The 140,235-nt window shown below is 36.7% G+C and overlaps 15 protein-coding genes, 2 long non-coding RNA genes and 2 pseudogenes across 28 annotated transcripts; 10 read left to right on the plus strand and 9 right to left on the minus strand.

Moving 5' to 3' along the window:
• The first annotated feature begins 2,626 nt into the window (after positions 1–2,626).
• Positions 2,627–9,691, plus strand: LOC147490766 (Target of Myb protein 1). The gene is made up of 10 exons (XM_086567061.1): positions 2,627–2,899; positions 3,161–3,315; positions 3,437–3,515; positions 4,662–4,760; positions 4,873–4,986; positions 5,170–5,315; positions 6,035–6,116; positions 8,254–8,339; positions 8,416–8,604; positions 8,784–9,691. Exons 2-10 carry the CDS (start codon positions 3,206–3,208, stop codon positions 9,433–9,435), a joined length of 1,557 nt encoding a protein of 518 aa, XP_086423187.1. The 5' UTR covers positions 2,627–2,899; positions 3,161–3,205; the 3' UTR covers positions 9,436–9,691.
• Positions 9,692–11,396: 1,705 nt separating this feature from the next.
• On the plus strand, positions 11,397–16,440 carry LOC147490767 (putative methyltransferase PMT26). Its single transcript, XM_086567062.1, is given in 10 exon segments — positions 11,397–11,440; positions 12,187–13,242; positions 13,342–13,491; positions 14,235–14,473; positions 14,475–14,503; positions 14,592–14,702; positions 14,780–14,954; positions 15,134–15,406; positions 15,649–15,843; positions 15,989–16,440. Coding segments are annotated over 9 exon segments (2,418 nt in total). The 5' UTR covers positions 11,397–11,440; positions 12,187–12,225; the 3' UTR covers positions 16,218–16,440.
• Positions 16,441–16,915: 475 nt separating this feature from the next.
• Positions 16,916–20,482, plus strand: LOC147490768 (uncharacterized). The gene is made up of 7 exons (XR_015199379.1): positions 16,916–17,141; positions 17,281–17,406; positions 18,585–18,629; positions 18,775–18,878; positions 18,964–19,054; positions 20,054–20,125; positions 20,233–20,482. It is a non-coding gene; the product is annotated as an uncharacterized LOC147490768 (long non-coding RNA).
• A 651-nt stretch (positions 20,483–21,133) lies between these two features.
• On the plus strand, positions 21,134–25,224 carry LOC147490769 (E3 ubiquitin-protein ligase RGLG3-like). Of its 6 annotated transcripts, XM_086567065.1 has the most exons (11): positions 21,295–21,480; positions 22,324–22,493; positions 22,805–22,889; positions 22,997–23,137; positions 23,246–23,359; positions 23,522–23,569; positions 23,675–23,736; positions 23,854–23,933; positions 24,053–24,158; positions 24,681–24,808; positions 24,909–25,224. In XM_086567065.1, exons 2-11 carry the CDS (start codon positions 22,347–22,349, stop codon positions 24,958–24,960), a joined length of 963 nt encoding a protein of 320 aa, XP_086423191.1. In that variant the 5' UTR covers positions 21,295–21,480; positions 22,324–22,346; the 3' UTR covers positions 24,961–25,224. The 6 variants fall into 6 exon arrangements, with proteins under 6 accessions (XP_086423192.1, XP_086423195.1, XP_086423191.1 ...); XM_086567066.1 differs by lacking the exon at positions 23,522–23,569 and having other exon boundaries at positions 21,134–21,480; positions 23,639–23,736; XM_086567068.1 differs by lacking the exon at positions 24,681–24,808.
• Positions 25,225–25,412: 188 nt separating this feature from the next.
• LOC147490770 (E3 ubiquitin-protein ligase RGLG3-like) lies at positions 25,413–29,915 on the plus strand. 2 transcript variants are annotated; one of them, XM_086567063.1, is made up of 12 exons: positions 25,413–25,562; positions 26,033–26,252; positions 26,539–26,623; positions 26,725–26,865; positions 26,958–27,071; positions 27,672–27,769; positions 27,863–27,942; positions 28,027–28,132; positions 28,365–28,492; positions 28,578–28,713; positions 28,793–28,849; positions 29,509–29,915. In XM_086567063.1, the coding sequence occupies exons 2-12, from the start codon at positions 26,055–26,057 to the stop codon at positions 29,590–29,592; spliced, it is 1,227 nt and encodes a 408-aa protein (XP_086423189.1). In that variant the 5' UTR covers positions 25,413–25,562; positions 26,033–26,054; the 3' UTR covers positions 29,593–29,915. The 2 variants fall into 2 exon arrangements, with proteins under 2 accessions (XP_086423189.1, XP_086423190.1); XM_086567064.1 differs by having other exon boundaries at positions 26,133–26,252.
• A 2,460-nt stretch (positions 29,916–32,375) lies between these two features.
• LOC147490771 (uncharacterized) lies at positions 32,376–32,942 on the minus strand. The gene has a single exon (XM_086567108.1). The coding sequence runs from the start codon at positions 32,940–32,942 to the stop codon at positions 32,376–32,378; it is 567 nt and encodes a 188-aa protein (XP_086423234.1).
• A 1,327-nt stretch (positions 32,943–34,269) lies between these two features.
• On the minus strand, positions 34,270–36,586 carry LOC147490772 (mitochondrial metalloendopeptidase OMA1-like). 2 transcript variants are annotated; one of them, XR_015199380.1, is made up of 2 exons: positions 35,011–36,586; positions 34,270–34,894 (listed from the first exon to the last, which is right to left on the minus strand). XR_015199380.1 is itself a non-coding variant. In XM_086567071.1 (2 exons), the coding sequence occupies exons 1-2, from the start codon at positions 36,488–36,490 to the stop codon at positions 34,727–34,729; spliced, it is 1,179 nt and encodes a 392-aa protein (XP_086423197.1). In that variant the 5' UTR covers positions 36,491–36,580; the 3' UTR covers positions 34,270–34,726. The 2 variants fall into 2 exon arrangements, 1 of the variants encoding a protein (XP_086423197.1); XM_086567071.1 differs by having other exon boundaries at positions 35,480–36,580.
• Positions 36,587–43,772: 7,186 nt separating this feature from the next.
• On the minus strand, positions 43,773–51,246 carry LOC147490773 (uncharacterized). The gene is made up of 2 exons (XR_015199286.1): positions 51,139–51,246; positions 43,773–44,270 (listed from the first exon to the last, which is right to left on the minus strand). It is a non-coding gene; the product is annotated as an uncharacterized LOC147490773 (long non-coding RNA).
• Positions 51,247–55,187: 3,941 nt separating this feature from the next.
• On the plus strand, positions 55,188–59,558 carry LOC147490774 (uncharacterized). The gene is given in 10 exon segments (XM_086567109.1): positions 55,188–55,292; positions 55,401–55,649; positions 56,260–56,424; positions 56,539–56,600; positions 56,943–57,156; positions 57,269–57,358; positions 57,619–57,758; positions 57,955–58,083; positions 58,280–58,626; positions 58,629–59,558. Coding segments are annotated over 10 exon segments (2,145 nt in total). The 3' UTR covers positions 59,273–59,558.
• Positions 59,559–60,239: 681 nt separating this feature from the next.
• On the minus strand, positions 60,240–72,191 carry LOC147490775 (DNA polymerase delta subunit 1). 2 transcript variants are annotated; one of them, XM_086566190.1, is made up of 30 exons: positions 71,850–72,189; positions 71,655–71,765; positions 71,450–71,556; positions 71,187–71,346; positions 70,758–70,953; positions 70,521–70,656; positions 70,255–70,392; positions 69,748–69,825; positions 69,521–69,612; positions 69,066–69,132; positions 68,885–68,956; positions 68,583–68,669; positions 67,787–67,906; positions 67,596–67,694; positions 67,244–67,351; positions 67,002–67,097; positions 66,844–66,909; positions 66,312–66,368; positions 66,076–66,163; positions 65,684–65,763; positions 64,312–64,425; positions 63,618–63,732; positions 63,360–63,532; positions 63,143–63,214; positions 62,009–62,083; positions 61,795–61,884; positions 61,391–61,551; positions 61,106–61,179; positions 60,934–61,021; positions 60,240–60,859 (listed from the first exon to the last, which is right to left on the minus strand). In XM_086566190.1, exons 1-30 carry the CDS (start codon positions 72,130–72,132, stop codon positions 60,772–60,774), a joined length of 3,291 nt encoding a protein of 1,096 aa, XP_086422316.1. In that variant the 5' UTR covers positions 72,133–72,189; the 3' UTR covers positions 60,240–60,771. The 2 variants fall into 2 exon arrangements, 1 of the variants encoding a protein (XP_086422316.1); XR_015198810.1 differs by lacking the exons at positions 60,240–60,859; positions 60,934–61,021; positions 61,106–61,179; positions 61,391–61,551 and adding an exon at positions 62,257–62,413 and having other exon boundaries at positions 61,819–61,884; positions 71,850–72,191.
• Positions 72,192–73,343: 1,152 nt separating this feature from the next.
• Positions 73,344–76,139, plus strand: LOC147490776 (NAD(P)-binding Rossmann-fold superfamily protein). Of its 2 annotated transcripts, XM_086565880.1 has the most exons (10): positions 73,344–73,420; positions 73,546–73,625; positions 73,967–74,053; positions 74,138–74,196; positions 74,311–74,406; positions 74,532–74,609; positions 74,780–74,842; positions 74,916–75,089; positions 75,506–75,601; positions 75,721–76,139. In XM_086565880.1, the coding sequence occupies exons 2-10, from the start codon at positions 73,598–73,600 to the stop codon at positions 75,799–75,801; spliced, it is 762 nt and encodes a 253-aa protein (XP_086422006.1). In that variant the 5' UTR covers positions 73,344–73,420; positions 73,546–73,597; the 3' UTR covers positions 75,802–76,139. The 2 variants fall into 2 exon arrangements, with proteins under 2 accessions (XP_086422006.1, XP_086422005.1); XM_086565879.1 differs by lacking the exon at positions 73,344–73,420 and having other exon boundaries at positions 73,432–73,625.
• A 1,740-nt stretch (positions 76,140–77,879) lies between these two features.
• Positions 77,880–79,173, minus strand: LOC147490777 (uncharacterized). The gene is given in 2 exon segments (XM_086565878.1): positions 77,880–78,701; positions 78,703–79,173. Coding segments are annotated over 2 exon segments (1,149 nt in total). The 5' UTR covers positions 79,146–79,173; the 3' UTR covers positions 77,880–77,995.
• A 372-nt stretch (positions 79,174–79,545) lies between these two features.
• On the plus strand, positions 79,546–81,513 carry LOC147490778 (Ribosomal protein L7Ae/L30e/S12e/Gadd45 family protein). The gene is given in 7 exon segments (XM_086567110.1): positions 79,546–79,607; positions 79,691–79,721; positions 79,723–79,745; positions 79,969–80,026; positions 80,276–80,410; positions 80,819–80,986; positions 81,082–81,513. Coding segments are annotated over 7 exon segments (567 nt in total). The 3' UTR covers positions 81,172–81,513.
• Positions 81,514–86,602: 5,089 nt separating this feature from the next.
• On the minus strand, positions 86,603–99,951 carry TOP3A (topoisomerase 3alpha). Of its 3 annotated transcripts, XR_015199525.1 has the most exons (24): positions 99,443–99,951; positions 99,290–99,362; positions 98,970–99,080; positions 98,666–98,787; positions 98,503–98,575; positions 98,297–98,413; positions 98,070–98,153; positions 96,480–96,659; positions 96,245–96,373; positions 95,523–95,597; positions 94,714–94,803; positions 94,468–94,572; positions 93,418–93,452; positions 91,486–91,618; positions 90,202–90,254; positions 89,999–90,092; positions 89,757–89,795; positions 89,422–89,509; positions 89,256–89,327; positions 88,373–88,453; positions 88,085–88,258; positions 87,711–87,831; positions 86,883–87,233; positions 86,603–86,813 (listed from the first exon to the last, which is right to left on the minus strand). XR_015199525.1 is itself a non-coding variant. In XM_086568109.1 (23 exons), the coding sequence occupies exons 1-23, from the start codon at positions 99,919–99,921 to the stop codon at positions 86,990–86,992; spliced, it is 2,724 nt and encodes a 907-aa protein (XP_086424235.1). In that variant the 5' UTR covers positions 99,922–99,949; the 3' UTR covers positions 86,645–86,989. The 3 variants fall into 3 exon arrangements, 2 of the variants coding, with proteins under 2 accessions (XP_086424235.1, XP_086424234.1); XM_086568109.1 differs by having other exon boundaries at positions 86,645–87,233; positions 96,245–96,325; positions 99,443–99,949; XM_086568108.1 differs by having other exon boundaries at positions 86,645–87,233; positions 99,443–99,949.
• A 2,661-nt stretch (positions 99,952–102,612) lies between these two features.
• Positions 102,613–102,915, plus strand: LOC147490780 (uncharacterized). Its single transcript, XM_086566930.1, has one exon. The coding sequence runs from the start codon at positions 102,656–102,658 to the stop codon at positions 102,905–102,907; it is 252 nt and encodes an 83-aa protein (XP_086423056.1). The 5' UTR covers positions 102,613–102,655; the 3' UTR covers positions 102,908–102,915.
• Positions 102,916–104,085: 1,170 nt separating this feature from the next.
• Positions 104,086–114,102, plus strand: LOC147490781 (Glycosyl hydrolase family protein). The gene is made up of 6 exons (XM_086565368.1): positions 104,086–104,626; positions 105,062–105,361; positions 105,489–105,658; positions 106,156–106,253; positions 112,412–113,170; positions 113,280–114,102. Exons 2-6 carry the CDS (start codon positions 105,113–105,115, stop codon positions 113,867–113,869), a joined length of 1,866 nt encoding a protein of 621 aa, XP_086421494.1. The 5' UTR covers positions 104,086–104,626; positions 105,062–105,112; the 3' UTR covers positions 113,870–114,102.
• Positions 114,083–115,724, minus strand: LOC147490782 (annexin D8-like). Its single transcript, XM_086565369.1, has 4 exons — positions 115,608–115,724; positions 115,280–115,431; positions 114,969–115,187; positions 114,083–114,813 (listed from the first exon to the last, which is right to left on the minus strand). Exons 1-4 carry the CDS (start codon positions 115,675–115,677, stop codon positions 114,268–114,270), a joined length of 987 nt encoding a protein of 328 aa, XP_086421495.1. The 5' UTR covers positions 115,678–115,724; the 3' UTR covers positions 114,083–114,267.
• Positions 115,725–117,863: 2,139 nt separating this feature from the next.
• Positions 117,864–118,697, minus strand: LOC147490783 (pentatricopeptide repeat-containing protein At1g08070, chloroplastic pseudogene; annotated as a pseudogene).
• Positions 118,698–128,918: 10,221 nt separating this feature from the next.
• LOC147490784 (U-box domain-containing protein 3-like) lies at positions 128,919–134,571 on the minus strand (annotated as a pseudogene).
• Positions 134,572–140,235: the final 5,664 nt, after the last annotated feature.

A 140,235-nucleotide genomic window follows, 5' to 3' on the forward strand; every position in this document is an offset into this window, starting at 1 on the left:
TTAAAGCAGAGTGCATATGTCAAGAAGAGATCCAAGAACTTATTTCCAGTATCTACTTTCGAAAACGCTGGCAAAATGCTTGTACCTGAGGAGTTGACTGTTCATATTCAGTTCCTTCACTTAATATTACAGCCATCCCGACATGAGAGTCGCTCAATGTGGCATTAACACTATTGATTGACGACGGTACGGAAACATCGTAATAATACGTAGAACATGAAAATAAATTTTAGGCAAACCATTCCTATAGGGCCCACAGACCTAAATAAAAGAACTAGTAATCAAAATGTCTGCAAATAGTAAAAAGTACAGTAAATAACATTGAATCAAAGAGATAACATACTTGACAGTTTTCCATCATACTTGACACTAATTCGTATAAAGTTGGATAGTGGAGGCCAATAGGTTAATCTCACAAGACTGATTATTTGGTGACATTGTGGTTGAGAAATAGTTGAATCCATAGCCTCTTGAGTGATGATAAGCGGTTTGACTAGTTTTCTCAAGACGGGAGGAATTTAAAAGACAAAGAAGGCTAGCTCTGAACTGTAAATTTTCATTTGTGCCTCTCCCTTTTATTTTTCACAACTTAAAGGTAATGATTTAAAAAAATAACCCCATAAGCAGATTCCAACTCTTAAAATTTCACAGAAATAAAAATCTAAAAATCTTCTAAGCAATCAAGAACAATATGTTATAACAATACTTTGAAAGAATAAGACATTTTATGGAGTCGTGAAGAAGATTCACTACTAAAAGAACAGGGAAACAAAAGATCAAATAAGATGTGGTCATGGAGACATACTGGTGCATCTTGCTACAAGACTCACCCTTGTTGTAACTTATTGGAATTCCTGAGATATCAATGAATCAAATTCATTGACTTTTATCGATCAAAAGAAACGAAAAAGAAAAAAGAAAAAACTCTCTTGACTCAATTTCTTGTTCCACACCTTGACAATTCTCAAATTGTGTGATGATATGGACACTCCACATATGGAAGGGAAGTCTAATAAAGTAAATCAATCATTCCATCTAACTCTGTGTTCAAACCACTCCAATGAGAAAATGATTGCATTAGGTTCCCACGAACTAAATCTTACCAACATCCATTCAACACCTCCTTTACTTCCAAAGTTGCCTTATTAGTCCTAAATGACTGCTTCATCTACATGTATCATTGCCTTGTTCCACCAAAAACTCTTACTATATGCTTCAATGTTAACATAAACAATTTTACCAACCACTTAGAAAACCTTACATTCTCTATGTTTCAACAAATATTTTTGTTAGATTTTAATCTTATTTGCCTTTCTACTCAATCTATACTCCTGAGAAGCTTAAATTAGGTCCTTGTCGCAGATTATGCAATATTTTTATGACAAATAATGTGAAAGAATTGAGTATAGCACTGGATATTCTAATTATTAGAAGTTGTTAAGATTTGTGAAAGCTTCTTGACATGTCTCAAAAATTATCTCTCTCTCTCTTCTCTCTAACACCGTGTTCACATTTGAGCAATTGGTGAAAGCGCTTGAATTCAAGAAATCAAAGTTCAAGTTGTGTTAGAAAATGTTTTTTTTTAGGTAAAAGTCGGGGTGGGGTTTTGAGTTTTGACGAAAGATTTTTTTTTAAATTTTTTTAATTTAGTTATTAATGTTGTTACGCGAACAATTATCAAAACTGGGCATGAGTTTTTTATTTTTTTATTTTTATTTCTGCCGAATCATTGTAAAAGCTGAGGTGTCTACTTCAGAAAAAAAAAAAGGCTGAGGCGGCTTCATGGGAGCATTCTCAATTACTCAATATTAGTGGTATTTGATTTTCCAATCAATTATTATGGTGATTAATTGATGCTAAAGATGATGAAGATACCATTGATATTGAAATGAAAGTTAAAAAAAAAATGCAAAAAAATAAAAGTGTACATAATTAAACAATAACTATGTGCTATTGGAACCGGTTTTCTAGAGTAACTTTTGGAATAGCAATAGCACAATAGTGACAGAGAATAACCCATGCGAGGTGGGTAGAAAGCCTTGGTCTACTTAGCTAAAGTGGTTGACAATGTCTTTAGAATCTTTACATCCATCACCAAGGCAAGCCAGTCTTCATAAAAGGTTCATGTCATGTATTCCTTGGATGATAGCTATTTGTCTAATTCCCATCCACGCCACCAGAGACTAAACAAAGAGACTAAAGAAAGGTCATGGAACTTTTAGTCAGTAGTGGGCCTTGTAGAAAAAGTATATTTGCTCCATTTTACCAGTATAAATTCTCATCAGCTATTTCTCACATGAGACCGGTTCCTCTATAACTGGGTAAAGAGATTAATCTCTGTACCACACACACATATTGTATCTCGGCGCACATACACACATTTCAGAGCACATACACAGGTATCGAGGCATACATACATTTCGGATTTGAATCAACGGCGAGATAACATGGTTACAGAAATAATCTCTGTACCCGGTTGTAGAGATCTCGACTCCTTCTCACATTGGAGTTTTTTGAGTGATTTTGTTAGTCAATCATGAAAATATGTATGTTACAATATTATTGCCTAATAATAATGTTCTTAAGAATGTTGCCATGACAACCTTGACATGATAGAAACATCTACAAGCTGACATGGCATAAAACAAAACACACAAAAAGAGGTTTCTATCTATCCTGTTCGTTAGATAAGACTATGAGACGGCTGTGTTCAAACTTGAAAGTCAATAAAATAAATAGGAGAAAATTCTAAAAATTGAAAAAAAAAAAAAAAAAAAAAAAAAAAAAAGTCAATAGAAGTTGCTCTCGTCTTCCAAACGTCCAAATTATTTCTTCAAGCTCAAAATAAAATACAATAACAACAACTAAAAACCCAAGCCTGCAATCTGTCTTTAAACAGGTACATCCTCAAAATTTGATCTTTTACATTATCATCACAATTGTTGTTGTTGTTTTTTTTTAATATCATTATGTTTACATGTTGGGCCTTTCAATTCAACAGTTTTTTGGTTCAGTATCATGCTTTATGCTTTTTAGCTGATTGGGTGTCTTGAATTGATTAGTAGTGCTTAATTAGCTTGTGATTTTGTACCAAGATCTACCCTTTGGGCTAATTATATAATTCTACTGACGAAATTCATGATTATGATCATTGGTTTAGGGGAAGTAATATATATTGGTGAAGAAAAGAGAGAGGGGGATAAGTATGGCTAATACGGCTGCAGCTCGTGTCGAGAGGGCAACTAGTGATATGCTGATTGGTCCAGATTGGGGGTTAAATATTGAAATATGCGATATTATTAACATGGAACCTGGGTATGTTTCTACATTTTGTATAATTCAAGTTTATTTGTTATTGATCATAGCTTTACTTATGACAGTGCTGATGATCTAATTGTAATTTGTTTTATTGGAATGTTTTGTTTTGAAATTATAGGCAAGCAAAGGATGCTTTGAAGATACTTAAAAAGCGGATCGGAAGTAAAAATCCCAAGATACAACTTCTTGGTCTTTTCGTAAGTTTACAATGGTTGCTCATATATTTCTTTCTCGGTAAATAAAAATAATATCTATTCGTATAAGAAAGTTGGAAGTATAGTTCTTAAGCCATCTTTTAGCTAAAGGATCAAAGAAGATACAAGACAAACCACTAGTGCCCTGTGATCAAATTTAACAGATTAGGTTCCCCATTTAAAGAAGAAATCATCTCATCTAATTTATTAGAATTGCAGTGAGGTTTTCTGCATTGTGAAACACTTAATTGATGTTGATAGCCATCCTACATAACCACATTCCTACCTAACTCATATGCTGTTAAGTTTCGTACTGCTCCCCTTCCATACAGACCATAAGTTGGCAAGTGTTGCATAACTTAGAGGCACGATGAAAGATGCTATATATGTTGCACTTGATGTACATTACCACTGTTAACACGGTGGAGAGCTAGGTCTTTCTAAATGTGAGATAATGATGCCTAGAGAATTTGGCACTGCATCTTTCGTGAGATTTCTTGTCGTGGAGCAGTCAAGGTGGTTTTGTTTCAACACTGGAACATATAAGACTCCCATACATACTTTTAGTGACTGGGATGTATGAGGTACCCCAAGAAGAGGGTTGAAAGCTCACAAGAAAAGGCGCATCCAACTCAAAACCAATTGGCAATGAGTGGAGTGGTTCCGTGATAGTAATTGGATAGGCTTTAAACTCACGATGTGGGACTAATAGCCTCAACAATGTTAAATCTTTTTAGCCTCTCTATACTCTTTGAGCTAAGCTGTTCAAATAATTTATCTGAGCTAGTTTAAGCTATTATAAGGCTCCCACTTGGTATAGCTATTATAAAGACAAGTGTAGGGGTGAGACTGAGAAGGTTTGGATTAGTCCATGGAATGCCCCTTCTTGTAATCAATTGTTGCCTATAAGAAACATACAACAATCAAATAGTTTAACAGAGTACAAAATTGCTGACACCTAAACCCATTTGGCCGACTTGTGCCGTTTTCTAAAAGGTTTTAGTCTCATACATATATCGATCTCCTCTCAGATGAGTAGGTGATACAAATCAACTGGTTTTGGCACATTAGTAGATCCTTATATGCAATCATGACATACTTCTCGTCTTCAGAGTTTATGAATGATGTTACTTGTTCTTGAAATGTCAGGTGTTGGAGACCCTCAGTAAAAATTGTGGAGAGAGTGTTTATCAGCAGATAGTTGAGCGTGATATCTTACATGAGATGGTCAAAGTAGTGAAAAAGAAGGTGGTGTGATTTCTCCTTTATCTTATTCCTTTTGGATTTGCTATTCTTTTTTTTTTTTCTTCTTCTGTAGATTTGGTTTCTCTTTTCTCATTTCTTTATATCAATTTTGTAGCCTGACTTGAATGTAAGGGAAAAGATCTTGATTCTCATTGATACATGGCAAGAAGCTTTTGGGGGACCTGGAGGAAGGTATCCTCAGTACTATGCTGCATACAATGAACTGAAGGTGCTTATTCAAGAGTTTCTCTCCTATTTTAAGTTTGTCTATGCGACACTTATTTCTTATAGCTAAATGTCATAGACCACTAATGGATGCTTGTTTAACATCCAAAAAGTTATTAATTGAGTTGTCAGTATGGTTCTTTTCTCCCCAAAAGAATTAATATTCCCATTTCTCAATTATTGGCAGTCTGTTGGAGTAGAATTCCCACCTCGTGCAGAAAACAGTGTTCCTTTGTTTACTCCACCACAAACTCAGCCTATACTTCACCCTGCTTCAACATTTGAGGATGAAGCTATTGAGGCCTCACTCCGGAATGATGATTCTGGTATCAGGTACTACTCTTCGTGCAACAGTAACTCGTATTTTGGTGGTTCCCTGTGGGTACTGTTTGTAGACAGGAGCAGCTCCTGAAAAATTTGGCCCCTAGGTGGGACCGTGGGATCCCAAAAGGGGTACTCAAATGAATTACGCTATGTAACGTGGTCAAAACAATAAAAGACCACATTTCCATAGAAAAAGGAATAAAATACGAAGTTGCTATTCTTTGTTGTTGTTGGGAATAATGAAGAGAGGAAATGGAGAGCTAGGGGTTAATAAAGTTATCAAAGATAAAAAAGAAATGAGAAATGAACTGAGCTCGGAGAAAACTAGATCTTACTGGTGTTAACAGACTTAAAAAACACTAAAAGGCATCTTGGGTTGTACAACTATGAGCCCCCCTATAGGATCAGTCAGCCCTGAATATATGTAGTACTTGCTTTCGAGGTGCTTGTGTGGTTAGTGAAGCCCATGCTTAATACAGAAGTTTGTTGGGTACCAGGGTAGCTTTTTAGATCCCATGTATAATTAATTACACACTAGTTCAGTTTTACTAAAATAATAATTGTGATTTTCCAGAAATAGTTTATAAAAAAGCAATCACTAGTCTTTTAATAGGAGTTTTTGTGTATCTCTTTGTTTGTGATGAAAGAGTTTTTGTTACATTTGACCTTTTCTCCTTTCTTTTTATTATTATTATTATTATTATTGATTTATTTTCTTTTAAATGCAGCTTGGAGGAGATTCAAACTGTTCGGGGATTAGCAGATGTGTTAACAGAAATGCTTAGTGCGTTGGATCCTAAGAGTCCCGAGGTAATTGTTCTTTACAGTTTTTGTATTTATAATATATTTTTTTGGACTTTTACCAAGCTGTACTCATTCTTTCCACCCTACTTTTGTCCTAGAAATATGTGTCTGCTACAAGTGTTGTATAAACCGGAAAAAACCGCGATTTGACTTCACGAATTAACTTGAACCGCAATGAAAACGAGATAAATCGTTGGCAAAACTGGAAATGTACAACATGTGGTTTGTATCAAATCGCGATTTGAAATTGAAATCTTACGGTTTGGAGAGAGAGATGAGGGGGAAAAACAGTTTTTTTTCAGAAGAAAATTGGGGGAAAGTTAGAAATAGTTCTTATTTACATACCTTTAATTTAATTTTCTATTTTTGGTTTTGAGTTTTTCCATCGGGTTGCCATTGATGGCTTGTGACTCTGCTGGTTTTGTTTCTCCAATCTCCACCCAATGGAGAAGAAAGACTTTGCTTTGTGCACTCTTGTGAAGCAGGACAATAAAGTTGGGACCACTTTAGTTAAAAAATTTAGAACATCAAGTTGGGGTGGGCCTAACGTTCCCTTTATATTATTATTATTATTATTATTATTACTTCATTAGCTCCTTTTCTTGTGTAATGTGCAAATGGGCCACTTTTGAGGACAAAAAACAATTTATTATTACTTGACTAGTCCCCTTTTCTTGTGTAATGTGCAAATTGGAAATTTTTAAGGACAAAGTTCAAATGAAATGGATTGAAATTACATGAAGTTAGAATAAAAAATATTCTAACGCATTCATACTTGAGAAAACAATCCAACTACTTGCATTAGATGCATTAAACTTTAGTTTTCTTTGTCTTTTTTATGTGTAAAGAACCATCAGTTTTTCTTTTTTCCACGCTTACATTTAACCTTATCTTTTGAGTTATGTTTGAATTTGAGGGACACTGGACACTGGACACTTGTAAATGTTTTTGAATCTGCAAAGCAATGTCCAAGACCATCTTCTCCATTTGATGACCTATCAAAGCAAGGAATAATTTATGAAAATCATGTAAAAATTCATGGTAATTTATCGAAATCATGGAAAAATTCACATAAACTTTATACTTGTGTAGGTTTCTAATCATACATATATTTTTTGGAGAAAAAAATCGTACGATTTACGATGCGGTTTAAGATTTAATCTAACTCTTAACCTCTACGATTTACGATTCTACAACATTGTCTGCTACTCCATTTTTCCTTGATATTATATAGTCATAGGGTTTCCCTGGCAATCAAACTGTATTTCTTGATACTATAATGACCAATCTTGCAGTTACAATATAGCAATTACCTCATATGCAAATTATTCTATTGGATATTCCTCAACTTAGCTACTATAAATAACTAAATATGTGAATTTAGGTTTTTTCAATGCCCATTTTCTTGTATAATCTCTTTGATATAAATATGGGTTAACTAGTATTACCCCCCCACTAGATGAGCCAATTTCTCCCCCCCCCCCCAACTAGATGGGAAATTAGGGTCTCCCCCCTAAACACACGGTCAACTTGGTTTGATCGTTAACTTTCAAGTCAAATAATTGAAAATTACACAAATGCCCTCATTATTTTCAAAAAGAAAATGTTCAATTTTAATTAGGTGGGGGCATTTAAGTCATTTTCAGTTGTTTGACTTGAAAGTTAACAGTCAAACCAAGTTGACCGTGTTGTTTAGGGGGGAGACCCTAATTTCCCATCTAGGGGATCCTAATTGGCTCATCTAGTAGGGGGGTAACACTAGTTCACCCTATAAATATTCCAAGAAAACGTTACCTAACCAAACAAAAGAAAAAAAAAAGGAAAGAAAAAAGTAATCTTTCAGGTGAAGGAATATATGTGGCACATGAGCAACATAACAAATTATAATTGATAGTGTCACTAACGAACTAAGCTAGTAGCTGCTGTATGGAAATAGAAATAACTATCCTCCTACTCAAGTTGTTGAAAGTTGAGTGTGCCTCTGGATGGGTGTAAGGAAGACCTAGACTGACCACAAAATAAGATTTGCAGATGTTGTATTTTAGGCTTTCTTTCAGCTTGTTATCCAACATGGAAATATTGACACGTTCCGAGACCAAATTTTCTGGGCCTTTCTTACTACATCTCATATGCAATTATGCAGGGTGTGAAGCAAGAGGTGATAGTTGATCTTGTTGACCAGTGCCAATCTTACCAAAAGCGTGTAATGATTCTCGTGAACAATACAACGTATAATCTCTTCCTACTCTTTTCTTTACATTTCCAAATATCTTTGATATTTACTTGGTGGTTGCTTACCATACAGGGATGAGGAACTTTTATGTCAGGGGTTGACTCTCAATGATGATTTGCAGCGTGTGCTTCGCCAACACGATGCTATTGTAAAAGGAAGTCCTGTTGGAGTTAGTGTTAGAGAGACTCCTGTTGCACCTCTTGTTAATGTCAATCACGAGGAAGATGAATCAGAAGACGATTTCGCTCGGTTATCTCGCAGGTGACAAGAGTGCCTTTTGTTTCTCCATATAGTATATACTTACCATTAACTATCATGATTTTCCTGGTTTGAATACATCACATCATGTATGATTCAATAAGAGTTAAATACTTTTGGAGTTATTTATATAAGCTGTTCAAGTTAAATGGCGAATGGAGTTGGTAACACAGTTTCTGCAGGTCTTCAAGGGACAATGTGCAGGGTCAAGGTTCAAAGTCTGCCAATGCAAAGGGTGAAAAGTTGCAAGTTACCCCATTTCTGCCTCCACCCCCGTCGTCAAAGAAGCCGAACAGTAGAGATGTCGGTGTGGTTGATTATCTCAGTGGCGATTCCTACAAAGCAGAAAGGTCTGCTGAAGTGCTGCAAGTGACATCTGATGCAGAGCCATTTCATTCTGACAGTCCCCATGGCAACCTGCCAGTAACATCTACATTAAATTTCTCACCACCCACATATAGGAATGATTCAACCTCAACGCCGGTGTTCACTGAGCAACCTAAATATGATGAACCCGAATCAACTGAAAGGCTCCCTCCTGCTCCTTGGGAGGTGCAGTCTCCTGTTGTCATACCTCCACCCCCAGCCAAGTACAATCAGAGAGAGCAATTCTTCAAGCATCAGAAGCAGTCAGGTAGTTCTTCCCCTGGAGGAAGCGGATCAGGTTTCAATCAAGACGGGTTAGTAGGACAAACCCAAAATCTAACTCTTAACCAAGAGACAAGAGGTCAGGGTGCTTCCACCCCAAAACAAACCAAATTGGAAGATGCTCTCTTCAAAGATCTAGTTGATTTTGCTAAATCCAAGTCGTCTTCGCCATCATCCAGGCCCTAGTCAGAAGAACTTATTGGCGGTTTCTTAGCAAGTGGATTAGAGGTACTCTTATCATGTGTGGGTAGGTATAGTGAATCAGATTTTACGTGTGGTCACATGAGTTGGTGCAGTCGAATAAAAATGGGTAAAAATGATTGCTGTTGTTTGTCTATGTTTATCTAGCAACATGTTGTCAGTTAATGAGTGCATTATAGTGTGTTGGAAATATTTATCTACCTGAATTCTTCATATAGATAATATCATTCTTCTTTCGCCTTGTTCTTGATTTCCTTGTGTATTTGTAAGTATATACTTCCAAGTTCCAATAAATGTTATTTGTTATTTGTAAGCTCCCGTGTTTAAGGGAATTATTGTCATGCAATGTAAGTTTTCCCGATGTTTATTTGCGTGAAGAAGTAAGAACGGTGTCTTGACTGTCTTCTATTCTTCTTAAATAAGTTGCATGCATGCATGCATTCTGCCAAATACCCTACGCAAAAAATGCATGACATTTGACATGTACATTCAGCAATTGACTCTGGAGATTTGAACAGTCGTTTAACAGTAGAATATATACTCTAACCATTTCACTCGAATGTGTACTATCCAAATCACACGTTAGGACCCGTCATCTCATTTCATGTCTGATGTATCTAGTATCTACTCTCCAAATCTGCAAATGGATTTGGATTAGTTACTACTTTTTTTTTGATAATTTAGTTACTACTTTCCAATCAAAGAAAAAGTCATAATGCTTATGGAATATGGAGTAATATTTAAGTTTCAGGGGAGAGCGACTTTGCAAAGTCGGTGATTGTTTACACTCTACACAATTTAACGTCATGGCACATGGCACATGGCACATTCTCCGGACTATAGACAGACTTATCCTAGTTCCTACTGCCACCAACGACCCAGATTAGATTCATGTATTTATCTCATTTTCCTATGTATATTTAATTCCATGTACCTTGCATGTGCTGATGTGCATAATGCAAGTTTTAAGGTAAAAATTTTCTGTTATTGACGTTTGGATGCACGCGGTTGATTGTGCATCGAGATAGACAATAAACAAACAAACAAATCTTAACCGCTTAAGATTAAGGCCCAAAATATCACCGATATATTGCCGATATATATAATTTTTTTTAGTATACTGATATTGATATATCTGATATATATCTACCGAATATTGAATCCTTTTTTTCCCAAGATATATTGGAATTCTCGATATAAAACTTTATATTGCCGATATAACCGATATGTACGCTATTTACAATATATATTATTTGACTTTTTGACCATTTTTTAATATAACTAGATAAGCTGCAGCGGGGGGGTGGCCGGGAGGTGGAGAGAGAGAGATGAGTTTGTGGTGGGGAGAGAGAGAGTTGGGTTTGGTTAAGAAAGGAGGAGAAAAAAAGAGAGAGGGAGAGAAAAAGTGAAAGAGGAAAATTGAGGCTGTATAAATCACTCTTAGATTGTGAGAACAGTTTGGAAGAGAGATTGGAGGCGGAAAAATGAGAGAAGAGGGGGGTACGGTCAGACACAAAGTAAGGTTATTTAGGGATACGGACAGACACATGAGAGAGTGATACGTATGAAGTGGTTTTTTGTGAGAGTGTTAAATAGTGACTTCAAGAGTTCGCTCACGCTCACAGAATATCTAATATTTATGATATTTTATGATATTTTTTTACTGATATTTTTGATATTTTAGATAGTTTGGACGGGTCACAAAAAAATATATATATTCGATATATATATTAGTTTTTAAGTACATCGAAATATTTACAAATTCGATATTTTGGGGCCTTGCTTAATATACAATAAAAATAAAAAGATCAGTGTCGGTATACTTTTTTTTGGCACTGACATCTTAACTTCACTATCAAAAAAAAAAAAAAAAAAAAGGCACTGACATCTTAACCACTGTAAACTATCTCTTAATTAATAACACCTTCCCACCCCCAAAACGATATGATATGTATATTTGATCACATTTCAATCCAAGAAAAGTAACAAGGTTGGTAGTGTCTATTAGTCTAATATAAGTTGGTAGAGTTAATTTTTCTTCTTCTTATTTATTTTTTTGTTTCTTGTTGGCTTAGTAGTAAAGCAAATTATTACACTGTGTCCATAATTAATAATGGGGACCGCGTAACAAAGTACAGATCATAACATGGGCATCAAAAAAAGCTTTCATTCATTCACACTCTCAAATCTCAATCCAGTCAAAGCTTTCACTCAGTATATCACGGCATGCCTTCCTGGCCTTTCTATAATATAAATAATCAAATAAAATCTCTCTTATTATATCATCTTTCATTTCATTTCATTTCATTTCTCTCTCTGTTCTATTCTTTGAGGAGATTAGGAGGTAAACTTGATTCTTCTTCACATTGATTTCAATTTATAAGATCTTTTAACACACTATTTGATGTAGATCTACATTATATATTCGGATGGTTTAGTTTATAATCGATGTAGATCTGGCTTTGTTTTGATTTGTATTCCTCATCTCTGCATTGCATTTCTTGTTTTTTTAAGCTCGTTCTAGTATAAATCTCACATAGATCTGATGATGATGATGATGATGATGATTCAATCAGTAAAACACTTACTCTTGTTTGCTTAAATACCTAGTTGAATCATGTTGAATCATGTTGTAAATGTTGTTGATTCTTTAATTTGATAGCGAGGCTCAGTAAGGAAGATAATGGGACCAGGGTTTTGAATTTATGTAATTTGATTTTATTGTGATTTGTTCAGGTAGATCCCTGAGGGGTATTTTTATGTGAAGAAAAAAAAATGGCATTTGGGAAAAATGCCAGAGGGGACAGTAGGAAGCAATCCTCGTCCTACTGTTCGACACTCACTATTGTTGTGTTTGTTGCACTTTGCTTGGTTGGTGTCTGGATGATGACATCTACATCTGTAGTTCCAACGCAGAACTCGGATGTGTCTACTCAAGAGGAGAACAAAGCAGAGGTGAAACATCAAGTTGCCGAGACTGATTCTCGGCAATTTGAAGATAATCCTGGAGATTTGCCAGAAGATGCAATGAAAGGAGACTCCAATACCAATTCCAACAGTAATGCTTCCGAGGATGAAGGTAACTCTGATGTGCAGCAGAACCAAAAGGAACCTGAGCAGACAAATGAGAATAAAATTGAAGAAAATCAGGATGAGAAGCCTGAGGATAAGAAGACTGAGTCTGATGATAATTCACAGAAAGAGGTTGAAAATGATGGGGATGGAAAGACTGATGGCGGGGAAACAAAAGAAGGTGGAGACTCCGATTCAGAGGCTGGTGAAATGAAAAAAGAGGATGCAGACTCGAATGCTATCAAGCAGGCAGAATTGGAGGACACGACAGGTGAAACTAAGCAGGACAATAAAGCGGAGGGTCAGATAGAGGAGAAGGTTGAGGAAAACCAGGAAAACAAGTCCGGAAGTGAGAATAAGACGGACAACCAAGACAAGAACACAAAAGAGGTATTTCCTGATGGGGCACAATCAGAAATCCTCAAGGAGACCACCACTCAGAATGGGCAATGGTCGACTCAGGCAGACGAGTCAAAGAATGAAAAACAAGCTCAACAGTCTGCAACTAGTCAGGGTGGATACAAATGGAAAGTTTGCAATGTAACTGCTGGCCCAGATTACATTCCTTGCCTTGACAATTGGCAAGCTATTAGGAAGCTTCATAGTACCAAGCACTATGAGCATCGAGAAAGGCACTGTCCTGAAGAAGGTCCCACTTGCCTTGTCCCTCTACCTGAAGGATACAGACAACCAATTGAATGGCCTACAAGCAGGGAGAAGGTGAACCATTTTCTATGTTTTTTGCATCCAATTGGGAGTTCACGTCCTTTTGTTCATTTCTTCAGTCAACCATAATCTGTTATTGTCTCTCCTGTGCAGATATGGTACAATAATATTCCTCATACCAAGCTTGCGAAGGTAAAGGGGCACCAAAATTGGGTAAAAGTTTCTGGTGAATACCTTACATTTCCTGGTGGTGGAACTCAATTCAAGAATGGTGCTCTGCATTACATTGATTTCATCCAGGATGTGAGTTCTTGTTTATACACTGCTTTGAAAAAACTGCTTCCTTAATTCCTTGTTTCTGTTTTAGAAAAATCTCTAATTAATACTTGGTCATATTTCCTATGCTCACTTGCTACTTGTTTCCAATTTATTAAACTTATTTCATCCTAGTCATGTTTTGTAGGACTAGAAATGTAATTCAAATTATAGCCTCTATATTATTATGTTTGGGATCATCACATGTTCTTGCATTTTATACTTTCCTGATGTCAAGTTCCATCGCTGCTTCAGTGTGTAAAAACTAAGGAAAGTTTTTGTAAATCTAGATTTGGGTATCCTGTTACTGGGAAATTTCCACAGTGAATTATTTCCTGTGTTTGAAATTTGATTACATATCGTTGTGCTAGGCATGGGTTTGTCTAGAAAAATATGGACTTAAATCATTGCTATGATAGTTGAACTTAATTTTTGCTATGATAGTTGAACTTAATTTGTAAACACTTAATTAAATAAAATAAGTTTAAAAAAAGTGTGATCACTGTCAAGTTCTTGTTTACCATTTTTTTTCTATAGATATATAGATATATGTTTATATTTTTATTATTTAACCAACCTTCTATTAATTTATTTCTCTTTCTAACAATCTGCTTCCCATTTCTGACTAATATGTGGGGAAACCCCAAAGATTCTCTTATTAAGAAATACTGCTAGAAAATGTCTTTACTTATATTTATATGCAACATGACTATATTTGGTCTCGTTTGTAGTCTGTCTCTGACATAGCTTGGGGCAAACGGACCCGTGTTATATTGGATGTTGGATGTGGCGTCGCTAGTTTTGGAGGATTTCTTTTTGACAGAGATGTGCTTACGATGTCATTTGCTCCTAAGGATGAACATGAAGCTCAAGTGCAATTTGCACTCGAAAGGGGAATACCAGCTATATCAGCCGTCATGGGGACTAAGAGATTACCGTATCCTGGCAGGGTCTTTGATCTTGTCCACTGTGCGCTGTAGGGTACCGTGGCACATTGAAGGTATTTCTATCTTGCAATGGCTTTCTGGTGATGTTATTTAGTATAACTGCTCTTCTGTTCTGGAACTCATTGGGATTTGAGTATGCAGGTGGCAAACTTCTTTTAGAGTTGAACCGGGTTTTGCGACCTGGTGGTTACTTCGTGTGGTCTGCTACTCCAGTATACCAGAAGCTGGCAGAAGATGTTGAAATCTGGACAGGTATATTACGTTACTAGTTGTCTGTTTTGAATAGGGAATTGATAGATCGCTAACTCTGTTCTGCAAAATTGATGCAGCCATGTCTGCACTAATGAAGAAGATGTGCTGGGAACTAGTAGTGATTAAAAATGATACAGTAAACCAAGTAGGTGCTGCTATATTCAGGAAACCCACTTCAAATGAATGCTACGAGCAAAGAGCAGAAAATGAACCTCCACTGTGCAAAGACTCTGCTGATGCAAATGCAGCCTGGTATGTTTTTGTTTTTTTTTTTTTTTTTTTTTTTTTATGTGTAGTTTTATATGTTTGACCTGGTGAGCTATACGCGTGTTAAAAATAAAGGCGATTCAGTGTCCTCGTTTGATAGGTTTCTAGCCCAGTTAGAACTCATTGAGCTAAGCTTCCTGACACGTGATTATTTATCGTCGTAGGAATGTGCCACTGGAGGCATGTATGCACAAGATCCCAGTTGATGCATCTGAGCGGGGATCTCAGTGGCCAGAACAATGGTCTGCAAGGGCGGAAAAGGTGCCTTATTGGCTGAAGAGTTCCCAGGTTGGTGTTTACGGCAAAGCAGCCCCAGAAGATTTCGCGGCAGATTACGAGCATTGGAAACGTGTTGTGAGCAAGTCATATCTGAATGGGATGGGAATTAGCTGGTCTAAAGTGAGGAATGTTATGGACATGAGATCTGTTTATGGAGGGTAAGCAGATGGATTTATAGTGACAATATCTTGTTATGCATTGGATGGTTAAGCAATTGCTTTACTATCATATCTTTGTTTCACTGTGTTTTGTGTCAAAATTGAAACATTTTGTAGTTTTCTTTTTGGTAATCAACATGCGTATAATTTACTAATAAGAATAAAACAAGTGAAATACATGTATAATCACTCTTCTAATTTTCACTAGTCTTTCATGTTCATTTTGAACTTTTTTTTTGCAGTTTTGCTGCAGCTCTGAAAGACTTAAATGTGTGGGTCATGAATGTGGTGCCTATTGATTCTCCAGATACATTGCCCATAATTTACGAACGGGGTATGTTCGGTATGTATCATGACTGGTGTGAATCTTTTAGCACCTATCCTAGGTCCTACGACCTTCTACATGCGGACCATATTTTCTCCAAGATCAAAAAGAGGTTTGTTGTCCTATACTCCTATCTTAGTCCAGTTTTCACGTTTTGACTTCAGCAAAGGAAAAATTTTCATTTTCTTACAGTTGCAGTATCAGTTCTTTATCTCCTCCAGTTCGACTCTTGTTTATGAATAGTTTTCTTGTTGCAGGTGCAACCTAGTGTCTGTGATTGCTGAGGTCGATCGGATATTGAGGCCAGAAGGAAAGTTGATTGTGCGTGACAATGTTGAAACTATTAGCGAGGTGGAGAGTATGGCAAAGTCCATGCAGTGGGAGATACGGTTGACATTCTCCAAGGACAAAGAGGGATTGTTGTGTGTTCAAAAGAGTGTGTGGCGACCCACAGAGGTAGAGACAGTTACGGCAGCCATTGCTTAAGCATTGTCTGCTGTTCTTAGGTATTTTTTGGTCACATATGCTTCCATTCCTAATTCTAAATTGTTATAAATGTAATTTAGCTTGTGTATCATTTCTGTTGTTTGTCTTTTTTCCATTTTAGGCCTCAACTCCAAATTTCATCTCTTTGTTCATTTTTCAGAGGGAAGGACCCTGAATTTTGGCTGTAAAATCACATTTTGATATCAATGGAATATATTTGCAATTGTGAAGTGTACAGTCAATAGACATTTTTTTTTATGTTACTACTTTTCTTGAACAATTTTAATTGTAGTTAACTTGATCAAATAAAAAGAACATAAATTTCTAGACTGAGCAGCAGTCTATCAATGCTTTGGCAAACAGTTGTTTACCCAGGTTTGTTATGCCTACAACATAAATTAAAAATATATCGCTTAGCTTGGACTTCAAAAAGGACAAAGCAGATAATATTTTCCGAGATGCAGGAGATACGCTTAAAAGTAGGATTAGTATCCTATTATCCGTCAAACTCATATCACATTTACTAAAAGATGATCGAGCTGAGTTTCCGCACGCAGTCACTATGACCCAAACTATAACCTTTGATTCTTCTCCCTTCTCTCCTTGTGCTTCAGTAAAAAATAACAATATTAGTGAAGTAGTAATAACAAAAGTGGTAGAGCAAAGGAGAGAAGCGATAATGGATAGTAGTAAAGTGTTTCAAGATAAACATAACAGTATTAACAGATTTCATGAAGAAGGAAAAGGAGAAGTGAAACAAGGTGTGAAGAGTAGTACTGATGAAGTTTGTCGAAGAGGCCGGTGGCCAACAAAACCCATGGAAGAAACTCAATGAATCTTCCAACAGCCCACCACCAACAGCTGTTGTGGGTTGTCCTTTTGTCATCTCTTTCTGATGCTTCCAAGGAACCATGCTCTATTCAGGTTTGTCTCAAAGCCCAAGATTTAAAGTTCTCAAATAAAATTAAAAAACCAAATATTTATGTAAAGTAGGTTTTTTATGTTTGAGTGAAAATAACATTAGGTTTTTCCTATTTCAATTTTATCGTTTTGGGTGTGATAGGATGCATTAGGAGAAGCTTTAATGGACTGTTCCCGCAATGTCGAAACAAATAGTGAAAATCGTGCTATTGTGGATGATGCACTGGCGGTTTTGAAAGAGATTTTTGCTGCTTTGTCTTCATCTCAGGTTTGTTTACTGGATTGATGTGTTTCTATTATATTAACTTTATTGTGATTTATTTTGTTTAATAGGGTTGTTTGTGATTTATTTCGTTTAATAGGGTTGTTTTGAACTGTTTCTTCTAAAAATTGTAATGGGTGTTTGAGTCTCATTTTTTCAAAAAATTATTTTTTCTTAAAAAGCATTTTTATGAAAAAATATGGGTCCTATTACTGCCGGACACCAATTTGTATTGGGCGGACTCCCACAAAAAAAATAATTATTACTATGCCATTGGTTTCAAAAAATCTAAAAAAAAACAATTATTATAAGTCTGCCATTGGTCTCCAAAAAATTGAATTCAAACCCCTTAAACTTAACGCATTTCGTTTTGAATTAATTCCCAAACGTTTGGCCGTTTAAGTCCCAAAACGAAAACGGCCACACCGGTCAAGAGCCCAAAAAACCCAAAAAACAGAATTTTGAATTTTTTTTCAAAGTTCAAATATACAGGCAATAGCCAAAAGTGTTTCCCAAAAAAAAAAATAGTTTTTTAACTTGAAAAACAAGTTTTACCTAATTATTATTATTTTTTTAAATAGAGACCAAACACATTTATTTAAAAAAAAAATTTTTTTTTTTTTTCACTAACAAATACTTTTTAGCAATAAATAAATAGGATCCAAACACCCCTAAGGTTTAATTTTAATAGTTTTTGTTTTTTCCCAATGATTTTTCTTTGGGTGATTAGGATACAAATTGCAGGAAACTGAGGGAGCTACACGCGATAAGAATCGTGATGACCCCTCAGCCTAACACAGAGAAACAAAATAGTTTTGGTAGAGATTTTGGTGCACAGAAGCATTCTTTAAGTAATCCACCTGGACATAGACCAAGACCAACCCACAATTCATCGTACAATTCTGGTTATCATTAGAAGCAAAGATACTCAAATAAGGGTCACCAACAACGGATATATAATGACAGGAATTTTAATAGGAATGCCCCACCAGCTCCTGTGAATTGGCAGAGCCATATGCCTGGATATGTCTATGATCATTTTGGATTTCATGGACTGTTGCCTCTGCCACCACATTCTCCATATCTACACCCTCATTTTGCATTCATGAACAATCATCCTCTGGATACCAATGTGCCTTTTCCGCCTATTCCTTTTTCTGCTCCTCATTGGATCCATTATCCAGGTTATGATATGCCGGTTGGGCATAACGTCAATCCTTACTTCCAAGGTAATGCAATTTTTTTTGTATTGGTCTTCATTCCTAGATTGATAATAAATTTTTATAATTTCCTCTAATGTTAATGCTCACCACGTTCGGAGGTGTGTAGTTTAAGTGTTACATACTAAAGTGCCCTGCTTCATGAATACTATAGGAGGAGTAGCATTCGTTCCACAGACTCCCCACCCAAGTAATTTGCAAGATGTAGAGTATAAACTCCGGCGATGACATTAAAGACCAGATTGAATACTACTTCAGGTTTGATACGTTATTCATCAAGTATTCCTTGTACTTGAGTGATACTATGCGTCTCAAGTATACTATCTATATTTCCTATACACAGTGTTGAGAATTTGAAGTCCGACAATTATCTGAGAGAGTGTATGAATGCTTTTGGATGGGTGTCAGTTAATCTAATCGCAAATTTCCCCTCGGTATGATTTTTACAATACTTGATACTTTATTTATTACTTATGGATTACGCTGAATTGAGCATTTTATTAACTGTAGATTTTATTAACCTACACCTTTGATATTGCCAAAATGACAAGGATAACTTCACCATCAACACATTCTCAAGTGCTTGTAGTGTCAATTAAAGAACAACATGCTATAATGAAATGTGGAATAAAAGAGTTCATTTGGCTAGAAAAGTATGAACAGAAGAGCAGTGAATAAATTTTTTTGCAATTTTGTCAGCATTAATTGGATTTGTTCCCTCACACTTGTGGGATAATCTTTTTATTCTTGTATTGCTACTCTATTTCTCTACTTCGTTGCTATATCATAAATTCATAATTGTCCGTCCAGGTGTTAAATTATCCGTTAATTTGCTAACAAATTTTGATCGGATATATGAATTATTGGGCTTTGAGCGTATGGAATTAAGAGTATCTTTAGGTGAGATACTATCCTAACATCAAACACTAAATTTCTGTAAATTTGGTGTTTTTTTTATCTTCAGGAGAGACACATGTTGATGAAAACACAAAAAAAAACTAAATCAAACACCAAATCGGCCAAAATTTGGTTCCAACTTTGGTGCTGTATCAAATCTCTCGTGGTTTTGGTTTTGGAAAAATCGCGTGATTTTTTTAACACCGCATGGGCTTGGGCTAGAGTGTGGGTTTTAATCACAAAACCGCGTGAGAGATTTGGAAAGAGAAAAAAGAAGAAAGTTGATGTGCGACACAGCAGGAGGTTTCTAAAAAACCGCATGGGTTTGGGCTTTTAAGATGGGCTTTAGTGGTGCAGTTTGAGAAAATCGCATGGGCTGTCAATTGATGTCCAATATTTGATGTTTCTCCTTAAATTGGTTGGTATTTTTTTGGTTTTGCGTGTGGTTTGGTTAAAAAATTTAGTGTTACTGCCAAGTTTAGCCACAACCGGCCTACGCTCCTGTTTATGTTTTTTTGTGTTTTTTTTTGTCATAGATAAAATGCTTGACTGGAGACAACGACTTGATACTCAGAGTTTTGCGAGGCTCGCAATATGTCGAACTAGGGGTACGTGTTTTTTGTCTATATGCTCGATCATTTTGGTCTTTGTAATTGGATCAGTTCACACTTCAGGGATCAGTCACAGTCAGTAAAATTACTATTTTTGTTTCCAGGGTAGAAACATTCGAAAACGTGAAAATTGGAATGAGTGGGTTTTCCCCTTCAATGAGATAAAATCCAATGAGAATCTTCGACTTGATCTAAGATGTGAGAAGAAGGAAAGGCCAGCGGAGTCAAATGACGCCTGCTCTAAGGAGATGAAGAGCGGCTTAGAGTCAGAAGTCGGAATGAGTTGCATGATTAAAATTGATATGAAAAGTATAAAAACTTCGTACTATTCTTTATTGTGGTTAAGTTTTGCTAGATCTTCACTTATATGCGATGTTATTGTCGATTATTTACTACCTAGCTAGACATTTCAGCTGGTGGTTTCATTTTATCTGTGGTTAATTACTACACAATGTCCGAGTGGTTCAGTTTGCACTCCAGCAAAAATTTCAACGTTTTGTAATTTTGTTTTATCACCTATCCTATGCTTGTAACATTTCTAATGTTCTGCTTTTCTTTTCTAAACAAAATAACTGTACAAAATTTCTGGATTTTATTCAACGTCTGATCCAGGAAATTACCCCTTATATTGATCTAGCAAAGAAATGATGAACGAGTACCGAAAGATTACCAAAAAAAAAAAAAAGTGTGGTGCTACGAACGACTATATCCCAGGCGTTTGAGTTGTGAGATTGGGTTCATGTTGTGGGGTGACGCCCTCTTTACCACCCAACGTGGTACTTAGCAATTTACCAACCTCAACCACATAGAGGTTTGTTATTCCCATGATCATACAATTCAGTAGATATTGTCAGTCAGAAAATGCTTGTACCTACACATCCATATTTTACTTATATTTTTGCATTTTATTTTACTGATATGTACGTGATCATTTTTTTTGCCTATCTACATGTATGTATCCATTTTTCGCCTAAAGGCCTATCCGTCACATAATGTCTTCTTTTTGTTGAGCAAATTTTATTCATATCACTAACATTTTGTGACAATAGCAAACTTGCGCTCAACTGAACAGAATATCCAATTGAATATTGAATGAATATCATCATCAATTGGGTAATATTTCCAAATTTTATAATATTAATGTGAAATTTCCTTAAGGTTTTTTCCTAACAAGTTGTTTCTTGAAAATATCGTTCGTCCCTCATGGGAAGTTTCTACTAGGACTTCCCAATGGCCAAGATTAGTGCCGGCCACCACGCCTAGGACAAACAATCAACTACATAAACCAATTTCATGAGTCAACAACAGAAGTGAAGTGAGACATATTTGCAAACTAAATCATATATCATCAGGTATACTTTCATCTTTTTGTTCTGCTCTTCTACTGAACTACTTACGTGAGTTAAGTCCACTTAATTAATGTTCAAGTACTGCAACTATCGACTTGTTTTCTTGGTACAAACATTCTTACTTTCCATGTTTTTTCAAGTATCCTGCTGACCCTTCAGTCTATGTTTTTGTGAATACTTGAAGCCTCTTCATTTCTGGCCGGCGTTACACACTTACACTGAGTACATAAACTGACCTTTAACACGCACTCTCTGCCTACTTTCATGGGTGTTTTAGTTTTTGAATGCTAAATACTGACTTTTATTAGTTTTTGAATGCTAAATACTGACTTTTATTAATTATGTTTTGGTCTTCTAGGATTACCTATCGATCGAGGATAACATGTTTGGTAGACAGCACTGTATGGGATGCACTCTGACGACATTTAAACAAAACCATTTAAAAGTTGAATCAAGAGATAGCCTTTTCGAATTCAAACTTTCACTAATTGTATCGTAGTTATAGCTGGCTAGGTTGCAATTTGATAATATTGTTTGGTTCCAGATAAATCATTTTGTTTATACATATTATAATTTGTGCCTAATCAAAGTCCGAGTCCTCCAAGAGTTCACATATGCAAATTAGGAGGTGATAATTATTCGAATGTTATTAGTTACTACAGTTCACTTTTGGTTCACATGGAAACTCAAAAACTTAGATCTTAACGTCTGTTTAAAAGCCAAAAGAACAAGACCCCTATAGTTAACATTGTCAAAATTTAATCCATATCTATTTTTGCGTAGCACTTTTTTTTCCTGTCGAATTTCATAGGTTATGTAAATCCATTACGCATAATTCTGTTTCAGAAGGAAAAAAAAGACACATATCTATGGGGAACACAGGGTCCATGGAGGATACATCACATGATGTGGACATTCAGCAACCTTCTTTACATGATGAGAGCTCTTCAGGTCCTCATTCGCGAAATAGGAATAAGCCACAATGCATAGGTGACAATTATAGAACCCTTAATGAGGTACTTACCGATGCTCTAATTTTCTTATGTATATTATTCAACTTATCAACTGCTAAATTATTAAAGCCGAAACAATTCGGTGCAATATTGTTTTAGAAGTTGCATGGGGAAGCACTTGCTCTGGGTAAACCTCTCATTTAGTACAGTCAGTGCAATTTGCCTTGCCTGTGAGCGTATTGGCAGAATGCCCCTTCCTTGGGGGAAATTGTTTTGCTTATTAGGACCATCTGAAATGCTTTTACCGTTACTCTCTCAGCCGTACAAATTTTGCTATTCATGAAAGTTTACTTATTATATTCGGTATTTCCCAGGTGACTGTTGCCCTGAGAGATGCTGGCCTTGAAACATCAAACTTAATCCTTGGTATCGACTTTACGAAGAGCAACGAGTGGACAGGTAAATTTAGAATAATATTGGCACATAATAAATAATAAATGCATGCATGGCTTCATTTTTTAAGTGGAGAAACAAACTTTAATCATCTTTATATATATTGGGTGCAGGCAAGCATTCATTTACTGGGAGAAATCTTCATGCAATTGGTACCAGGCCTAATCCATATCAGCAAGCTATTTCAATTATTGGTCGGACATTAGCTGCTTTTGATGAAGACAATTTGATACCTTGTTTTGGATTTGGTGATGGTTAGTGTTATCTACCGGCTTTCCAAAAAGATTAACTACTTTCTCTGTGTGTGTGGTCACATGTTCTTTTGGCCTGCAATTCTGAATTACTTTTTTCTCTTATCTTAGTGTCGACGCACGATGATTCTGTTTTCAGCTTTCTCCCCAATCAACGGTACTGTAATGGTTTTGAGGAGGTTCTTGAACGATATCGGGAGATTGTTCCTAATTTGAAACTGGCAGGTGTGTAGGATATAGCTTCTTTTCCTGGTAGACTTCTGTTTGATCATTTTTGTCACTTGAGAGGAGGTGGTCATATATACAAACGCGTCTTTATTTCATACTTCTGACGCAAGTCTTTACTTAATGGTGCTATTTTGCAAACTGTCAACCATTTTAATACAGGCAAGCGTTGGAGACAGAACGCCACATACCGAATTAATACCCTAAACTGTGTAGATCTGCAAACACAAACAAACTGATCTTCAGATCCCACATAACTGTGTATTTTATTATAACCAGGGCCAACCTCATTTGCACCTATTATTGATGCATCAGTTGACATTGTGGAGAGAAGCAATTGGCAGTACCATGTTCTTGTTATTATTGCTGATGGGCAGGTTCACATATTTTCTTAAATTCGTAGCTAGAACTCAGTTTTTATATCCTTGAACATGTCCAGATCGATATTGCTGTAGACTTTTACTGATGAACTTTTCCAAATCAACTACTCATAGGTCACAAGGAGTTCAGATATTCCAGCTGGGAGGTTAAGTCGCCAAGAACAAGCAACCGTGAATTCTATAGTTGCTGCTAGGTAAAACACCCATATTTTTCAGTGACGCCTAATAATGATTTACAAAAATTCCCAAACATCTAGTTCAGGAAGAATTTATACTATGAGTTTCCTCAATCCTTCTTAGCTCTTACATACAGCCGTTTTCCTCTCTCAATAATTTTGATCGGCGTGGGGGATGGACCTTGGGATACAATGCAGCATTTTGACGACAACATTCCAGACCGAGCTTTTGATAACTTCCAGGTATGCCAAATTATCTTGATATACGGACAATTATATACCTAGCTTGGACAGCCAGACAATTTTGCGAATCATGTAAAGAGTACTCCCTCATTTTAGCTTCAACCTCTAAAGAACCAGGCCACATCTAGCTAGTTCATAGACAATTGTTCATTTGTTCGTATACAAGAAAACACAAGGTTTTTCTCGAGGTTTTTAAAATAACTTGGTCATACTCTAGCTAGGACTTGCTGAATCATACTCATACAATTAGTAAATGGAATCATTACTTGTCGTGCGTCATCCCAGGATTCCCAGCCCCTTCCATTTTTATGGGTAAAAAGTTCTTTCCAAATCACTTGTAATCTTTGCATTTCGATCTATGAGAAAACTCATTTTGATTGTGACACACAAATGCTATAATCTGATTTTGCAACTTCATTATCTAGCCTATAGTAATATGCTTGCGATTATAATGCCATGGACTTTAGACCACAAAACAGTACTTCCAGATCCAATATCTCAGAAACATTTCTCGCTGCGCAGTTTGTCAATTTCACAAAAATCATGTCTGAAAACAATAATGTGGGGAAGAAGGAAGCAGCATTCGCCCTTTCTGCTCTTATGGAAATTCCACTTCAGTACAAATTCACAAAAAATATCAGTACAGTGGAGTAAGGCTCACATTTCTGTTAAGTAGTTTGTAAATAACAACCTAGTGCTACTGAAAATATAAGGATGTTTTGCTCAATAAGCCCTCTCATTTATATGCAGAGGTGATAGAGTTGGAGTGACGCGTCCAAGGGTGCTTCCTCCTCCATGTTAAGTTCTTGATCGGCGACAATGCAGTTCGATTAATATAGCTGCGTACGAAACTTCCAACACATTGTGGTAGCAGAGCCAAGATTTCCTTCCACAGGGCCAAACTTTGAACTTTTATGTTGTCTATAATATATTGTAGAAACAATGAGTCGTGTTGTGCAGGTGAATGACCTTATAATGTACTTGTAGAGAAGGCACCAACAATGTATTATTTAATAATGGTTTCCAGATATTCTTTACAATATATATTACTTGCACATTAATCAAATGATTTCATATAGACTAATTATAAATTAAAAATTCTGAACCAATGCCACCACCCAGGCTAAAATGTTACACTGAACCAACAACAGTACTTCTCGAGGGACAGAAATAATGGGACACATGAACTATTCAATGCTTACTTTTTTTTGGTTTTTTTGTTACTTGTACGCATGAAACATGGCCAACTAATTTGGACTTTTCTTGACTCTGAAGTTTGGATAGCACTCATCACGTTGTTAAACTATTCAAACGAAAAAGAAGAACCAACAACACCAGAAAGAGACTCCACTTGAATCTCCACAACTCACATTCATAATCTCTGCATATTCCACTTCTTATCAGGTAACATAACTTTAATTTCTTCCTCTGTTTCTGTCAGTTACATAGTAAAATTCTTGCAATTAATAAAGTCTTTGTTTACCAACCTGGTTTCTGTATTACTTTTTGCATCAAGTTAGAATTCTTTTTGTTATTTACAAAACTTTTGTCAGAGAGATTATATGTTTCTGGTTTCTGTATTTGATGGGTACCTTAAATTCTTATTCAATAAATGTAAAATATTTGTTATTTCAATACAAAGTTTAGTATGCCAATTAGGAGGTTGGGATGGTTAGTTTGTTAGTGCAATCCAATTTTGACTACCATGGCAGCTGAATTGGATGCCAGACTCTATTTAACAGCCAAAACGATAAAGACTACAGTGGGATAAATTGTTTCAGAAGATAATTGCAAAATTATCCATTTCAGATTGAAATATAAAACTTCTCATTTAATTGCTTCGTTGAGAATATGTAAGTATGATTTTGTTTCAGAAAGAAAGAAGAACACTTATCTATGGGGAACACAGAATCGATGGATGATATGGATGATAGACCATGTGATGTAAACACTCACCAGCAACCTTCTTTTCAGGCCCAAAGTTCTATGGATACTCATCATCGACATGATCCACGCCCTAGTGACATGGATCCTCGTAACCGAAATAAGCATCAACAGCAACGTATAGATGATAACTATAGCTCCCTTGATCAGGTACTTATCATTACAATTTTTTATGACAATCAGGACCTATCTATATTTGATTGAACATTTGGAAGAATGTGCTCTGCAGTTTTTGCTGATGGGTATTAGTAGTTCCTTTTTCTTAATTATCCTAGAAAAAGGAATGTATTTTGTCGGATCTCACCAACAAAAAACTGATCATTCATGGAGGTTTTGGAATAATGTTAAAACTGCAGTCCAAATTCTTAGTGTTAGATAGTTGGTAGCTTTTGTTTCTGAAAAGAAGCAGAACATTATACTCTTTAATTTTTTTCAGGTTATTTCAGCATTAAGGGATGCTGGTCTGGAATCATCAAACTTAATACTTGGTATAGACTTTACAAAGAGCAATGAGTGGACAGGTGATATATTTTGTAAAATTTTGTTGCCACGCTAATGTTAAAGGTTCATTAAAATGACTTTATAGTGGGTGGAGAACAAACTTTACCTTTATTGATTGTAGGCAAGTATTCCTTCAACAGGAGAAGTCTTCATGCAATTGGTAGCACGCCTAACCCATATGAACAAGCAATTTCAATAATTGGGCGTACATTGTCTCCTTTTGATGAAGACAACTTAATACCATGTTTTGGATTTGGTGATGGTTAGTGTCATCTTAGTTTTTCTTGTGAGATAAACTAATTTCTTTTTTCACCCCTTGATTCGACCATTCTTATTATTCGTTTCTTCTTGTAGCGTCAACACATGATAAATTTGTCTTTAGATTTTTCGCTGAGAACCGGTATTGTCATGGTTTTGAGGAGGTTCTTTTTCGATATCGGGAGATTGTTCCTCATTTGAAGCTGTCAGGTTTGGTAGATATATCTTATCCTCATCTTGGTGAATTCATTTGGTTAGTTGTTTTTAGTCAGTTAGAAATCTAGCCACAGAAACTGATGTGATATAATTTTTTGTTGTAGTGTTACAAGTTTGTGTTTAATGGTGCACCTTTGGAAACACCAAAGCATCTGCGTTATAGAAAATGGATTTGGACAAAACACCTTTTGTTTTTACTCCCAACTGCAAAGATTTAGAATGTTAATAATCTGAAAAGGGTGAAGTGAATGACTATTTTGTTCTAACTTCTGTACCTGCTCCTTCTCTTTTTTGGTTTGGGTAAATAATACAATAGTGTGTATTACCTTTTATGATGGAGTGAACTAGTAACAGTGCTCATAGACGTTGATTTATTCTCTCCTTTCCTTTTGTTACTAATCTTTTTTGGTTATGTACCACAAATATCAACTCCCTCATTTTATGATTATTGCTGCCCCATTTGTTGTGAATGGTCTTTCTTCCATTGATAGAAAAGTTATCATCTTATTTCACACAATACAGAAATGAAGTTGTAATTACAAAAAAAATCTGATATCCTATAATTGTCTACTATCTTCACTTTCTTATATGCAGGGCCAACCTCATTTGCACCTGTCATTGATGCAGCAATTGACATTGTGGAGAAAAGCAGCGGGCAATATCACGTCCTTGTTATTATTGCTGATGGACAGGTTCAGAAACTTTATTTATGGCACTGTTTTTCATCTTTTATGTCCATGAAATGCTGGGAGCTTAACTATAAGTTCTAAATTGCCAACTTATAGGTTACAAGGAATCCAGATACTCCACCAGGAAGGGTCAGTCACCAAGAACAAGCAACTATAAATTCTATAGTTGCTGCTAGGTAAATGATTCATTTAATCTTTTCCAGTTTGCACCCAAATTGTGATTCCCCTGATCTCATGTCCTGAATTCTTCTTTCATCCAGCCATTATCCTCTCTCAATAATTTTGGTTGGCGTGGGGGATGGACCTTGGGATGCTATGCATCAATTTGATGATAACATTCCATACCGAGCTTTTGATAACTTCCAGGTATGCCAGATTTCCTGATACATCAACGGTTCTACTTCTTATATTGTCTCGGATGTATGTGTATTACCTCAGGTAGAAGTAAAGTGACCACTGCTGTTACAAGATTAAAACAGGCCATAAAGAATAGATGTGCCATTGGTACAACTACCCTTGATTACAATGTCATCTGTGTAGACTGCAGTAATAACCTTTCAAGATTCAGTATATCTAAGATAAAACAGTAATTCTGCAGTTTGTCAACTTTACGAAGATCATGTCTGAGAACAAAGATACGTCGAAAAAGGAATCAGAATTTGCTCTTGCAGCGCTCATGGAAATACCTATTCAATACAAAGCTACACAGAGGCTCAATATATTGGAGTAAGGCTCCATCTTTGTAAACATGGTTAGTTTTAACAGAGTGCCACTCAAGGTCACTGACACTCATGATATGACATCCATGCAGAAGTGATAATGTAGGACTACCACATACTACGCCACTTCCTCCTCCACCTGAAGTGATTGATCACGATAATGCAGTCAATATGTACCCGCCCATGACAAGCTTCCAACCAGTCGTTGATATGGCTCCCGTGGAGCAGGTAATTTTTCTCTTGTGAGCTGCAACTTTGTATAGTTATCAGTTTATGGTGCTGAGATTCTTTGCTTGTCATTTTCAAGGTCTGTCCCATTTGCTTGACAAACCCCAAGGACATGGCATTTGGATGCGGTCACCTGGTAAGCATTTCCAAAATACTTTCTTTGATATCAGCATATAAAATGTGATATGGCTAGTAAAGTCCAGGGTGGACGTGGAATTATTGATTGTGTCGATCAATAAATCCAATCGTTATCTATTGACAAACTGTTATATGAGTCACATGTCTATTTTCTTTTCCAACATTCAATCAGATGGACAAAACCAACAACAGGGTAATTATAAGCGTTGACCAAAAACTTTTATGAACATAAACGTAAAATGAAATTCAAAATGTGATTAACAAACTAAATTTGTTCTTTCTTGATCTTCATCTTTTCATTTGTCAATGTGATTTCATTTCATCAGAGTATTCATCTACAGTTCATATTTCAGTTATATACATGCATGCGTGAGATTATTTTGGTTAGGTATAGTTAGTAATTGTAGGTGCGTAGTGGGATGGGGTCACAGTTTTTCTACCTGTAGCTGGGTTCCAAATTCTCTAATACACTTTTTTCATTTGAACCAAGCCAAAAAAAAATATTGGTTAGATATAGTTAGTAGTTAGTACAAGTTCCAAGTCAATGCTCATGCATTTTCCAACTCTAGAAGCTTTGAAAAATAAAAAAACTTCATTGAGTAGACTTGAAGCATATACTTAATCAGTCACTTATCTTTTCTCGATATGTTTTCACAGACTTGCAAGGAATGTAGTATCACCGTCTCGACTTGCCCCATTTGTCGTGAGCCAATAACAACGCGCCTGAGACTGTATTCCTGATCAGAGCTGGTTTTTCCACATGCTTAAGGCTCTGAAACGACTGAAAGCTTTGCCTTTATCACCCGAATAAATGAATTAATCTTCACTCATCAGTGTCTATAGATCTTGTTCTGTAGGAGTAATTCAATGTAAATAGCCACACGTTGATCTAACTGAGATTTGTTGTATTCCCTGGGTATACTTATTGTATGGGTTTATTTAGTGCATAATTTTCAAATTGATTGCCTTTGAGAAATTAGAGTGGATTGGACATGGAAAAGAGAAGCCAAGTATCAGTAACAGTTTGAAACTATCCTTCAGTTAAATAATTACCTTCGCCAGTCTTTTTTATTTTTGTCATGTACATATTGTTGATTTAGAATGGCAAAGAGAAAATCCATTAAGGTTTTGAAAACAATGGTGGTTGTAGTCCTTTGCCCCTTAACTGTTAGGACGTGAATATTTTCCCCAAAAACCTCAAATAAATATGGGATTACAACACGCCACTTTTTCACACTTTTTTTTTTTTTTTTTTTTTTGGGATAAGCAGACTTTATTGAGAGAAAAGTGTAAGATACATTACATTACATTACATAGAAGAAAAAAGTGAGTGAGAACTTCACCTGGTTACAAAGACAGAAAATGAAAAAAGAGAAAAGAATACCAACTATCCTCATGCAAAGTGATCACCGATAACACTTTATCGATCTCCAAATATCACAAGACTCCATTCTAATATCAGATCCTTAAACCTGTAGTTCCTTCTTTGTTGAGTAGTAGACAACCAATGCCATAACAACTTTTTGATCTCTAACACAATACTCCAAACTGATAATGCTTTACCCCTGAAAATACGGTTATTTCTCGTTTTCCACAACACCCACATGGTTGCATACGGTAAGAGACGCCATATCTTGTTCCCAAAGCTCTCTGATCTTCTCTTTGGGCATAAGGTTAAGAATTCGTGTACTTAATCAACTTGTGCTGGTAGTGGAAAGACTATAACCATTGGCTGTAGCAGTTGTGCCCATGCCTCAAGAGTAAAAGAGCAATGCAAGAAAAGATGACAGATGCTCTCATCAAACATATTGCACATTGATGAAGCCTACTTTTTGAGTTTGTCGACTTCCTCATTAATTGCTTTTGAAATCTAAGAGATAGTTTCTTAAGTCGCTGACGAACTGGCTTAGCATTAGAGTTGACATTTAAGTTATAACATGCAATACTAGGATCTATACCAGGTACATCGATATACGACAAAGCGAAAACGTCTTTATTTAATGATAAAAAATTTATAAGTTGGGCTTTGAGGGTAGGGTCAAGGTTAGCCCCTACATAGACAAACTTAGGATCGTCTTCAGTTCCTAGGTTGACTTTCTCATTTTCTTCAGGCTGAACTGCTGCTTTAGAAGCTGAAGCGACCTTAGTAGATCTGGGCTCGGGTGATGTTTTCTCATCCTTAGGAATGGAGATCTTGGCAACAGGAGTTGGTACGACCTCTGTGGTTACGACAACAAGGGCTGGAACGACCTCTGTGGTCATGACAACAGGGGTTGGGGCGGCCTCTGGGGTCTTGACGGCAATAGCTGGGACGATCTTTGGGGTCTTGACGACAGGAGCTGGGGCGACCTTTGGGGTCTTGACTTGTGGAAGGACCTTTTTAACAAAGCCCCCAGCGTTCTCCTTTGGCATTTTGGTTTTGACCTCAGCAATGAAGTCTTCTGCCATCTTGGTGCTGGCGAGCTCTCCCTTTAGTTTGAGTGAAGCCCCAGCGGTCTTGTTCATTGAGAGGATCGATTGCAGTTGTAAGTCTCGAGCTAGTTGCTACGAAGCTCCATCATACCTCTGGGGCTGGGAAAGCGGAGTACCTGATGGAGTGTGGATGGTATCGTTTGCATTTTGTGGATCCATTGACGTCCTAAGATGGCATTATAGGACGAGCGGACCTCTAGAACACTAAAACGCGTGTTGATGCTAACTTTGTCCTCCTTGGATCCAACGAAGACGGGGAGTATGATATCGCCAATCGGATCAGCGCGAGACCCATTGAATCCATTGAGAGGGGATCGAGATTGGATCTATGAAGCCTGACTTGGGTAGGTTTATCTCTTTGATGGTCTGATAGAACAAGATGTCGTATGAGCTACCTGGGTCTATCAAGACGCGCTTAACTGTCCAGCCGCTGATTTTGACGTGGACCACTAAGGCATCATTGTGGGGGAGGCAAACCTTGTTGAGGTCGGCCTCAGTGAAAGTTATGTCGCCTGAATTGCGACTTGAAGTGCGTGGGACAGGTGCGGCATGGGAGGAGAATTGGTAGACTTCCTGGATAGCACCTACTCGTCTCCTTTTTTCCCTGGTGGACGTCACCGAATCGTCTTGAAATGTGATCATGTTGATCGTCCTGTCGTTGTCTCTGTCAGATGAGTGTTGACGAAGGTCATGACGGGAGCGGTCACTGGGACGTCCTCTGCTATGGGAGCGAGCTTGACTATTGTGGCGAGCTAGAGATCTGCTACGCTCTCTGCGAGCCATGAACTTATGGCGTAAGTCGCCATCAGCGATATTGGTATAATGTTTGATATGTCCTGACTCAACGAGGTCTTGGAGGTAGTGCTTGAGCCCCCAACACTCGTTGGTGTCGTGACACTTTGCTCTATGGAAGGCACAGTAGGGTTTGCCTGGCCGATCCTCCGTTAAAGGTCGATAACGGCGACTTTCTTGATCTTCTCAAGTATGTAACTAGGGAGATCGGGGAAAGTACAAACAAAACGGTTGTTGTTCGTTCTGTTTCCAGACTTCTGTCATTGTTGTCTGGGTCGCTTTTTTGAAGGTGGGGCGTCATCAGAGATCGCCGCCACTTGATGTTCTTCTGTTAGGCCTTCACGTTTCAGGCTTTCTTGCAGCTTGATATATTTGTCTACTCGAGAATACAGCTCAGACAAATTTTCTGGACGTTCTTTCAAGAGTGATCTGGAGAGCGATGTTTTGCGTACACGGCAGGCATTGGTGAATGCCAATGTGGCAAATGACTCTTTCAGGTTGCTCTCCATGCATAATAGTTCAGTTTTGAACCGACCTAAAAAGGCGCAGATGTCTTCATCTTTGCCCAGTGAGAGCTGGAAAAGTGAATCTAGGTCGGCTTTTTTATGCCGAATGTGGACATACTGGCTAGCGAACAGATCGGTGAGACTCTTGAAGCTCTTTATTGAGTCTGGCTCGAGTGAGAAGAACCAATCGAGAGCTCCATCCTTAAGGCTTGTAGGAAACAGACGACAGTGGAGATGGTCGAACTCCTGGGCACTATAAAGTGCGAGGCTTTGAATGTAACGAGCTACGTGTTGACCGGGACATGTGCTGTCTTCGTACATTGCAAAGCGTGGTTGGATGAAATCCGGAGGGGAGGGTTCACTAAGTACCTAAGCGGTGAAGGGGGACGCACGATACGTCTTTAGCATTTTTTGAACGATCTGAGTGGCGTCCTTCTTGATTGCACTCTGATCGATTCTTTGCGACAGTTCGTTAATCTACTGATTAACTTCGTTGATACCGTCTTCTGCCATGGCACCATTTGGGTTTTGCGCGTCCACTTGTGCTCGCAAAGCGACATTTTCCTGCCTGAGTAGAGTGATGTGCTTGTTCATTGTACCCAGTTGATTTGCTAGACTCTGTATTTGAGCTTCGAGGCTTGCCATGCTTCATGGGCTTGAGGGTTTTTCTTATTGGATGGTTTGTGAAAATTGGTTTCTCAAGAAATCGAAATCACAGACGGCGCCAATGTAAATGTGTTATTTAGTTTGAGCTTTACAAATAGGATTAAGGTGGAGGAGAAGGGGTTAGTGGATTGAAAAGACCGAGTTCGTTATGAGCGAACTACCTACGTATCAAGCTCTCATTTCTGAGGAGAGAGTTGAATCAGGTTTGGCGTAGTTCATGCATGTGGTATTTATAGTTGTTGAGCATGTAGATCTGCGCAATACGTGTACTGACAAGCACAGATATGTGGTTGAGATCAAAGATGCGTGTAGGACTAGAGTTAGTAGGAATTTCGTAATGATGGGGAGTGGTTGCAGTAGTTCGTATATTGTGGTAAGGGGTTGTATAAGTATGACCCTAGTAATGATTGCATCTGGGCAAGGGATGATGTCATAAGATGAAGCGTTCTGCGTGAGATCGTCCGTTCAACCTGCATCACTCTGGAGCGAGCTAGTAGGACAAACATCTTAGATCGGATGATGATGTCGTTGCTTGTAGTATGAGCTAAAGTAGACCACCTACATGAGGCGAGTTGCTTGTGAAGTGAGCTCGGAGGACGATGACATGAGGTTAGTAGGATATTTCTGCTTATGCTGGACGCGCGCCTGATATTCATTAGATGTGAATATTACTCCCTCATAACTATAATGACGTGGATGGTGAAAAAATGGTAGACAACTTTCAAGACAATAAGGATCAGATGATGAGGATGGTGATGCCAATGGTAGCACCAAAGATTGGGCAGGTCAAGATCAAACTATGGTAAGGGTGAGGAGCTTGAAGACGACTGCTGATGGTCACACTGATAAAAACATTTATAATCCAATAGTTGAATACTTGAATACAAAGCCGGGCTACTAGTTTTTGAATTTTAGCTATAAGCATAGTTACTGAATTACCAGATCACCTAAGAGAGAAATGGTTTGGAACCACACTCAAATAGAAGATAAATGTTTTTGAACAACTTCACTGAATTTAAGAAAACAAAACAGGTCTGGTCAATTCCATCAAGGACTCAAGGTGTTGAGTTCCCAACCATATTTGAAAACTTAACAGCTTGATGCGGAAGGCAATGACGAAATCTTTTAATATAGAGTAAATGGGTTATAAACAGATGGTTGTTGAATAAAGTCAAGGCTACAAGATGGCACCGCTCCGACTGAATCTACCTTAGTTACTTAAAGCTGCAGTTACTAAATACATTTTTAATCTGCATGCAAAATTACCAACAAGAGCTGCAGGACCTGCCCAATAAGTGTTCTTGCATGTAAGAAAAGCAGGCACCCGCTCTATCTCTCTCTTTGTTCTACTCATTGGTTACACAACACCTTGGAGCCGTTTGCACGTTCTTTGAACATTTGAATCTACATATAACATATGCATCAAAGGAATAAACTGCTTACAAAACCTTGTATAAGACTCCCCTGTCAGCTTTGCACCGAGGCGGAGTCCATTTCTCTCTATGCTTGGTAATCTCTTCCTCAGTCAACTGAACATCCATTCTTCTATTTTGAACATCGATGGTGATGACATCTCCACTTTTAATTAGGCCAATGGGTCCTCCTTCCTGAAAAAAAAAATATGTTCCAATACTTTCTGTCAGAGACTGCTGAAGAAATACCAGGATTGCAGGTCATTTTACCCATGTACACCACTGATATATGTACGGATGGAGATTTGCACCTTCTGCTTCATGTGTGTATGCAATTGTACGTGCCAGCGTGTGTGCTCTAACTTCTTAGAGCAGAGAGATTTGTTGATAATATAACAACATGAAACCCACATGATGGGAAAAGGAGAGGCATTGAAACCAGTGTGTGTTTGGAGCAATCCTGTGAACTTCAAAATCTGTCCACCAGGGAGACAGAAAGCACTGTACTTTAAACACTTCATTTCCCAACCATAACTTGTATCACATCCCCATTTGTAAACCTTCAACCATAGCTTGTAAACCTCATCCTTAACTTTGAAAATATCCTATCGAAAAAAAAAATACACTTTGAAGATGATGCTCTGGTAAAAAGATATCCCTCGTCTACATTCGTCTTCATTTTATTGCAATCCGTCCTATTCATTTCTATATCTCAGGCTTTACGTTTGAAAACCAAGTTACCAAAATACTCCGACCACGACTCTAATTGACTGGACTTACTTCCTTGTATATGGTGAGTGCTTGTTCCATGACATGAGCTTGAGCCAAGGAGTTTGCTCGTTCCTCAACAAATTGATGTTCATGACATCCTTTTGAACAATCAGGAGTACTCAAATTGGTTTTCTTCAAAAGTTCTACTGCAATTCGAGGATTATATCCTGCTGAAGCCATCAATAGTAGCCCAATGTAATCTGCTTCCAATTCTCTCTTACATCTATTTAGGTTAGGGTGTGGGACTTCAACAGTATGTCGAGCAACATTATGCCCAACTTCATGGGAAATGACTGCTGCCACTTCACCATCGGTAAACGCTCGTAGCATTCCTACACTAATGAAAATAGTTCCACCAGTGATGGTGTGCGCTGCTATAATAAAGTCATCCACTACTAATATATTCCAATTAAATCCATCATAATAATACCCCGAAACATTACTATTTGGATTACACTTCACCTGTCTTTCTAATCCTTGAATAATATTTTTCAGTATCAACTTTGCCCTCACACTATGAGGATCCTTCTCATCTAAGAGTTTTCCTTCATATTCAGTCTTATATCCTTCCACCATAAAATCTCCTAGTCGTTTCTGCATCATAGTTGACATAATGAGACATTTCCGATTTGTAAACGGAACATTTACAATATGCATACCATGATAACAAAACATATAATATAGAGTACCAATCCCAGAACCAACAACCACAATCCCAGAAGCAACAACCACAATCCAAAAACCAACCGCAATCGCAGAAGTAGGAGGCTTACAAGTAGGATTAATAGTCTTACCATAAAGTTTAGTAGTTGAATTAGTGAGATTGTGAGATGAGGTGATTCTGATGTTTGTGGTTTGTTGCTGTGGAGTTGGAGTTGGAGTTGGAGTTGTGGAGTTTGTTTTAAATCTTGGAAAACTAAAAGTAGGAATCTTACGATGAAGTTGAGACGTTGAATTAGTGAGATTGTGAAATGAGGTGATTCCAAGCTTCGCTCTCCTGTACCAACTCATGATTCTCATGTTTAAAACTTGTTTGAGTATTAAGGGTTGTTTAAAACTTGTTTGGAGTTGGAGTTGGAGTTGGAGTTGGTGAGAGGGTGTTTTTGGGCCGGGATTGAGTCTGAAAAAGTGAAAAGTGAAACAAGTTTTGTGTGTATATATTACAAGGTAATATCTAGATAGAGAGTGACTTTCGCCTGTTTTCACTCCATGGTACAAAATATCGCGATATTTGGAGATATCTATCCAGATTTCAAATAAAGATATATAAATATCACGAATTCACGATATGTTCATAGATATATACGACTGCAACTATCGGTGATATTTCGATAATATTTGCGATATTTTGGGATATTTGAAGATATTTGGCGATATTTTGTGTATATAACAATTTTATTTAATATTTACTATTATATTTCAAATAAATATAAATAATGTATCATGATATATCAAGAAATATCTACAATATCTACGATATTTTCGATATTTTAGATATATTCACGATATTTGCATATGAAACAATGTCAAATATCTCCAAAGAAGAAGATATATCCACGATACATATCCAGAAATTAAATATCGATAAATACTCATATCCTGATATTTTGTACTATGTTTCACTCTACTTTTGCAGAGATACAATGCCATTGGACTCAGCTTTACAAAGCTGAGTGATTTTTTGCTCCAAACGATATTCCCTCCAAGGGCACCATGCCAATCAAGAAGCAACACATGTCAACTATATTTGAGATACAACTAGCAACATATTTCTTTAGATTTGCACTCCTGATTTTGCCCTTAGAATATTGGTCAATAATTCCTTCTTTAGTTTTTTTATTTAATCAAAAAAGTCAATAATTATCATTTGACCCCCAATAAAAAAGAGATTTATGGAGAATCACTCTATTCATTAGTTGACACAAAAGATGAAAAAAACACATTTGAAAGATAATTTCCTACTTGGTTTTTTTTTTAAAAAGTAACTAGGGGTTAAGGATACCCCAACCTTTTATTAAGCCAAAATACACAAGTACATTTTACCTTCCTTATCCCCTTTAATCGGGAATGGTTATATGAACTCCACTAAAACGAACTCCAAATGAACTCCACCACTTAACTCAATGAACTAGAAGCTGATTTTTGGTGGAGATGTTTTCCCTCCAAGGGAGATCATCCAATCAACAACAAAAATCAGCTCATTTGAAGATGTACAACCTCATCAAAAATCATTTAGAAAGGTTATGAAATTATCAGCCGGTCTAGATTTTTAATTTCGATACAATTTTTGACAAAGGTTAGACATATTCAATTGAGCTGATTTTTGGTGGGGGTGTTCTCCATCATGAGATGTACACATCCACAAAAAATTAGTCCTCAGTTCATTTTGTAAGTTCATTTTTATGAGTGGAGTAACTTTGGAGTCACTATAAGGTGGAGTTCATATAACCATCCCCCCTTTAATCAACTCACAGAGTTTTTGATCCATGGGGGGTATAAAGAACATAGAAGCATTACATAAAGACCTTGTAACTTTAGCTAGGTAATTTGCCACTTAATTACCTTCCCGAAACACATGCTTAAACTCTATAACTTCAAACTGTGCGGCCAATCTTTTGATATGGGAGACTAGGTTCCTGCAATACCACGGCGGTTGCTCTCTATTGCTCATGATCTGGACCACTCTTAGAGAATCTGAATGAACTTGTATCTTCCATATTCTCATAGCTATGCCACCTTCCAGCCCTTTCTCTACTCCTAGCAGTTCCTGTTGCAGCACCGATCATCTAGAGGAAGTTCCACTATACGCTAGCATTACCTCTCCTCTGCTGTCCCTTAGTACTCCTCCAAATCCAACACTGTCAGCTTGCATCGACCTATTAGCATTGAGGGTAACAGTGTCAGAAGGTGTTACTTGCCACCGAACCCATTGTTCCACCTTTTGTTTGAACCTTACCCCTATTCCCAACTTCGACAGGAGCAAACACAGCACCGCATCTTCCTTTACTGATTCCAGCATTTTCCCCAAATACAGTTTCATTCTATTGAGAGCTTGTTGGCTTACCACTTCAGCATATGTAAATCTTTTCTTCTTAATCCTCCAGTTTCGTTCATTCCAGATGGCTTGAACTGCCGCACTAATTAGGGCCCTCATTACTTCAGACGCCATGGTGTTTGTTCTACACATGCGCATGAGTTGATACCATTCAACATGGGATTCACAAATCTGTTCTGATAAGCCCATAGCCTTTTTTACACCTTGCCACACCATTTTTGAATAAGGACAGTCAAAAAATAAATGTGTCGAACTTTCTTCAAAGGCATCACATAGACAACATCGAGACTGACTGAGCACCTTTTTCGCCATTAGTCGATTCTGCGTAGGCAGTGCTCCAGAGAATAACTGCCACATAGTGAAGGAGTGCTTTGGAACCGACAACTTACCCCAAACAAGTTTGAACCACTTTACCTTAATGTGCACATTCTTTATAGCAGCATAGGCAGATGAAATAGAGAACTCCCCTGTGCTCGTCAAGGTCCAAATAACTCTATCTTCATCCAGATAAGAGTTTATTTTAGTACCCAGAATCCACTTCTTAACATCAGACTCAGGTAAGTCAGAGATGGTTCTCGACCAGCAGCCATTAGTTATCACTTCGGCCATTTTTGTTTCCTGAGGTACAAGGTGGGCTAGTAGACTTTTGGCTTGATTATTTAAGGAGAGAGGTCCCGAGCACCAGGGATCATGCCAAAAGCTTGTATCATTACCAGTTGCTATACTATACCTCACATGCTTCCATGAAAGATCTCGATGTTTCAATATCCCTCGCCAAACCCAGGAACAGTCCTGTGGAATTTTCATAGTCCAGAACTTGTTATGCTTAATATTATGTTCCCATGACCACTTTGCCCACAAGCTGTCAGATCTCTATACCAATTTGAACACTAAGCCACAGTACGCTGCTTGATTCCAACACTTTGGATCGATCAGACCAAGTCCTCCTTGTTCTTTCTCCATTCTGAGGGTAGCATGACTCGAGTGGTGCATCTTCATTTCCATCTTTGGTCCTGACAAGATAAATCTATTACAAATCTTCCCCACCTTTTCCAAAACTACTTTTGGCGACACAAAAGTCTTAGCCCAATAAGTTTGAAATGATGACAAAACTAATTGGACTAATTGTACTCTTCCCGCTCTATTCAAGTCTTTATTTTTCCAGTTGGAGATACGACTCATGATCTTCTCTATAAGAGGCAGATAGTCCCTTATTCCCAATCTTGATGCTATCAGAGGAAGCCCAAGGTAGGCTACTGGTGGTGACACTATCGAGATGTTCATGACTTCTGCTAGCTCTCGGCCTTCCTCTTCAGACATACTTCCAGTTAGTAGAGTAGTCTTTTCATTTCTCAGGCTCAGCCACGTAGCTCAAGAGAATGATGCTAAGATATCCTTGATTGCCAGGATAGAATTCATGTTTCCTTTACAAAACAGCAAGACATCATCGGCAAAACAGAGATGGGATATCTCAAACTTTTTACACTTTGAGTAGGCTTGTATCGTATTCATCTGGAGCCCTTGTTGAAGAAGGGCACTCAACACTTCCATAACAAGAACAAACAGATATGGGGATACTAGGTCACCTTGTCGTAGCCCTCGTTTTCCTCTAAAATACCCTTCCAGTGTGCCATTAACCATCACAGAATACGAAGGAGAAGCATAACACATATAGAGCCACTCTATGAAAAGCGGCGGGAACTTGAACTTCTATCAGAATGGTTGTTAGAGCTAGCCAAGATACTTGAGTCATATGCCTTCTTTATGTCCAACTTTATAGCACATCTTTTCTGCCTTTTCTTCCGTGAATACCCTCGGAGCAATTCATGGGCAAGGAGAAGGTTATCCTGAATAGACCTCCCGGGAACAAAAGCAGATTGGGATGCAGAAATCAACGACGCTATACAATTCTTCATCCTATTTGTTAGCACTTTAGAAACACATTTATATATGATATTACAACAGGCAATAGGTCTAAAAGCACTAACATTTGAAGCATTCTTCATTTTTGGTATAAGACATAGCATCGTAGCATTTATCCTTCCTGGCAATTTCTTGTGTGTAAAAATATACTTGATAGATCGTATGAAATCCTCCCCAATAATTGACCAACACTTTTTGAAGAAGCAAGCATTAAACCCATCAGGACCCGGTGACTTATTATCCTCCATGCCAAACAACGCCTCCTTTATTTCGGAATCAGATATTTGAGCTTCTAAAAACTGACTACTAGCAGTGCTTATTTCCGCCACCTTGAGATTATTAAGGAACTCATAATCACATGATGCACTAGACGACTTCCCAAGCAAATCTTTATAGTAGTTCAAGAATATGCTTCTGTTACTAGTTCCCTTCCTTCCCTGCATATTCCTCTATCATCTATAACACTCCATACATAGTTTCTCCTCTTTTTCTCCTTTAAAGAATTAAAGAAGAACTTGCTGCATTTATCCCCAAAAGCCATCCAATCTATATTTGTTCTTTGATAGATATCCGCTTCCTCAAGTTAGATCAAGTCACACAATTTCCCTCGAACGAGGAACTCTTGTGCACTAAGAGAAGAATCTAATGGATTATGCTGGAGTCTTTCTTGAATAGCATCCAACTCCTCTCTTGTAACCTCTGATTATTACTGTAGACAGACCGTGCCCACCCTTTCAAAACAGCTTTTAGGCTCTTCAATTTCTTTGATAACATAAACGTAGTGCATCCATGATCTGCTATTGTCCAACATTCTTTTACCATATCTGCGAAGTCCTGATGTAGCATCCAGAAATTACAAAACCTAAACGGGGGATAACTACGGAAGGTAAAGAGAAAAGAAAACACCAAAGGGCTATGATCATAGCAGCCTTGATTGAGAAACTCCACCTTTGTAGCCATATGTATAGAAAATCAGGCAGCGTTGACTAGACATTTGTCTATTTTTTACCACTTTCTAACAATGTCCCCTCCACTATTCCAAGTAAAGAAGCAACCTGATGCCGAGTTATCAACTAACCTAGCTACATTCAAACTATTGGTAAAAGGGAGGGTTTCCCTCGGGTGCACAACTCTATCACCTATTCTTTCATGAGAGAATATATAGCACATTATTAAAGTCCCCCATTACACACCAAGGTCCATGCAAACTAGTACTGATAGTCTTCAACTCCTCCCACAAAATCAATCTCTCCTGTCGTTTATTGCTCGCATATATAATAGTAACAAAAAAAGAAAACCCATATTGGAGGAGGGTAACCCTACAATGGATAAACTGATTGGCCTCCACTACCTTTTGCACATTCAAAAAAATTTGATCCCAAGCAAGCCATATTCTACCATACTCATGACTCGAGTAATTATGTTCCACTTCCCACGTTGGGCAAACCATCGCTATTGTACTTCTGAATCTATCCATTCTAACCTTCGTTTCCAGAAACCCCATACATGTTATCTTTTGCTCAGTAATAAACTTATTCATCTATTTTGCTTTTGTAGTCTCGTTCAGTCCCCTAACATTCCAGCTACATACCTTAATCATTTTATTTGAGTTAATGGTTCCTCCTCTTTGTCTGCCCTTACTTCGTTTCCCCGATGTCGTTGATTGATTTTCACTTAGCTTCCTTTGGACCCTGGTTTGTACAGAGGAACACACTGGGGTATCCCTCACAGGAGCAGGATTTGAGCTGGTATCTCCAAACAACTCATCCTCCACATCAACTAATGCCTCAAATAAATTTCTCTCTACCTGAAACAGTTCTGCATCTGGATGGGTTAGCCTCATTTGTTGGAGAGGAGTCACTAAGGGATTCTCTGCCGATCCTTGGCCATCTACAACATACATACACTCCACTCTTCCTAGAGATACCATGTTAACTTGCCTAGTCTCAGGCTCTTTGATCACTTTCTACCGTTTCTTGCCATGTACCTTGCTGGTTAGTACTACCCACTGTAGCAACTATAGCAAGGTTTTCTTGGTTCTCTTCCGGCCTCATGATCATCTCTTGGTTATTCTTTAAGGCAACCACTACTGCCCCTATCTACTTGTTATGCCAAGCTGACCTCCTCCTGTTGGCTTTCTATGTGGCCCTCAGCTGCATTTGGATTTATTTGCACCACCTCATTTTGTGGTGTTGTTCTTCTTACCCACACCCGAGTAGTCCTTCCTGCGCATTTGTCATCAGTATGCCCAAACCAGTTACACTTACTACAGGCCACAGGCTTCCATGGGTATTCAAGTGGTATTACCACCTCACGGTTTCCAGCTTTCACTTTGATAGATTCCTTATACACATGATTCACAGGAAATTCTATGCAAAATCTCGCAAAGGATAATCTTCTCCGTTCAGCAGTCGCATCATCCATAAACACAAACTGGCAAGGCAAGACAAACCATCAAATGTCCACATCTCCTTTGGAATATCCATCAACTTTATCCAGACTGGAGCTGAGGCCACCTTATTCCTGTAAATATGTCAGTTGGGTTATGCTTGCTCGAAATTGCAGCGTTGCACTGATATAACCAAAAACAATCGAAAGCATCCACTTTATTAGTTTTCTTAACACATATGGATATGGTTGTACTGCTTCAGTCGGACCTAATTTAAATCTATTTGCCATCTGAAGGAAATTAGAGTCCTTATTTACTGGAATGCACACGATGACAAGCATTCTTTTTGCATCCCGGTTCCTATATTTACAGACCCTAGATCATGCATACACGCAGAATTAAGAAGAAAAGAAGCATGGAATGACGTTGTAGAAGAAGCATGTAAGAGTGGGATTGGGGCCAATGCTGAACCTGGTGGAAGCATTAGAGACAATGATGCCATAGACTGTTGTAATAAGTATGGAGTCTCTCTTCTCTTCACCAACGTGAGGCACTAATCATGTGGCACTTTGGCACACAAAAAGACTACATACCCTTGGCATTTTGGGTTCTCCAGCCACATTGACCGAATTTTTTTGAAGGCGCTATTGCTGGTGGCAGAGAGTTTTGAGGTTATTTACGGTTTGATTTAAGTTGTTGCGGATGAGTTTTCTTCCTTTAAGCATTTGAGGATCTTATGTGTTGAAACTTTTATAGTCTATTAGATGTTATTCAATCTATCTTCAGATTCATTTTTTTTACTGTACATATCTTGTTCAAAAATCTTCTGACACAATCAATTTAATCGAATTACAAGCATACACCTTAGAGATTGACATAATGTAAGTACAAACAGAACAACTTGGCAGACTTGAACACCGAATTCACTTTTAGCATTTGTCAGGGTCAAGTCTAACTCGTTTATGGAAAGACAAGTGTTTATTATAGGATAACATACAAAGGGAGTTTGATTGAACACCCAAATGTAATAACTGCATATTGTTCATTTGTCGTTGAAACATGTCTCTGGGTGGTAATGCCGTTCCTGTTCTGTGGCATAGTTTTTTGAAGATGCCTTTCTGCACATGGATAAAAGAATGATATAATCTGTTTGTAGATATGAGGATGGAGTTTCTCTGTTGAGGAAGGTGTGTTTAGCATCAGATTTTGTGCGCTCCAGGAGTCCAGACGACATTGGTTCCTTTACTTCTATATCATTTGATGACCATTCTTGTTTACTGACAAAGGAACATAGTCTAACGACAGAGGAGGTAATTAATTTATATGTCAACGGGTTCTTTTCCATAATGCATTCATTATCCATCTTTCCCAAGTGTCCTTTTTTCCAGGATTTCTAGGGACTGCAGCTTGTCTTGTTTGCAGATTAAGATTCTCTGTCAAAATTCGGGGTGTGACAGTTACTCCCAAAAACCCATAAACAGTTAAATATGCGGATAATTAAAACCAATAAAAATTTTAACTTAAACAAGAGTCCTCTTTATTATAAAAATTCACCAATGAAAATACACAAAACATTGTCTAGACTAAAAATCTATATCACCTCAAAGGAAAACAAAGCCTATCTTGAAATGCGACGCTTACACAAAACCACCAAGCAAAGAACCAATCTTCTTCTTCAACACTAAAACGGTCAAGACTTATCAATTTGTGTTCATTTAATGAACACACCCGATAAGCAAACATGCAAATCGGGTCAGCATTATAAAAATGCTGGTGTGAGTAGCTCTAAAATACAACATATACTTATACCAAATATATACACAAACCTTACGGCAGTTAGGTCATAGCCATGGTTCATGGCTAAGGTCAAAGGTGCATGTTTCATGGGCTCATGATTAAGGTAATGGTTCGGACCCAACTGGCCAAGTCCAAACCTTAGAACCCAAAAGTCTAAAACCAACTCATTTATTCTACCTGACCCAATTGGATATATTTTAAGTTATATGACCCAAATTTAAAACCAAAATTAAAACCGCTCAAAACACCACGGGTTTATTGAGAGAATTTAAGCAAAACCGCCCAACACTTAAACTAAAACTGGTCCACCACTTAAACTAAACTGGTCCGAAACAAAGGATTAATACGACCCAATAACTAACTAGTGTTTAGGCCCAAAAACTTCAACTGAACTGGCCCGAAACACAAATGGGTTCGGCCTAAAAATTAATTAAAACCGGCCCAATCAAAACAAATATTAGAACTGGCCCAACAATTTAGAACAAAACCGGGCCCAACAACTAATGAAACTGGTCCCAAAACTTAATTAAATTGGGCCCAAACAAAACAAATTAGAAACTTAGTTTTGGCCCATAGAACTAAACTAACAAAGGCCCAACAAAAAGGCCCAACTTAAGGGGTCATCTTCCTCACAGCTCCAGCAGCTCGCGCGCCGCCAGCCACCAGGTTTCAATCCCGATAACCCCCCGACAGTTCAATCACCAATTCCAAACCACAGTAAATCAAAAAGAGTGCAAACAGAGAAAACAAGGAAAAATGACGATTTCTCTATTGGGCTTTAACTGCCCTTAACGCCCATAAAGCTTGGACAGTTCAATCTTAATTTTCGGAGTTTCGAGTTTTAACAACACGACAGATTTCAACAGAGTTTTAACAACACGAAAGGACGCCGAGTAATGAACAGTAAAATTTAGTGAAAACATAGGACAATAAAATGGTTTCTGTATTCCGGTGAAATAGCAAAATAGCTACTCACTTTAAACCCAAGCTCCACGAATCCTCCTAGCCCGAATCGTCGTGCTCCAATGCTCGAGCAAACAAGCTTCAAGCTCTGCCTCCATTCTCATTATTTTTATTATCTTCAAAAACCCTATTCTCTAGAAAAATGTGTTTATATACTTGGGTTTGAAACCCAAGCCCAACACCGACTCGGGCCCAAAAACCAGGCCCATGTATCCAAATCCAATCCAACCGATTTTTAAATAAATAATAAATACGTATTTAACTAATTAATAAATAAATAAAATAAATACGTATTTTAAATACGGGCGTTACTGCTATACACATCTCAAAAGAATCTCGTCCCGAGATTCGGAAGTAAAGCTATACGAACAAATAACGTTGGTTATTATCTTAGAACATACCCAAGAATGTACGTTGATTAAACTTAAGCAAGATAACATTTGTATTAATTATTTCTAAATAATACCTGAATATATATCCTCATGCCATTACAAAACCTATTATAGTTTAACTGTCTATATTAAAACAAATTATTACTGTCACTTAAACACAAGACAAATATATCATTTCTTTTTAGCATGTAGTTTCTTGACACGTAGCAAACTCTACGAAAATAATATTATACTTAACTAATCAATAATATGGGGTAAGTTCATCCCTGCATAAAACCTTATGGAGTCGTTCATTATCATGCATAAAAGAAAATTAGTGTCATGATACACTTAAAATAAAAATCACTCATGTCATTGATACTATAATAAAACTTTATATTTACTTTAGTCATGCTATCAGAAATATTAAATTTAAAACAACCCTTGAATCCTAATTCATGCTTGCAACTGAATCAAATATAGCACGTATCCAAAAATAAATTTTCATATTTATCTATCAAAATCATATAGACTGAAACAAAACAATTAAGAATAAATACTCGACGCTCATTGCTATTATTATTAGTACTATTTATACACTTATTTTTGAGATGTGTATACTTGCGTATACACGTGTATTCTTTTTGAGATGTGTATACTTGCGTATACACGTGTATTCTTTTTGGGATGTGTATACTTGCGTATACAAGCTTTCTTATATTATTGTATTTGGATGAACTATTACTGGGTATATGATGATAATAGCGTTTCACCAACATGGTATGATAGATTAATATTGTTAAATTAGTTTCACATTGATTTTTGCATATTCGAGTATTTTTAAATATATACCTTGATTTATGGTTCATAAATATTACCGTGAGAATATAACTTGGTATGGGTGATATATTAGAAGTGAGTTTATATTATCCTAATTTTTTTTTTAAATTCGTGTTATACGGTAGCAAGTCTTATGTTAATTGTCATCGTATATGGAGATTATTTTTTTGAATCTTTTCACCGTTTAAAATAAATAGTACTAATAATAATAGCAATGAGCGTCGAGTATTTGTTCTTAATTGTTTTGTTTCAGTCTAAATGATTTTGATAGATGAATATGAAAAATTATTTTTGGATACGTGCTATATTTGATCCAGTTGCAAGCATGAATTAGGATTCAAGAGTTGTTTTAAATTTAATATTTCTGATAGCATGACTAAAGTAAATATAAAGTTTTTATTATAGTTTCATTGACATGAGTGACCTTTTGTTTTAAGTGTGTTAGGACACTAATTTTTTGTTATGCATGATAAGGAAAGACTCCATAATGTTTTATGCATGGATGAACTTACCTCACATTATTGATTAATTCAAGTAGAATATTATTTTTCGTAGAGACTGCTACGTGTCAAGAAACTACATGCTAAAAAGATATGATATATTTGTCTTGTGTTTAAGTGACAATAATAATTTGTTTTAATATAGACAGTTAAACTATGATAGATTTTGTAATGGCATGAGGACATATATATTTTGGAATTATTTAAAAATAATTAATATCAATGTTACCTTGTTTAAGTCTAATCTCTGTACATTCTTGTATAGGTTCTAAGTTAATAACCAGTGTTATTTGTTCGTATAGCTTTACTTCTGAATCTCAGGACGAGATTCTTTTGAGATGTGTATAATAGAATGCCGCATTATTTAAAATCGTATTTATTTATTAATTAATTTATTTATTTATTTAAAAAATTTGGATTGGATTTGGATCGTGGGCTGGTTTTGGACCGGTGCGTGTTTGGGCTAGGGTTTCGAACCCAAGTATATAAACACATTGTTCTAGAGAATAGGGTTTTTAAGATAATAAAAAAATAATAAAAATGGAAGCAGAGCTAGAAACACATTTCTTTGGAGCGTTGAGGTGACGATTTCGGACTAGGAGGATTTTGTCGAGCTGTTCATTATTGTGAGTAGATATTTTATAGATTTTTATTTTATAAAATCTTCGTTACTGTCAATTTCTTTTCTGTTAAAATCTGTCGCGTTATTTATTAAACTGGTTAGTTATTAGTTTATTGTTTTTGGTTAAACTGTGTTTTGAAACTCTGTTGAGACTTCGAGAGATCGACAATCTATATAAGCCCCACGAATAATATGTCGGTTGTGTTTTCGTGTAAACTCTGTTTGGTCGTGGGTTTTGGAAACTCGAGCTTAAAACATTTCAAGCTTCGGAATGCGTCCATGGCGTCGCTTGACCCAAAGGAAACGGAATCGTCCTGTTCATATTGTATAAACTATGTCTTTTTTTTATGTTAAACTGTTGTATGTTGTTATGGGATTGATTGATGATTGGGGATGATTTGGTGGTGGAGAAAGGGGGTTGTCGAAGCCGTGAGAGGGTGTTAATGGCGGTGACAAGGGATCGCCCAGTTTTATGTAAAACTTTATTGTTGGTTAGTGGGTTTTGGGTTGTGGATTTGAATGGATTGTTGGTGATGGGGTAGTGTAGGGCGTGTGTATGGGCTATTTATGGTGCTACTGAAGCTCCGGAGGTGCGTTAATGGAGGTCGCGATTTCAGATCTAGATTTAGGAAGAGTTTTGATTTTTATGATTTTCGGTTTTTGCTTTTGTTAAAGGTGTTGGGTTTCTCAAATTGAGTTAAACCGATGTGTTGAAAGGGGAGGACGATCGGTTTTGGTGGTGGCCGGTTTTAGCTGGTGGTGGTGGAAGAGAATGGGTGAAGAAGATGGCTATTTTGGGTTTGGGCTTGGTCATGGGCCGTAACTAAGTTTAAATGTTTATTTGGGCCGATTTTGTTTGGGCCAGTTCTATTATTTCATTTTGGGGCCGAAATCTAATTTAAGTGGTTGGGCCTTAGCTAGTTTAGAGTGTTTTGTTTGGGCCCTTTTCTATTTGTTTTGTATTTTGGACCAGTTTAATTAAGTTTTGTTTGGGCCGGTTCTAGATTAAGTTCTATGGGCCAGTTTCATTTGTTTTGTTTGGGCCTTTTCAATTAGTTTTCTTTGGGCGGTTTCTAATTTATGTAGTTGGTCCTTATATCCCCATTATCGAATTAGAATAAATAAGTTGGTTTTAAGCTTTCGGGTTTTAAGGTTTGGGGCAGGGGAACCATTCCGGCAATTCGCTGAGCCGTGAGCGTGCCTACGCCTTTCGACGCTTTGCTAATGAACCACCATTTATGGACTACGTTTAACCCATTGAACATAGAAGCGACACTTTGACTTTGACCATGATGGGTTGACTTTGACTTTGACTTTGACCATGATGTGTTGACTTTGACCATGATGTGTTGACTTTGACTTTGACCATGATGTGTTGACTTTGACTTTGACCATTGACGTGTTGACTTTGACCATGACAGTTTGACTTCGACCATGACGTGTTTGACTTTGACCATGACGTGTTGACTTTGACTTTGACCATTAGATTGACTTTTTGGTTTTAACATATTTGATTTTATGGATTTATTGTAATAATAAAATGTTGTCGAAGCGTTATATAGCGTTGTTTGTCGTTATCTAATTATAATTTGACATGAGTAGTGTGTAAAACATGCACACCATGGTCAAATCATAATTAGATAATGACAAACAACGTTATATAATGTTCGACAACATTTTATTATTACAATAGTCCATAAAATCAAATATGTTAAAAACTGGAAAAAGTCAACATTCTACAATCAATGGTCAACGGTCAAAGCCAAAGTCGGCACGTCATGGTCAACGTCAAAGGTCAAAGTCAACAGTCAATGGTCAACGTCAAAGTCAAAGGTTAAAGTCAAAATCAACATGTCATGGTCAAAGTCAACATGTCATGGTCAAAGTCAATACATCATGGTTGAAGTCAAAGTCAACCCATCATGGTCAAAGTCAACACATCATGGTCAAAGTCAAACTGTCATTGTCAAAGTCAAACTGTCGTTTCCATGTTCGACGGGTTTGGTCATCTTAGTGGTTCGTGGCTAAAGTCAAAGTCGTGGCTCGTGGCTAAAGTCAAAGTCGTGGCTCGTGGCTAAGGTAATAGTTCGGACCTGTGCGAAGCCTCAAACCTTAGAACCCAAAAGTCTAAACATTTAAAGACCGATTAGATCTATTTTAAGTCGATGGGGCCCCAAAGCAATATTAGAAATTGGCCCAAAACTTATCTTTCGCCCAAAACATAATGGATTCGCCCCAAAACTTTAAATTGGTGGTCCACAAATTTAAGCTGGCCAGGCCCAAAGAAAAACTAAGGTGGTAGGCCCCATAACAAAATTAGACTTTTCGGCCATCAACTAATAAAATCGGCCCATAGAAACAAATGAAATGTTGGCCCAAACAAAAAATATTAGAAACTTAGTTTTGGCCCATAGAACTAAACTAAAAAAGGCCCAACAAAAAGGCCCAACTTAAGGGGTCATCTTCCTCGCGACTCCGAATTTACACCACCGGTGGCTCATGGCGTATCGGCCACCCCTCATCTCCTCCTTCCAGCGGTTTCACTCCTCCTTCCAGCGGTTTCACTCCTCCTTGAAAACCAAGCAACATTAATTAACACACACACCTCAAATGCTTAAATCTAGATTTCACCAAAACTAGATCTGGAAAGAATTTCGGCCACCATTAAAGCTTGTTCCAAGCTCCAATCGACAGCCCCCACCCAATCCAACATCAACCCAACTACCACCATTCATCAAACCCCAAACAACAATACCAAATTAAACAGTTCAAACACGAAAATCACAAATCAAACCAACCCTCAGTATCACAGTAATGGCGTTCGGCGCCATTAAAGCCTTCTCAAGCTCCAACAACACACTCTAATCTCCATCTCGACGTCTTCATAGCTTCGACAGCCCCCACCAGGTTTCAATCCCGACAACCCCCGGACAGTTCAATCACCAATTCTAAACTAAAGTAAATCAAAAAGAGTGCAAACAGAGAAAACAAGGAAAAAAATGACGATTTCTCTATTAACGCCCATAAAGCTTAGACAGTTCAATCTCAATTTTCGGAGTTTCAAGTTTTAACACGACTGATTTCAACAGAGTTTTAACAACACGAAAGACACGAAAGGACGCCGAGTAATAAACAGTAAAATTTAGTGAAAACATAGGACAATAAAACGGTTTCTGTATTCCGGTGAAATAGCAAAATAGCTACTCACCTTAAACCCAAGCTCCATGAATCCTCCTAGCCCAAATTGTCGTGCTCCAATGCTCGAGCAAACAAGCTTCAAGCTCTGCCTCCATTTTCATCATTTTTATTATCTTCAAAAACCCTATTATCTAGAAAAATGTGCTTATATACTTGGGTTTGAAACCCAAGCCCAACACCGACTCGGGCCCAAAAACCAGGCCCATGTATCCAAATCCAATCCAACCGATTTTTAAATAAATAATTTAACTAATTAATAAATAAATAAAATAAATACGTATTTTAAATACGGGCGTTACAATTTCCCTCGAATGAGGAACTCTTGTGCACTAAGGGAAGAATCTAATGGATTATGCTGGAGTCTTTCCTGAATAGCATCCAACTCCTCTCTTGTAGCCTCTGATTATTACTGTAGACAGACCATGCCCACCCTTTCAAAGCAGCTTTTAGGCTCTTCAATTTCTTTGATAACATAAACGTAGTGCATCCATGATTTGCTACTGTCCAGCATTCTTTTACCACATCTGCGAAGTCCTGATGTAGCATCTAGAAATTACAGAACCTAAACGGGGGATAACTTCGGAAGGTAAAGAAAAAAGAAAACACCAAAGGGCTATGATCAGAGCAGCCTTGATTGAGAAACTCTACCTTTGTAGCCATCTGTATAGAAAACCAGACAACGTTGACTAGACATCTGTCTATTTTTTGCCACTTTCTAACACTGTCCCCTCCACTATTCCAAGTAAAGAAGCAACCTGATGTCGAGTGATCAACTAACCTAGCTACATTCAAACTATTGGCAAAAGGGAGGGTTTCCCTCGGGTGCACAACTCTATCGCCTATTCTTTCATGAGAGAATAGCACATTATTAAAGTCCCCCATTACACACCAAGGTCCACGCAAACTAGCACTGATAGTCTTCAGCTCCTCCCACAAAATCAATCTCTCCTGTCGTTTATTGCTCGCATATATAATAGTAACAAAAAAGAAAACCCATATTGGAGGAGGGTAACCCTACGATGGATAAACTTCGCCTCCACTACCTTTTGCACATTCAAAAAATTTGATCCGAAGCAAGCCATATTCTACCATACTCATGACTCGAGTAATTATGTTCCACTTCTTCACATTTGGGCAAACCATCGCTATTACATACGAATCTATCCATTCTAACCTTCGTTTCCAGAAACCCCATACATGTTATCTTTTGCTCAGTAATAAACTTATTCATCTGTTTTGCTTTTGTAGTCTCGTTCAGTCCCCTAACATTCCAGCTACATAGCTTAATCATTTTATTTGAGTTAATGGTTCCTCCTCTTTCCCCTTCCTCTTTGTCTGCCCTTACTTCGTTTCCCCGATGTCGTTGATTGATTTTCACTTAGCTTCCTTTGGACCCTGGTTTGTACAGAGGAACACACTGGGGTATCCCTCACAGGAGCAGGATTTGAGCTGGTATCTCCAAACAACTCATCCTCCACGTCAACTAATGCCTCAAATAAATTTCTCTCTACCTGAAACAGTTCTGCATCTGGATGGGTTAGCCTCATTTGTTGGAGAGGAGTCACTAAGGGATTCTCTGCCGATCCTTGGCCATCTACAACATACATACACTCCACTCTTCCTGGAGATACCATGTTAACTTGCCTAGTCTCAGGCTCTTCGATCACTTTCTACTGTTTCTTGCCATGTACCTTGCTGGTTAGTACTACCCACTGTAGCAACTATAGCAAGGTTTTCTTGGTTCTCTCCCGGCCTCATGATCATCTCTTGGTTATTCTTTAAGGCAACCACTACTGCTAGGGGTTCCACATTACCCCTATCTACTTGTTATGCCAAGCTGACCTCCTCCTGTTGGCTTTCTATGTGGCCCTCAGCTGCATTTGGATTTATTTGCACCGCCTCATTTTGTGGTGTTGTTCTTCTACCCCACACCGAGTAGTCCTTCCGCACATTTGTCATCAGTATGCCCAAACCAGTTACACTTCCTACAGGCCACAGGCTTCCATGGGTATTCAAGTGGTATTACCACCTCACGGTTTCCAGCTTTCACTTTGATAGATTCCTTATACACATGATTCACAGGAAATTCTATGCAAAATCTCGCAAAGGATAATCTTCTCCGTTTAGTAGTCGCATCATCCATAAACATAGGTGTTCCTCCAACCAAACTGGCAAGGTAAGACAAACCATCAAATGTCCACATCTCCTTCGGAATATCCATCAACTTTATCCAGACTGGAGCTGAGGCCACCTTATTCCTGTAAATATGTCAGTTGGGTTATGCTTGGTCCATCACTTTTTTTGACATGCTCGAAACTGCAGCGTTGCACTGATATAACCAAAAACAATCGAAAGCATCCACTTTATTAGTTTTCTTAACACATATGGATATGGTTGTTGTACTGCTTCAGTCGGACCTAATTTAAATCTAGGGTTATATTGACATACCCCCCCACCAGTAGTTGCAATTAGGATTACCCCCCCATAATAATTGAAATTAGGATTTCCCCCCCAACTTGACAGTCAATGGGAGTCAACTAACAGTTTCCGTCAGTTGACTGGTCAAGGATCATGAATTGTCCGAAGTACCCTTTTTCTGTGGAAATTACGAAATTAGCCATTGACACTGTTTAAAGCCCACGACTCAAAGCCCAAAATCGATATTAGACACTGTTCAAATCTGGTTTCTCTGATTAGCGCCTAAAACAAACCAATTACTTACTAATAGAATCACTTAGATTTTAAAGAAATTCGACAACTTTCTAATTGAAACTAGGGAGTTTCTAATTATATATACCGCCCTCTTAAAGCTTTTTAGGGCTCTTCAGAACACCGGCCTCTCTTCTTTATCGAAAACCAAAACTATATAAACGTGTTTTTAACACTTCCTCTGTTGTTTCTAGATTAACATCGCTAGTTTATTAAACAAGGAAAAGGGTGAAGGTTAACACATATTGCTAACATCTCTTCTGATAGCACATGAGAAAGACGGTAACACAATCTGCAAATTTTCAAATAGTAATACTGCTTTTTTCTAATCTTCCTATACACATATATTGTCTGTCATATATAATTCAATGAGATCATAGCCTTACATCATTATGTATCAATATCCTGGTACAATGAAATTTCAAATACTTAAAAGGCCGAAACTCCATTAAAAAATAAAGGGACCCAAAAATAAAAAGAGAAGATCGACTACCTTTCCAAAGAGATAAACAGTCCCCAAATTGTTACCATAGAATTCCTCATAAGCATCAATTATATAAAATGGCAACGACCCATCTGAATCCAAGAAAATCTCTGACTTCACTTCTGCATTACACTCCTTCCTAATAACACCATCCCCATTATCTCCATTCCGTAATGCCTTCCACCCAGCACTAGCACTCAAAGCAGGATCAACTTCACCCTTAAGTTTGGCATTCAACAAAAACCCACCCTCTTTCTTCACCCCATTCTCAACTTTCTTCTGACTAACAGGCAACGGATCAAAACTCACATCATCATCCCATTCCCTAAGTCTATCCTTCACACAACTCTTCACAACATCATTATTAATATTCTCCTTAATCTCCACTAGGGGCAACTCAATATTCATTCCCACATTACTAGTATCAACGACCGAATCACAACTAACTAAAACGGGCTTCTCCTCAATCTTAACATGATTAAAACTCTTGTTATTTAAAGGCCCCCTTCGCCGTCTTTCCCTATCAGACTCATCAGGTGCAAATTCAGCAAGAACCTCATCAACAATACTATCAGTAGCTTTATTATCATTATTTTTCTTGAAAACAGAAGAAGTAAATGACGAGTAAATCTTTTGTTTACCCATCAAAGCAGCAGCAGCAGTTTCAAGTTGAGAGGGCTTTTTAGTAATAACAACAACATCTTTTTTCTTCTTCTTTCTAGACTTATCCTCGTTTTCAAATTAAACGTGTCACATGATTCTATTAGTAAGTAATTGGTTTGTTTAGGCGCTAATAAGAGAAACCAGATTTGAACAGTGTCTAATATCGATTTTGGGATTTGAGTCGTGGGCTTTAAACAGTATTAATGGCTAATTTCGTAATTTCTATAGAAAAAGGGTATTTAGGACAATTCATAATCCTTGACCAGTCAACTGACGGAAACTGTTGGTTGACTCCTATTGACTGTCAAGTTGGGGGGGAAATCCTAATTTCAATTATTATGGGGGGTAATCCTAATTGCAACTACTAGTGGGGGGGGTATGTCAATATAACCCTTAAATCTATTTGCCATCTGAAGGAAATTAGAGTCCTTATTTACTGGAATGCACACGATGACAAGCATTCTTTTTGCATCCCGGTTCCTATATTTACAGACCCTAGATCATGCATACACGCAGAATTAAGAAGAAAAGAAGCATGGAATGACGTTGTAGAAGAAGCATGTAAGAGTGGGATTGGGGCCAATGCTGAACCTGGTGGAAGCATTAGAGACAATGATGCCATAGACTGTTGTAATAAGTATGGAGTCTCTCTTCTCTTCACCAACGTGAGGCACTAATCATGTGGCACTTTGGCACACAAAAAGACTACATACCCTTGGCATTTTGGGTTCTCCAGCCACATTGACCGAATTTTTTTAAAGGCGCTATTGCTGGTGGCAGAGAGTTTTGACTTTTGAGGTTATTTACGGTTTGATTTAAGTTGTTGCGGATGAGTTTTCTTCCTTTAAGCATTTGAGGATCTTATGTGTTGTAACTTTTATAGTCTATTAGATGTTATTCAATCTATCTTCAGCTTCTCATTTTTTTTTACTGTACATATCTTGTTCAAAAATCTTCTGACACAATCAATTTAATCGAATTACAAGCATACACCTTAGAGATTGACATAATGTAAGTACAAACAGAACAACTTGGCAGACTTGAACACCGAATTCACTTTTAGCATTTGTCAGGGTCAAGTCTAACTCGTTTATGGAAAGACAAGTGTTTATTATAGGATAACATACAAAGGGAGTTTGATTGAACACCCAAATGTAATAACGGCATATTGTTCATTTGTCGTTGAAACATGTCTCTGGGTGGTAATGCCGTTCCTGTTCTGTGGCATAGTTTTTTGAAGATGCCTTTCTGCACATGGATAAAAGAATGATATAATCTGTTTGTAGATATGAGGATGGAGTTTCTCTGTTGAGGAAGGTGTGTTTAGCATCAGATTTTGTGCGCTCCAGGAGTCCAGACGACATTGGTTCCTTTACTTCTATATCATTTGATGACCCTTCTTGTTTACTGATAAAGGAACATAGTCTAACGACAGAGGAGGTAATTAATTTATATGTCAACGGGTTCTTTTCCATAATGCATTCATTATCCATCTTTCCCAAGTGTCCTTTTTTCCAGGATTTCTAGTGACTCTGCAGCTTGTCTTGTTTGCAGATTAAGATTCTCTGTGACGATTTAGAGGTTCTTGGGCAAAAGGACAGAAAGTGTCTCCTAAAGTAAGTTGTATTGGTATAGGCAAACACAAGCTTTTTGTATGTGTTTTCCGTGTGCGTGGATGCTTTAATTTATGCATTTCAATGAACCTTTGTTGAAGAGTTTGTTCAGTTTGAATGTTGGGTTAAGTTGGGTTTGTCATATCTTAATAAGGTTATAGTGCTTCTTTCTGTCATACCAGAATGTTATTTTGGTTGAGAAGGAAAGGGTAGTAAGTATTTGGTGGTACATAATGGCAAATTTTATGGACTGTCATTTGTTGGATTAGAGCATTTTTAGTTAAATGTGAAATTTAGTAATTTCTGTTGTATATAAAGTTGATATTTTTTTTCCCTAAAACGCAGGTGGCGCAATGAAGTTAGGAAAGCCCTATATCCGACACAATCTACTGTTAAGGTGGATGATGTTCCAGATGACAACAAGGGTGAGGATGACAAGATAGATAACGAGAACAAGGATGAGGATGATGAAATACTTAATGAAATGGAGGAGCTGACCTATGCTATTGACCGCAAGAAGAAATGTGAGAAGAAAATGCTCGCAAGAAGACTAGCTAAGGTATGGAAAGAACCTTGTTCCATTTGTATATGATGGGATTTCATATAGGCCGGACACTTGAGCAGCGTTAGAGTATTAACTCATGCTATAAGTTCACCACTTGTCCCATTAGGAAAAATGTCGCGGAGCTACAGGGATGCAAATTGATGCGCTGATGGATGGTTACACTGACTTGGAATTGTTTAGTCTCTCATCTATCAAGGTTTGCTTGCACATGTCTCTTTGCTCCCTCCAGTTATCAGCCAGCCATCAATGATATTGTTGTGGGAAATTCTGTATTTTGTTTCTTTATTTTGGGGATACTGTGTTTAGTGATCGCTGTTTCTTATGTTATGTTTAATTGTTTTAATCTCAAGTGTACTAAATGAAATTTATATCGCACAATTACCATAGAAAAATAGGTATATGCCAGTGTATGTTCATTTGCCTTATACCATGTCATGTTTGTTTTATGTTCTCTAGCGAAAGAGAGATCTAAACGCTGTCAACTCCTCTGAATTTATTGATGAGAAGGGAGCTGTAGGAGATAGCGATAATGAAGTAGCTGGCGAAAATCCAAAGGATTCTTTCAGTGATGCTGATTCTGAAGAAGAACACAGGCAGTGAGTTTCTATTCATGTGGTACATTTTAGCTTTAGGTGTGATCAATTACTACATGATTCTGTTCATTCGACACTACATAAGTAATTGTGTTGGATTATTTTTATTCATTTGAACTTCTATTTTAGAGGTGATAGATGGTCATGCATATCCGAATTTCTCCACATCTAAATGTTGGTCTCCTCTATACATCTACAGGTACGATATGCAACTTGAGGAATTACTTGATAGCCAATATCAACGATTTGTTACTAGAACCTATGGAACTGCACATCTGCGGAAGCGTGCAAAGATGGCTTATGCTGAAAATAGCATGAAACTACTGGAGGTAAGGAGAAAAGTGTAAACATATCTTCGTCAAGGTCTCTTGAATAGTTGATGGTTTTTGTTGTTTCTTTTTTACAATTACCTATACATGTGCAAGATTCAACTGAGATTCTCATGCTACTCACTGTTCAGTTCAAGCATGTAATATTCCTTTCGGTATCTTCTATTACGCCTAACTTTCCAACATTTGCCCATGGGGTGGTGAAGCCGAGGGTATTGTAGACTCAGTTCATGATTCTGACATAGAAGAAGTTGATAGCGAAGTTAATCCTCTCATGGTATCGTTCCATGATCAGGAGCAGCCTAACAAAGAGGAAATGATGGAAAAGTGGTTTAGTCAGGATATGTTTGCCGATTTGCAAGAGCAACTTTTGGTGAAGAATGATAGCGGTGATGAAATGGAGGATATACAGGAGGAAAAGCACTCTCATCCGAAAGAGATTAAAGAAAGTATGATTCAACTGCATGCCAATTACTATTGTCTGTCTCAAAGCCAAGCTCCTAGAGAGGAAGGGGACTTTGAGGTTGTACCTTCTCCAGTTACTCAACTGAGGATTCATCCTCGGAGGGATCCATTGAAGAAGATGAAGATGGTAAAGCTGAGATGCTAGCATGTGCAAAAAAGATACTGCAAAAGAAGCAGAGGAAGCAGATAGAGGATGATGCTTACAACAAATACATGTTTGATGATAAGGAACTTCCTACATTCTTTCTAGACTACGAGAAGAGGCATCGTCAGCCTATCAAACCCGTGACAAAAGAGGAGATTGCAGCAATGAAAGCACAGTTCAAGGAAATAGATGCCTGCCCTGCCAAGAAGGTTGTGCAGGCCAAAGCCCGGAAGAAGCGAGCTGCTATGAGGAAGCTCGACAAGGTACGGAAGAAGGCAAACACTATATCTGATCAGACTGACATCAATGAAAGATCTAAGATGAAGTTGATAAACCAACTTTACAAGAAGGCAATGCCCAAGAAACCCAGGAAAGAGTATGTAGTTGCAAAGAAAGGTGTCCGAGTCAAGTTGCTTGGTAAGGGGAAGGTGCTGGTTGATCGAAGATTGAAGAAGGATATGAGATGTCGCGGAATGGGTAGTCATGGTAAAGGAAGTATGAAGAAGGACAAAGGTAAAGGGAATGATGCAGCTTCAAGGAATAAAGGAAGAAAAAAGCAAGGGAAAGATGGCAGGTGACGACTGCTGAGTGAGCTTTAGATTTTTTAAGAAAAATTTGTTCCTTTTTCCTGAGGAACTGAATGGTTTTTTATTACCTTTTAGCGTAATTTAGTATCTAAATTTGATTATTTAACTATACTAGATTTGAGTAGATTCTGCATGTTCCAGGACTTCTTTCCTCTAATCCTCTCAATGATGCTGTCTTCATCAGTTGCCTGACGAACTCAGGAGGATTGATTGGAATTTATGAACTCACGAGCTGTGTAAATCTTTTCTGATCAAGTTTCACATTGTTTCGAATTTATGAACTCATCGTCAGAGAGTTCTGAAATCTCACCTTGTGTTGATATAGTTACATACTTGCATTTGCCGGTTTCCCCAAACTCCCAAAGTCTGTTGAATCCAAACTCATTTGAGAAATAGACTAAGTTAGCGCATCGTATAGCCAAAGCTAACATGGAATCAGTTTGAAAGAAGAACCTCCCGCCTTGCTCCATATCAAGAATCAGAGCATTACGTTTTAGGTGACCCATGAGTCGTGCATTTTCAGTACCAAAATTATTCCCAGCGCATCTTTGTTGATGATTACCCAGGACGATTCATCAAAGTTAGCTTGCATAATACCATCAACAAAAAAATAATTAATTTTCAACTTTTCGAGTTCTTTGATTTTTGCAGCCAATACTGATATGGATAACACGATTCTGTGGAAGCTCCAAGTGTATCTTGAATCCATTACACATGAGAATTCTCCAACGCTTCCCCTGGGAAAAGGTTTTCAATGGTTAAACTGCAATAGAAAGGTGAAGCTTTCCTGGTCACAGCACAGGCTTCAGTCAAACAACTTCATTTCTTAGCCCGAAATGAAACAAGACAAACGAATAGCAAAAGGAACAACAAGAAGCCAAACCTACTCCGCAATGAAAGTTACTGATCTCATTTAAAACAGGTTTGCCAATCAAAAAAAAAAAAAAAAAAAAAAAAATTAGACAAAAGCTTAAATTTACTGAACTCGATTCAATTTCACAGAAAAGTTGTTTCTTCTTTCTCTTGGTTCTTTCCACAGTTCACTCACACCTCAACAATTAATGTACATTACAAAATTTGACGGGAAGTAAATATAATGGCTTTTATAAATTAAATAGAAAAACCTAGTACACCCCCAACCAACCAGTTTTAGTACTAATCATATGAAGGCCAGGTTCTCCCAAAGCCCAAGTTGGCTTTCGAACTTTGTAGCCATAACTGGGGCATTCAACAGAAGTATACACTCCTCCGAACAAACATGAACATATAGATACTGTACTTCTGCAAGGATGCTGTGACCATAGTGCAATGAGCTCTGAAGTGTTATATCTGCAATAGTGTTATCAGGTTTGTAGTATCGCCAGAAAAGGATTTGCAAATCCACAAAACATTTGGGAAGAGCAAACTCTGCAAACCAGTTGGGCTCCGATTTACAGCGTCCTCAATTTAGCAAGCCAGTGGGAAGAGCATATATACACAACCAACTAATTTCAAAATTGCCATCGATCCAACTGCACCTTAGCTTCAGCCATGTCCTTCTGTGCCTTTTTCCTCCGGTAAAATATTGGACAATCTCGACTGCAAAAAACATTCGCCCAGATTAGTATAGATAAAGAAATCACGGTGCATGGACCAAGGAAGATAATGGAAACCTTGTACAGAGCACATCTTGATGAAGGGATTCTTGGCACTCCTGGCACTGCGTCCATAATCTTCCAAAGAGAACCTCCAAGTCGGCCACTGATAAATGCAATAAAATTTATTAACTAGATTCGAGGATGTTTATGGAAAAAACTTGAATACCAACAAAAGGCTGGTGCATACCATTAGCTACTGTTTTACAGTACAACTCAGCTTCTCTTCCTTTGCAGTGTGAGCAAAGAGTTTGTTCTGCATTGCTGGTTGACGTGCAATAATACCATAATGTTCATTAATATTTTTTAAAAAGAAAAATAACTGGAATCCATATCAAGCATAGAAAACATTAAAATGCATAATTTACTACAAGGATGCAGTGCCAAAGATTATGAAACCTAGAACATTCCAGTTTTTCATTTTCATTTTTAAATTGTGGAGGGGGAAAGACAGTCAAGAAATTAAAATTTAAACCTGATTAGAGCCTTGCAGCCAAGACAACTGAGCTGCTTCTTAGCAAATTTCATAATGCCGCTATTTGAAGGTGTTGAAATGGAAACAGCTCTTGTGTGACTTCCATGGAGAAGTTCGCTGCTTGCATTCTTTAGAATGGGGTCAAATAATCTCAATAGTGGCTGTGACAGGGTTCCATGAAAGCAGTTAAAAACAAGAAAAAAAAAACGAGAGAAAACAAAATGCAAACTACATATAGCTAACACACAACAACCTCAGAGATAGTATTTGACATATCTATTTAATAAGCAAAACAAAGCACGCATAACTACGATTTCTCCAAAAAAGAGAGAAAAACATCAATAGATACAGCGCTAATCTTAAGTGTGACATAGTAGAGAAACCAATAATTCTATTCGACTAACCTTACTAATTTGATTTTCAAGGTAGTATTGAGCATCAATTGGTATGTTATTCTCTAGCACATAGATGGGATCCTCTGACTTTTCATAAGCCTGTAAGACATTAACCAGTCAATTTTACTCAAAAGCATAACAAACAGTGGTAAATTTTTTTAAATGATAAAATCACCCAGAAAGATGCTTAAAGTCATAAATAGTAAATTGTTTAACACATTACCTTAGCACCTTTTGCAGCCTTAATAATGACATATGGTACACGATCCCCGACATTGGGTGCAGTAGCAGCATCACGCTATTCACCACAACCACACAAGAGAACAAAATTTGCAGTCAAATGGTCTATCCAGATCAATAACTACGATATTACTGGTCAATAAAAATTTTAAGTGCATCAGAATTTCATTTAAGCGTTCTACAACTCAAATACAGGTCGGTGTTTCAACTATTTCCTAGATTTTGACTTACTAGAACGTGAAGTTAGAGCTTGAACTGTGAATCAAATTGAGTAACCATTGGCCAACCATTTTTCAGTTGCAAACGGACTAAAATGAGAACTGTTGTTTTCCGTTAATTTTGGAACGTATCAAGATTTCTGTAGTATGATCCAAGTATAACATTTCTTCTGAAAAAAATCCAACCACAGGTTACAAGTGAGTGAATAACCTACTCCAACACCCAATTTTTCAAACTGGATCAATGATATGAGTATCTAAACACTTGTAAGTATGACTGGGTTGCCTTCCTATAAGAAGGGCCAACAAAAAATTATCTTAACAAGTTAAGCTGAATATAAAAAGGAATTTGGAGGATAATTTTTATAGACCCTCCAAAAGATTGGTCTGAGTCACTCTCAAATCCAGTATGCATGAATGGAATAGTGCCTCCTGCACATAAATGGCAGATTCTGTTGTGGACCAGTATGTATGATTGATGTTGTGTTCAAATACCAGATTGAGAAGGAAGAAAGTCATGAACAAGAAATATGGAATCGTCCTAAAATGACTGGAAATACTTCATCGATCATAAATCATGAAACACCCTGAAATCCATGTTGGAGAAAATATTGTACTTCTGGCCTATAGAAAAATAGAATTCTTCATCCAGGAATCCTGACTAAATAAGAAAGGGGTCTATATTGGCGGTGATCTATGTTTGGTACCACGGTCTTCCTGCTCTGTTGAAGTTTTGGAAGATCGTCATTTACTCATTTGCATGTTTTCATCAGAACTTAAAATATAAATATTGTCATATCCACATATAAGCCATAGGGAAGTACTCAAAAAAAATTGGAGGTAAAATAAGTCAGCTACTGCATATGAAAGGATCCAGTATGCTTCAAAGTAAGACCAACCTTGCGCATGCGCTCTGCAAGTTCAACATGAGCAGCCTTATTAGCATAATCTTCTCCGGTTTTCGTCAGGCCCTATTAAATTTACCAACTTAGGATATGTTTCTAATCATTTGTTAAATGTAGAAAGGAGAGGAATTTTAAATAAAACATTAGCAACTTGAAAGCAAGTGATGCCAGTAAGATATCCTGATTCTTTCATGAAGATTATAACGCTCACCTTAGTTATAACTAATAGTGATAAATCCATGCGATTCATTAGAAGATCAGAAATTGTATTCTTGACATATTGAACAGCACCAGGGATGTCACGGTCAATTAGTATTTTGTGAAGACATTCATTGACTAGATTTTTAACGAGCAGACAGTTGTCTCTACGAACTGTTTCAATGCCTGTTAAACATAAGATGCATGAGTAAAACAATCACATTTCACATAAATTGAGAAAGTCTTAATATTAAAAAGTCCTGAGGTTCACCTTTCGTATCCATTTTGTCAAATTTATCCGGATTGGTCCAAAAGAGTCCAGCATATCGCTTCTTGCTAATCAAAAGGTATGGATGATAAACCTTCTCAAACTCCAGTTTGATGGGCTTCACAAGATACATAACAAAAAAAAAAAAAATTGTAAACAAAACAAAGGGTTAAAGACGACATAAAACCAAGTCCCGGTTCAAAAATGGAAGAGGAAATAGAAAATGAAGGATCGGCAACTAGGTGAAGGCACCAAACAAAATCGTCAAACATTCACGGTTAATATAAAATCCTTATAGTCCGTAGTCAAACATTCACGGTTAATAAAATGTTTTGCTTCTTATATTAAATCGTCAGAGAACACCCCAAAAAAAAGAAGGTTGCTTTGACTTTGTGTAACTACGGAATTTGGAGTCTACATTACGCTTTGACATGAGAAATCGCTATATATTTGTTAGATCTATAAACTTGAAAAGGCACGTGTAAAAATTAGTCATGCCTAAATGCAACAATGGGAATATTGAAGCTCTAATTCATTATGCTCCTGAAACATTTGAAAAGTTCTTCTGAAACACTTCCTACTGTATCAGTATTTCTCTTGGTCAAGAACATGAAAGGATCAAAGACACTAAGAACTAAAAGAACAATAAACATTGTGGCAGACATAATACGCTATTACTTGAAACTCGTCAGCGTACCTTAATGAACGTAGCACTGATATATTCAGCAGCTTCTCGCCCTAAGTTCATTGCTGCACCTACCGTAGGCACACCGAATTGTACCATAACTGAATCAGTGTCCCCATAAATAACCTGAGGAAGAAAATGTAATTATGTAATAATGAAGAGCACATACTTAAGACAACTGACTGGAGACTGTCTTATTGACTCTATCAAACAGGTTTTCAACACAAACCACAGAGGTCAAGTTGCAAGACCAGCGGAGGTTCTATATAACGGCTTCACTGTGCAGTTTACTCAATATTACGTACTCTATGTAAATTAGACCGCTATATCAGCTTGACTTAAGAACTTATACATGTTCACAAATTTGAGATGCAGAAGTACCCACAAAACGCTCAAAATTATGTAACTGAAGTCAAACGGCTTTCTTTAAACTTGAGTGGGTGAAAATTACAAGATTCTGCTCAATGCCTGTTCTTGTTATCATTCTACAACAATTGGCTCTTGAAAATAGTTTATACAAAAAACAAATAATAGTTAGGGAGTGATAAATATGAATAAGCACATAAATGAAAAATAAGAAATGTAGGGGAACTACTCTAAAAGTGTATTTAAAATTTGTTGGCGGAAGCTTTCAACAAGGTGAACACCAATTAAACTGATAGAACCTTTTAGGGGTAAAAGGATAAAGCACTAAAAGCCACAGATTCTCTTCTTGAAACATTTGCATTAACCATAGAACGATTTAGTAACAAGCCCTCTTATTTATTGACTAGAAATTTCCTGTCTAACAAAAAACCGTTTAGGAGGCTATTGTTTACTTCTAATTTGACCCAAACTATACTACTGATGAAAATAAAAGAAACAGAATAAATTAAAGACTGGATTAATGGGCTTGGAAGACTAATAAAAGACTCCATTGATGCATCTCACATCAGTGTCAAATCTGAATGAAGTCATACAAGAACATGAAACATAATATCTATCAAACCACTGTAGTAACAAAACGGTGGTCCTCTTGGAGGAAAGATACAGTGTAATTATTTCATATATTTCCTTTTTAATTTAGCTTTGGGGTGGGGGAGATCAACAGCACTTATATATTTCAGTTACTCGCAAGCACGTCTCAAACAGAGACTATTTGATGATAAACGTTCTGAATCTGGGCGAGTTTTCTGTTGGATCTTCTGGTCATGAGGAAGGTACACCTCGATGTGTCTGCACAAACTATGACAGCCATTTTCTATTGAAAATTAACTTTCTTTTCCTTTTCCTTTTCCCTTAATTTCAACACTCGAATAACTTAACTAGTGTTAAGTACATGAAAAAACCACAAGCAAATTTCAGACAATGTTATTCTTTTGGTAAGGAAATCTAGAAAATTTACCTCGGCATTGTGTTCATAGCCACCAAGTGTATTGAATCTCTCTTCCACAAGCTTCTTTGTGTGCTCAATCATCTGTCGCCCTAAACATGTAAACATTGCAGTTTTAACATCACCCAAGAAAAAACGAAATTCTGCATTAGCTGTTAGTAATGTGCTTCTCTAACAAAAATAGACCAGATATCTGCACTCAGGAGCTAACCTCTGCTCCCTTTTTTTCCCACCAGAAAAACAGCACCTTTTCTTGTCATTCACCATTCAAGTTGAGTATACTAAAAGAATGATGTTGCATGAAATTTAAAAAGTGTTGTTTTATGGTAAAAAGAAGAGGGAGCAGAAGTTGTACCTCGGTCCCAGGTGTATATGATCTGGTCTCCTAAAGGAAATCTGCTTACCATAGCTAGTGACACTAGAAGATATCTCTAAACAAGGTAACTGACCGACAGTAGCTCCGGTAAACCCATATACAGAATTTGCACTAATCTGAAAAAACAACAAATACATGCAGCTCAAAATGGGACAATGACATGGACATTTTGCAGCTTAGTTCACTTCTACAAAGAATAGAAAGGTATGCCACAAATATGTAAAAGATAAAGGAAAATAAGAGATTGAAAGTGACATAACTTACCTTTAAGGCCAGCTGGCGACCATCCAGCACAGCCTTCTCTAGTGGATCCTTTGCTTCCTAATGAAAAATAACTTAGTGTCAGCCGAACTAATTTCTACAAGATTAGCTAAACAGCAAATCTTTTTTTTCCCCTAATACTTAGCTGAATAGCATAAGTAACGGTAACAATCTAAAATCATACAAGTTATAAAATCAGAGTTATCTTGGAAGTATTTACTACAATGAGGAAGTTTGTAATATTCCAAAGGAGTCCATTTGACCAATTAGGGAACAAAAGTTCATGAGAAACATATGTACCTACACAACCTGTTGGATTGTGATGCATCTTAAAGAAAGTAAATTCATTAACATATTTCATATGTATGTCTCATTGGAATTTATAAAACAGATAATATTTTACAGATGCAAATGTGGTAGTAAGTCATCACAACTTCATCTGTGAAATTAGGAAATTTATAAATACAAACAACTAAGAGATTTATCTGGACAATAAACTACAAGCTCTCAGAAGAGTGAAAATCAGAACAATTACCTTCAAATCTGCTTTTGCTCTTTTACGAGCAGCCAAGAGTTCTTCAAGAATTTCTGGAAGTATCCCCTGATTTTGCACATTCAGAGGACCACATTCAGACCTTCATCCAATGGATGTCTCATGCTACAATTGAAAAAAACATCAATAACAGAACTTACCTTCTGAAGATTCGATTTGACAAATGTTTCACCAGATGGAGTTTTGTTTACACATTCTGGCGGCAAATTGAATTTACGCACATCCTCAGGTGTTACCTTAAAAGAGACCACAAGCAAAAGAGCTTCAGACATTATGATCTTCAAATTGAAAATGACAAGAGTCAATTATTAAATCTAAACAGTATGACCATTTGGCACTGAGTCAGTGAGCATTAAGGACAAATGGAAGAAATAAGACTCACCAGACTGCAATAACATAGATTATAGGCCATCATAATGGACGGATATAAAGATGCGAAGTCCAAAGTTGCAATAGGCTTCTCATAGAATCCTGTCTTGGCCTCCAAAACCTATATTATGAATAATTCAATGGGTCAAAGTGCATTTATGCGTTTAGCCAACTCATCAGCTAATTTAATTAAAGTCTGTGACTTGATGAAAGTTCAGAAAAGAGTGAAATTTCTATAAGATACAATACTACACATCCCTTAGATCATGTTCATAAAGTCACAACTTGCTTAAACGATGCCCTACGAGCCCTATAAAAAAAACTACCATGTACTGAAAACAATAACATGGACAAAATAAACTTACAGTTGCACCTTCAAATGTGTTGTCTCCAGATCCCTGCTTTTTGACACTAGGGATAACAAGATTCTTCTGCTTAGCTTTCCTCAGGAGTTGGGAAAGAACCTGAAAGCAAATTTTAGAGTCAGAAGATCAATGAGCTTGACTCAACATCATATTTCCTAGTTTAATCCAGTTAAGCAACCCAACACACTTACCTTAATGCTTTGACCTCTTGAAAGCAAGAAAGAAATTGGGACACCCGTGACACGAGCCATCTCCACATAATTGTATATAAACATCAATTTGTCCAAAAGCCTTTGTGGAAGGTAAGCATCCTGTAAATCAAGTAAAAAAGATGGTATTTTAAGATGTCATTATATGATTGTTCATCATAAAAGAAGAGAGTTTCCATCATTATATACAGGTTACTTTAAATTATTAAAAGACAGCAAGCTCCATTATTAATTGAATTCTAAGAAGGCAGTGAAACCCTAAAGAAAAACAGATTAAAGTGGAAAACTGAGTGAGAAAGGAAGATAAATGCAGGAAAAGCAATCTTGAGAGTACCTATGAAAAGAAATTAGAAATAAAAAAGATAATCTTCTCAGCACGTGAATAAATGTGCCTATATTCCAAACATTAATGACGAGAAGCCAATTTGATGTTACATGTAATTTCGTTCACAATCATATCCAAGGAGGCAAAATAGATGAACATTTTATAGATTTGAAGGTCTTGAAAGCAAGATATAAGGGCTTTCAATAAAAAGGACAAAATAGTGAATGAAGCTCTTGTCCGGAACTGACTTTCAGAACTGAAGGAAAGAGGGGAACATGGTATGTGGAAATGTATGTGATTCTATCAGCCTCGTATCACAAACCAATTTTCATCACTCAATGATTTCATATTAGAAAGCTACGAAAAATATTATAATACGAAATATAATAACGGCTCAGACAACGTAACAGCTAGTAACAAAGATAAAGCACGTGAAATCAAACATCAACATACCTTTAAGCAATAGACAGCAAGTCGCCTCCTAGTTTCAGAGTTCCCATTCTGAAGATCGGATATTATTGAGTGGTGAACATCCTCTTTCTGCTCTCAAGTTAAAACAAAAAAAGAAAAGAAAAATGAAATGAAATTCTGCATGCACTAATGACTATATAATTAGAAGAAAATGTGAACTTTATAATACAATTATTAACTTAGGAAGATAGATAGCAGGATACTATAAGTGCAAAAAGAACTGCTATATATATTTACGTAGAACGTGGAAAATGACATAAATGTCAGAAGAGTTGGTTGTTCACCTGTTCTCCAAGAAAGTGTGCTGAGACAGAATTCAGGGAATAAGAACTTAGCTTGTAATCCCTTTGCATGATCTGCACCAAATAAGGGGAAAATATAAGATGGTCAATGAAACCTTGAAGCTGTTACTTCTAAAAGCCCAACCATGAAATAATCAACGAATAAGAATGCAGTACACGGAACCTGGAGTAAATCGAATTGAACTCTCCCTTCTAGTGTAACCTCTTTACTCTCCCGTATCCCATACTGTCTGTCAGGAAATACTGAATCAGAGTCATTTATCAAACATGAAGTGATTCTACAAATTGCAACGCCTTACAGATAGATGGAAGGAGTTGTGTATTGAATACCATATTTAATAACTGTGTACACATAAAACTTCAGGAAATTGCATATGTTAAATTACAAGGATCCAGCCACATTAACCCATATGAGTCTTTCAAGTTTCAACATTACTATAACGATGGAATTGAAAAGCTCATAAGGTAATTAGAAAATCAAGGCAAAGAAAAATAGCATGGAGTGACTGAACCAAATGCATTTCAATAAGCAGCCCATCTGAAAATAAATAAATAAAACATGAACCAGTTATGCAGCTCAAATAGGCAATCAACAGCCAAGTTAAGCAAATTACTAACCTTGAGGAGAAGGTTGCATCCCTAACACGGACTCTGCTGTTCCTTATGCGTCCCAGAAGAGGAAATTCTGCTATTTTTAAGACTTCAGCTCTCTGAAAACCAACAATAAACTATTTATTTTCTGCAGTAGAATCTCAGCTATTACTACCAAAATAATAATAATGAGAAAGCATGATGATCCATAACAAATACAAACTTTCAAGGAAAGGAAAAGATATATTTTTTACCTCAATAAGATACGGCAAGTCAAATTTGCAAATGTTATATCCGATTATGATATCGGGATCAACTTCATGGACAAAGTCCTGCATTGGTCTTGGATTAAGTAAAGGCATGTGAAAATAAAATGGCAAACTCAAAGATAAGATGATTGCTTCTTGGAACTTGAACTTAGTTATCACTGTAACTTTGTGATCCTCATTACTAGATTGTTCAAAATTAAATGATATTACGAAATAGGTAACATCAATCAAAGAGACCAATGGTTTGTGATCATGCTGAGACTAAAGAACTCTAGCCAAGAAAAAGAATTTCTTAATCTCTGGGCATCCAACTCAGAACCAATTACCAATCAGTGGAGCAGCCCTGGGATTTTTTTATATCATAATGCAAGGCTTTAAATGCCGCAAATGATTATTTCAGTGACAGAATCCACAGTTTGTCCCTTGAGTATAAAAGAAAATTTCAAAATATCGAAAAGATTAATTAAGTGGTAGAAGAATGTAGAAGAATACCCTCCAAGCAAGTAAAACTTCTCTTTCGTTCTCAAATGACATAACATCAGCACCTACAATTGGAGAGCATGACTTCAGAGTCATAATGTTGCGAACAAAAGGCTGGCTCTCTCCTTGTAAAGTGACAAGATTGGCCACCTACACAGAAAATAGAATTAAGTAAATTGTCAAAATTTAATTGAAAATTACCATGAAAATTTATTAAGAGGGTCCATATGTTAACTTCTTATTCCAACGTCTGCAGAAAAACAAAATGAAACTTCAACCTGAATAACAGGATCATGGGTTGGCTCCGGAAAGTGCCCTTTGCGGCCAGCGCACTCTATGTCAAAACTCAATATCCGAAAAGGAGCCATTTTGGAGAATTCTCCTTCTGGAGCATGACTGATCAGTTCAGAATACCTGAGAAAAAGGCTAAGGAAAAGGGTCTAGTAAAAAAAGTTATGCCTTAATATATGAATTCTCTAAAGGAAAGATGACCAGCCTCTGGTGCATAAGGATACAGGCAATCAAACTCCAGTTGACAGTATGACATTGTCCTAACAGCCTTCTTATACTTCCCAACAGGTACTTCAATCCAATTTCCACCAACAATATCGCAATCAATCATGAAGCGAAGAGCGAAAAGAACATTGCTTTCGTATGTTACAAAGCTCTTTGTACCAAGACCGTCAATTTGTATGCCTCGTTCAAGGATGCCTATGAGGAGCAATGATGTAAAAGACCAAAATAACATATTATTAATTGGTGGAGCATACCCTATAACTGACTTCCAAGTATCAGAAAGAATGACATTTGAAAATATTTGCATGTGAGGAAATTTATGTCAATAACAGCTATACAAAACTAACTTCTCGGGAAGATTGCAAAATATCCAAAAGTTTTAGAAAATCAAGAAACACTAAAGCTAGAGAAACCCTTGAATTGCTTACCTCGACAGCCAGCTACCATTGTTGGCAGTGCAACTACAATCTTAAGGAAAAGATGAGACTGCTGTTGTTGGTAATACATAATGCTCTTCTTCTGCACCATCTCGATCCGTAGAACGAATTGGGGAACCGTGCTGTTCCGGTTTGCTTCTTTCATCTTTGACTGAAAACCAACAAAACATGATTAGTACCATAGACCACCTTTTCTACATATAGTACTCCAACCCATCCCACTAAAATAGATAAAACTGGTAAACAAAAAGTACCTCAAGAATGTGACGGAAACGAGAGACATCATCAGGGCCCATTCCTTGAGGACAACTAACATAGAAATATGGCTCGAACCCATGAACGTTGCAGCAGACACTATGCCCTAACAATATATAAAACAGAACACTTCAATTTCCCAACATTCATTTAACAAAAAGTAAACACTTTTCATTAAATTCACAAAGAAAAAAACAGACAAACCTTCTCTAGTAACACCAAAGATCCTAAGAATAGCAGCATGACCAGAAGAATAAGCCAATAACTCTCTATTCCTTTCACCAATAACATAATCAATCTCCAATTGCTGAAAAACTGCAACAAACAAACAAACAAACAAACCCCCAAATCTCAAATTTTCCAAAACCCTAATTTTTTTTTTTTTAAAAAAAAACTTACTGATGCTATTGGAGTGGGAAATATACGACGAGGACAAATTGGGCCTTTTCCAAATAGCTAAACGAGAAGATAAAGCTCTTTTACGATCTTCTCCATCTTGAAGAATGAAAATTTCTTCTTCTTCTTCTTCTCGAAGTAGGGTTTCTTCTAAAAACACATCTTCATCCATCATTTCTTCATCTTCCATCGTTGCTGCTGCTGCTACTGGTGTTCGTTGTTGAAACCGTTTTGGCGGCTGCGGTGTTGGTGTTGGTGTTGTTGATGGCCTTTTTTTGCCGTTCATTTTTTTTTTTTTGGCGGGAAGAAAAATGGAGGCAGCTAGTTTTTATTATAAGAAAAATAACTCCCGCCACTTTGAGATGGTTGTTACGTGATCATCGCGTGATATAGTAAGGTATATGGGTTAGTGGGCCTATTTTGGGCTTTTTCCGTGAATTTAGGGCCCGAACCAAACCAATCAAAAAACGGTTTGAGTTTGAGTAATTTGGTTTTTTCTTTTGATTTCAGGTTTGTCCTCCACTAAACCAATAAGATTGTATTTTAGTAATATTTATAATTACTTTTGTATATATTTATCAATTATGTGGCTGAAATTAATCAATTTAATTTAGAATTTAATTGATTTTATAGTTTTCGGTTCAGGTTGATTCGGTTTCAATTTGCAATATATCTTATCGGTTTGGTTTGATTTCGGGTTCTCAAATTTTGAATTTTTAGAGAATCTGACCCAAACGAATCCATTGACACCCTACTTATGATTAGGGGTGGCAATGGGTCGTGTTGGATCGGGTCCGTATCGTGTCATACTAATCTTGTCAAGTTTGTCAAATCCAAACCCAACCCGTATATGTAACGGGTGACCCGCTAAGCCAACGGGTCAATTTTGGATCGGGTTAATAAATAACCCGTAAGGTATTTTTTTTTTTTTGGATAAATAATATTTATTGGGCCATATTTATTAATCTAAATAATAAAATAACTTGCAAAAGTGCGCAAAGTTGTTGAAACACATGTGCCTGAACCAAACTATTAATGTGATCATATCTTTTATTGAATAATTCTATACTATTCTATATGCTGGATTGCCGGTTGATCATTCTCAATCTAGCTGATCCTTCTCTTTTTAGTATTTTCTTTTAGGTAATTAGGATTATGAGATTTAATAAAATACGGAAACATATATGTTTAAGGACTTAAAACAGGTCATAGGATGACCGACCTATTGGACTCGGTAACTAATCGGGGATACTAACAGGTTATCCAGATTAACATGTGTGATTCTAATCCAACCCACTTATTTGACGGGTTTGGTGGGTCAACCTTTAAATGACCCAAAACCCTTTTTTCCCACCCAAACCCGCTAATTTTGTGTCGGATTCGTGTCGGGTTGAGCTCGTGTACAAAACTGCCACCCCGACTTATTTTGGGGCTTTGGCTATGGGTCTGAAAATGGCCTGGTCCATGGGGACTTTCTATATTTATTATCGTGTTATTATTATCCACTTGGCCACTAGTCGTGGTTAGGAAACGGTTGGCTACTCTCACTTCCGTCTTCAACTGAATATATACTGGTAACGTATATTTTTTGTGTTGATAAATGGCCATTAATTATGTCCCTTCAATTCACTCTTCCATTTTTTTGTCCTACTCCAAATGCATCCAAGACTTTGAATAATATTGTCAAACTAATGAACAGACCACGGCCATCTCTTGTCTGTTACTCTACCAAGAAGAATAATCCTGGTTTCATGGATCAAATTCTTGATTACATTGAAGGTACGTGTATAACATTAACTCTTGAGTTGCTTCTATCTCTTGCATGGCTATACTGTTGACCATATACAGTCCCCAGAGTGAAAAATGTTGTCATGTAGGGACAACTCTTTTAAAGGATTTGTCTCTAGCATGATTAATAAACTGAACTGCTGGATTCGGATTTGTCAACTAATCATTTCATGAAGCTGTGACTAGCTGATTTATTGGCTATTCGAATCGGTTTGAGACCAATGTATTGCATGACTTCAACTTACTGAACCATGAAGTCATGGTTACATACAGTTACAAGTTACACTATTGTTCTTTCCTAGTATTTTTAATCGTCTATGATGCACTTGTAGGAGGACCAAAATTAAGGAAGTGGTACGGTGCGCCTGATATGCTCCCAAAAGATGGCAGTCAAGAAGAAGATGAAGAAAATTATCCAGGTACTAAGTAGTATTCTGTTATATTTTTCGAATGATTTTAGTGAATTTAGGGGTCTTGAAAAAGTTCCCTTTTCTACCTTGAAGACAGAGAAGAAACTAGAGATGCAGTTTTAGTGACAGATGGTGATAGTGAAATTGGACAGGTGAGTTTTGTAAACCTTCATTGAACCTCAAGCCTGATTATTGGGTTGACAATTTTTCTGTATACCCTGATTGGCTGATATGCTCCGTTCATTTTTTACATCTTTTCTGTATAGATGGTAATATTGGCATTAATTGTTAAACGAGCTCGAGTTAAAGCACTAGTGAAGGATAAAAGAGCTGCTATTGAAGCATATGGAACTTATGTTGAGGTGACTACTGATCATCATAAATTGTATGACATAATTTATGTACATCATGTTTCTCTTTGGACAATGTACATAACTGGCTCTATTGGTGATAACAATGTCTACTTGCTCTTGCTGTCTAAGGAAAGTCGATGGCTGGGGATAGAAGCGATTCTCTGTTCCTTAAGAAGGCTTTGAGAGGCGTCCGTGCATTAATATGCCCCAATGTAAGCACACTACTATTCGTTCATAGTTTGGATTCCATATTCCATATTCGTTAAGATCAACTGTGTCCAATGTTTTAAGAATTAAATATATCCACTCTGCAATTTTATTCTGGAATATGGGATTAGTTTGTCATTTCTTTGTTATGTTCTGAAAATACTTATGTTTGCAGGAAGGATTTCTATCCAATGTCGGGAGTACGAAAGGAATAGAACATGTAATTTTGTTATCACAGGTTTGTCCAGTAACTTCTGTGTATTACCGCAAAAATCTTATTGTTGTTCATGGAGACCTGATAAAGGTAGCAGTCTGCTGCTTACAGAGACATCAGTGGCATCAAAGCACTTCTGACAAGCAAAGCAAGGAAATCATTTGAGCAAGATGAACTAGTTTTGATGAACTCAAGAATCCCATACACAATCATTAGAGCTGGCTTGCTGCAAAGTACTCCTGGTGGAAAGCAAGGCTTCAGCTTCAAAGAGGTACTTCACATTTCTTGTCCACTTATAATGGGGATCCAGCTGAAATTTGTGCATCCTCTGATACATACGATATCAAGCAGATGTTGGTAAAGTAGCTTCAATCTGAACAAAGTACAAGTGTACAACAGAAATATTTCGTATGTTGAAACTATATGCATATCAATACAGAACATCGTCACGGTCTAGAGTCTTGATTGCTTTCTTGTGTGGGTGATCTTTGTCCATAGCAACCCTTAGAGCTGATCTGAATCCTTATTCTATGATCAAGAAATAGAATAGTTCTGACTAACGTCATCAGTTTTTAAGCACACATGTGAAACATCTCATTCCATATAATCAGTGTTTTGCATCTATGGTATATATACATCCATTTAACATTACGATGTAATCAGTAAGTATGTATTGTTTGTTATCAGGGGAGCGCAGCACAAGGAAAACTCAGCAAGGAAGATGCTGCTTTTATTTGTGTACAAGCACTTGACGCTGTTCCACAACGAGGAGTGACTTTTGAGGTAGGTACCAATGTAGGAAATGCATCTCACTCTAGTTACATCATGTATTGATTTATTCAACTGTGTTCAAGGATTTTGATAACCTTAATTTTGCACTGAGCCTTTCATTCGTGGGACAGGTAGTAAACGGTGATGAGAACATATCAGACTGGAAAGAGTACTTGGAATCATTGATCCAAAACATGGAGCAGCGTCAATGACAATAAATTGCTTTTACATCTGCGAACAAGATATGGTACAAAGTGCGTAAAGGGAACTTGTGTGAGTGGTTACCAACTGAAAGAACGAATTGTACACTATTGTGGTTTAGTTTACATGACTAATGCCAGAATGCTGGGAAAGACAGAGAGTAGTATTTTACAGATGGAAAAGTTCTTAGAGCATAATTCATAATGTTGGCTGTATATTCCCTTGTCAGAAAAGTCTTGTCTACAAATATGTGAAAATTTTTATTCCAGAAACTAAACTTGGAGATATTCTATAATTTCCTTAAGGCGAAAAAAAGGAGGTCTAGCAATTTCGCACTCCATATCTCAGATCCTTGATCCATACTCCACCATGCCTCGCGCTGCTTCAGCTCCAAAAATCATCCCTTATTCATGGTTTTTTTACAGTTCAAACAAGTATGAAGTAGGATAAGAAAAACAATGCATGTGCAAGACAGTGCGTAGGCACCTTGCTCTAAAGAAATAAAAAGCAATCCAAAGAAATAAGGGGGTTATCAATGTCATCGATAGGAAGTTCCCAGTATAGGTCAGAAACCATGGTTCCAACTGCATTATTATCAGCTCCAGGATCAATTTCGTCAATGAACTTCTCTGTCTTCTTCATGCTAGAGCCATCTTGGATCGCATTGTCCCATGGGCTTGCACGTGTATTTTCCTTGCTCCTTGCTGAAGGCCAGACTGCCACACTGTTCATATTCATCTCCTTGGGCCGATTCTTCTGTATCACCCTGCTTGTACCGGTATTCAATCTCGAACTTGGTAACGAAGAGTTAAAGTTTTTTGGATGAAGGGAAGTTTTGTGCGAGGTGGGATCTGCATGGGTCTAAAACATCACTATGAACCGTTCGATTGCATGATGAAGATACCAAGCTTCTTTGAGGAACTGAATTCGTTACAACGTGGGATCTGTCAGGATCCGAAAGTCTACTTTTAAACTCTTGCCTAGGCCATGAACAGTCCAAGTTTCTTGTAGGAATGGAACTTGTCACAGCATAAAGTTTGCCAGACTCTGGAATCTCAATGTGAAATCTGGGACAAGGTGATGAAGGGCCCAAGTTTGTTGGATGAAGGAAACTTGTCCCAAACCGATGTCTCTTAGGCTCCCTCCTGAAGCTATTTTGTTGATTAAGAGTAGGCGATGGACTAAAGTTTTTGTGTCCATTAGGTTGCTTTGACCTCAACGGAGCAGCAACTGAAAAAGATGTTGCAAGAACTGATTTTTCACTGCTGTTTTTGTCAGAACAATGCACTTTCTCTTCAAGAAAGGACCATAAGTACTCATTTTCTGTGCAATAATTACTTCTTGAAAATGTCAACAATGAGGGTGAACAAAAAGTAGCAGAAGGTGTACAAGAAGGGACGGTGGAAGGAAGAGACTTAGAGGTTTTCTTGACACGAAATTTGGAATGAGGTTTGGGATCACGTGAGATTACATGCTTGCCTTGACCAACATCTTTTGGGGAAGATGGTGAAGGCCTGCGTAAGCTAATGCAAGAGCCCATTGAGTTCTTACTGAATATGAGAATTTGAGAAGGTCAATTTAAGGGCACATAAACTACAGGTCTACACCTACAATGAAAACTAATAAAGTCTTGTGTTTATACTTTATACTAGTAGAACTTATACAGTTCAAGTTATGCCAAGTTACAAGGAAAGATAAATCATGATAAGTTTATTGCTGTATTTTCCATCTTGAGAGATTGCTTTCCTTATGTAGCTTTCCGGATATCCTCTTTGCTGGTTTTTGCAAAACATACTAAATATTTGGAAGGAAACTTTCGACTAATTTAAAATGTTTGTAAACTGATGAAGCATTTTTCTGTGTGATTCCGTGATGTATGTTTTCAAGGGGCAGTCTTGAGATATACTCAGCAAACTATCTTCAATGTGCTTGCCAAAAAGCTGGTGTCAAATGTTCATCTATATAATTAAAAATTGGAGTCTTTGAATCCGACACTTAAAATCTCGTACACATAACACTCAAGAAATCTGCATAATATAACACTGAACCTTTACCAGCAAAAAAAATAAGAACACATCACACAACTATATATCTCTTGTTCCTTTAGTTTAGGTAACCAAAGAAACTCAAACCTGTAAATTTTTTTGGAAAAGCTAACTATTTATGAACACAACAATGTGTAACAGTGTAAGCACCCTGTACGTCTTAAAGAAATATAAAGCAATCCAAAGCAATGAGGGGGTTATCAATGTCATCTATAGGAAGAGAATCCCAGTCATGTTTAGATAACATTTGTCCAACTGCATCTTGATCAGCACCAGGATCAATTTTGTAAGTACAAGTTTCTGTTTTCTTCATGCTAGAGCCGTCGCGCATTGCATTGTTCCATGGACTTGGACATACGTTTTCCTTGTTCCTTGCTGAAGAACATACTGATGCAGCATTTTTCTTGGAAGTAGCTTCATTGTTGTTGCAACTCTCCTTTGGTCGGTTCTTCTGAATTTCCCTGTTGGTATCACTATTAAATCTTCGACTTGGTGACGATGAGCTCAAGTATCTTCTAGGAAGGGAATTTGTTAGAGGCTGCTGTATGTCATGCTCTGAAATATCACTACCAAATCTTCGACTAGGCGATGAAGAGACCAAGCAGTTTCTTCTAGGAACTGAAGTTGTTACAGAATGAGGTCTGTCAGATTCTGATACATCACTATGAAACCTTCGACTAGGCGATGAAGATACTACACTTCTTCGAGGGACTGAGTTTGTTACGTGCGGCCTCTCAGGCTCTGAAGTATCACTGTAAAATCTTATACTAGGCGACGAAGATCCCAAGTTTCTTTGAGGAAAGGAATTTGTCCCAGTGTGATTTCTCTCTGGTTCCCTCCTGAAGCTATTTTGTCGATGAAGAGTTGGGTGAAGGAGAACGGGCTCTCTTTTGTGGTACCGAAGAAACAAAATGTTGTGGTTCATTTTGTTGCTTCACCTTCACTGGCAAAACAACTGACTTATTAGCTGGTGCAGGAAGCTTAACAGTAACCGACTTCACAGGGCTTGTCTTGACCGAATAATGCGGGTTCTCTTTAACAAAAGATTTTAAAAACTCACTAGTATAATTGGAATTCGAATACGATGATGAACATGTTGAGGATGATGACAAAGGCGATTTTGAAAACGAACAAGAACTACTAGAAACAGTTGTAGTACAAGAAGGAGAAGAATAGGTAGTAGTACATTGGGGTATTTTCTTGGTTGGAAGTGCTGTTGGAGCTTGTGATATTACAAGCTTGTCTTCAACATGGCTACATGCTTTAGGGGAAGGTGTTTTAGGCCTGCATTTGCTAATGCAACAACCCATTGATTCTCACATTCAAATTAAGAGAACATATCAAACAAACCAGAATAATTTGACAATGAAAGGAAGACTTGTGTGTAGTTTATTTATTTATTTAGTACACAATGAAAAAGCAAAGTGAGGTGCCTTTTACTTTGAATTTCATTAGCGGGTAAGAATCCGTTGGCTAACGGATATCTAGAAATGTGATTATTATAGAGTTCTTGCTTTTGCTTTTTTTCAGTGGCCACTTTACACTATGGTCTGCCATGCATGTTCATATTGCCATATTGCGCTTACAATGTCGGCATATATATGTATATATCGGCATACTAAATATATCACGATATTTCGATGGCACATTGAAAATAGGTTCATCTTCTAAAACCCCACCCATTTGAAGGGTTTAAGGTTTTGTCAAATAATGGCAAGATCAAAGAAGAACAAGTCCAAAGCTTCATCTTCTCAACAACAAGAAGGAAAACAGTAAGTATGCAATGCCCTTTTCTTTACTATTCCAAGTTTCCTTTAAAAATTTATATTAATTACTGGTGTTGTTTGTTAAACAGCTCTAATTGCTTTGAAGGAGAACGTCTCCTTTGGTCTTCTAAAGTCAGTTCAGAGGTAATCAACTTTCTTTACTGCGTTGCTCTTGTACACTGTATTCATTTTGCCCACACTCTTTAATCCCCAACAACCTATTATGGTGCACAACATTCTAAGAAACCATAATGCCAGCTTAACACTTAATGTTTTTTGATAAACTAGGTAAGGTAACATTTAACTATTAAAGGTCTTTCGTAATTACTATGTACTGCTGAGGTTGATGCTTGATTTTGTTCAACAGAGAGATAGAGTCAGCTAAGATCTCAAGGGGAGGATTGCCTGAAAAAGTGTGGATCAAGGTATAAAACTTATTAAACGAGAGAAGTGATATTCTAAATAATCCTCATTGATAAGTCCAGTAGAAGTGATTTTTTTATTTAGTGGATTTTTCATTTATATCTTATGATTAATTGGCATTTCTTAGTGGAATCACATATCCGCCCTTGCACCTACTGGAATTAATATGACCTACTGAATCTAACAGTTTTGTTCCGTTTTGGATATTGTCAAATCGATTTGATTCACAGCCTGGAAATTTTTCCATGCAGCAACAATTTGCAATTGGAGTGAATGATGTAACCCGTGTGCTGGAGCGAATGTCTCCAAGTTCTCTTCCCGGGAAAGCTACTAAAGACTCAAGTTTAGAATGTGGGGGTGGCAATGATTCTGCAGTTCAGCTTCAGGTTGGTTGCCTCATTATAGTCATTTTCATTTCCTTTACTATTTGTGTTTGATCATTTGGAAGAGCTTTCTATCTTCAGTTCTAATTAAAGTACTGAATATGTAGTAGCAGTTAAGGGTGAACTTGAATATTTAACTATTTTTTTTCCGGGGGAACAGCTTTCTGATAATTTGGATTCACAATACAATATTAGCTGCATATTGCTTTGATGACAGTTTCCAGTACATGTTCTATAACTAGGACAGTTGGACTTTTGCTTTCATTTTAACAAAGTACTATATAAAATGTTAATTTAACTCACAAAAGAGGTGACACGGTTGTATATTTTGTACATAAATCCTGGTCTAAAACAGTGAGGTTGATGGTCAATAGGAGCCTGTTTGATGTTGAATTTGTCTTATGGATGTAGGCCGTACTTTTAGCTTCCGATTGCAACCCACGAGTGCTAACAAAACATATTCCAAGCTTGGCTTCATCAAGAGGTGTGCCACTGATCATTGTTAAGGATAAGAAAGGTGGATCTTTAAGATTAGGTGAACTTGTTAAGCTAAAGACAGCTATTGCTATTGGAGTCAAAGTAAGCATTTTTAAATTTTTTTGTTTCTCTCGTTACAAATCAGAACCTCGAGTTCTTTACTATAATTCATTGTTATACTTGTTGTTTCCAACTAGGCTAAAGGAAATGGGATCAATAAACTTGTAGAAGAAGTCCTTGAGAGCATTGAAACTGTCAGTGACACTACAATGACTGAAGTTGGCTGAAATGCTGGCAGCAGATCCCTGTGCGCTGGACTGCAGATTTGTGTTTTGAATGCATGGGAGGGAGAAACTTGGACCCATCTGCATCTCCTCAAGGATCAAACGTACTATCTTCAAGTTGAGTTGGGCAATGGATCATAAATGCTGCTATCTATAGAGGCTCTTAGGCTATTATAATGTCAGGTATTCAAACACAATTGTAATCAGACTGGTTACAGTGTAGTTATTGGATGAGACTCCAAACTCGTCAAGCACAATGTTGTAAGTTATTAAGAACTTCAAGGACTAACGTACTTATTGTTTCTCAGACAATAGTTTTTGAGATGAGTTGTTCTTCCTCGGACCGATTTCAAAGAGTTTTAGGATTCATAAATTCCAAAATAGAATAACGCCACACTTTTGTTCAGAAGAGCAAATGAGCAGTGCTAAAACTGAATCGTGAGATACACAGCTGGGGAATGGCGCTCGTAAGGGTTGATTTCTGAGTAAAAACCCTTTAATTTATCGGTAAGCTGGATCAACCATTTACAGCAGTGTTATCAGACCCGGCCAGGCCATTGACCTGGTGAAAGTACTGGGTCACTGGTCTAATCAGTGGGTCACTGCATAATTTTATTATTATTTTTTTTTTCGCATAAAACTGCATAAAAATTATAATGTATATGTAGTTATTTTTTTATTATTGAAAACTCACTGTAGTGCGGGGGGAACTAGGCCTTCTTGTTTTTGAGAACCTAGGTTCAAACCACCCCCCACATAACCTATTTGAGTTTTGAAAAGAAATCCATTTGAGAGTATTAATTATTAAATACTAACAAATTAATACTCTCAAATTAATATTAGAAAAAATTAAATCATATTCCCAACACAAACAGTGAAGTTTGGCATGCTGGAAGTCGCTATGGGTAGATGTATTGGTTACCCCATCGGAATTGATAAAAACAACTGCAGCGAGAGATTTTGGGTTTTATGCAAGTGTACTGGTTGATTTAGACCTTTCTAAACCAATTCCAAGCCAGATTATAGTCGAAGTTCCGGATGGACAAGACTTTATCTAGGAAATTGAAATCTCAAGGCTTCCAAAATTTTGCTCACATTGCAAGACAATTGGACACTTGATGAGCGATTGCAAATCTCTACAGAAAGAGATAAGAAATGAGAAGGACATAAACCTGGAAAAGGAACCGAGGAAAGAAAATCAGCATGCTACTGAAGCAGCAAATCATCGAAGGAGGCGTAACAGAAATCGGCAAAATAATAACTGGGAAGCTGGAACTAGTGGGGACAAAGACTCACAGGGTGTTCCCATTCCTACTGGCACTGGGGATACATTACCAGATAATGTGGTGGGTCTAGAGGCCGGAGAGGCACAAACACAAGAAGCTGGAACTGATCACGTTGATGCTATACCACAAGTTGGGGTAGCAGAAAATATAGCTATTGATGCTGTTGCATTGCTTCCACTAGCTGTGGAAATGCAATCAGTGCATCTTTTGGAAGCTCCTCAAGCTGCTGCTACAGCTACTAACTGCTCTCTAGCGGTAGCAAATCCAATTGTGCCGCAAGAGAATAGGCGAGCAGCTGATTCTTATTCTCCCATCGCGAGGACTATGAAGAGTGGAGCTTTAGAGCCGGATTCCTCTTCAATGACGAGAATGGTTGAGTCCGATTCTTCTTCCAATACTGGAGATGGAAACAAGCTCAAATTATTGAATGAGACAAATTCACTGCTACGATCGGTCAATTGGGCTGACCTCGCAGATGATGATGAAAATGTCGAGGATGGTAAAGAACCATGGCAGAAGATAGCAATGAAAAAGTATAAGCCTACATGGATGTCGCAGGAGCATATTGATGACGATGATAACTCACAGGATGGTGATGAACCATGGCAGTTTCAAAAGGGGAAAGATGTGGATTTGACTCCTCTTCCACCTAGGGCTAGAAAAATTCCAACAAGATATAAATGAATTACTTTTACTGGAATTACACATGGTTTAGACAATAGAATGAAGGATTTATCACTTTCATGGAATCTATTTTTTGGTTTAAAAGTGGGAACTTAATCCAACCCAGGTGGTGCTTAACCCCTAGTTTGTAATCTTATTATTATATATAATATATTCACATTTTGCCTGCAAAAAAAAAGAGAATCCCCAGCCCAGCAAAATTAATTTTTCCAATCATTAAAATGTGTGAATCTAACCGGGTTGGTCAAAACCATTTGAGTCTATCCTGTTTGGTTAAAAACCGACCAGTTTAATTGGGTTCGCATTAGGTTGATTGCATAAACGATCTAACCTCTAACCCAACTCGGTTAGGAGACCGGGTCAACCCACCAGGCCGGGTCTGATAACACTAATTTACAAGATACATTACAAAATACCTTCACTAATCTCTACACTATACATGATAGTCGGGTCTTCCGAAATACCCTTCCCAATATTGAGTAGGCAATTTAAGATCCCCTTATTTACTTAATTTAGAAACACCTTTCTTACTAAATTTAGAATAAGTCCCACTTTTATTAATATAATTCAAACAAGGTCTCTTTTTCTATTAATAATTTAGAATAATTACTTTCATTTCTCACATTGAAATTAAAAAAATCACTATTTTATTATTGATAGTTTAAAAAAACCTCTCTAATATTACTTAAATAACATAATTATCTCTCATTTTATTTAAAAAATAAATAAATAGATGAGTCTCTCCTATATAATTAAAATTACCATTTACAATTAGAATCCAAATAAACCATGCTAACTATCGATCTCGAGAAACGGGTTTCAAGACTTAAAAAAACCGATGCGTAGCACGGTTTGCATACTTGTAACTATATGATAGTCGGGTTATCAGGAACGACACTTCTCAACCGAATAGGCTATTTCTAATTTCTAATTTTTTACAATTTAGAAACACCTCCCTCAATTATTCTAATCTCCATCCGTTTTAAGTAATTTACAAAAAACTCCCCTCCCCTCATTAAAATTAGACTTAGCTTTCATATTATTTAAAGTAATTTAGAAAACCTCATTCAAGTCACTGAAATTATAATCAACCCCTCATAATGTTTTTATATTGTTTTTTAAAAATGTTATGACGACAGGTTTACAAATTTGAAAAAAACCGATGCATAGTATGATTCGCATATTTGTAAAGAATGTAAACAATGATGCACGGAAATGAAATGAGTACGAGTACCGACACGGATACGGGATTTTAAAAAGTTGTGTACACTCGACAAGTACGATATACATTTTCCACACAATATAAATCCCCCAAAACAAATCAGTAAACCCGGTTACCCGGAACAAGGTGATCAAAAAAAAAAAAAAAAAAAAACATAATTTCGTGGATGACTATCCAATACCTTAAGTAGGCAATCTATTATTTGGATCATATTATCCTGAATAGACAAAACCATAGCGCTCTGGATATAACCCACAGAGCAGTCGGGGTGAAAGGAATAAGGAATAAGAATTAACCAAATTTGAAGGGAAAAAAAAAGGGAAATAAAACTATAATAGTTTATAGGGAATGGAATTTGTTATCAACGAGTCAATAACAATAAATCAGCTTATGTCCTCACAATTATCCAATAAAAACCCAGCTATCTCTTCATGTTATAGCAATTTGAAGTGAGGACCCAAATGCCATTTTAGCGTTCACATCAGCTTTATATGAAAGTAAGAGTTCCACATTTTCAGTGAATCCTGCCTGTAGGCATAAACAATATAACTCACCATTGTCATATAACTCACTATTGTTGACCTCGAACTTCAGATCATTTATGAGGTACGAGTAATAATAATCCACTCCATATAGTGTTGTTGATAGGGACGGAGTTAGGATTCTAAGCCACATGCAAGATTATATAGACACCCCACTCCACCCCATCAAAAAAAATTAATTTTTTTTGTTAGAAGGTCTAAACAATAAAATCAACAAAATTATGCATTTATTTCAATTTACAAAACTAAAGTGCGTTAACTACTAAGAATTAAATATAGACTAACAAAGATAACTACTTAAGCACTTAAGTCATTAATTAATAATACTATGTTCATATACATCTACATAATCTAGTCCACAAGTCTACAACAATTCAACAAATTGTTAACTTCTTATAATATTATAAGTCTATATAAACTTACTATCATGTAGAGAAAACTATAAAAGATTAACATTGAAAATTTTTTTTTTTTTAAATGGAAATTTTATTGATAATGATAACGAGTTTTACAACTAATTAGGACAAGCGTGCAACAACTGTGCCTCAAGTCCTTTCTAAATTTGATTTTTTTTTTTTGAGTTAGGTCTGACGCTTGTTTAAGAATTTTTTTTTTTTTTTGAGTTAGCTCTGACGCATGTTTAAGAATTGAGAGTGAAATAAATGAGGGTGATTAGAATTATACAAACTAACCGGTTGGGCTTTGAGCCTTTGGCTATTTGTTTTAGTCTCATTAACCCATCAAACATTCAAAGACACATTTGTCTATCTTGAATGGTTTTAGACTCAAAATAAATGATAATTTTGTAACGGCAAAAAGAGAAGTAAAAAAAAATGTAGGTTTATTGAAATGTTTTTTATTAGTTTTTTTTTTCATACTATTTTTTTTGTTCATTATATTCTCACTATAGTTATGAAAATTTTGGAGGTGCGGTGGTGAAAGTTTGTTAAAAACAATTGGGGGGTTCGAGTCATTATAGTTTGAAGATTTTTCTAGACAATTAGTTATGTGATAATGAAGATTTTCTAATCTTAGGAGGTGCGACCGCCCCACACGCACCCCCCCCTATATCCATCTATGGCTACTGCCATGGAGAAGGGTATGCCCCCGGTCATCCATCATACCTCTAAAACAACAGTAAACTCTATACCATACTCCCTATATCTTGATTAGTATCAAGTAAGAGCCTTGAACAAACATACAAACAAGATGGCTTACTCTTGAGTTTATTTATATTTCCAAAAGCTACGACTTTCTATAATTCATCATGGTCTATATCTCATGAGTAGTACAAAAAACATTTCCATTTTTTAGGGCTTTTATGAGGGTTTAAAATAGGGGTGGCAATGGGTTATATTGAATCGGATTCGTGTTGTGTCATATTCGGGTCATGTGTTAGGAGAGCAAACCCAAACCTGACCCAATTACTAATCGTGTCGAGTTTGTCAAACCCAAATCCAACCCACCTATATAACGGGTTATCCAGGTGACCCGCTAATCCAACGCGTCAATTTCGGATCAGTTTCACCTATATGCAAAATATAGGTGAAACTGAAATTGAACTTATTTTGATATCTTATTTTGAACTATAATCAGTTTTATTTTGACACCTTATCTTGACATCCACAAGTCCACAACCTAAAATTGAACTTGCACATTAAACCCAGGGATGATTTTTTGTAGAGAAGATACTCATACTATGGATAGAATCTCCACCAAAACTCTCATAATAACAATGGCCAAGTAAATAAATAAAGTTTGATATAGTTCCATTCAGGAGTTGTTTACAAGATACAAAAAACAAAAAAGCAGATATACATATAGATTAAACGTTTATCACGCTATTCACGCATGTATTTTCTTTTTAGATACCACACATGTATTGAAAGAAATTGAATTTGATCATATTACCTATACATTAGTATTTTTTTTTTTAGATACCACACATGTATTGAAAGAAATTGAATTTGATCATATTACCTATACATTAGATAATGGCTTGTAATAATGTATTGAAGTGTGCTACATGAAGACACTTACAACATTCAGTACAGTGTTGAAATTATCTGGACTCAAGTTGGATGTGGTTATCTAGCTCGGCGTGGGCAAACATTTTCAAAGTGTGACGGATCACCGCAAACACGACACCTCCCAGAGATGGGATCACCAGTGACTGACACAAACATAGTATCCGTAGTGTTTGTGCCTTGGCGCCCTCCCCTGCTACCCCTGCCACGGCCACGGCCACCCCTCCTTGCTGGATTGGATTCTGGCCTGCCCCTGCTCGAACGTGATGTAGTTTCTCCTGTGTTGTTAATGCTATCCTCCCACCTGATTTATGCAAGAAGACACGTCAGATGTTATGTCATAAACCACCTCAGCTGTATAAATAACTAAAACATTAAAACTAAATTAACCACCTCAACTTCCTTAGTTACCTTAAGACATTTCAATAGGTGAAAATTTTCAGTTTTTCCCAACCAATTTTTGTTTTTTTTTCAGTTTCTCAAGATGTGCAACATGTTTTCAAATTCCACATTTTTCCATGGTCACAATTTCCAGGAACTCTCTGTTAAGTGAAGAAGTGAAATCACCCGGAATGAAACAGATGTGTCTCAATTTCATCATTTTCACAACAAATTAAATGTAAAACAAAAATATGTCATTGCCTAGGATTAAAGGAGCACCGATTTGGCAGTTTTTAACAGGTTAAACTTGATAGAGAATTAAACATGATAACCCGTAATGTTAACTTTGCCTAGATGTGACATCACCAATTACTAAACGAGGAAGGTCCAAGTTACATACACAAAGAAATTGCAATCCTGTGACTGGCATGTGTAGAACCTCCTTCCCCTATTATTTGCTGTATTAGCAGTGCGCAAAGGGCAAGGTGCTCCACATGTATTACATGGTAATGAATCTTCTCCTGCATTGTCAACAAAAGTTAATATTTTCAGTTCAATAAGGCCCCAGATACTTGTAACATAATCATGAAAGAGTAGCCATTGAAGCATTTCTAGAAGTACTCATGAGCATTGAGATGAATGCATTCCACATATTTCCTAGTGCCATGTAAGTCTATGTATCTGCATTTCAACTTTTGCTCGTACTACATTAAAGCATACAAACATACGTGTTACCTTGAGAAAGAAAAAGACAAAGGTGATAATGAAGCATACCACTTCGCGAATTTCTTCTGCGAGGAGGAGCACTTTGGGAATGCACAACCCGGGAAGGGCAACCATCTGAAGAATGTCCTGTTTGCCTGCAGTGTATACAAGCAGCCTGCCTTGTGTTCGTCTGTTGGCCATTACTAGCAGATGCCCTAGGTCCACGCCCTCTATCAGAAGAAACTGTAAACCAATGTTTTAGATTTGAGCATTACATCTTCAAATTAATAAATGGTCCAAATGACAGTCAAACCATATCTATTATGGCTGACTCCATGATTCGAGTATAAAACCAACCTGGTACACTTGGATTCCGGGAACGTGTTCCACATATGTCTATTAATTCTTTAAGTGTTTCGTCGCAACCCCCAATGCAACCTATAGAAAGACATGTGCGTAGATTTAATGAAGAGTCAAATAACGAATTATAGAAAGTAACTATACATAATGAAATGAACTGAAGAGTAACAAAAAAGCTCCTAACTGAAAATGCATCATGAGATTGTAGGACATTATTATTTCTCCCTCAACTGTCTAAACTGAAAATGTTATTGCTTCCACATGGAATTTCTTCAATTACAAATAAAAGGGTCACCCTGACTATAGCTCATTAAGTGTTTGACATGCATGCTGGACATGGGTAGATCATGTTTAGTTATACGTCCAAATTAACTCAAAAACAACTAGTCGGTCATAGTAAAAGAGATTTAGAGAAATGGTCCACATGAACAATTCTGTCAGGAGGAACATTAATTCTATCGACAATGAATAGCGGTCTAACTCATTCTTTATCTTAATGTTTTTATAGTTGAAGAAGTCTTAGTGAACTCAAAATGGGCTGTATTGCTTTGATGTTCCTAATTTCTGCTTCAAAACTGAAATACATAAACTGGTTTGTTGGAACTTTGCCATCTTCCTCTACAATCACTGAACAAAAGATATGTAGCCTGGAGCCTAGGATATAGCTATCCAAATGCAGGGTTACCATGGTTATGCAGAGTTGTAGTGAACATGTCAAGATTACCTATATTAAAAACTTAACCAGATCAAAACTTTGAACGAAAATGTGAAATAAAATTCACCTTCACGGTATTCAAATAAAAGAAAAGAAAAGAGAGAGAGAGAGAGAGTTCAAAATTGTGTTAAAGACACCTCTTTACAACTGCACGTACTGACTTACCCAAATGGTTGACATTGTAGCCAGGTGGTATCTCCAGCTGACGAAATTTAAATTGAATGGTGAAAATAGGACCTACAAGTTCATAACAACAAAGGTGCACGAAATTGAAATCAGGATCCAGACAGGCAGGAAAAACATAACGAAATAATTCCAGAATGTGTGTGACCTGGCGACCGTGGCGTGCAAGAATTGCAAGCTTGAGTAGTAACTGTTGCTTCTGAGATGGATCCTGGAAGCCAAACAACATTTCTACACTAGAATGTAGAAACTCAAGATTATAATACAATTATGAAAAAAATATTAGAACCAAAGACAAAAAACCAATAAAGACTTCATCAAAATGTCAACTACAAAATCTCCAAAAAAAATATTTGTCTCCATAACAAGAAAAAGACCAGAGAATCTATTTACTAGTTTGTACCAGTCAAAGAAATCTAAAATTTAGATGCATCACTCTCATTGGAAAAAACAAATAAGATATCAAACTTAAATGAGACTCACTTGAGGATAACCCAAGCATCCTACCATAAAATTACCATCCTGCAAACAAGAAGGAAAATAGTGTATATCATTCAACCAAGATTAGGTGATCCATATACGAAATATCACAAAAAGTACATGAATTATGTACTCCAAATTTCAAACCAATTGTAACACATCTACTGCTTGATGTATCAGAAAAAGTCGGTATCTTTTATACAAGGATTCTTCATGTATACTCTACTCACAAATTAAATCATTACCGGTTTTTTTTTTAGCACCATATCAAAGTTGGCGCAAACACCACATCGACAAACAATATCTCCAACAGTACGATCTCCACCAGTGCGATTAGACCTGAAATTGCATGGAGGTTATTATACCAAATAGTAATACTGAAAATACATTAAGAGAAAATTGTTAAAGAAACCTTTCACAAACCAAAGATGAAATCATAGAACATTACCTGTCGAAAAAAAATTCCATGATTTCTTCCAGTTTTGCTTTTTTCAACCTTGCCTGTAAAGATTGAGACTTCTTGTGATAATATCCTATTGAACCAAATAGGCATATGTACCATTGCTACAAAATATGCTGAAATACAAAGCCTAACACAATAAACTATTATACAGAAACCAACCAAATGACTTTTTGTCCACCCCCCCTCTCTCGTCCCAGAACGTTCGCTCAGCTCACTTGATTATATATACATAAATTGTTCAAATTTGAAAGGGGATGGGAAATATGACATTATGACAGAATATAATCTTCTCATACGATAAATCTCAAAGGTTTATCCCATTAAATGGTACTCGAGCTTCAAGATTTCTACAAAAAAAGGAAAATGGGCATGTAGTAGTACACAAAATTAAATCTGGCGTTATTCCAAATGTCCAGAAGAAATTATCAAAATAATTTTTTAGGAGAACCTGTGAACATAATTTGTCACGCAATGCAACTATGTTCACTATTCTTGCTTATTTGACTTTGCAAGGTAATGATAGTAATTTATGTAATTTGGTATTGAATGAAGTTAGAATGAACCAATTAACTATTCTGGCCTTTGATAAATATATTATCGTAGACATTTAGACCTTATAATATATTACAGTTTCTTTTGCATGTAATCCTATATGACTTTTGAATATGACGCTTATTCAATCTGCAGTTAAATTGACATCAAAGAAGTTGTTTCTTATACGTGATTTACAGATCCAATGAATCATAGGTAAACTTCTTAGTGGAAGAGAAGAAAGTCACTGGCTTTGAGAAGCAACCCTTTCCAAACATTGTTTCTTCATGACTGCATGTGGATAGAACTTCAGTTCGACTTTCATGCAATCTTTCAAATTAGAACAAAAATTGACAATACAATGATTAGTTTTTTTTTCTTAAAACCAAATGTTTTTTTGAATGAGATATTTTGAATAAGAAAATAAATGGCTGCACAGCCGGTTTTTTCTTCTCTTTTTTCCCTGACCCCTTACAAAATGGTTTCGTAAAACTAAAAGACACCTAAGGGTATGTTGCTTGCAAGGCACCTAGTCTAAATGTTGAAGATTAAATGAGTATCAGCTGTTAAGTGAATGGATAGCAGCTGTTAAGTGGCCAGGACAGCTCAACCTAAGGGTGCGGGAACTGTCATACTCAGATGGTGTGTTTCTAGAAAGCCGCCTAGTCCAAAGGGGTGAAGGTTGCATGAGGTGGTGCGTTCCAGTTCTCAAAGAAGATAAATCTGCTATGTACTCACATCGGAAAACCGAGCTTTCATCAACTGCAAGTTTGTCTCCAAAGCTACGGATTTTAATTTTCTTCCTTCGCTAACTTCTTTAATGTCACGTTCCATCAAAGATCTTAGCTCTGGTTTCCATAAACCCTCATGCCTAAGAGAACAGCGTCATCAGATCAAATGAACAACAGAATATAATGGATTAATGGTACTCAACACAGAGCACATAAACTGAAATAAAAATAAAAATATTCATAATAATAATAATAATAATAATAGTAATAATAAATATTACAATAATAATAATAATAATAATAATAATAGTAGCAGTAGTAGCAATAGTAGCAGTAGTAGCAGTAGTAGTAGCAGGAGTAGTAGTAGTAGTAGCAGGAGTAGCAGTAGGTAGTAGCAGTAGCAGCAGCAGCGGCGGCGGCGGCAGCAGGTAGCAGTAGCAGTAGTAGTAGTAAATGAAGGCCAACAATAATAAAGGACATAAACTACATTCTTTCCATGTCAATGTAGTAACTATTCATTCAAGTCAGGCGTCCGTCTGTGCATGTGTGTGCAAAACTTCACCTCATTAAACTTCTTTATTAACATTTTTAGTTACAGAAATTTAAAAGTGAAGCAGAACCAAAGTAAAAAAGCTTGTTTAAACACGTCTTTCAATTTCAGAAAGTTTAAAAAGAAGGTTCATAAAGCCAAAGAAAAAAAAACCCTAATTAGCTTCTACTCTCTGACAGTTACTTTCCAAGGACATGCCATCTTCGCTTTTGTTCACCCAACTCACAAATCACAACTAGTTGGACGTTTATCTCTCAATATCAACTTGTATTAGTAACTCCTCAACAACTACAACTTCAGTTTAAACCATTTATAGCCATATCGCCCTAGTACGCAACTTCACATATTGCGAACTATCTAAAGCTATGACAATGACAAAAGGATTTTGATTAAAGAAACCCCAAAGAACCAATCAACTCGATAAGACAATTCAAACAATGTCGTTAAAGATGAATGATTTCATAATGAACAGAATCATCCCTTTAGAGTAACTTTGAACTTTGTTAACTCAATTGAAATAAAAATGTTAAAAGGATCACAATATGATAATCAGGGATATGGGATTTTTAGGACAGTATGTAGTTGCATTGTGATGTAGGGACAAACTTGAAGCGTGCGGATTTACACAACCTACACTAAAGCTTGTTGAGTATCTAAGGAATACCAGGGATAATGACTTCAAAGTTTGACTCACACACAAGGAATACCAAAACAACGGAAAACCAGAGAAGAAACTCTTAATATTATTAATTCAATCAAAACTGAAACCCGAATACAGACTGCCAGCCTTTATGAAGGCAAAATACCTAAACTAACACTAAACTCGAAATTTTCCAAAATTGGAAAGTTTTGAGATGACCACGTTTAGAAACTACTAATAAAAATAAAACTAACATAACAAGCCAAATCGAAAACAGACTTTCCTATCAAAAGTTATAGCAAAACATAATGGAGGTGATGATGAAGAAGGAAGAAGAGGATAGGTAGGAAGGGCAGAGTTGGTATTATATAAAATATATGAGGAGTTCAGTACAAACTTGTCCAAAATTTGGGTGGTTTGGGCAAATTTCTCTGAAACAAAAAACAAAAAAGGAAGAAGAAGAACTGCTACTTTTCCTTTCAGTACTTTTGAAGACAGCTCTGTCAGACTGTCAGTCTGTCACAATGACCAAATTAATTTCACCAATGCTCAAATTCAAAATTCTTCCACATGAAAATTTTAGATGATAACACTTGATCCACCATGCACATTACAACAAGCCACTCCCTTTACTTGTTTTAATGTCACTCATGACATGCAATTAGTTATAGCCAAAATCAACCAGCCACCTAAAAGGACTTCATCCAGATATTATTATATACTCAAGAACAAGTAAAGAAACGACATACCCCATGTCATCATATGCCATTACAAGTGCCTCACCCTACAAAAGTCAGAGAACAGTATCATAAGATAAACCACATACATTTATTGGCATCCCCTTCCAAAAGTTGACAATAAGGAAAGGTCTATCACATCATGATCATCATGGTAAAAGCAGCAAACAAGATTGAGCACGAGTTCCTCGAGAGGATAAATTATTGTGGACATTCTACTATAAACATATACAGTTAACTGAACCCCTTCATACGGGAGTAACAACAATGATAATGACGGATTAAACAAAAACAACAAAAAGTACAACCATATACTTTTTCGAAGCTGAGAAAATCTACACATTTGTCATCATGCTAATTCTTAGTAGTGGTAGGAAAGTCAAGGATCAGACTGATGACACATTGAAAAAATGTAGTGTGTTCCCTTTACAACAGAAAAAATCATTGGTGGTTAATGTATTCCAGTATTACATGCATTTTCTTCAGATGCTAACATAACATTGCATTTTGGACAAAGATATCTCAAACCCTCACAACATCAAGATTTCTTGTAATGATGAATGATGGTGCTTCTGTTGGAAGCATCACGAAGGTGACTAATTAAGAAGATGAGGCACGTCTTGCAAATAGGATGCATCACCTGTAGTTAATTGGTGAGCTCATTGGCCTGCCTCCAAATGTATCAAACTAATGGTTATGAATTTATGGATAGTTTAAACTTGTCATTCAATGACATTTGGGAAAGTCGTTGAAGTATTTGCTCGGCTAAGGTCATTTCATTTCCTTCCTTAATGTGATTTATTTGTTCATTAACAAATTAAATAACTTTATTCATCCAACTAAATAAGAATTGCAGTCTGACATAATTAGCAGCAATACCCCTCCTAACGGGAGAACAAAAAAGTTGGGGATGAACCTCAAATGAAAAACAGGTGCTCTTAGGAAAAACATAATTTTCGTATAAACAAGTGAGTTCCGTGAACATATAAAAGAAAGACCAATGGAAAAAACATGAACGCGTGAAGGGAAAAAAACATGGATATTTAAGAAAATAGATCTTACGAGATTTTTTGGGGAGAAACGAGTATTCACATCTTTCGTCGCGTAAGAGCGATCCAGTAGTTTTTTAATGTGGTCGTGCATAGTTGCATCTGTACCAATGCCCTCCTAAAAATGACAACAGTGAAATATAACTATGATAAACAAAATAGATCATACATGGAAAGAAAATCGAAATATAAACAGGAAATGTATTATATTCATGTTATGGTATGATCTAAAGACAAAACAGAGTAAGAGTTTCCCGACCTTGTCCATACGCATTAGTAAATCTGCTTCACTTAAAAGGGGAGGTGGCCTTGTAACGCCAGGATCAAGGGTCAATATTGTTGGAACAAACTGCAGTATTATGAAGAAGAATATGATATCTATAATAATCACTAACATTGAAACAAAAACAAACAAAAAAAAGAAGAAGCAAACGCCTTGAAATAGAGTCTGTCTGGTAATCACAAAGATGGAGATAAGGAATAAGTTCCCAAAGTAAATGAAACACTAAGGTGGCATACATAGCAGGGTACAGCTCTTCCAACTAAACAAGGATTTTGGTAGCTACAGTGATCCAGCAATGTAAACTTGTTGAACTAGAACTAGAGTGGAAAGAAGGAATTAAAAGTTCTCTACAATACAGTGTGTGTTGGTGGGAGGCTAACACGGGCTCCTAACTTTTGACTTGGTTGCAAACACATGGTTTAGGATTCAGATTTTGTAGCCTTCGTGCATGCTTCTTTATCGCTTAATCTCCTTCGCCACACTCCTTTCTCATTGGGATGACATGGAGCTCCTAATCCATTCTTGGTTTTAATGGATTAATTATCTTCCAGTGATTAAAAAATATGTTAGAAAGATCCCAAAAATGAGTTTACAACAAAACCAATTTTACTAATACCAATCCTTTGATTACACCAAAAAGAAAATAGGGAGAAATGATGGCATCTTTCCGAAAACTAATTTAGATAAACTAAACTTCAAACTGATTCATATTCTACGGAATGTGTCTAAACATTTGTTGTTGGTTTCACTATTTGTAATATACACTATTGAAATTGATGACAAACCTGTTGTCCAAATAGATATTTTGGAATTAGAGAATTTCCCCAAGACTCATATTGGTAAACATCTAAATAATTTTTCTGCACAAACAAAGAAAAAGATGATCAACTCCTTCTCGACAAATTAGCAGCAGATGACACCATTTATCAAATGCAAACATTTTGATAGGATTTCTGAGTGAACTTTACAAGGTCAAAGACTCAAAGTGCATAGACTTCATGACCTATGTCAACACACCAACTACCATGGTTAGTATCAGTGCTGCATTAATTTACCAAGATTAACATTATAGAATATGAAGCCTTGGCAATTCCAACTAATAACTACAAGTTTGCAGAGTCTGAAGTCTATTTGCAGATTTTTTTATTGTGGGCATTTAAACGGATTAAAAGATAACAAACATTTAAATAAGAAAGGATTCATGACCAACTGCTTCACTATTGACATAAACATGAAATGAAACTTATAAAGGATCAGAATTGACAACCAAAAATAACAAGAAGAAGAAGAATCAAGAGAAACAGAAAAAGAGAAGGAAGTAATGCGAGAAAAGTTCTTTTGTTACTAGATTTTGTCAAATTCCATTACTCATTACACATTGTAGTACTAAGGGAACTACTTTCCCCATAGTCACAAGTTATAACATGTGGCCATCTGAAATTCTTCTTTTCCCTCGTCAGTAAATCAAATTCCGAGAACTAACTAAAGATTTTGTTTGAACACTTACTGCAATTATGACACGCCCTGATGCAGAAAAATGTTCGCCAGCAATATCGATTTCAACAGTAGTTTCAGCCCCAACAGCTGGCTGAGAGACACAAGCAAGGAAGTGGCGTACAACAAGCTCATACACTCTCTGGAAAATTGTGGAAGTGATTGAAAACTCCAATCAAAAACTTATAAAGGTAACCTAGTTAAGCAATGTAACAGGTTTTACTTCTTTGTCAAGGTAACATACTTACCTTGAGGTTTTCATTCCATCGATTCTCATCAGTGGGAAATTTTGTTGGATGGATTGGTGGATGGGCTTTATCATCATGTCCACCATTACCAGGGTTTCTCCAAAGCCCTGCACCAGGATCCAAAAGTCGTTGGGCATAGGAACCCCATACAGGATGTCCTTGTTGTTCTTGCACAATTGCCTACATCAAATTCAAAAGTTTCTCAAGAAAACAAATAAAAGCTTTTGCAGATCAGAGACCACAATGATAGCCAGAAACAAGAAACTTGAAAACAGATAGCAAACCAGTTTGTGGGGAATGAAAGAGTGGGGGTTTATTTAATAATCTTGTGGACTTGTAGATATCTTTAGTAGTTTGGTCCATCATGGATTTCTTGCAGAAGATAACTGGTTCAACTTATTATCTCTGTTTTCATATCCTATACCAAAATATCCCTAACAAACCCGTCAGGTCTTCTGCCATCTTCCCCTCAGTAAGGTTCAAGGGATCGCTCACCCTACATTTTTATGAAATTTAGTCGTGGTTATAAAAGTTTGAAACTGACACACTTTGACATGTATCCTGCATTGAACATCAATTACACATAGCCACCTTGACAACACTTCACGCTTGTGGGAGGAGGAAGTCGAGAAGGATTGTTGAGGTTTGATTTCCGAAAGTAGATCCTTTAGATTTATGGTAGATGCAAATTTGCTTGTCAAAGTTCTTTCAACAAACTAGACAATGAAGCTAGGACTTTAAGAATGTTGATATCTAAAGTTAATGTACTCAGAGGGGATCAAGAATAAAATTCCAGGACCTGAAATAACAGTTTCATCAAGGAATATCAGATTTGTGTTGCATAGAAAGAAATCAGATGGATATCACTGCAAGTAATCACGTAGTAGAGTTTATCAAAAAGGTGTTGGGATCAACCTCGCAGCATTATAAGAAAAAGAAAAATAAAATGAATTAGTTATTCCATTGGATAACAATCTTAAATCATTAACCCACTACGTCTAAGGATACATGGTAAGTGGAATCTACCTAGAATGCGAAATACATAACTAACCATCGACATATCTCATGTGATTCCCACAACGCTTTGTCAAAATGACTTGTCTCTATTATAGAATGCTCATGAATGAGCTCGCTCTTTTGTAATACAAGATCTTGGGGACACTCGAGTTATTGCTAATTGGTTTTGAGTTGCATGCTCCAAGCCTCCAAAGTCAATATAGTATCACACCAAGAGCGAGTACAATAAAATTAAGCCCACGTGTTTGGCGTGTATAGTCCCACATTTCGCATTTAAAGCCTTTCATCAAAACAGTAAGATCCTGAGGCGCTCCCCTCATTGCCAATTGATTTTGAGTTGGACTCCAAATTTAGGATACCCACCTCACTATATCTCATTCAAGGGGTGGACGCCCTCATGAACCGTCAAATGTGTATCCTCATAAACCGTCAAATGTGTATCGTGCGTAGTGCAGCCAAAAACTAATAAGTAGCAAAATTCAAAATTGAGACTGTTAATTCAAAGAGGGATAGGTCAAGATATATCATGACTTTCAAGAGTAAAGAGTTTTTTTAAGAGTAAGAGTTACACACATGCAAATCAGTCCTTTCTGAAAAAGAGTCGGTTTCTGTACGGGGATAACTGATGAAACCAGTTTGGTAAAGTTCTTCAGCTACCTGTAATAGTGCCCAAAAATGAAGCCAATGCAAAACCAAGAAATGAGTAAATAGTAAAAATGCATTGTAATAGACTGCCAGTAATGAAATGAAATAAGAACAAAATGAGAAACTTCATGAAGTCAAGCTCTGAATGAAGTCACCTTCATGGTGACCTCAGAACTCATTCGAAAGTACCAAGAAGCACGTTTCTCCAGCTCAATAGTGCTCAGAGGATATGGAGGATACTTCAGTTTTTGTTGATTTTTAACATTTGTGACCTAAACAATAACAGAAATACATATGAGAACAGCGTTTATGAGCACTGAAGTGGGAAACATTGAGATGTATAGTCTGTATATGACTTAACAGTTGCAGTAGGCTCTTGCACACACATCTCATAAATCATAACCGCAGAAGTATAATCAAACAAACGCCCGCGCCTGCAAAATATCAAAAACAAGGGCATCAATTACAACTTCAAAAATAGTTAAGGAAGATCAGTCTGATAGGCAATAGGTGCAACACATTACGTCCAATTGAAAGTACTTGTGCCTTCCTCTGAGGTATGAGAACAATTAATCACCCAGAACTCTTCAGGCTCATGTGCTTGTATCTCCCAGTAACGCTCTACAATAAAACCAAGAGTTGGAAACTACAGCAAATATAAAAATTGGTTAGTCCAACCTAAAGTGCGCCTTTTGTTGTTGAAACTAACAAATGCACTGCACATAAGGAAACCATATAACTTATTTTCTCTCCCTAGGTATAAACGTGACCAGGTAAAGCAAGTCTGTCTTTCAAGATATTGATAATCGTGATAATAAAATGTCAAACCTGACAAGGACCGTAACTTAGAACACGAACTTCATCTTCAAACACAAACTTATCTTTCAGCAGCATCGTCTGGAACCTTGTGAAAGAGGCACCAATTCTAAGGTCAATTTCCTGCATGGTCATCATTCACTTGACTTGTTAGCGGTCAATGTCAATTGAAAGTATTTAGGTAAACATTCATGAAAGAGTATTTCTAGAGTAAGACTTTTACACAACTGCATTGGTGAGTTTCATCCCAATAACATTGCATAATTGAGAAGATATTTGTTTATTTATTTTTTTTTTAGTTAAAATACTAGTATACAAGCATCCAATACTACCTGCCTAAAATCCACGGCATCTGCTTTACGCTCGTCAGGCTGAACAAGACGCTGCACTGCTTCATGGATATCCCTATAAAAAATAAAAAAGAACTAATATTTGCATCATTTTCCAACATTTGTACATAAAAACAATAATTAAAACTCGCAAACCTTGGAGTAATAGCAGAAAACAGTGCACGCCAAACAATAAGTCTAGAATTAACCCTTTTACAAACATCAAGAACCTCAAAAGCAATATTCTCCCCTTCACGATCATTATCAAGCCACAAAACAAGCCAATGAGAATTTCTAGACAAATCCTCTAAAGTCAATTTAATATTGAATTTATCATTGGGTACAGATTTAAGTACAGGTAAATCATATAATTGGAGTGGGTCACAAGAATGCCATTTTTTATAGGTATCGTGGAAATCTAATTCCATTAAATGGCCTGTGACTGAGGTGACTACCATTTGGACAGGTTGGTTTCGGAGTGTGAATTGGAATTCGAAGATTCGATTATATTGAGAGTGGGAGTTTCGTGAGGTGAACTGGTTTTCGGAGAGGATTGTTGAGATTGCTTTTGCTACTGATGGTTTTTCTGCCACGTTTAAGACGCGGATTGGCTGATGATGATGATGAGAACCCATTTTGGCTGCCCCCGCCTGGGGGGTTTTTTTTTTTCTGTTATCTGAAGTGTGATTTTTTGGGGTTTCCCGCCTTATATGTTTTGGAATTAGTGGACTGGGCTTCTGGCTTTAGTTTCAGGTGAGACTTGGGTTAGAATATCAAATAACCGAAAAACCCGATCCCATCTGCATATATGGACGTATATATTTCATTCTTTATACTAGTATACTATTATGCAAGTGCGGGCGTGAGCGGAGAGGGAGAGGAAGGAATGGAGGGCTAAAACCCAAATAAACTAGGGCTAAAACCTGACTTTTGTTGATCCGTGGCCCGGGCTTGGGCTTAGTCTTGTAAAATCAAAACCTAACTCAGTTTCAGGTGAGACTTTGGGTTAAAATATCAAATAACTGAAAAAACACGAGACCATCTGCATATATGGATGTATATAGTTCATTCTTTATACTAGTATAAATATTGCAAACCAAGAGGAGAACCGAGGGAGAAAGAATGTGTGGAGAGGGAAAACTAAGAAAATCAGATTAGGAATGAGGAATGAGGATAGATATAAACCAACCAAATGACTTTTTGTCCACATACCCCCCTCGGCCTAGAATGTTTGCTTCGCTCAAATACAACTTGATTATAGACTAGATAACTACAAATAGTTGGGTAAATGTGGAGGAGAGAAAGGAAGAGATGAGTTTGTGGTGGGGAGAGAGAGAGTTGGGTTTGTGGTGATAATGAATGAGGGAGAGGGAAGAAGAAATTGCTGGAGAATAAGGACAGACAGAAACCAACCAAAATACTTTTTGGGCCACATAGAAAATAAATCAAATTATCCAACGGTTGATTATGTTATATTATTTCTTTATAAGGATTTATTATCGTAAAAAATAAAGTTGAGAATAATTGAATAAATCAAGTTAGTTTCCCTTTCAAATAATCAAATCTTTTTAATTTAATTAGAATATTAAATTCCAGTGTTATTTACTTTTTAATTTATTTTTTTAACAATTAAAATAAGGGTGATCTTATACATACCCATCAAAACACTCCTGTACCCCAACTTTGAAATAAATAAATAAAATTGGAAGAGATTGAGGTTCCTAAATTACCCTTTATTTTATTAAGGATATCAAAACAAAAAACAAAACAAGTGTTTATCCTTCCAAAGAAAACACAAACTCTTCGTGACTTATTTTCCTTTTTTCGTCATTTTTTTTCATTTTATTAAAGGAATTTAAAAATAGATAAAATTGTATAATTTAGTCTTCCTCCTCTCACTCATTAGCCATTAATGTATTTTTTCCTCATTGCATGGTTCCTTGATATTTTTTGGGGCTTTGAGAAATTTTCAATTTGATATATTTCTACTAAACTCCTTTAAATTGCTTCGATGATGATGAAGAAGACTAAAAAAAAAAAATCAAACCAAAAGCATAAACTTTAAGAGCAAAAAAAACAATTTGTTTTTGGGCATTCTTTTACCTTTATTAAGTTATCTTATGTTATATTATTTTTTTTTAAAAAGATTTTAAGGTCGTAAAAATTATTTTCAATTTGTTTTATTTTTTTTTCTTTTGGAATAATTGAATAAATCTTTTTGTTTTTCTCTTTATTTAATAATGGAAAATCTCAAATTAATTTGGAATATATTATTGGAATATTTAATTCCAGTTAGTTATTACGGGATTTTTTTATTTTTATTTTTATGTCCAAGATCACCCTAAAATAAAGGCATTGAGTTATTCATTTTTAACATTGAAACCCGATAAACTTGACCAATCCGACCCAACCCAACCAACCCGAATTGGACTTGAGCTGAAAATTTAAAGACTAACTAGGAGTTGGTACCAAGCTCGGGTTGAAGCATTTGAAATTCAGGCTCAGATTGGCCTCAACCCGACCCAACCCACCCCTAAATAAACCGACATGGGAACGAGAGCAATTACAAGACAACACGTGTTCCGGTTTTAGACTTCCATAGGAATTAGGAGACCGACTTCTGTAGGAATTAGGATAGAAGAAATATATATAATCGATCGAGTTCTCTCTATTACTACATTGTGATTTATTTTGGTTGTATTCTTGTTAGTGAAGTTACAGATCAAAGACGTACACCTCTCCTCCGATCTATTCCTCTATCGTTTTCCAAAAGAAACCAGCAGGTATTATTACTCAACTATGTTAAAACTTACAACTACGTAGATGCATGGTTTATTTTTGTACTTCAACTATGTCAATAACAACACGCAATGACATGGTTCTCATTGATTTAACATATAGTGAATTATGTTGGATATTGCCATGCATAACTAACTTATATGTTGTGGTAGTTCTTAATCTTGTTACGTTATTAGATGTTCCAAATAACTTGATCCTAGCTATCTTTTGTCTCTATCAATAACATATGAATTCGATCTTGATGGTACAAAAACATAACTTGTGCCTTGCCTTGTGGATGCATCGATTTATTATATGACATCGTCACCGGGGATCAAATTGCATACACAATGCTATTATAACATCACCATGTTGGTATATAATTATGAATTTATATCTTACGGGTTTCACAATTACTAGTACATGCGGCAACAATATATGCCAAAAAGTTTTACCGTATGCATATTTAAATTGCTTGATTTTTAAGATTCGCTTGATGATTTCTTTCACTTTGAAAGAAATTGCATCGGTGTTAATTAAATATCACACTATGTTTTTTCTGATCCATATTTTCACCTGTCTCGAGCAGAAATGATTGCAAAAGGTGTTGCTCCTCCAAGGGGTAGTGCAGCGGCAACTGCTAGTTTGCACAGGCGGAAGACCACGAAGACCCCTAGTGGTGGGTCTGATTCGACAAGTGTAAGAGGCAATATGCTCCAGTTCTATGCAGATAATGCCACAGGGACCAAGATATCTCCTCAACTAGTGATTGGCATGAGTATCGCATTCATAGCGTTTGTGGTAGGCCTACATGTGATAGGGAAGCTGTATAGGGTACAATGAGAGGCAGGGAGGTCTGAATTGAGTTCTTGAAGAATTAACAACGAACTCTGTAGTTTTAATTAGCAAATGTTAATTGGATATGATTTTGTTCTTATTAATGATCTAAACGGAAGATGTTGTTTATGACTATGATCATGTTCAATTGAGTTGCTTATTAGTGCACCTGCTCATAATGGTAATATGTATCTGTGTGCCTTTTTTTTTCTGTTTGAATGTCTTAGGCTGGCGGTGGTGGTTTTTTCCCCCTATTTCTATATATAACTCTCTATATATAGAGTATTATTGAGGAATAGAGAGTGCATTCCATGTGAGTTGAAATGACGTAAAACCCAAATGGCGCCACTTGAAGTGGCGTGGAATGAAAAATACAATTTCATACCGCGCCATTTGAAGAGTCGGCGGGTCAAATGAGTTTTTTTTTTTTTTTTTTTGGGTTTTCATTCTGCGTTGGTCGAAGTGGCGTGAAGAAAAGTGGGTTTCAAACCCGCGCCCGTTCAAGTGGCACCATTATTTTGAGAGATATGGATAGATCGAGATAGAGAGTGGCAGACCATTAGACTCAGCCGTTATTTTGAGGGATATGGATAGATCGAGATAGAGAATGGCAGACCATTAGACTCAGCATTAGTACTGCTGTGAATTGCTTAATTTCCATCTTTTTGCATTCCGGCATTCTTCAAAGGGACTATATATGACCCTTCAAAGGATACGTTTGCTAAATATATGTTATTAATGCTGTCAGCCTGTCACCATAGTGACATTGTCATTAGGATCTAATTCATGTATTCAATTCCACACAAAATAAAGCGCTTCATAGTCTCATGTCTTAACTCTCAACAAGCACCATATACGAGTTTTGAGGCATACACTGATGCAAATGTTGAGTGAACACTGAACACCAGAAGTGGCAAAGAGGGCAAGGACAACCATCGAGTATCATGTGCATCACGAGGCTTGTTGAAATCTGAAAATGAAAACACTTCAATTATTATTGGCTCTGGAATACATACGTTGTTTTGGAACTTGTAAGATGAGCACATGTGCCGACATTTGTTTTGTTCATAATTTGTAAAGAATAATAATATCATAATTATATTCCAATGAAGTAAAGCACGCAATGTTTAAGTCAAAAGGCAAAGTTGATAGAGATTAGAGATACCATTTCCAGTCTCTCTTTCCTTGCCAAGTACTGTTAATATATGGTCTTAAACCTTTTTCTGCAAAGTGTAAACAAGTATAGTTACTAGCTTCAGTGATCTTGTATTTATATGCATCACTTCACCTACTTCACTTCTAAGTTCCAACTCCACAAACAGATAACAATGAAGTTTCACACTGTCTCCCTTCTTATCACGCTCAGTTTCTGCTCTCCTCATTTCTTGTACTACAACTCAACCTCCATTTGCTTGTGATACTTCAAACCCTTCAACAAAAACTTTTCCATTCTGCAAAACTTCACTACCCATTGCTCAAAGAGTTCATGACCTCATATCTCGTCTTACATTAGAGGAGAAGATACCCCAACTTGTTAATACAGCTCCATCGATTCCAAGACTCGGTATACCGAGTTACCAATGGTGGTCTGAATCTTTACATGGTGTGTCAAACTCAGGACCTGGTATTAGATTCAATGGAACCATTCACTCTGCTACTAGCTTCCCTCAAGTCATTCTCACTGCTGCTTCTTTTGATGCCCACCTCTGGTATAGAATCGGTCAGGTTAGTGCTTAACCAGTCATAAGTCATAACCAGATTACAATACTCACTTTCATCTTTTTGTAGTTTTGTTAATGTGTTTGAATGATATTAGTTGGAATTTTTGTTTTAAAGAAAGTGGATTTTCCAAGATATTATGCTTGGAAAAGTTTTTATTTTTTTCCTTAAAATATTACAACCAATGTCTTTTTTCTTTTGATACTTTTTTTTGTTTGGGATTTAGTTTACCGCCTTATCCTACTTAAACGAATAAAAATGGCTTGAAATCACTTTATAATTAAGCAGCTTTCACGCAATCCCAAATGCATTTACTATAGGTAGATATTCGTGGCTGGGGTTTGATCACAAGAAACAGGTATATCAAAATTTGTAGTAGAGCTGGAATTCAACAATGCGTATTATAGTTACAGTTATTATTTTGTCTTTGTGTGTGTGAAGGCAATTGGAACTGAAGCCAGAGCAGTATACAATGCTGGACAAGCACAGGGAATGACATTTTGGGCACCAAATATTAACATTTTCAGAGACCCAAGATGGGGTAGAGGTCAGGAAACACCAGGTGAAGACCCTATGGTAACTGGTAAGTATGCAGTTTCATATGTGAGAGGAGTTCAAGGTGATTCTTTTGAAGGTGGAAAACTTGGTGAAACTCTTCAAGCTTCAGCTTGTTGTAAGCATTTTACTGCCTATGATCTTGATAGATGGGAAGGAATGACTCGTTATGTATTTAATGCTCGCGTAAGTAACACTAGCTAGCTTTCTTCTTGTTGGGCTTCCATTAGTTTGTGGCATAAAGAAATGTAGTCATATTTAGGCATTCCAATTTTTTTTTTTGCTCGAAGTTCCAATTTTTGGTTTGGTCCAGGTATCTGTGCAAGATTTAGCTGATACTTTTCAACCTCCATTCCGGAAATGTATTGAAGAGGGGAGATCAAGTGGAATAATGTGTGCCTATAACCAGGTTAATGGTGTCCCTAGCTGCGCAGATTATGATCTTCTTTCAAAGACAGCAAGAGGAAAATGGGGGTTCCATGGGTGAGACAAGAATAATTTGGATGTTTTTTTTTTTTTATGGCAAATGATAAGGAGATCATTCTCTCTAAATTTAGTGCGCACTTCATATCGGCCTTGGATGACATGATCATACGGTTTGGTGTGGTTTGTCAGTTGTGGGCTATGCAACAACCTCGATCTCGAGGAAAAATTTCTCCATCCAACGGCTATTTGCTTTGATCTCTCCAAAATTTAGAGAGAATAATCTCTCCTTATCACGACTCTTTTTTTATATAGACTTTCTAGACCATTTTGACACTTTCTTGAACACCCACTATTAATTTACAAACTCTAACTAGATGTCTAAAATCTTTCCAGCAAAAAATATAGATATCTAAAATCTAAATCGTAGATGGCTTGATCATGGAATCAGACTTGTAAACCTATTGGATTATGAATTTTTTCTTTCTTCGATAATCCTTAGATTATGAGGTGAAAACACTCTGATGGGGGTTTATTGGTGATAAACTGATAATCAGGTACATCACATCAGACTGTGATGCAGTATCTCTTATCCACGATAAACAGGGATATGCTAAATCACCAGAAGATGCAGTCGGTGATGTGCTCAAAGCTGGTACGTAGTAGGACCGTCTATGCTCTTTATGATATCTCCATGACACAAAATTGTCTTTTTGCAATTGGACCTGAACCTATAATACCAAATATGGTGATGGATCTGGCCCTCTTTTGGTAGGGTAGGGACCATTGCGGACTCTAAGAATTGAAGTCCTACTCCTCCCTATCGACAAAAAAATAAATAAATAAATAAAAATAAATAAATATTTATTCGGGTTTTCAGCGTTTGGCTTCTATAAATTGTTTAATTTGTTTTTGGCCTTACTTATTTCTTTTAACTGTCCACAGTATGTTTTGCTCATCATAATTTCATAATGGCATAAATACCACTCACAACAAGTGCTACATGTGACTTTTTTTTCTTTCTTTGAAACAAAATAAAATAACAAATGTCGAAATTTTACAGTTGGCATTCAAAGATTATTAGCTACTAGCCATTATAGCTTTGAATGTTGCTCCCATAGTCTAGTAATGGAGGAGGGGCTAAAAGCTTAAAAGTTTTGTTGAAAGAGGGGACAAAAATAAAAATATATTTAAATGGAATAATATTTTTTTAAATATACTTAAATCCCACGATCCAATAGACTTAATAGTGTTCACTTTGCAAAATTTATATCTATATCTTAATATTAAAGCTCCCACAAGGAGTATTTTTCGAGCTCTATTAAAATTCCACGTCATCTCCTATTAAAACATAAATTTCTCTCCTATTTGAAAACGGAAATCCTTTTTTACAATGGGAATTTCTCTCCAATTATAACGAGAATTATTCTCCTATTAAAATAAATTATAGCACTTTTAATTAAAGCAGGAATCCTTCTCCTATTAAAACAGAATGTCTATTCCAATTGAAAAAATGGGTTTTTAAAATTTAATTAAAACTTCATTAAAAATGACTTGTTAGAAAATTAAAACGGATTAATGACTAAAACGATAGTTCCAATTTTCTAAAAAAAATCTACATGTTTTCAAAAGAGCCAGTACGTATGCACGGGCCTACAAGCTAGTATAACCCTAATTAGATAAAACCCCTAATTTGTTATGTGTAATTAGGGCCAATTTATACTCAATAATATGCACAATATAATCCTAATTTGACGAAAGCCCCTATTTATTACATATAATTGGGGCCAATTTATATACAACATGCACAATATAAATTTAATTTGACAAAAGTCCCAATTTATATAGTATAATTTGGGATAATTTATGTTTAATTTTACAAATAAATTATAATTGAAAAAAACTTCCAAATTTTTTAAGTAACCTTAAACCCTAGTTGTTAAGGAAATTGTTAATTAGTAATTTAGTACCATAATTATAAACTAACACCTTATCGACTTTTCGTGATATGTAAAAACTGACATCCAAGCTGATGATTTTTTAATTTAGATGGTCATTTAAATCGAAATTGTACTGGAATTCAAGATCGAAATAAATCGAAATTGATATTTACAAGTTTCATGTACACGTCACGTTAAGGGTAAAATGCTATTTTGAAAACATGATACTAACATAACTGAGGCCAAAAACGAATTAAGTAATTTACTGGGAGCCAAACACTGAATACCATATTAAAAGTGGAGCCAAAAGCGAATAAACCCAAAAAAAAAAGTGAAATCCTATAATTCATATTAATGGGGACACTGGTGGATGTGCTGCGCCCACAGGAAATCCATCTTATACGTACAACACGTTTCATTCTTCCTAATCTTGAGAATTTCCATTTTTAGAGAAACTTTTATTTTTTTTATTATTTTTTTTTTTTTATTTCGTTGTTCTTTGGAGCAATGGAATAAAGAACATCGAAATAGGGAAATGTTAATCAATATATATTCAATACAAGGTTGGTAATTAGTAAATTTATATAACAAATAAGGAACTATGGGACTAACCACCCCCCATCCCTAACATTTGGATTTTGTTTATGACATGGAGCATCCAAGAGTGCTAATGGGGTCATAATGGCAATGTGCTGATAGTGATCAACAAGTGCGTTGGGCTTTTTTGGGATTGGGCTTCTATAGTAATGGGATGGGGTTTTTCTAAACTTTTTTGGACTTCACTTCAATGCAATTTTTGAAAATCAATGCCGTAATGGTTTGGTGGCTTTTTGTTAAAACCTTGAGCCAAGCAAAAAGGGTAATAAATTAGTACTAAACAAGTATGCAAACCATGTTGTGCATTGGTTTTTTTTTTTTTTTGAAAGTGGAAATTTTATTAATAATGATAACGAAGTTTTTTAAATAAATTACAAACTCAACAATGTCAAAATCACTTGCAAGTCCAAATATAGAAATGACAAATCCTATCCTCCTTTTTTCATTAGAACCAACTTGTAAATTACGTTGCATGTCTATAACTTTCTGCAATATCCCTCAAGATTGTGCTAAGAAACCAAAAGTGTCAAAACCGAAAGGAATGAAACAATATTTTTGGTTAGCTCTACAAGCCTCCTCGTGTTTCTCAATTTTCAAAAATGTTTATTGCTCTATTAGCTACTTCTCCCACCTCAAAGACTTCATTCCCAAGCCCTACCAATGGATAGGCTCCAATTCATACACACATACCTCCCCGCATATGACAAAAAATCAATATATCAATTGGACCTGGTTGTCGATCTCCCTCATTCTGGAGAGAAAATTTGAGCCTCCTTCTTCATTATATCAAAATCGACAAAAAAATGCATCACATAAAATATCTCCCCTCGTTTTTTTTTTAAGTCTTAAAGTCTTGAAACCCGTCCCTCGAGTTCGATAGTTAATATGATTTTTTTGGATTATAATTGTAATTATGTAGGAAATGCTCATCTATTTTTTTAATAGGGAATAATTATGTTATTTAAGTGACATTAGAAAGGTTTTTCTAAATTATTAATAAAAGAGAGTTTATTTTAATATTAGCGAGGGAAATTGGGGATAATTATATAATTTAAATGATATTAGGGAGGCTTTTCTAAATTATTAATAAATAGGGGGGTTTGCTCTAATTTTTATGAGGGAGGTGTTTCAAAATTGAGCAACTATAGAGATTACGAATTGCCTACTCGATAGTGGAGATAGCATGCTGAGTTGCTGACAATCAATCTTGGTCCACCTACTAGTGGTATTGCACTCCCGCTATTGTGTAGATTTTTAGCCTTTTAGTTCAATCTTTCACACAAATTGAAATTTTTTCGAGAAAAAAAAAAGTGAAAAATGAAATTTAAGGCTGAACCCAAAAGTTTGGTACTTCCAAAAACTTCAACATTTTTTGCAATTATATTGTCTAGACTCTAGATCAGTGTTTATAGAAAACCAGGCCGTTCTGGACCACCACCATGGTTGAACCGGGATCCGACCGCAACTGGTAAATTTTCGGTTTGGGTTAGTGAAAATTAGAGTTTTTAGTTGGACTCTCAGTATAAGCTAAACTGTGGTTAAACTCCGAACCTACATGCTATTATATGTTTCTTCTACAAAAAATTAATTTTGATTTATAATACCAATTAATATTGAATTGAAACATATATTTATTCATTTTATTATTGTAATTATTAAAACTTTTGCTAAATAAATATCAATTGGTCCGACCGAGTCGAATCATAATTGAACCATTTCAAAAAAAAAAAAATTCAAAACATTCTCAAGAAGTAAAGATGTTACATAGTTTGCTTCTTCACTGGAAAACCTGCGTTTTTTGTCGAAAAATTTAGATCAGTGTCATTAGGTAAATATTTTGTGATCTTACAATTACTCAGGTCTAAACTTTAACCTTTGGTGGTAAAAAGTTTAGAAATGTCTTCAAATACCCACATCCCACCAGTATAGTATTCAGTATTGACCCCTTAATCTCAGAATGAAATAGACATGCCAGCTCAAATGTTTAAAAAGTATGAGAAATGAGAAGCCTATAAATCTTCACATAATTAAGTACATAAACAAGACTTGTGTACAATGAAAGCACAATTGTTCATTTAACGATACATAAACAAACTACCAGGGGGTGTCGATGGACAGGTCCATTAGAATAAGTTGGTTCAGGCCAGGTTCGGGCTTTCGATCTTGGCTTACTGCAATTTGCCAATGCTAGGTACAAGCGCGCCATTGATGCCATGGCGAAGTGTTAGATTTCGATGAAGATAATCAGTAATTGCCTCATGCCTACAATTTCTTTATTAGTGTGTGCCTTGAGCTGCATCCCGTGAACAATTTACTCCTAGATTTCCAATATGGTTGTTCTCCAATTTTATATTTGATAACCATATATATAAAATAAAAAATAGGGTTTAACTAGTATTACCCCCACTAAATGAGCCAATTAGGATTTCTCTCCACTAGATGGGAAATTAGGGTCTCCCTCTAAACACACAGTCAACTTGGTTTGACCATAAACTTTCAAGCCAAACAATTGAAAATTACACAAATGCCCTCATTGTTTTCAAAAAAAAAATATTTAACTTTAATTAGGTGGGAACATTTATGTCATTTTCAGTTGTTTGACTTGAAAGTTAACGGAAAAAAAAACCAAGTTGACCAAAAAGTTTGTGTTTAGGGGGAGACCCTAATTGGCTCATCTAGTGGGAAGGGGGAAATCCTAATTGGCTCATCTAGTGGGGGTAACACTATCAAAGAAACATTTGATAAACGGACCTTTTTTTTTTTTTCTTATACAAAAAATTAATTGATTAAAAGAATAAAGTTACAAGGAAAAGAATAAGAAGTGTTAAGAATTGTATAGTATGAGTATCATAAACATGTGTACCCACCTATTACATCTTACATATAACTTATGAAACGGAAGTAAGTAGTAAAAGTGGTTCTCCATATTCTCACAAAAGGAGGTTTGTTGTCCCACCATTTACTTTCTCCATTTTGCAATGTGTCTTTCCATGTCTATTTTGTGATCTATAGGGGCCTTTGTTTGTCTCCTCCATGTAGTCTTATAAAACATTGATCCATGATGCTTTCTCCTTGAGTTGCATCCATTTTGTTCTAACCCTCCAATGCAATGACAGTCTTCCTAAAAGGCTTTGACAAATCGATGCAGAGTCGGATTCCACCCAATATATTAATTCAAAATAAATCCGATAGTTTGATTTTTCAATCCCTTCTATAATAGCATAAGTTTTGCCATATAGTTAGTACATACCCCAAGCCCTCCCTGGTGGTGGTAAAAAAGTTACCCATGTCATCTCGAGAATGGTCCCCAACCAAGTGGTGGGTTCCTTAATGAACTTCCATCAACATTAATTTTATGATGATGGTGGTGGTGGTAGAAGCCGAGAACATTCCAGAATTTTGGGTGTGGTTGGTTTGTGTTGGAGATTAAGGGTGTGAAAATTTTCATATCGGTCATGGTGTGGTTGTTCAAACAAGACGATTTTTGGTATGATAATGATGATGGCTCTTCTAGTCGGGAAAGCAAATATTAGAGATTTTTTGGAGTTTTTCGATCATAGAGCACAATTGGTTTCTATTTTTCCATAAGCTTGATAAGAGGCAAAAACAAAAAAAATGAGCAAGCTTTCCACATATCTTAGAATCAAAGAGCTATGGTGTTTGGCCTGTTATGTCATTGCATGATGTCATATGTATTCAGCATTGACCCCCTTAAGGAATCAATGTGTGATGTAATGTTTGAAAATATGAGAGCATGATCCCAAACTCTTTGGCCAATTAAGTAGTGATAGAAGATGTGCTCAAGAAGCACAATTGTCTCCTGCTTACATATACAACATCAGGGGAGGCCATGGACTGTGTCTTCCGTTTTGCAACATGTCATCTGTTCTAGATACCCCCGAATAAGTTTCCATGCTATGCCTTGAGCTTTGGAAGAATCTTAGAGCTCGATGATGAACTTGCAATTTTTTCTTCGGTACAATTTCTTTAATATGTGTCATGAGCTGCATCCCGTGAACAATTTACTGAAAACTTTCCTTAATGTCTCCAGAGCCAGATTCTCCATCTTCCTTTGAATTGTCAGGTTCTGTAGATGAAACATTTGATAAAGCTGCAGAACATGACATGTTGCCGGAGAAATTATATAATTATGTGTCCGTCCATTACATTGTAAAACCATGTGCATAGATGCATGAGCAAGCTTCGGTTTGGCATATTTTCTACATGTTTTTATTGCAATCTCCATGAGCCTAATCGCACTTTATTATTTTCACAGGCATGGATGTCAATTGTGGATCCTACTTACAGAAACACACCAAATCAGCAGTCGAACATAAAAAACTAACTGAAAATGACATAGACAGAGCTCTAACTAACCTCTTCTCAATCAGAATGAGGTTGGGACTCTTCAATGGAAGCCCAGTGCAGCACCCTTTTGGCAATATTGGTTCGTCCCACGTCTGCTCAAAGGAACATCAGGAACTAGCTCTAGAAGCTGCTCGCAACGGCATTGTACTGTTGAAGAACTCAGCAAAGTTACTCCCACTATCTAAAAATAAGATCATTGGAGTCATTGGCCCGAATGCAGATGCTGCACAAACTCTTCTTGGAAATTATGCTGGTCCTCCTTGTATATCAATTACACCTCTACATGCATTGAGGAGTTACGCTAAAGATGTATATTCTCTTCCTGGCTGTGATTCGGTTGCATGTTCAACTGTTTCGATAGGTAAAGCCGTAGAGTTGGCTAAGTCTGTAGATTATGTTATATTGTTTGTCGGTTTGGATCAAACACAAGAGAAGGAAGATAAAGATAGAGAAGAATTGGTACTCCCTGGGAAGCAACAAAGTCTCATTACCAGTGTTGCGAAAGCTGCAAGGAAGCCAGTGATATTGGTGATTCTGAGTGGAGGTCCAGTTGATATTACATTTGCAAAATATGATCGTAATATTGGAAGCATCTTGTGGGCTGGTTATCCTGGTCAAGCCGGGGGAATTGCACTAGCCGAGATCGTCTTTGGTGACCACAACCCTGGTAAAATTTGTTAAAAAAAATCCTGTTTTAAGTTTCCCCTTTGACTATGAGAAATTCTAGGTAAATTAAATGAGAAGCGTTTAAATTCAAGTTCATGTTCTTCACGCAGGTGGGAGATTACCTATTACTTGGTACCCGCAAGAGTTCACCAAAGTACCAATGACAAACATGAGGATGCGGTCTGATCCAGTGTCTAGTTATCCTGGACGCACATATAGATTCTACCAAGGCAGGAAAGTGTTCAAATTTGGCTATGGTCTAAGCTACTCAACCTACTCCTATGAGGTCCTATCTGTTAATAAAAACCAAATTTACTTGAACCAGTCTAACAACCTTCATGCAGTCCAAAACAAGGATTTGGGTCGCTATCTCTCTGTCTCACAAATGGGAACTGAAAACTGTGAGAAGCTCAAGTTCTCAGCTACTATTGGAGTTACAAATTCTGGGGAGATGCCAGGAAAGCATCCTGTGCTGCTCTTCATACAGCCTTCTAGACCTCGACCTGGGAGCCCAATGAAGCAGTTGGTTGGATTTGAAAGTGTGCATCTAAATGCAAGGGAAAGAGCGGAAATTGAGTTTGTTTTAAGTCCATGTGAGCACCTCAGTAGAGCCAACGAAGATGGGTTGATGGTGATGGAGGAAGGGTCATACTTCTTAGTTGTAGGAGATGAGAAGTCTCGCATAACAGTTTTTCTCTGAATCAGAGGGGAGAAATTTCTGAATCTGAAGCTGTTCAGAAAATCTACGGACTATACTTTAGCAAAATTTTCTAGTCAAGTGTTTATGTGTTGATGAATATGTTGCCTACTCCTATTGCATATTTGTCATGTTTGTTAATTCTAGAACGTTCTCTAGCTACGCCAAGCTTGAAATTTGACCCTGAAAACAATGGCAACTTAACCAACAGTAAAAGCATGCCTAAGTTTCTTCAAGTTGATAAACTGTATTCGGAAGCTTATTGAATCGGTTTATGGAGACCGAAGTTACAATATACCTACGTCGCAGTAGAGTCTTTTTAATTAGAAAGTAGAAAATACACTTTTTATAGGGAAAGGCATGAATACACATACTTTTCCTATCTCTGCTTAATACAAGACTCAACAGCGGTTGAGAAGTCCGACTAGAATTTCAACTGTCAAATCACAAGCCTTGTCAGTCGAAATTTTGTTTCTGTTGGCTGTGGTGTTGAATTCCCTTCTTATAAGGTTCTCAAGAGAGTAGCCTGTTTTATTCCTATAAGCATTATTGATGTCTTTAACGTCAACTCCTGATCGAGTAATAACAATCCGTATAAGAGCCTCTTGGGCATCAAAGCTGTTCACTGATCTCTGTAGTTTCTTGGATAAGTACTTCTCAGGATATTGTAAACATCGGACAGCAATGCGGAGGTCCTTTCCAAATTGACCACACTTGTTTCGCTTCAGTGATTTTGAAAATTCACTTCCATAAAGTTGTTTGTAGGAATCAAGAATGGTTTTGAATTGACCACTAGATCTCTGGCTTATGAGAGAAAGGATGGTCTTCTGATCCACATATTTTCCACTCTCCATTGCTTCATAAAGTGTCTTGGCATCACACATAGCCATGCTCACGTCAACTCTACCACCATAGTTGCGACTTGATCTCAGAATAGCAAGCAGAATCTGGAGAGGATCACAATAGGCGATTCACACTGTTAGTGAGCTACCGGAATACTGTTAAATAGTGGCTCAGGTGACAGCGGCACTGAGAGCCACTAACCAAGGAGATAATATTAATAAGATTGCAGTACACGAGGGGACAATCCGAGAGAGATTACCTCTTTGAAACCACCATGAGCTTTGAGGGACACATCTTGCTCAATGTCAGAATTATATTGGGAGCGATAGGCTTGCTTGGTACCCTGAAGCTCTGATGAAGAGCGGGTGCACACTACCTCAATCAGGGTGTTGAGGTCAACTCTATCTCCAAAGAGGACATTCCTAATTATCTCAGCATCGCGTTCATGTGGTTCTCTCATGCAAAGATATGCTGCTTTCTATAAATCCATGAACAAGACAAAACAATCACTATTTACTAAAGAACAACTGAGTCTGTAAAAATTCGTCATGCATGCCTTTTTAAACTTACAGTCAATGCATTATCCCTTCGAGTGCTTCGAAGTAGGTGAAGGAGATCTTGGTTGTAGAGAGCACTGTAAAGTTCTCGTATATGCTTGATCTCTTCCAAACTCCTGCTTGTGAAGATTTCCAGAAGCTTGTGCTGGCTTGTTTCATCAACTCCTGTTTCGTTATATCCATCAAGTTAGATAGTAATGCAAAAGTGAAAAATAAATTAAACATTAAAATAAATTTTAAAGAATTAAGACCGGCGTGTAACATTGGCTAGTTGTTTGGTTTCTGCTCAGTTTTCTATAACTGAGTGTCTCCTTTTAAGAGATTCATTATGAGAGGATTACCAGAAATAAAAGAATGAAAGCACTGACAATCCGATTCAAGTTTCCTTGAGCTTTGAGTTGAACTATCCATCTTTTATTACTGACTTCTACTTTGCAAGGCCAATAATAAAAAGAATGGTTATGTAGTATTCCATTTTATAGATGGATGTGCCTTGAACGTGTGTCCCCATCTAAGGAATATTTACTTTACTCACTGGAACCATTAACAGAGGAGGAATAACATCCACATCACAAGTGATGGAACATATCCCTCATTCCAATTTCAACCGTACTCTTCTTAGAACCCTTCACTTTCTCTACAATCTCACTTTTGAAAAATTGCAGCTGACTTACTTTGATGCCTTAAAAAGTCTCTCCTTGATGTCAAAATCTCTCTGGGGAGACATGACGTTAGTTAAGGTTGAAACCCAATGAATATTTAACTCTCATTTGCGGCGTTATCGTGTGAACAACTGTCCCAGACTGTTATTACTTATCAGGTGAACCCGACGGAGCTCCTGGACTAAAATAACTCTAATCAAGTGCTCCTGACCAGTCAAATCAGTCAACTGATCGTAGACATTGGTACTGGTTAGTTCTATTGCAAATTGGTCTTTTAAGATAGAATATTTGCCACCATCAACTGAACTTTTTCATTAGAAACTACTAATTTTCAAATTAACTTTATAGCACTATCTGCATGGCCACTAGATGAAGTCAACTATGCAGAATTGCAAACCCTTTTGTACAACCACGTATCAGGACACAGTCTAAACTGTTTGTTTGGAGCACTGACTTCATTGATTCTGCAATAAGTCAGCTACACTTGGTTGAACCAAAGGCATGCCCAGGCCATTTGCTACAGTTAGAACTCGGAAGACTGTATATAATGATAACCATAGCTAGTAATAAAAAAGCCAGCGTAAGGGATTTTAATTGACTCAGATCTATCAAATTATATAAGACTGAAAGGATTAATAGATGTGTCTAGAAGTAGCACACAGCTACTGAACCCACAGTTTATACGTACACTCTAGAATGTAATTCGAAATAAATCTCATGTACACCCACCTATAGATAAGCAGCCAAAATTTTAAGACGCAATCATTCATGGAAAAAGTAGCAAGCTAGCAGCATAACAGTAAGATTTGGAATGAACGAAAAAGCAACTGTTTTTATAAGAAATTCAAATCAAATACTCAGCAAAAACTGAAATACTAACCTTTTTTGGCTTTTGCATACAACAGCAGACAAATAGTCTAGGGTTCTTTGTGGTGAAAGAGCTCAGCAAGTCAGGCTATGCTTTCCGCACACACTTTAACAACCAATATAAGAGGGATGTGAAGAAATGGAAAAATTAGTTATTTCCTCTGTATCATTCTTTTCCTTTAGTTTCAAATGTACATAATGAAATTAAAAATGGGCAAGTGAACATGACAAATCTGGGGCAATGAAATCACCCAGTCCATCACCATTTCCAGAAATGACCCAAGACAAACTACTACGAAGAGAACTCATTGACAGTCTCTACATTTTAAGCAAGCTCCTATTCTCTCCACCAATAAGTCAATAACAGTTGCCACCTTGGTGTTTTGGCTCATTTTCGACGATAGCATTAAGAGAATGAGTCCCACATTTAGACATTCCGGCATTTCTTTCTTGAAAGCAACCCCAACAAAGTGTCAAGCATTTAGAACACAGTCTTCTCCGTACTCAAACGCCAAATGTTTATCTTGCAATTTTAGCATTTATAGAATCCAATCAAAGTCACTGAGGATACAATAAGCAAGACAAACAGCTTATAACAACCGTTTGGCACCTTTTGTAATTCATTGGAAATGTATTCAGAAGAGATGCATCAAATTTTGCCTAGGTCAGGCATGAATCAACTAACCAAGATGGACATGTCCGTCTTTTTTTAGCTGAGAACTGTCATTCGATTCAGCTAAATAATGAAGTTCAGGAAGTTTACCACTGAAGGTACTAAAAATATTTCCTTTCTTTACCTTTTGAAGGTAAACTTTGTTTCCTCTCTCGGACCCTGTTGCACTTGGCTGTTGAAAGAAGCATCTTAGCTCACCCTAGAGCTGGGTGCAGAAACAGAAACCTCCCCAAAGTCCCAAACCAAGACAATAGGAAAGAAAGGTATTTAATCTGTCTACTCCACGTCTCCACTAGCAAACGATCTGTCAATGAATGTCTTGGACCAAGACATCCTCAATGTGTCTGCTTATTTAGCCCCATCTTTGTCTGCATTCCCCCCTATCTATCCTTTGTTCAAATCAAGCTTAAACCTGGTATCTTCTTTACCCCCCGTTCATCCATTTTCTTCCTTACATGTTTGACATCATCCCACCTCCCTTTAGAAGCATATATATTTGATACAAGCACATAATCTCCACAGTTATCAGACTGCAACTTGAAAAGATTGTGAACAGCAAACTCGGCTAACTTGACATTCGAATGCAATCTACAAGCACTTAGAAAGGCCTTCCAAACAATTGCATTGGGTTGGATCTCCATTGAACTAATTATTTCATGCGCTTCCTCTAGCCGTCCTGCTCGGCCATGATGTTCAATTTTAGGAGTGATGTTGTAGTTGTGCCTCATGGACTTAAAGTAATGAAGATCTTGCTCAACCAATCCTGCATGGCTGCAAGCACACAAGACACCCACAAAGGTGATCCCATCTGGCCTCGGACCTACATCCAACATTAGCATAAACAGATCAAGCGCTTCTTTTGCGTGCCCATGAACAGCAAGCCCACCAATCATGGACGTCCATGTCATCACATCGTGGTCTGGCATCTTATTAAAGACTTCTCTTGCTTCAGTAATACACCCACATTTTGAGTACATGTCAACTAAAGCAGTCCCCAATGTTACAGCGAACTGGAAGTTCCTCTCTTCTGCATATATATGAATCTTCTTTCCAATATCCAGTGCGCCAAGGTGCCCACAGGCAGAAGACGTGCTAACTAAAGTTGGCTCATTTGGATTCAACTTGTCATCTTTCAACTCCTCAAAAACGTCTAAAGCTTCTCTAAAACACCCATTGGTTACATATCCATTTATAAGTGCATTCCAAACCCCAATATCTCTCCTCTTCATCGAGTTAAAAACTTGTCTCGCCAGATCCATCCGCTTGCATTTTGCATACATATCAATAAGTGAAGTCCCCACATTAACAACCGATTCGAATTCCCCCCAATTCTCACCAACATAAGAATGAGCTCATGTTCCCAACTCAAGATCCTCCTTCTGGGCACACACCGAGATAACACTAATCATAGTAACATCATTGGGCCTAACACCCTCTAACCTCATTAACTCAAATACTCTCAACCCATCCTCAGAAAGTCCATTCTGCACATACCCTGATATCACAGCATTCCAAGTCACAACATCCTTAACACTCATTTCATCAAACACTTTTTCCGCCCACACACAATCCCCACACGATAAATAAAAATGAACAGTAGTATTAGCAACAAACAAATCTAATCCATAACAACACAATGTACTAATTTCCCACTCTCAAGAGCACAAGCTTTAAACACAAATGCAAAACTCTAGACACATTTGAACGCAAACAATAAAAGCATGATACGGTGTATTACAGATTGAAAAACCTCTTATAATAGTATTCCACGTAAACTGGTTTTGGTGTTTATTTGCATGGGAAAAAAATCATCAATAGGATAAGCCGTGTTTTAATTATTAAGTTTAATAGCGGAGATTTCAATAAGTTTACCAACTATGAAGTGGTTGTGGTGTAGACCTGAAGTTGTGATCATGTGTGCATGGACTCGTTTGAATTGTTTGAGTGTGGTGACTTGGTTTAAAAGGTGCAGGACAAGTTGTGATGTGGTGTCTAGCACATGACGAGACCCTTCACAGTGTCTTGACGCTGCTTGTGACAAGGACCAAGACTACACCTGATGATGATCCGCGGAAATTGCACCGTAGAGAGATTGGTAATGTACCTCGTAGAGCATAACTACAGATATAGTGGTCAGTATGTTGACTACTGGAACGATCATAAGCTTGATCGTCTTGTCATTTCTTACTTAGAGCATTCCCAATGCAGGTGAAAAAGAAGGGAATGTGAAATTTTTCACTTCCTTTCTGTTCAAATCCAATGCCCAATGTAGAGGTGAAAACGAGGGTGACTATTTTCCCAAGTCATTACCAGGGTGAAACCTTCAACCGAGATAGTGCCTGGCTTGTAAACTTTGGACGGAATGTTGGATTCCCTCTTGTATATATATTTTTTTTAAATGGGATTTTTTTTTTCGGACAAAATGTTTCATTCCGTCTCGCATAATTTTTCGTTTGTTTCATTCTGTCTAGAGCGTTTTTTCGATTTTTACGTCAAGACGAAATCTAACATCTCGTCCAAGATTATTTTTCACCTTTACATTGGCAGTTTCACCTTGCTTTTCACCAAAACGGTGATAAGAGGGGAAAATACTACTTATGTGGAGATGATAAGATGGGGAAAATATTGACCTGCATTGGGAATGCTATTATAAATGTTGCTTTTGCAGTGTTTTTGTTAGAACTTACAAGAAAAAGTTAGGAGGTAAAAACTACAAGTGTTTTGTTCTAGATTTGATTGTATCAGCTGATCGTACGTCCCCTCCTTCAACATGAGTTTAATTTGGATTTAGCATATGGACCAAGCTCGATCTTGTGTTTGACTAAATTTTAGACAATTCTTTGTCCCACACCATGCTGCCGAGTCTGGTGAGGATGCGGGACCAACAAATATCTCTCTATCTCGATCTACCACAGTTTATATGTTGGACTTTTTAATTTTTTCAGCACCAATATCGAGCTGAGGGCAAACCTGTTTGTTTTTTGAGTTGGTTTTGGTGTCATTTTGTGTGTTCAACGACCACAGCAGGATATGAATGATAACAACTAGAATCGTTGAATCAGCGTGTTAAAATTGGGTATGTGAAGGTGTTATTGCATTATATAGCTTACAGATGAACTTGAAAAAAATTGGGTAATGATAATACTCAAAGTTGTGTGTTATTAACTTTGGTGGTCCGCCAATTATTTCTAAGAAAATTTCAGTCATCTCAAAAATCATACTAATGGGACATTGGAGCAGTCATCTCAAAAATCATACTAATGGGACATTGGAGAATACCAACTACCGCAATAATTTCTTCTAAGAGCACTATCAGAAAGTGAACGGCGGTGCGCTGTTGCGTTGGACGTAGAGAACATAATCATGTGCTATGAGAGTTCTAACTAGTTCAGAAGGTGCATATTTTTAAATTCATCTAGTCCATTTGAAATACATTCTAGGCATCACTATTTGTATACATCCTAATGTTTTGTTCTCTTTTTCCACAAAATTTTCAACATTTGTTTTGAATATTTAGAAGAAATTGAGAAGATCATATTTATGAAATAATGGAAATATCAGCAAGTCAATTTGGAAAATGTTCAGTACCATACTACATACCATACCATGTCAATTGATGCAACATTACTCAATACCTAATTGTGCGAATCACTTCATCAAAGAATAACTTGCTGTCACACACAATTATTAGAATAATCCTCCTAAATCAGGAACAGAAACCAAGATAACGGCAGACTGATTTCTGCAAATCTTAAAAAGCATTGAGGCAAATAATTTAAGAAAAATATCATTGAAGAGATGGCCAAAAGTTGAACCTAGAGAAAAAGAAACCTTGCCCACAGTTTGTCGAGGGCGTCACTCTACAAGTTGAAAGGGGGAAGAAAAAGAAACAAAAAATAAAAAAAAACATTGGCAACACCAAGTTTCTCTGTTCAGGTCGTCAGGAGAGGTGAAGCACAAGTAACAGAAAGTTCTACAAGTATTTTAGGTGATATACAAATGATGCAGGAATGCTACTTGTGCTTAATGCACGGTATTGATATAAAAGGAAAACCACTTGATGGCAACACCACTCTGTGAGGTGTATTGGCACTTCTGCTCAGGAAACAATACAAGGGCGAGTCAATAATACAGCACAAAAAAATTCGTAAAATGCGCAATTGTACAGATATCTCAGGAATAAGGATTTATGAATGCTAGAGACGGAGTCTACATAATATCCCAAAGATCATTTAACTCATCCCGAAAATCATTGAAGCTGATATCACAGCATTCCAAGTAGGAGTGTAAAAAAAAACCGTTCACCCATCATCCGGTAGGGTAACCGGTCTTCACCCGCCACCCAAACCCGCACCGACCCGAAAACAGACCCGCCCCGCCCCGCCACCGTTTTTACGCGGTCAGGCTATGGGTGTAGGTTTTATGCTCAAACCCGATCCGTCAAGCCGCCCGACCCGCACCGTGTCAAAAGCCGTTGACCCAACCCCGTTGACCCGCACAATTTCAAGACTCTAACTCTAATATTTTTGTAATTTGTTTATATTTTCTTTTACCTTTTGTAGGAATTTGGGAGATATGAACACAAATTTATGAGTTCAACATCAATTTCAAATATTCAAGTTTGAACATTGGGCAAATATCAAAAGTTCAAATTCAACTTTCGAATTTTAAAGAAGATGAATCATTTATCCTTGTATTAATTTCGAATTCTTTTAGTTTATATTTTATTGTTTTGTACCATAGATCCTCGCTCCCATCTTTATGATAAATCACGAGAAAAAAATTTCAAATTTACAGATATAATTTTGGGGTCAAGTTCAAGTTTATTTTTTTATTTTTTTATTTTTTATTGATTGATCCTATATTTTTCTCTATATTGTGAATTGTAAATATATTAGTTAAAGTTTTTTTTTGGTGAAATTGGGTTAAAATGATAATTTCCACCCGACCCGGATGACTCGCCCAAAACCCGCCCGTAAAAGTGACCCGATATAAAGGGGTGACAGACAAGACATGACACTTTAACCCGTCCCCCGTCGGGGACTACTGGATTTGTATCCCCTAGACCCGCCCCGCCCCGCCCCATCACTATTTGACCCGCCCCACCCCGTATTACACCCCTAATTCCAAGTCACAACATCCCTAACACTCATTTCATCAAACACTTTTTCCGCCCACACACAATCCCCACACGATAAATAAAAATGAACAGTAGTATTAGCAACAAACAAATCTAATCCATACCCACTCTTCATAATAACACAATGTACTAATTTCCCACTCTCAAGAGCACAAGCTTTAAACACAAATGCAAAACTCTCGACACATTTGAACAAAAACAATAAAAGCATGATACGGTGTATTACAGATTGAAAAACCTCTTATAATAGTATTCCACGTAAACTGGTTTTGGTGTTTATTTGCATGGGAAAAAATCATCAATAGGATAAGCCATGTTTTTATTATTAAGTTTAATAGCGGAGATTTCAATAAGTTTACCAACTATGAACTGGTTGTGGTGTAAACCTGAAGTTGTGATGTGTGCATGGACTTGTTTGAATTGTTTGAGTGTAATTGGAATAATTAGCAGCCTAGTTTGTTTCTTGGTTGTCAAGCTTGGCTTATCTATATAAATATAAAGAGACCATTTTAATTGTACACTTGTACGTTTAACGATTCTATTATTGATTTTCATATTATCAAATTATACACCGATTACCATCTTCAATTCCATTATCTTACTCTAAATTTTTTGAACTTCTTCGTCCTTGAAGTTCTTTAATTTTTTTATTCCACTTTCTTCTTGATCTCCTTTTTCTATTCTTCTACCACGAATCTACGAATCTTGTTTTCCTTCAAAGTCCAAACTAAGAGCATTTCTAGGTGGTGGTAGTATACTTTTCAAATTTGAAGAAAAATTTTAGAGAATCTGGTTGCAAATTTCGAACAACTCTAGGTGGTCGCAAATTCCATTAGCAAAAAACAACCCACACGACATTACCACTGTCGCGCGAAAGTTGGAGTTGGAATTCCGGAAAATTCTGAAGTATTTCTTCAAATTTGAAGATTTTGACCGATTATTACTACCACTTAATGCGCGACAGTTAGAGTTGGAATTTCGGAAAATTCCGAAATATTTCTTTAAATTTGAAGATTTTGACCGGTTATACTACCATCTAGAGATGCTCTAAGACTATTAGAAAATGAAGAGATGCCATATGACAAGGACCAAGACTACACCTGATGATGATCCGCGGAAATTGCGCCGTAGAGAGATTGGTCCATATATACCCAGAAATCCAGAATCTAAACCTCACTACTAGAAAAGGTGACAATATCATCCATAGGGAGGCAATTTGAACAAAGAATCTTGTTTCTTATAATATAGATTTGAATGGTTATCTGAGTCTTGTTGATTGAACTGATTTCGTTATCAAAAACTTGGATCGGCAAGAGAGCGTGTACCTAAATGGTATTAGCAACCCGGTGTACAGAACGACATTGACTCTGGATGGAAAATTTTGTTTGTGTGGCATAGTTTTGGTCTGCTGCATGCATGCATAATGATACACAGTGATAAGTTTGTGAAATCGAAACTATAATCGAAATCGAAACTAAAAAAAATTAAGACAATTGTTAATGTGCCTCGTAGAGGGGAAAGTGGTCTAGAGCATAACTACAGATATAGTGGTCAGTATGTTGACTACTGGAACGATCATAAGCTTGATCGTCTTGTCATTTCTTCCTTAGAGCATTCCCAATGCAGGTGAAAAAGAAGAGAATGTGAAAATTTTCACTTCCTTTTTGTTCAAATCCAATGCCCAATGCAGAGGTGAAAACGAGAAGGACTATTTTCCTAAGTCATTACCAGGGTGAAACTTTTAACCGAGGTAGCGGCTGGCTTGTAAATTTTGGACGGGATGTTGGATTCTCTCTTGTATGTTTTTTTATTTAAAAATGGGGTTATTTTTTTTTTCGGACATAATGTTTCATTTCATCTCGCATAATTTTATTTATTTATTTTTATTTTTATTTTTTCAGATAGGATGTTTCATTCCGTCTAGAGCGTTTTTTCGATTTTTACGTCAAGACGGAATCTAACATCCCGTCCGAGATTATTTTTCACTTTTACATTAGGCAACTTCACCTTGTTTTTCACCAAAACGATGATAAGAGGGAAAAATACTACCTACGTGGAGGTGATAAGATGAGGAAAATATTGACTTACATTGGGAATGCTCTTATAAATATTGTTTTTGCAGTGTTTTTGTTACAACTTACAAGAAAAAGTTAGGAAGTAAAAACTACAAGTGTTTTGTTCTAGATTTGATTGTATCAGCTGGTCGTACGTCCCCTCCTTCAACATGAGTTTAATTTGGATTTAGCATATGGACCAAGCTCGATCTTGTGTTTGACTAAATTTTAGACAATTCTTTGTCCCACACCATGCTGCCAAGTCTGGTGAGGACGCGGGGACCAACAAATTTATATGTTGGACTTTTTAATTTTTTTCAGCACCAAGATCGAGCTGAGGGCAAACCTGTTTGTTTTTTGAGTTGGTTTCAGTGGCTAAAAACCATTTCAGCGTTCCGTGCTGCTTCTCAGGCTGAAAGCTAAATTTGTCCCTCAGCTATTGAAAGTAATTTAGTGTGATTATTCTTGATTGGTGTCATTTGATTGGTGTCATTTTGTGTGTTCAACAGGATATGAATGATAACAACTAGAATCGTTGAACCCAGCGTGTTAAAGTTGGGTATGTGAAGGTGTTATTGCATTATATAGCTTACAGATTAACTTGAAAAAAATTGGGTAATGATAATACTCAAAGTTGTGTGTTATTAACTTTGGTGGGGCTTTTGAGATTCTCAATTTTATTCTAATCGACGGTGGATTTATACTAATGGGACATTGGAGAATACCAACGAAGGCAATAATTTCTTCTAAGACCACTATCTGTTTCTTCTAAGACCACTATCAGAAAGTGAACGGTGGTTGCCAAAACATTAGAGAACATAATTACATCCAAAACATTAGAGAACATAATTATGTGCTATGAGAGTTCTAACTAGTTCAAGGAGGTGCATATTTTTAAATTCATCTAGTCCATTCCATTCTTAATTTCAACAGTACATTCTAGGCATCACTATTTGTATACAATCCTAACGTTTTGTTTTGTTTTCCACAAAATTTTCAACATTTGTTTTGAATATTTGGAAGAAATTGAGAAGATCATATTTATGAAATAATGGAAATATCAGCCAGTCAATTTGGAAAATGTTCAATACCATACTACATACCATGTCAATTGATGCCACATTACTCAATACCTAATTGTGGAAATCATTTCATCGAAGAATAACTTGCTGGCACACACAATTATTAGAATAATCCTCCTAAATCAGGAACGGAGACAATGGAAAGAGATATAGAAACCAAAATAACAGCAGACTGATTTCTGCAGATCTTAAAGAGCATTGAGGCAAATAATTTAAGAAAAATATCATTGAAGAGACGGCCAAAAGTTTTGTCGAGGGCGTCACTCTACAAGTTGAAGGGGGAAGAAAAAAAAAAGAAAAAAAAAAAAAAAACGAACATTGGCAACACCAAGTTTCTCTGTTCCGGTCGTCAGGAGAGGTGAAGCACAAGTAACAGAAAGTTCTGCAAGTATTTTAGGTGATATACAAATGATGCAGGAATGCTACTTGTGCTTAATGCACGATATCTTATATATAATCGGAAAACTTGCTTCGATTTATTAGTCCCCGTATTTTTTATTTTAATCCAATCTTTTAAATCAAAAGGATACCCGAAAGTTTCACCTCTAAAATTCTCAGAAGGCATTAAGTTAAAGGGCAAATTGGTGATTATAAATTTACAATAAAATTCCCTTCTAAAGTTTATTAGTTTCCTTATTCATCACCTCACTAACTAAATGAGGGTAAGACTTTGTTTTGGGATCGAAAAACACATGTTTAGTCTTTAACTTCCCATTCCCAACTTCAGAGATACAATGGCGACGAGTCTTCTATATATCATTTTTTGTTGAGATAACAGGTAATTCTTTCTAATAGCTATTCTTCTTCTCCATCCTCAACTTTTATCAGAGAAAAGAAAAACTCGCTCACTCACTTCCCATTTTCCCTTTCCCATTTTTATTTTTTACTTTTTACAATGAAGACCCATTTTTAAACGCAAAGTAGAATTTTAGTATTTGGTGTTGTTGTCTAAACGTTTCCACGACTTATTTCTATTTGGATTTTTTTTTTAACATGGTTCTAATTTTTATTTTGGGATTGTTCCAATTTTAGAAGAAACCCTTTCATTTGTCTTCGTGGGTAAAACTACTGAACTCTTTACTTTTGTGATTGTTAATTTTTGCACCACAAATTGTTAAGCACTTAGTCCTTGATTACTTTTTGTCTTTGATTTTTCAATTTTTCATTTTTTTTGTTTTCTAAAAAATTGGTTCATTACTTCATTCACATTTCTGTTAAATTGCGATGGAAGAGGTGATGTCTATATTATTCTTTTTATCCTCTTAGTTTTATTCTTTTTTGATCCGTTTCTGTTCTGCGTTAGTTTTTGAACATTTCATGTTTGACGAAATGCTTTGGTGTAGAATATTTGGTTACTACACAAGATCATTTCTCAAGTTTTAAATGTATGCTATTAACTTCTTTCATTTTTCTTTTTGGATAAAAATGGAGGGACTTAATACTCTTATCCTACTGGTAATGAGGTATGTACACATTCCCTTTTGCTTAACAGTTTTGTTGCTTGCTAATCCTCAATGTACATCCCCATTGAAATTAGCTTAAATATTTGTGGAGTTTTGCCTTTGCCTTTGACGCCCAGAGAGTATGAATTTCAATTTTATTTGTTTTGTTCTTCTTCGTCCTTTTTTTTTTAGATCATTATATGTTTTTTGAGCAGAGATACGGGGATTGTGTTGCAAACCCCAAGATTCTTTTCTCTTGCGTAAGGGTTCTGTTGTTGTTGGGATGACAAGCAGGTTATCTAGACTCAATCATTGTGCCAACTCGATTTCATGCGTGTGTGTGTGCAAGTAGTTATTGTTAACATGCAACAAACTTTTGCCTTTGAGATTCCATTAGCGAAAAGCAAACATTGATTATTGAAATTTTGTAGAAAACTAGACATCTAGACATCTGCATAACGAAACAATGGTGTTCTTAATTTTGCTTTTGTAAGGTGATCTGGGTTGTTTTTTCATATGATAGACAAGGTACTAAGGTGTTGGATTTATAAGAGTTGAACTGTTCCGCACCATGACTTCCTTTTCTTATAAAACATTTTCTAAATTTCCAGTTCCTTTGTTGGCGCAGTTTCGCCCTTAAGCAAAAAAACCTCTTTTCGTTCGCCCATTGTGCCTATTATGTATGTCCGAAATATTATTGATACTTCTTTTTTCTGTTTGTCTGTAATTGCTTTATCTTTGTCCATACTTCAATTCCTAAATTCGAATTGCCATGTGTTGTCTTTCTTAAACAGTCTGTTGAAGGTAGCAACTACAATTACTCTCTCTCTCTCTCTCTCTCTCTCTCTCTCTCTCTCATGTTTGTTTTCTTTTTCCATTTTTTTTGGTAATGGGTATCTGGCATGAGTAATTTTTCCCCATATGTTGTTTGGAAAACTGCCTCAATGCAAGAAACTTATAGTTAAGCGATTGATATGAAAACCACTTTATGTGATAGGCATTGTAAACGAAATTGTTTTGGTTGCTCTTTCGTTCCTCTATTTCATTTTTAGGTTTTCATTGTCTTTAGACGTTGTCAAACTCTGGTCTATAGCATGTTAAATTTGAATCGTGGGAGGACAAGCGCATTGAATTCTCTCATTGCATCATTTATTGGTGGCTCGCTTTCTTGGCCATCTAAATCCTTCATCCAATGCAAACTTTATAATGACCAATACCCATAGATTGAAATTGAATGATGCGAGCCCATAGAAACACCCTTTGTTTCCAAGAGTTGTGTGTAACCACTATTGAACCCTTTTTCTCAAGACGGGATCTAACTGTTTTTAGCCAATGCTTAAAGGTGCGTCAAAACTAATTTTTCATGTTTCACTTTAAAGAGTGGAGTATTTCACATGGTAGTTTGGTGTATCCATTTGTTGACTTTTTAGTAGTTAATTCATTTGATTCAAACACGTATATGTCCATTTTTTTAATCTCTTCATCACCTATGGTACAATGTATAAGTGAATCGAAATTACTGTTTATCACTTTATTTTCCACCACCGCAAAACCCGACTTACCGTGATGTGCTTATATTATGAAAAACAGGGAGGTTAATTGGTGAGGCCTATATAATATAGAGGTTTTACACTGGGAAAAACATAAAAGCAGTGATTGGGTTATCTCATTAACACGAAACTCATTACTTTCCAACTAGCATGACAGTAGCAAAAATCTAGAATCTGAATCATTACTTTGCCTTTCCAACGGCTCCCTCTTGCTGGTTCCGAAAATGACTAAGAATCTGGTGTGCCTGCGTGTAAACAGAATCAGAATCGCACTTCATTAGTACGAAGAGAAATTACAAGAAACGCTAGGCCGACACCGAAATGAGAGGTTCCCGCATATCACCTCTCAATACATGAGCACTTCCATGGATAGCCCAATCAAGTATGCAAAACACTTCTATTTATGTGTTGAGAATAAAACTCCTACCAATACACATTGTTCCAGAAACAAAGGTTTCTCTGACATATTATGTTGCAAGCAAGATTATCTTAATAGTTGCCTTTGATAGCTCTATCACCATTTAATATTTGTATATATACGTTATGAAGTTTCATAGTCTACATTTTGATATATTTTTCTGCTAATAAACTCTATTTGTTTATACACTCACATATCAGAGAAAAAGAATGCAAAGATTTAAATTAAAGTAACAAGGTTAGGAATGCATACTTTCTCTTTTACTCTAGGTGTACCACATTGAGACAATGAAACAAGAGGTGGCACAGCCCCTTCTTGAAGAACTAAGGTCTGAGAACTTCGGCTATTAAAGCATAGTTGCAATAAGATAGACGCAACATTTTCCTTTTCTCATTTGTGATCTGTTTCTAGAACTTCAACAAGTAATGGGATGCCACCTTCACAAGTTATTCCGGCCCCTCTAGAATTGTTGACGGGTTGGCAAGAAGAAGCGGCATTTGTCAATCATTCCTATGTCGGGATCCATCACTCAATAAGGTGCTTCACTGCCCCTGCATGAAATATGGAAAGATTGAACAAAGCAGTAACATCATCTTTCTTCCCCCTAAGGGTTCCCGATTCTAGGAGATCAACTAAGGCCTTGACTACAGTAGAACGACCAATCTTCATTTTGTACTCTTCCAACACAGAGAGTCTGAACAAAGTAGCGGCGCCATTCTCTTTTGCTTTTGCACTTCCTGACTTAAGAACATGGATTAGTGGCTCTATTGCTCCTGCTTCTGCAATCATGTTCTTATTGTTTTCATTAATAGATAGGTTCAACAAAGTAGTGACAGCGTGCTCTTGGGTCAGCTTCTCTACTGAATATAGCAATGAAATAAGAGGTGGAATAGCACTACAATGAGCAATAATTACGCGATTATCCATATTGTGCTTGGCGAGAAGCCGCAAAATCTATTCATTTTGTGGTTTGTGTGTCACTGCATTGAACTTTTAGATCCTCTACAAGCTTCTCAACATGGGAAGATGTGGTCAAATCATCAAATCCTGAGTCAGAAAATGGAAGAGAGAGGCTTCTCTGATGGTTACTTCCATATATTATCGGCAACTGCGGTGACTGTTTTGGAGCTATGATATTTTCTGCGGACAACCATGGAGAAAATCACGCCTCTTTACTTGGAGAAGAAACCGAACAATTGGTTGTGACTTCTTCGAAAAATTCACTTCGTGTGTCCATGCTTACTCGACAAATCGATGCTTCATGTAAATTCGATTTGCAAAGGATGGGGAAGATATTCAATGCTCGAAATAGTGCTTGAGGCTGATTCACTCCTGCTTTGTGAATATATGACTGCCCTGGGAATGATTGGTCACACTTTGGAATCACCTTGCTATTATCTTCAATACACTTTGATGAGTCGCCAACCTTTTTCTTTTGAGATCGATGTCCAGCTTCCAGAGAGGACCTTGGAGTAGAATTATTACTATAGAAACAACAATGAAAACTCTCTGCACGGGTGAAATCTTGAGAAGGGACATTAGAAGATATAGGCAAAGGTGAAGCATTGTTTCCATTAACAGTATCACAACGTCTTATGTTATTGTCTTCGCACCAATTTGCAATTAAATCCTTCACGGTGTAAATGGTAATAAGATTTGCATGTGCAAGATCTTGACGGGTTTTTTTGAGAAATGTTAGTCCGTTGTCAACCCACCTTTGGATGAAAGCTCTTTCATAAGTCTGTCCAGATGCCACAATCACAGGGTCCAACATCAGCCCCAGCGACGTTGAGCAGCAAAAATAAGGAGGAATAGGCACGCCATTTGTAGCTGAATATTGCTCAACTTTAGCCGTCCAATCCCGAATGTGCGCAATAAGATTCACAATTTGATAAATTGCTTCTAACTCCTTGAGCAGTGATCTTGCTCTCTCCTTTTCCAAGGTCACACTCTCCACCAGCAACTCCTGATTTCAAGTTAAACCAAGTGACTCAGTAATTTTTATTAGAATCTCTGAATGGGGTAAAAAATTTCCTTTTGATCTCTCATAGCTTCTTTTTTTAATTCCAATACTCTCTCTTGGTCTAAACATTGAAGTTCCTGCAAACGGTGCTGAAAACAATCTACCAATAAATTAGCACAAAGCAAGAAAATAATGAGAAAATATGTAGCACAAGTAGATCAACAAGGCTTATAAAAGGAAATGCAAACAAGGAAAAAGGCACAGAGGGCTGCAACAAATAATTCATATGAGATTGAAGTACATATATATTAAGTACCTTCAAGATCAACTAATTATGAAGTGAATGAAGATGAGTGCAGCATTATACACAATATGTGACAAATATCAATACAAGATCTCTGGATCTTTATTGCCATTGGCTCACTCCGTAGGACCTGGAGATAACAAAGAAAACTTATTAGGGGGGGACACTCCTAAGTATAAGGAACTGGCTTCATTAAAGTTAGACCAACACCTTTTCCTAAAAATTGTGTTCGACTTACCTTGAGTTGAAATCTGCATTAACAATTACTAATAAAACATTTAATGGGTGTTTAACCATATGTGTATCCTATCTTAGTATACGGGAACAATAGGATGTGCAAGAATTTCCTTTATTGTTTTGATCATGTAGTAGTTAGATTTCTTATGAGTTTGTTATGTTTGTTATGTTTTTTTTTTAAAGGATAATTGTATTAATAAGAAAAAGTTACATAGTACAATGCATTGATAGGATTGATAGTTATCACCGAGGACCAAAATATCGCCGATATATCTGATATATTGTTGATATATATTATTTTTTTTGTACACCGATATCGATATTTTCGACATACATCCACCGAATATTGAACCCTTTTTTTCGATATATATTTGAATTTATGATATAAAACTTTATATCGCCGATATAATCGATATATACGATATTTACAATATATATCGTTTGATTTTTTGACCATTTTTTAATATAAACCCGATATTTCCAATATATTTTTGATATTTATGATATATTCGATATTTCTAATATTTTAAATAGTTTGGATGGGTCAAAAAAAAAAAAATAGATATATCCGATATATATGATATATATCAGTTTTTGGGTACACCAAAATATTCACCAATATCGATATTTTGGTCCTTGGTTATCACTACCACATTAGATACTAAAATCAGTTTACAAATCTTTAAACTCCCGCTGCCGGGATCGAACCCGGGATTATGTTGGTTTGTCCCTACTAGCACATCACATTATATTATGTTGGCTTATTAAAAAGTAAAATGTCTTTCTTTTGTATTTTTATTATTGTTTATTATTTATTGGGTTCAATTTCTTCGATTTGTCATAAATTGACAACACAAAGTTTGACGAAATATTTTTTTTCGCCATTACAGATTACCATAAGGACAGAAAGGCTTGGGAACTTGGAAAGTGGAAAGGCTATATATTTATCAATAAGGTGGTATTAATTGTTAAACGTGAAGTAAAAAAAAAAAAAACTTGCATCACAAATTGACTCAAAACATAAATTTACTTACCATATTTTTTCGCTTGGATACATCAGAAATTTTGAAGCAGAACCTTACGTAAGAGGGGAACATTTGTGATCCTTTAGATCGTACAAAGAATTTCTACTTTGTCCTTTGAAGAACACGTAGGTAAAACATATATATGATACGATCTTGATCATAGTTTTGGACTTCATATAAATATGGATATTTATTTCTTGATGAATTATAAGTATCCATACTGAATGTGGTAGAACTCACTTGGGATTGACAAAATGTTGGTATAGAATAGGACTATAGGTAACCTAATTGTTTCATAGTGTGGTGATGACCACCTATTCCAAACTTAAGGACAAATTGAGTATCTCTGACATAATAATAATTTTAAAACATTGTATCTGACTGACAATTAGTAAAATATTTTCTTCAAATATTGCAACATCAGATCATACTATGTATTTAATACCAGCTATCATATTACATAGTGCTAAGCTTTCAATCACGTGCATCGCACGTGCCCTCTACTAGTTGATATAAAAGGAAAACCACTTTATGGCAACACCACTCTGTGAGGTGTATTGGCACTTCTGCTCTCAGGAAACAAGACAAGGGCGAGTCAATAATACAGCACAAACACTTCTGCTCTCAGGAAACAAGACAAGGGCGAGTCAATAATACAGCACAAAAAAATTCGTAAAATGCGCAATTGTACAGATATCTCAGGAATAAGGATTTATGAATGGGGACAAAACTAAAAAGGACAAAATTCCGAAATAATGAACCAAAAAACCCACCCGCATTTCAAAAACACTCTTAAGGACAATAGTTGACTTTTGTCCGAAAAAGACAATAGTACCCTAGTATGCACAGGTGTCGGTGCATACCACCTTAGTATGCTATCTTAGTATGCACAAACATCAATGCATACCAAACATCACAAAGAAAATGTTATGCACAAGTGTCATTGCATACTACCTCTTGGAATCACGAGGTATACACAAACGTCGATGAATACCAAACATCACAAAGAAAAATGGTATGCACAAGTGTCGGTCAAGCATACTACTTCTTGGTATCGCGAGATATCACGTATTATCGGTCGCATACCAAACATCAAAGAAAATGGTATGCACAAGTGTAATGTCATATACTACTTCTTGGTATGTGAGATATGCACAAACATCAGTGCAAACCAAACATCGCACAGGAATTTGATTGTGGAAATGTATGTTGGCCAAATGGATGAAATTGTTAGTTGCAACTTTCAAGTGCCACTGATGTATGTTTTTGTTGGATAATGAATTTAAGTTGAAAACAAGTACTTTTTTAATGAATGTTACAATCTTTGGTTTACATTATATATTTTTCTTTTAATGAATTTAATTCATGCAATTGAATATAGTATAAGTATTAATTGTGCATTAACCAAGTTTACATCCTTGTGGTTTTGTACAAAACAAACAAACAAAAATCTCGGTGCATACCATGTCAGTGTAGGATACATTGTTTCTGAATTAACTGGTAATGTTTCAACCACACTACTTGTCTCTCCTTATGGATTTGCTTCAATGCCTTTTGAGATGGTTGTGTGTATGTATTGTGGTAGCCGACAATTAGTTTTTGTTGATGAACTACCACCACCAAAAGGCAAAAGCTGTCGGTGCACACCAAAAGAGGGTATGCACCAAAGTCCCGTACATACCCCTTCAAGTGTGCAATGAAAACTACGATACCCCTCACATACAAAAATAATGTGGTGACGGAGATGAAATTCCGGGATAGATCGTAAACAAAAAAAATGGAACCAACAAACTAAAATAAACTTTTATTGAATTAAATGAGAATATCAATAGAGAATCATGTATGTTTACTTGAATGTATGTGCAACTTCCTCTATGTTTCTCGACATTGGAAAAAATAATTGCAACATCAGAATGCCTCACTCCTTTCTCCCTCATTCCACTGCCCCTCATTCTTTTGGTCTGCATTCTTTTTCCCAGTGCAAGTCTTGCGATTGTGGTGGTCCGTCGAATGACATTTTCGGCACTTATGACGTTTGTTGCGCATTGCACCCGTATTCTCAATTCTCTTAAAACATGGTCTACCAGGACCCCTCTTGACATTTGGTGGTAGCACACTAAAATCCATAGCACTGCAAAATCAACCAACCACATCATTAAAAAAATGTGGTATGCACAGTTGTTAGTGCATACTCAAAAAGTTAGATCTATAATGAATCGAACAAAAAAAACATCGAATCAAATCAAAATAAACATATATTAATAAAATAGTTAACAAAAACAAATAGTAAAAAAACCTTCTAATTCAACAAACAAATAAAATGAATCAAAACAAACATCGAATCGAATCAATTTCGATTTGAATAATAAAGTTGAGACAAACCTTTAAATCGAATCAAATGAAATATAGAATCTCTAGATTCAAATTTTTAATCTTCAATCGAAAAGCGATTGATCTTGTCATTTCCTTTTTTGCTTGGCTCGATGGTTTTTCCAATTTTTTGTTTCTAGTTCAAATAAATGATGACTTATATACTACGAAACATAGAAGGGTATAATTGGATATTAAAAAAAAAAAAAGTCAAGTCAACATGGACTTGTCCTTTTGAATGATTAAAAACCAAAAACCAGTTTTATTAGTGATTATGACATCTAACTTGTCCTAACCAATGATTTGTAAATCCGGCTGGTTTTATCAGTGATAAAAACTGGAATTAGGGCCTTTTGGCTTATTTCTTGTTTATGAATACTAGAGACGGACGGAGTCTACATAATATCCCAAAGATCATTTAACTCCATCCCGAAAATCATTGAACCTGATATCACAGCATTCCAAGTCACAACATCCTTAACACTCATTTCATCAAACACTTATTCCGCCGACACACAATCCCCACACGATAAATAAAAACACAATGTACTAAAGTTCGCGTTTTCACAGAAAAATCTACAAACAAAACAAAGACATGGGCCAGTTAGAACAACAGTAAATCACCAAGTAAAGCGGAAAAAAAAAGACATTCCTACCCACCGGATATGTTACAAATCCTAGTTTGCAACCTATATCCGCTAGCACAGTAGTTGCCAACTAGCAGCAACGGCCTCTTTGTCCAGGCCTCGTTGCTTACACCGTCAATCACAGCAGAACGCGTCGTCATAGTTTGCAAACTAAAGTTCAGATTACCAGATCGCCTCACAACATAATGTTCAATTATGTCGGATACCCCTATGTGGTATTCCCCACTCGCATTCAACAGGTCGAACACTCTAAACAGTCGTCAGGTGTTACCAACAAACTGACAGGGAGACTTCCAACAATGAGCCAAGAAGTCACACACCAGTTTCGAGAACGGTATTTGCATATACGCTCTCAGCTGGCCCTCACAGATGATTACCCCACCATTCGAAGGGTTGTACTCCTCACTACGTACGTTTTCACTCAACTGTGGTTCGTATATCTCCATATTGGGAACGTTGATCCCATAAGCTGCCCTCAGTTCGGGGAACGAGCTCGTAGCACGATGATCCACCGTCCTAAGGGGCAACCCACTTGACGACGAACCCTCCCCTCGACCTGACGTACTGGCCACAACACCTTCCGACTCAGATCGTGTATTACCCTCGTCTACCCTAACTTCCTCATCCCCCCCAACCTGAATGCCAAGACTCACCGATTCTTTCTTATCATCCTCATACTCACCACAACTTAATGAGACCTCGAACCTCTTGGATCGAGAATCGCCGAATCGGACATTGTGGACGTCTCCTTCTTATCAACTACCCAAGCTTAAACCCTGACCTAACACCGACCTACCTACTCAACAAATCGCACTTGAACAAGAGGAAAGCAAATTGAAAATGAAAAGGCAAAGCAGCCAGAAGCACTCACCGAGAAACCCTAGCTTGCGTTTTCTTTGGAGAAGGAAACAAGAAATACTTTTGGAGTGTCCCAAATTTGTTTTGTGCAACCGCCCGTTCGATTACCAAGAAGTTATGATTCTGACCTATGCCTACCCGCTGACACGTGTTCCGCGGACTGTCTTTTCAAAGTTCGAATAACGCGGCGACACGTTTCTTTACCAACTGCTACGATTCTATCACGCGCCAATCACGTGCCAATTTCCCTTTCCCGCCAAATCATCATGCCACACGATTCAAACTTTATGGCATCTCAGTCAGATCGTTCACCATAGCTCACTCATGCTCCACAGGTACTTACATCTTTCTCTCCAGCAGATCGCTTCCATGGACATAAACAATCTACTGAGAGAGGGCTGTGTAGGGGAGTAATATCCTCATTAAGGAATATTGCACACGCGCGAAGCATAAGCGAACTCAGAACAGCGACCTCCAAGACCGATCTATGAGCGTGTAGGGGAGTAATATTCTCATTAAGGAATATTGCACACGCGCGAAGCATAAGCGAACTCAAGACATCTGTAAGCAGCTCCTTTCATGTAGGTGGTACGCTTAAGCTCGTTCAAGAATATCTCAAGACGAATAAATAACTGGAGACGGAACGCCTCAGATAAAAACACCACCAGATGTAATCATCACCAAAATCTTACATTTACATCCCATCACCGGAAAATATGGACTACCGCACCAACTCCCAATCAGCACACAACTCCTACTAAAACCAACCTAACACACATTCATAATCTCCACCCTACGTATGTACAAGAGAGTACACGTGACTCAAGGATCAACACTCTTTTAGGCCTATAAATACCACATACTTGAACTACGTGAGACCTGATTCTTCTCTCCCCTTAAAATAAAGAGAGGATACGTATGCAACTCGCTTATTAGCGAACTCGATCTCTCCAAAACCCAAACCCATCTTCCTCTCTTCTATTGTATGTAAAAGAAAACCAAAACCCACCTTTACACACAGTTACCTTTACACACAGTTTATATGTTGGACTTTTTAATTTTTTCAGCACCAAGATCGAGCTGAGGGCAAACATGTTTGTTTTTTGAGTTGGTTTCAGTGGCTAAAAACCATTTCAGCGTTCCGTGCTGCTTCTCTGGCTGAAAGCTAAATTTGTCGCTCAGCTATCAGCTATTGAAAGTAATTTAGTGTGATTATTCTTGATTGGTATCATTTTGTGTGTTCAACGACCACAGCAGGATATGAATGATAACAACTAGAATCGTTGAATCAGCGTGTTAAAGTTGGGTATGTGAAGGTGTTATTGCATTATATAGCTTACAGATGAACTTGAAAAAAATTGGGTAATGATAATACTCAAAGTTGTGTGTTATTAACTTTGGTGGTCCGCCAATTATTTCTAAGAAAATTTCAGTCATCTCAAAAATCATACTAATGGGACATTGGAGAATACCAACGACCGCAATAATTTCTTCTAAGAGCACTATCACAAAGTGAACGGCGGTGCGCTGTTGTGTTGGCTGTAGAGAACATAATTATGTGCTATTATGTGCATATTTTTAAATTCATCTAGTCCATTCCATTCTTAATTTCAACAGTACATTCTAGGCATCACTATTTGTATACAATCCTAACGTTTTGTTTTGTTTTCCACAAAATTTTCAACATTTGTTTTGAATATTTGGAAGAAATTGAGAAAATCATATTTATATGAAATAATGGAAATATCAGTCAATCAATTTGGAAAATGTTCATTACCATACTACATACCATGTCAATTGATGCCACATTACTCAATACCTAATTGTGCGAATCATTTCATCAAAAAATAACTTGCTGGCACACACAGAATAATCCCTCCTAAAACAGGAACGGAGACAATGGAAAGAGATACAGAAACCATGATAACGGCAGACTGATTTATGCAAATCTTAAAAAGCATTGAGGCAAATAATTTAAGAAAAATATCATTGAAGAGATGGCCAAAAGTTGAACCTAGAGAAAAAGAAACCTTGCCAATACACGGTTTGTCGAGGGCGTCACTCTACAAGTTGAAGGGGGAAGAAAAAGAAACAAAAAAAAAAAACATTGGCAACACCAAGTTTCTCTGTTCAGGTCGTCAGGACTACTGAGGAGAGGTGAAGCACAAGTAACAGAAAGTTCTACAAGTATTTTAGGTGATATACAAATGATGCAGGAATGCTACTTGTGCTCTGTGAAGTGTATTGGCACTTCTGCTCTCAGGAAACAATACAAGGGCGAGTCAATAACACAGCACAAAAAAATTCGAAAAATGCGCAATTGTACAGATATCTCAGGAATAAGGATTTATGAATGCTAGAGACGGAGTCTACATAATATCCCAAAGATCATTGAACTCATCCCGAAAATCATTGAACCTGATATCACAGCATTCCAAGTCACAACATCCTTAACACTCATTTCATCAAACACTTATTCCGCCGACACACAATCCCCACACGATAAATAAAAATGAATAGTAGTATTAGCAACAAACAAATCTAATCCATACCCACTCTTCATAACAAACACAATGTACTAATTTGCCACTCTCAAGAGCACAAGCTTTAAACACAAATGCAAAACTCTCGACACATTTGAACAAAAACAATAAAAGCATGATAAGGTGTATTACTGATTGAAAAACTTCTTATAATAGTATTCCACGTAAACTGGTTTTGGTGTTTATTTGCATGGGAAAAAATCATCAATAGGATAAGCCATGTTTTTATTATTAAGTTTAATCACCAACTGATGTGTGCATGGATTTAGCACATGGACCAAGCTCGATCTTGTGTTTGACTAAATTTTAGACAATTCTTTGTCCCACACCATGCTGCCAAGTCTGGTGAGAACAAATATATCTCTATCTCGATCTACCACAGTTTAGTCACATAATAGCATTTGAAATGCAGGTGACTATTTTCCACCACCACCTCAGCACTTATTCACCCTATTTTCACCAAATCGGTAAAAACCAAGGTGAAGCTGTGCAATGCAGAAGTGAATAAAATATGTCGGTCGGGATGTTAGATTCCGTCTGGAGGTTTTTGATTGAGACGGAATGTAACATCCAGTTTGGTTACTCAATATGAACAGACGCGAACAGGCTCCATTTTCACTTTTTTCCCAGCCTCTATTGCGATTTTCTAGCCTCCATTAACAACCTTTTATCACAAACTTCCATTCCTAAGAGCATTTGCAATGCAGGGAAATAAGTGGGGTTTATGACTTTTTTCACCTAGTTGGGTCCAAAACCGCTGTGCAATGCAGGGTGAAAAAACTCAGTGACTATTTACCCCAGTTCAAAACAAGGTGAAACCTTCCACCAAGATAGTCACTGACTTGTTAACTTTGGAGGGGATGTTGGATTCCGTCTGGATTACAAAACTCACCAGACGGAATCCAACATCCCGTCCGGAGTCCTAACGACTAGTTTACCAACGGTCAAAAAATCAGAACGGTCAAAAACGGTCAAAATAAAAAACTTTGGTATATATACAACATTTGTTTCATTGCAACTCACACTTCCAACAATTATATATCATATTTCTTCTTCTTTAAAATCAGTTCTTAAAAAAAATCAAATATCAAATGGCATCAACTCAAGCATCTTAAGCAAGTGGTAGCACTCAAG

The sequence above is a fragment of the Coptis chinensis genome, chromosome 6 (assembly GCF_015680905.1).
Source record: "Coptis chinensis isolate HL-2020 chromosome 6, ASM1568090v1, whole genome shotgun sequence".
NCBI classification, from domain to species: domain Eukaryota; kingdom Viridiplantae; phylum Streptophyta; class Magnoliopsida; order Ranunculales; family Ranunculaceae; genus Coptis; species Coptis chinensis.

What these genes read in the sequence shown, in the direction of transcription:
- TOP3A (XM_086568108.1), bottom strand. Translation starts at nt 99,921, where the DNA reads ATGGGTTCTCATCATCATCATCAGCCAATCCGCGTCTTAAACGTGGCA. An exon ending in GTTTCTCCCCAAAAAATCTC is followed by an intron (nt 93,453 to 94,467) that starts GTAAGATCTATT and finishes TGACTTTTGTAG; the next exon opens with GGTGAGGCACTTGTAATGGC. An exon ending in ATGGCATATGATGACATGGG is followed by an intron (nt 91,619 to 93,417) that starts GTATGTCGTTTC and finishes CTGTTCTCTTAG; the next exon opens with GCATGAGGGTTTATGGAAAC.
- LOC147490770 (XM_086567063.1), top strand. Translation starts at nt 26,055, where the DNA reads ATGGGGAACACAGAATCGATGGATGATATGGATGATAGACCATGTGAT. An exon ending in TCCTCATTTGAAGCTGTCAG is followed by an intron (nt 27,072 to 27,671) that starts GTTTGGTAGATA and finishes TCTTATATGCAG; the next exon opens with GGCCAACCTCATTTGCACCT. An exon ending in TTATTATTGCTGATGGACAG is followed by an intron (nt 27,770 to 27,862) that starts GTTCAGAAACTT and finishes GCCAACTTATAG; the next exon opens with GTTACAAGGAATCCAGATAC.
- LOC147490780 (XM_086566930.1), top strand. Translation starts at nt 102,656, where the DNA reads ATGATTGCAAAAGGTGTTGCTCCTCCAAGGGGTAGTGCAGCGGCAACT.
- LOC147490771 (XM_086567108.1), bottom strand. Translation starts at nt 32,942, where the DNA reads ATGTACGAAGACAGCACATGTCCCGGTCAACACGTAGCTCGTTACATT.
- LOC147490772 (XM_086567071.1), bottom strand. Translation starts at nt 36,490, where the DNA reads ATGAGAATCATGAGTTGGTACAGGAGAGCGAAGCTTGGAATCACCTCA. An exon ending in CACTCACCATATACAAGGAA is followed by an intron (nt 34,895 to 35,479) that starts GTAAGTCCAGTC and finishes TTTTTTTTTCAG; the next exon opens with GAAGGAGGACCCATTGGCCT.
- LOC147490769 (XM_086567065.1), top strand. Translation starts at nt 22,347, where the DNA reads ATGGGGAACACAGGGTCCATGGAGGATACATCACATGATGTGGACATT. An exon ending in TTGTTTTGGATTTGGTGATG is followed by an intron (nt 23,138 to 23,245) that starts GTTAGTGTTATC and finishes CTCTTATCTTAG; the next exon opens with TGTCGACGCACGATGATTCT. An exon ending in AATTCTATAGTTGCTGCTAG is followed by an intron (nt 23,934 to 24,052) that starts GTAAAACACCCA and finishes TCTTACATACAG; the next exon opens with CCGTTTTCCTCTCTCAATAA.
- LOC147490766 (XM_086567061.1), top strand. Translation starts at nt 3,206, where the DNA reads ATGGCTAATACGGCTGCAGCTCGTGTCGAGAGGGCAACTAGTGATATG. An exon ending in ATTATTAACATGGAACCTGG is followed by an intron (nt 3,316 to 3,436) that starts GTATGTTTCTAC and finishes TTGAAATTATAG; the next exon opens with GCAAGCAAAGGATGCTTTGA. An exon ending in TCAAAGTAGTGAAAAAGAAG is followed by an intron (nt 4,761 to 4,872) that starts GTGGTGTGATTT and finishes TCAATTTTGTAG; the next exon opens with CCTGACTTGAATGTAAGGGA.
- LOC147490781 (XM_086565368.1), top strand. Translation starts at nt 105,113, where the DNA reads ATGACATTTTGGGCACCAAATATTAACATTTTCAGAGACCCAAGATGG. An exon ending in GGAAAATGGGGGTTCCATGG is followed by an intron (nt 105,659 to 106,155) that starts GTGAGACAAGAA and finishes ACTGATAATCAG; the next exon opens with GTACATCACATCAGACTGTG. An exon ending in CTTTGGTGACCACAACCCTG is followed by an intron (nt 113,171 to 113,279) that starts GTAAAATTTGTT and finishes TTCTTCACGCAG; the next exon opens with GTGGGAGATTACCTATTACT.
- LOC147490776 (XM_086565879.1), top strand. Translation starts at nt 73,460, where the DNA reads ATGTCCCTTCAATTCACTCTTCCATTTTTTTGTCCTACTCCAAATGCA. An exon ending in CATATGGAACTTATGTTGAG is followed by an intron (nt 74,407 to 74,531) that starts GTGACTACTGAT and finishes GTCTAAGGAAAG; the next exon opens with TCGATGGCTGGGGATAGAAG. An exon ending in GTGCATTAATATGCCCCAAT is followed by an intron (nt 74,610 to 74,779) that starts GTAAGCACACTA and finishes TTATGTTTGCAG; the next exon opens with GAAGGATTTCTATCCAATGT.
- LOC147490775 (XM_086566190.1), bottom strand. Translation starts at nt 72,132, where the DNA reads ATGAACGGCAAAAAAAGGCCATCAACAACACCAACACCAACACCGCAG. An exon ending in AAGTTTTACTTGCTTGGAGG is followed by an intron (nt 69,826 to 70,254) that starts GTATTCTTCTAC and finishes AGACCAATGCAG; the next exon opens with GACTTTGTCCATGAAGTTGA. An exon ending in TCAGTGCTACGTTCATTAAG is followed by an intron (nt 63,733 to 64,311) that starts GTACGCTGACGA and finishes TATCTTGTGAAG; the next exon opens with CCCATCAAACTGGAGTTTGA.
- LOC147490782 (XM_086565369.1), bottom strand. Translation starts at nt 115,677, where the DNA reads ATGGATAGTTCAACTCAAAGCTCAAGGAAACTTGAATCGGATTGTCAG. An exon ending in GAAGGGATAATGCATTGACT is followed by an intron (nt 115,188 to 115,279) that starts GTAAGTTTAAAA and finishes ATGGATTTATAG; the next exon opens with AAAGCAGCATATCTTTGCAT. An exon ending in CTCATGGTGGTTTCAAAGAG is followed by an intron (nt 114,814 to 114,968) that starts GTAATCTCTCTC and finishes GATCCTCTCCAG; the next exon opens with ATTCTGCTTGCTATTCTGAG.